Source organism: Lagenorhynchus albirostris, chromosome 19 (assembly GCF_949774975.1).
Source record: "Lagenorhynchus albirostris chromosome 19, mLagAlb1.1, whole genome shotgun sequence".
Lineage (NCBI taxonomy): Eukaryota > Metazoa > Chordata > Mammalia > Artiodactyla > Delphinidae > Lagenorhynchus > Lagenorhynchus albirostris.
Window position 1 is genome coordinate 29,064,547 of NC_083113.1, and position 144,179 is coordinate 29,208,725.

General features: G+C 40.9%; 1 protein-coding gene across 1 annotated transcript; it reads right to left on the reverse strand.

Annotated features, from left to right (window-relative positions):
* Positions 1 to 5,932: 5,932 nt before the first annotated feature.
* Positions 5,933 to 112,221, reverse strand: TOX3 (TOX high mobility group box family member 3). Its single transcript, XM_060131806.1, has 7 exons — positions 112,089 to 112,221; positions 36,946 to 37,011; positions 32,400 to 32,654; positions 16,909 to 17,178; positions 12,597 to 12,824; positions 10,871 to 10,951; positions 5,933 to 6,658 (listed from the first exon to the last, which is right to left on the reverse strand). Exons 1-7 carry the CDS (start codon positions 112,173 to 112,175, stop codon positions 5,933 to 5,935), a joined length of 1,713 nt encoding a protein of 570 aa, XP_059987789.1. The 5' UTR covers positions 112,176 to 112,221.
* Positions 112,222 to 144,179: the final 31,958 nt, after the last annotated feature.

Sequence of the window (144,179 nt, forward strand, 5' to 3'; positions counted from 1 at the left end):
GAAAACTGCTTTGAAAAGTACACAGTACTATATAAATGCCGGGGATATAATGAGATGTTTTACAAAAGAGCATTATTCCTCTGCTAAGAAGTGTACATCCACATTCACATTTTCTATCTGTGAACGTTCTTCTTTGAAATTAAATTGAGACCATAACCAACATCCCTCCCAGTGCTGCCTGAGGTTTTTACTCAAGCGAAAAAGCAAGGCCTTCTTTTTATCATTCATCGCATTTGAGTTCAAGCACCGAGAGGTACTTTTTAAAAGTGGTGAAAATAGCTTTCTTTTCACAGCAGAAACACAGAAAAGGATCTCCCTCTGGATGCTAATATAAGGATGAGGCTTATTCTGCAGTTGTCACCAAAGATGCCTTGATTCGGATTTGTCGATGGTGTGTTCCGCCACCAGGAAGTTGGGAGGGGTGTGAGAGAGCGCGTGAAGCCATCACTTTATTTATTTATGTGAATAATTAAAATATTGAGATACGTTTTCAAGTGGGAACCTTGTTCCATTTTTCATTTGGCTTTTAGTGCCAACCGGATACATCCTTCTCAAAAGTGAGTTAAGGTAAAATCCTTCATGTATTCAATCAACTCTGATCCTGCTGTTCCTTACTCAGACACTTTCAGTGCTTTTTGAATTAAGCACAAGTCTCCGGCTGGGCGTACAAGAACTTCTATAAATCTAATCCCAAACCTCCTTTCTAGCACTTTCTCCCGCTCACCTACCCCCAAACCACTGTGTGTCCAAGTTGCTATATTCTCTCTCTCTTTTGTTATTTTGGCCTCACCGTGTGGCTTGCGGGACCTTAATTTCCCAACGAGCCCCTGCAGTGGAAGCGCAGAGTCCTAACCACTGGACCGCCAGGGAAGTCCCTATTTGCTATATTCTCTACTGCTGTTTTAATGGCGCCTGTGCTTTCAACCCAGGTGGCTCTTCTCCTGTTCCCCCTTGTCTGGAGATGCCTCCTTCTTCTACCAGGGTAGGACTTCCATCTCGGCCTGGTGAAATTCTACCTAACCTTTTAAGGCACATCTTAAATGCCAGGAATCCCACGCAGCTTTTCCTAATTCCCCTAACCAATTGTAATCTCTTCCCTTTCTAAATAAATTGTGATTTTTCTCAGATTACCAAAAAAAAAACCAAAAACCAAAAAACAAAAAAAAACCACCACCACACGCACACACTACAACCCACATGCGTTCTATGTTGGCACACTGATCATTGACTACTGGGTGCTTTCCCTCACAACACTGAAAAAATAAAAGCTCCTAAAGTTAAGGATGGCTTTTATTTTATTTTTTTAACATGTATTATGAAAAATTTCAAACATATACAAAGTCAACAGAAGGCCCTGTTTATTTTTGCATCTCCTTTGGGACCTATCATAGTGTTTTGCATGTAGCAGAAGTAAATTTAAGTAATTAGGGCCTTAGGCAAATAGAGCTGTCTGTCTGCATATCTGACTCCATGTTTGCTGGATGGTTAAGCTTTTCCTTTCCACACACCAGCACATACAACCCACACACCTGTAGGATCACAGTCAACATGGGTTAAACCCATTCACCAACTTTCAAAATTCAGGGAAAGTGCTTATTCTCAGGGTTACGTCAGAGAGTCAGCAAAGCGAACTGTGTCTGAGAGGATGAGGAGAAAAACTCATTAATATTAAGGACATTTTCTAAGAGAATTCTAATCTGGTTGTGTATCTGTGTGACTTTCCAGGTGAGGCACATTTCTTGTAAATGTGAAATATTTGACCGATAACCTACAAGGGTTAGGGCTCTCTCCACATATCAGAGTCTTAGCTTTTCTTTACCTTGCATTATTAACTGACACAAAATATCATTTTGAAGAAGCCTCCCTCTTCCAAACCCTCACCTCAGACCCTTAATTCTACTATTTGAGACAGACTTTTAAAGAAATGTTGTGCCTACTTAGCCCATTGTTTTGCTATTACTGTGCGTGTGTGTGTGTGTTTGGGGGAGCAATGAAATCCTTCAAGCAAACCAGAATTCTAGAGTGATAGCTTACATGCCCATGCTGTGTCATCTCCAGTTAACTCAAACTGACTGTACACTTTGCTCTTCTGTGAGTGCACGGAAGATCAATAAATTCGGGGAAACTCCAGCCCGGCTCCCCCACTTTCCCATCCGATGCGAGTAGGTCTGAGGCGGTCATGCTCCTGTGACGTGTGTGCCACAGCTCAGGCAGGCAGGTGGTGCGGACCCAGCTCCCCACTTTCCCATCCGATGAGAGTAGATCTAGGCGGATCATGCTCCTGCGATGTGTGTGCCACAGCTCAGGCAGGCAGGTGGTGCGGGGACACCACTCAAGCTTGGCCTATTCAATCCCGAGTCCTGTACCGCGCATTCATGCATAGCAAAACACCATCTGGTCCTATTTTGCCTTTAGCAATCACAGCTGACCAAGAACGATAATAACAGCTGTTGCAAAACAAAAGCCAGACAAAGGGGGTGGGGACGGGGGCGAAGGAAAGGTTAGATGGAAGTCCAGTGCTGAAAAATGCTCCATGAAGTGAGAAATGGGAAAGAAACCATTCAGATGTCTGAATGGACACAGCAGAGGACTGCTACTTAAACTTGAGATATTAATCCATCTGTCTAGAACGCTTTCAACCCTCCGTCGGGTGGTAATATATTGCAGAAATTATGCTGCACGAAGGCATTTAAGCTTCTGTTCTTTGAGTCGGGAGCTAATGACCCCGTGTCAGCTAAAAATGAAAACTCCTTATCTTCTTTCATCATAAGGCAGGACAGGTTAATGCAAAAAAGAGAGTCTGTTTAGCCAGAGTAATAAAATAGTGTGCACATGGCAGGGGAGAGAAAAGGTGTGTGGTGGAGGACCGGGTGAGGGGGGGAGCCTCGTTAATGTCTGTGGACCACTTAAGAGGGAAAGCAGTTAGGCCGTTTAGGTGTCCCGCTAATCAGATACCACATTGCTCATGCCTATTTTTCATTACCCTGATTCATTTCTGACCTGTAAAAGTACACCACGTACTTACTTATGTCTCAGAAATAGGAACCAATCCTGTGTACAAAGTGAAATACAAGTTGACTCATAACGCGCTTTATCGGATCCTGAGAATAATATGGTAACAAGGTTGGGGAATTCTTTTCATGATTCAAGCTTTTTGACATTTTCAAGACATAGTTTTGCCTGGTGATTAATGCTTTAAACTGTAGTAATTAAGCTGTTTTTTTTTTCTCGAAATTGACCATCAATGGCTTAGCAGTGTTTAATCAGATGTGATAAAACCCAAGATTTATAAAAATCATTTAATAGATGATACAACACCTGCTTCTAACTGCAAACAGTTGAAAACAGACTTCATTTGCAATTCAGTCTTATCACTAGTGACATTTTTTTTCCGAGCAATACTTCATGGGTTTTCAAAATGACAATTACAGAACTAATACACAATTACTGTCACATGTAGTTTAGCGATTAATTTTGAAGACATTTGTCTAAAGGTTTCACAACAGAATATAAAATGGTTCTTATTGTTATGTAATGTTAGTTTCAATTCACAGAAAATCTTTTACCATCAGCTCTGCTTCTGATGGGTTTGATGCAAGCAGCTCATTTCTTTGTGGAATACAATTGCTCCCTTGTAGATGCGATTAGGCATCATTCTTAGACTGTTTGAACACTGATACCTGTCAACTAATACATCTTATGAAAAGCTTCAATTTAGACATAAATTTTCCTACAGCCAGAAATCTATAAATTTATAATTAGAATCTCTTGCTGTTCAATATTTGTACATAATGCAGGGGATGAGAAGATTATGAAATATTGAAAGCTGAATTCATTATTCATAGCCCACAACATACAGTAAATATTCTTTGAAATACAACAACTTTGAGGAATCCATACTCCATTATTTTTTGAATGTCTTGCACACAGTAGCCATGGATACCACTACTCACACCCTAATTTTTTCCAGATTAGGATTCTGGTCAGGGTTAACACTTGCTGTTTTTAATTTTCATTTTATCATAAGCAGTTGAAGACTGTTGCCAGTGGTAATTTGCAATTTTTATCAAGACCTCTTCATTATAGCTTCTGACAGGACAGATGCTGTAATTAATCATGCAGGACAACTGGGGATAGTGGTCACACTGTTCTCAAAGAGGAGTCACTACAGAGCAGGAAAAGGGGGGAAGAAATGGGCACTGAAATAATTATTTTGGCTTAAGAATTAGCATTCACCATCTATTTTAACAGCAACAAAAACACAGTGCCAGCTAGTCCAAGCCCCAAATAGAAGACAAGTGCTTCTTCCTCTATACTTACCTTGCCCTTGCATCTTAACAAAATGATAATCATAAAAAAACTTCTAATGGTTCTATTTCTTTTCCTTTTTTTCCCTTTTTTGGCCGCACTGCGCAGCTTGCGGGATCTTAGTTCCCCGACAAGGGATCGAACCTGCGCCCTCGGCAGTGAAAGCGAGGAGTCCTAACCACTGGGCCGCCAGGGAATTCCACTAATGGTTCCATTTCTAACGGTTTATTTGTTTTTTTACAGGCTCTGGTTTGGGGCCATGCAATCCACATTCCTGGCTATGAATCTCTTATTTCCAGTTGAAAACGGAAGAAGGTGCTTGGGCTCAAACACAGGTTGGTATGGGACCTATTCCCCCCATCTTCTACATATTCAAGGAACCCAAAGTGAAATTTGACATATTTTATTTTGAAAAGTGAACAGTAGTTGCCTGGTTGTTGCATCAAAATACAGTCTGCAGTTTTTACTGAAATGTGTTTATTCTATAGCAAGATAAAAGCATTTTTGTTTTAGTTAAGCAAAATACAAACAACTTAATTGCTGCTATCATAACTCATAAAAAAGTATAAAACAGCATAAAAACACAATAAGCAACGTAGCAATGAATGGTTTATGTCACCAGTGTTTACGTTAAAGCCTTGTTTATGAAAACTTTACAACACATGATATGAAAACTTACAACTTTGAAAGAAAATATTTACATTGATTATTCAGATGCGGTGCGCCTTTTAAATATTCTACCGGTATTACATCATAATAAAAACTCTTGCTCTTTTTTTTTTTTAAATCTTAACTTTTGTAATAACTGTCTCCATTTAAGTGCATTTCCCTTTTAAAAATACAGTGTTTTTCATTTTCGAAACTTGTCACTCAAAACACAGAATATAATATTCACATTCTTTTCTTCTAATTGGAATGAATATAATGGGCTAACAGTGGTCATAGATATTGTTACAACATATACTGTGGTTTGATTTGGAGAAGTCATGGGTAAAAAGTGAAAAGGAGTCAATAATTGAAACTAATCACTTGCATTTTTTTTTTTTTCTGGAGAGATTTAAGGAAAAAAAATAAGAGCTTTGGCAAAAGTCTGTGATTTACATTATGTTTTTCATGACAAAAAAATGCCATCAACGATTGACGTCATACAAATGTTTGTATGAAACTGGATTTTCGTATTTCAGGTAGTTACGACTGTGCTTTTTATTTTTAGGGCTTCGGAAGTTCCAATCGCCTTGAAGTGTGGTTTCTTCACTTCGGGAGAAATAAGGCCATTTGCTATGACTCAGAGAGGCCAGTTTATTATAATCATCAGTATGTCCCAGGATTCATTAAACGGTTTGATTCACATATTGTAGGTAGAGCCTGAATAAATAAAAAAAGGCATCACATAAAAGAGCACAGCTTTTCTTGTTTAAAAACAAAGTGGTTTAGAGTCAGCTAGAAGATGATTTTCAGCTACACTGTAGTTCTTATTGCCTATCTAATAGACACTTGAGAGGACCGCGTGATCTTTTACACATTTCTGCATAACCAACACCGACTCACGAGTTGCAGCCACACATGGTTTACTCTCGGACGCCACTCTCCTCCAGATGCGCAAATCCGCCTGCCACGTGCGTCTTCAGAAAATACTGACCTGCGATAATACTTGAGTCTGTGTCTGAGACTGTATCTGTGACTGGTGCTGCTGAGAGGCTGGCTGGGGGCTCCCGATGGTGGGGATGGGGGATGTAATCTGGGAGGTGACAGGGGAGTGCTGCCGAGGAGAAGGCTGGGACTGATGCTGCATGTGCTGCAGCTGCTGCAGCTGGAGATGCTGCTGCAGCTGCTGCTGCAGCTGCTGTTGGTTGATTTGCTGCTGGAGGTGCTGCTGCTGCTGCAGGTGCTGCTGCATGTGGTGCTGAAAATGCTGCTGCTGCATCTGCTGCTGGATCTGCTGATGCATCTGGTGCTGCTGGAGCTGCTGCTGCTGCATCTGTTGCATCTGTTGTTGCTGCTGCTGCTGCTGCTGCAGCTGCATCTGATGCTGCTGGGTCTGCACTGAAGGGCTCACTTGGGTGGAGGACGCCGAGCCCACCATGGAGCTGATCAGTGGAGCCCCAATGTTCGATGGCATGTTGGCTGCGATGGTGACCGAAGTGACGATCTGGTTCATGGGGAGTCTCATGGTTAAGGGTTTGGGAGCGATTGACCTAGGGAGCGATTGTTGGAGAGTCTGAGGGGAGGCCGACACTGTTCCGTGCTGAGACAGCGGAGGGCTGAGAAGGAGGGAGGAGGTCAAATTGGTGGACGCCAGGGTCTGCTGAACAGAACGAATGGTCTGGGCTTCTGCTGATTCGGCAGCAGCCTGCATTTTGGGGGAGAAGGTTGGGGTATTTTTAGTATTGTAAATTGATGTCAAAAATGGCCACCATTATTCATGCTTCCCTGAACCCAAGCACTTTGTCATGTGACTTTAAAGCTCCTTCCAGAGGTGGAGTGACACCCCCCACCCTTTGAATCTGGGCTGGCCTGGCACCCTTGCTCTGGTCAACAGAATGTGATGGAAGTGAGGCTTCAAATTCTGTCTGTCTGTGTCTGTCAGAACCTACCACCTCGTGATGACAGCCATGTGGCCCAGTTACCCACTCAAGAGCCAGCTCACTGCCAGCCAACTGCCACATAGGTGTATGAGTCCAGCACCAACCCCCTGAGGCTGACTGCACACAGACGAGCGGGACTAGCTGATCCTGCCAAGTCTTGGTTGAGATTTAAAGACCCAGCTAGTTAACTGGCACTTTCTGGGATAAATGCTTATCTTTTTAAGTCATTGGGCTTGGGGCTGGTTGTTACACAGCACTATTGTAGTAAAAGATGACTGATACATATATTTAAGAGTAACAATTCTTTAGCATTTAAGTCTGAACTAATGTCACCAGCAAGAACCATGTTGAAAGACAACAGAGTATAGACTGCCTGAGTTCAAATCTAGCTCTACTACTCAACAACGCTGTGGCTTGGGGCAAGTTAATTCACTCATCTGTTCCTCAGTTTCCTCATCTATAAAATAGTGTTATATGGTATTCACCTTGTACAGAGGTTGTGAGAATTAAACTAACTCATATTTATTAAGCATTTAGAACAGTGCCCGGCCTACAAAAAGCACTTCGTAAATGTTAGCTATTTTCATTAATTAACAATTACTACTACCAGAAAACAACTGTTGCCAGAAAACTTCAAAGCCCTGTATATAATAATCAAAGCCATGATTATTTATAACAGTGCTCACTTGAGTATAAGAAAAACATAACTGAATTCTTTAGAGACACTAAATTGAAGTACTTGACAACTTTAGAAATATTTTTAGTTTACCAAATATTTCCAAAATTTAGCAAAGGAGTCATACACAAAGGGAGAAAGTTCAGCACCCATGTGACTGCGTAACCTGTTATAAGATAAACAAATGACCTGGGGCTCAACACGGAGAGAAACTGCCTAATATATTTTGTACTAAAAACACATAATTACCTCCACAAAAATGAATTATTTTAAATGCAACTGGGATTGGAATAATTCCTCTTACAGACTATTTTTCCCTCTTATTCTTCATAAAATTTGGTTTTTTTGTAGGGGGTTGTGTATGGGGGGGACCTTGGCGGCATCAAGCTGCCATCCACTCTCTTTAATGATTCTGAATATTTATTTCTAGATTTTTACTACTCACATTTATAAAATCTACTATTAGAAGAAACCTGAGGAGTGACCTTACATGGAGAATCACTCAAGGTAGGAAAAGCCATGGCCGATGGCTTCTGTTTGAACACCTGATCAGCGTAAAGCTCCGTCCATCGGTGGACAGTTCTCTGGTTTTGTACAAAAGCTCAGGGGGCGCTGCATATTACTGGAGGGTCGTGTTCTGAAGCCTTTGGGTAAGAAGAAACCTGCAAATACTCATAATTATCTTTAAAAACCACCATTAAATCACCCACAAAGTAGAATACACACAGTCTTCTACATATAAACATGAACATTATTTTTATATACTCTAATATTAAAAAATTGCCAAGCCAGTCTTAAGGAAAAACTACAAGAAGAGTCTATATTTAAACACCTGGGCAATCACACCATTATGCCTATGAGATGCTCCCCTAGTGCAGAATGGAAAAGGGTGGATGGCTGTGAAGAGCTCCTGCTCGTCTGCTGGGTCTACTCCCTCATGGTTGAATATTAAGCTTCTATTAATTTTGTTGGTTGTTGTGAAGATTAAAAGTGAGAGTAGGGCTTCCCTGGTGGCGCAGTGGTTGGGAGTCCGCCTGCCGATGCAGGGGACACAGGTTTGTGCCCCAGTCCGGGAGGATCCCACATGCCACGGAGCGGCTGGGCCCATGAGCCATGGCCACTGAGCCTGTGCGTCTGGAGCCTGTGCTCCGCAACGGGAGAGGCCACAACAGTGAGAGGCCCACGTACCGCAAAAAAAAAAAAAGTGAGAGTAGAGTCACATCTTAAGGGAAAGTCCCGGGCTCTGATTGTAGAGACTTAAGTTAGATGCACATGTGATGTTTATTATTTCTAATGTTGAGGCTGAAATCTCGCTCACTTGTAACCTCACTCCTTGGATGAGTTCTTCCATCCAGGGCACAGAGATCAAGCTTAGGCTTCCCTTCCATGATGGCTCTTATATTTGAGGACCAAAATCATACTCCCTCAAATCTTTGCTTCCATGATTCTTTCAATTATTTAAGTATTATTATAAGTATTATTTAAGTATAACTATTTAAGTATAAGTATTATTTAAGTATTATTCAATTATTTATTTCTAGATTTTGGTCCTTACCATCATGGAGGCAACCTGCTGGAGGGCCTTCAGTTGGTCAACCACTGGGAACCAATTCTTTAGATGTGATCTAATCAGCAAGCTGTACAGTCAGATGCTGCTTCCTGTGAGATCACCATATTAGCAGGTATTTCACACTTTGGGTTCCGGTTGAAATTATTCTAAATTTAGACCTCAAGGACTATTTTAGTTGCCTGTCATGTCTCTGACTATAAATTTAGGGTGCTCTCAACTGCACTTACCTAATGAAAAAAACAAAACAAAAACACCCCTCCCCCAAACAATTTGGATTTATTCTTTTTAAATTCCATCCTATTGAATAGTTTCTTAGAATCAATGTAATCAATCAATCCATTTGGAAACATTTCCGAATCGGATTTTAGTATCCAATGTAAAACGTTTAAGTTATCCCTTCTAAGTCGGTCACAGACCTGATCAGCCCAATCATGGATGCTATTTCCAGAATGCCTTTTGAGTTACTGGCTCTTGGCTTAAATCCATGTATGATCAATTATTCATGCTCTAATGCACAAAGATCACCTGCACCTGCTTCTAGGTAAATGAATGAATAAACGATCCACGCAAGAAGTACATGCACATTGTTACTCTATTCATGTCACTCCGTCTAATTAGCCACCAAGTACACCTCAATTCTTAACATCTGTGGCCCACACATTCTACCAAGGTGCAAATCCCCATCCAGAATAGGTATATCTCTCAATAGGCACCTTCCAGAGTCTCAGAAAAAACTTTTGCTACGGACCTGATGAATGTTTTCTCTTTCTAATGAGGTGGGAAGAGTCCTAAGAGCTATACCTACGAGGTATAGGAGTACCTCTCTTGATCTGTTTCTGAGCAGTTGCCAACGGTGGATCTCACAATTCCGGTGAGGATGAGAAAAGAGGGCTAAACCCTTTTTAAGTGGCTCTGCCGGCAACACTGACCATGCCCTGAGGCCCTATGTGGTACTCTGAGGCAACAACAATGACAATGAAATGGAATCTCTGCTTGCCAGGGGAAATACATCACGAGCAAAAACATTAGTTCACATTATCCTCCCCAAAGCCTCTCTAAATTCTAGAAAGGCTAAGGACAAAGTTAATTAAATGTTAAACATATAAGGTAACAGCTCATGCTCCTTTTGGATCAAGGTAATAGTAATCCAGAGTGACATTTGCTTCAGACTACTGTTGCATTTTATAATACATCAGGGCCCAGTGTATATTCTATGTATAATACATGTATACATGTCTTTTTTAAAGTACTTGGAGCCTAATTTTATTTTAAATAATCATGAGGCTTATTTATTTATATGATGTGGAACAGTTTGGTCAAAAACGCAACATCCTCTATTACATTATATCCTCTACAATGCAACCATTGAAGAATTTATGATCTGATGTCCAAAAATGCCTAACATACTTCTCAGTTTAAATAGAGGACATGAACACAGATCTCAGTCCCCGCTGGGAAGAAAGGGGCTGTTTGAAATCTGTCTAAATAGCCTCAACATACATATATAGAGATCAGTGACTCCTGGAAACAATTAGGATTCATCAGCTTGAATGAACACTTATTTTCCATGCCATCCTTGGGGTGATCTCTAACGGGAACAAATAAGTTTATGAGTTGTTCGAGATGCTTTTTTTTTTTTTTTAATCAACTCGAAGAGGAGTTGCATTTATGATTTCAATGCTCCAGGGCTCCTAACTCTCTCAGAGACTGGCCGCCCCTGTCTGGGTTTACCTTAGAAACGAGGCTGGCCCTATACGCAGCCAGGGCCTTCAGGTATTCTTTTTTGGCGGCTTCCGTTTTCCTTTTATAGACCTATTAAAAGACCACAATTAGCACCACCTTTAGCACACACATTCTCAGCCATAAAATAACTGCTGGGCAAATTACGTCGCAACAGAACTCACATAAAAAGTTGGTCTCCCTGGCTTTGATTTTTAAATGTAGAAACACACACACAGATATTAAAACAAAATGAAACCCTGCCACCCCCACTGGGGTACAACTCTGACGTTTACTATGGCAAACAGAAAAAGATTTCCGGTTGCAGCATAGAATTCATGAGAGTGACAGCTAAGGGCCTTCTGTTCGGGCAGTAAATAAGGTAACAAGGATGAAATTTGCAGCAAATGGTTTAAATTATAGAAAGTTAAGGAACTTCTCCATCCATGTCTTCTTTCCCTCACACCCATTTCTAAGCTGAAACAAACCAGAGGATGAAAAACCAACAATAATAGGGAAAGTGTGTGAAGACAGAAGAGGTAAGATGGAGGTCTTTCAACCTGGGTTTTCTTTCGGAGAAAAAACAAGAAAAATCAGAGATAGTGAAAGATGAAAGATTTCCATTAGTGAGACCAGTGAGTTACATAAATATATTCCAGTATATTAAACCTCATTTGGGCTTCCTTTTCTTAAACTGTGGTGTCTGATGGCTGGCTGTTATACCAAAGTGCAACTCTCCTTTTCTCCAGAATTTAAAAGTTAGATGCAGCAGTTTGCCAGCCCCCTTAGGATTACATTTCTAGGGTGGAAAATCAGTCTGCCGCATAGAGCATGAAGCTCAGTGCCAACAAACAGGCAGATTCTACAGCTGCAGCATCCCAAGGTAACCAGTTGGTAGGAATGAGGAGGAAGGAAGAAAGAAAGAAAGAGAGAGAGAGAGAGAGAGAGAGGGAGGGAGGGAGGAAGGAAGGAAGGAAGAAAGAAAGAAAGAAAGAAAAAGAAAATCAAGGGTTTTCCACTCCTTATTCCTGAAACAATTATTCTGGTTTATTACTAATAGGGGTCTATTCTTGTGAGGATATGGAAAATCAACGCCCATGAATGGTCACTGGAGCTCATGCAAGGAGCCAGGGGAGGACTGAGCCCCAAGGAAACCATTCTTCTCTCCATTTGTGTGGAGGACTTGCACGGGGGAAGATGGGAAGCGGGACCTTAAGGAAGTGTCTCCCACCAGCATGGCTAATCTCTCAGTGCCTCTCATACAGCCACGCTTTCAAATGAACTTGGAATAAAATTTCAAATGCCCGATGACAATAATGAGACGCGCAGAGTCAGCTTCAAAGTTTGGAAACCCCCCAGGAGAGCACAAGAGTTCAGAAAGATGATCAAAAAAAAGGCAAGCAGGATGGACCTAATCCCTTTGTAGTGCCTTTTTTTTAACAAAGGGGGGAAAAATTCCGCATTATTTAAAATGAAAAGATGATCATCAAAAGTTTATGCTTGCAGGATACTGCCTGGATCTCCTCCAACTCTCTTCTGAATGGGTTCTGAACACACACCCTTAAGGGAACTGAGAAATCCATATAACTGCAGAGTGGTTTGGATTTATGTGTGTGTGTTTTTTAATTCCATAGCTTAGAAAGGCTTTCATGAGAAGCAGTCATATTAAGTGGATGTATTCACTCAGAAAAGGTGTAAAGAATCATCTTGCAATGACCACGATGGATCTTTGCCTCACCTGCTTTTGTTCTTCTCCAAGGCTGTCCCACATAGATGCTACGATTTTTGAGACCTCTCCAAAGGTTGCATTAGGGTTTTGACCTTTAATTGCAGCCTGTGTGTCTCTGAAAAACAGGGCATATGCTGACACTGGCTTCTGTGGCTCATTGGGATCTTTCTTTTTCTTTTTCTTTGGAGTCTTGGGCTTCTTGCCAGAATCTGGAGCAGCTCTTTTCTCTCCAATGGCCTGCAAAGCAGGAAGAAAATTCACTGCCTAGAATGTACTTGCAGAGAATGCAGAAAGACTTACTCAGGTCCCCAATCGTTCTTTTAAAGTTTTGTTAAACATCATCAACAGATGAATCACCACGAAGTGTGGGGGAGGGGTAAGCTTGCTTAGAGTTAACTGGACAGCAGAGATTAGCATTTAGAACATTGATTAATGAGACCCAGAAGTATCTTCAATACATTCGCAACATATGCTCTAAATAGCAATTATGAATAATGAAAAACAGAACGCTCTGTACCGAGTAATGCCATATATATATATGGGCTACACATGTACCCATAAACAAAATATTTTACATTTTCAAAGGTTTTAGAAGTAAACCTAAATACTATTGAGGATGTTGATCATATTCAGATATTTTATATAATGTTCCTTAGCCATAGAGGCATACCATACGTATGATCGGTCTGAATTGATTTTTTTGAGGCTTGGTCTTTTATTTTACCAGAATATTACTTTGCTAATGGTCTCCGGAAACTCAAATGGAAATTAGCTCTAATCCCCAAGCTCGCACAATAAGGGAAAGGTCACTTTTATTTTCTAAAACAATAAAAACTTCCTAAAGAATAGGATAACAAGAAATGTAAAAATGTCAAAACTCTAAGTAGAGCTAGAAAGGAAATGGACACTCTTCATAAAATTAAAAACCTGTGAAAGAGCAGCAACAGTAGATACTTAAAATCACCAAGGCTAAAAAGAAGACTAATAAGGCGATGTTTATTATTACATATAGTAAGTAACCCTGCCCACAAGAATACTGGCCTAGAGACGCTCACACATATTCACAATGAACTCTGAAACTGAAACTATAGAGATGATATGGGTACAGTTCCCCTCATTTATATACCACTGAGCTCCAGTATTCACCTGCTACCATCATCTAATTTCAACAGTCATATAACATACTCATCAGAGAAGCAGGGGAAATGATTTATCAACCTTGTTTTATCTCCCCCTAGATTATGATATGACTATATTGGAGATGATTTTGCCGTTAACTTCATCAAGAATGCTGAAGTGTTTGACAGAATCTGTTTTAAAAGCCAGCCTTGGGCAAGATCAACAGAGATAGATTCAAGTAGTAACAGATTGGCTTTTAATGGCCTTGAGTCTTGAATCTTAATTCAAATTTTCCAAGAGTATCATTACTTTCTGAAAGAGGGTCATTGGGAACTTAATCCAATTACTAGCATTCTTAGGGAGGAAACGGATAAGTAACTTTTCTTTGAGAGCTCTGAACCCTCAAGGTGTTAGGAAACCAAGAGCCTACTTGTTGGTGGGCCTGTTGTTTGTACTGAGTGATAACCACACCCATACTTTATACCAGTAGCTTATGCACTTCAGTAGGTGTTAAGCTAGATCTCACCTCTCCTCCAAAATGCCATTTTTCATAACTCACACGATTAATTCAATAAAATTCTGTAGACCTCATAGTCTTTTTTCTAAATCCTCAGAATAAGTGCAACTTGTTTAATCTAGTTAATGAATCTGAACTTGCAAAGGAGTCAGATGTCTGTTCAGTTAGAGCTTCAATTGGAGCCAAGTTTTCCTTCAATGAAAAAATATTACGTAAGCCACATGAAAAAAAATATATACACAGATTTTTCTGAGTCAAACAACTCTATTCTTTTCTTGGAAGAGAATTTGGCACTGTTTCCGCCAACAATCCCTGACCAATGGCAAGATGAAAGTTATTTCCAGTAAAGCTTTTTCTAAATAAGAAGAGTTCTATTCCATTCTTTGTGAAACAACATTCAAGTGTTGACAACCTTTGACGTCTTTCTTGGACAACCATGACTTGCCTTAATCATCATTAGCTTTTAAGAATAAACCCAAAATGAAGAACCTCACAGTGTAAATAAAAGCTCAGAATTAATTCTCCTAAAGAAACTTCTGCATAGTCGACTCAAAGGGCTGTGAAAAAATGGAGAAATAGCTTTGCCCAAAAGACATAATCAACAATAACGTTAATCTTCCTTTTTCAGCTAAGTTGCTTAAGAGATATACTGGATTCCTTGTCTTTACACAAAACCTAGACCCTGGCTTAAAATGGAACAAGCTAAGAGTCACATAAAAGGTTCTCTTTAGAGGTGACAATTTCAGATTGATACAGAGGTAATTATTAAGGTCAGTAGAAATGTGAGACAAATGAAAGGACTCCATTTGAATTGTGTAATAGCCAGTTATAACTCAGCTGTATCTTATACACATCCCTCGAGTTTCTTTATTACTTTCCACTTCATCCCGCTGAAGTCCTTGTGAGTGTGAACACAGACTGCTAAGTGCATTTCCCCACCTTGTGTCCAGTGGGGAGTTAACATAATGGGATAGACCAAGTCCTCTTTCTTAAAATCCCTGCAACATTTCTCCTCTTTTCAGGTAAACTCCCTCCTCTTTTCATCACCCACAATCTTTTCTAGCTCCTCTTCTTCCATTTCTATTTAAACGTAAATGATGCTCAAGGTAAAAATCAGTGATGCTCAATATTCTGGCCTTGTCTCGCTCCTTGCGCACTCTGAGAAATCCTGATTACTTCTATGTGCTCACATCTACGTGCAGATGGTCCCCAAATCTATAGCTCCATCTCCAACAGACTGAGTTCTAGACTCACATGGAAGCAACTCAAATTCAACCCCTACCATGTCAAACTCTCATCTTCCCTGTGGGGAAAAAAAATAACACTCCTCTCTTCCTAGGTTGAGCCTCTCCATTTACTGATAGCTACGCTGGCTCTCAAACTAAAACCCAGTGTACCTTTTACTCCTTCAAATTCCAGGGGATCACCAAACCTTAATAGATGATTCTTTCTCTTGAATGTCTCACTAAACTGGTACCTCCTGTCCATGCGTTCCTTTGCTAAAATAAAAGCAAACACTTCATAACAAAAGGACGTTTTAATTGAGTTCCTTCTCTCTGGTCTTTCTCTTTATAACACATTCTATATACAGCCCAAGTTATCTTTCTAAAGCATAAATTTGCTTATGCCATTCTTCTATGCAAATAATTAATCAGCTCTCAACTACCAACAAGGGAAAGGCTACCACATTTCAGCCATTTCTTTCTTCAACTCATTTCTTTCTTCCCCCATGTCACACTGCTCATGATACCCATAAATGGACACGTACTTTCATTGCTCTTTCTACCAGAATGCTGGCCTCTGTCTTCTGCCTCACAAACTTTTATGTATCCTCTTAGACCTAATTCAAACATCACCTTCTCAATAAAGGCTTCCTCATATCACTCTCCTAAGCAGAATCGATGACCATCTCAGCACACCAAATACATCAATTATACCTCTAATCACATCTGGAGCTAGTTTTAAACATTGCTATTTGTTCCCAGTGGGAAGTCCCAGGGGCAATAGTCCTCTTAGAAATCTTTGTATCACCAGAACACAGTAAAACGCCAAGCACAGAGTAAGTGTACCACACATAATTAATAAATGAGGAACGAGTAATTGTGTACCTACAAGTAAGTTCAGTGAAACAGAATACTTTTCTAGGCATTCAGAAAAGTCATACCTGCAACTAAGTTTTTACTTCACACTGTGCATATTTGAATCACGTGTCATTTCCCTGACAAAAGCAAAGATGTAAAACGATTGGAATTCACTACGTGATAAACCTCATCAAAGGTACAAGACTGTCCAATGGGGCAGCAGTTCAGCCAACTAACCAGATGAAACTTGCCTACCTGGACATTAACTTAGAACCAGAGCAGTTCAGAATTTCTGGAAAGTCTGGTGCAAGCCTTCCCTTTTGCTGATTTAGGAAAATTAAGCCTACAAGAGTTAAGCGACTTACTCAATGCCTTACAACTAATAGGAGAAGCCAGATCTTCCAATTTTCAGTTGAATACACTTTCCACAGAAAATAAGTAAATATAAAAGAGTGAAGAAAAAAAATTAAACCACCATAAATTCAAATGCTACTCCAAATCCATGAAGCAAAAGAAGGTACTACTGTGAATGAAATTCAAAGACATGCGCATGGGGTGATTCCCAATTCTCTGGTAGGTTATATACTAAAGGCAATTAACTCACTCTGTTGGATTCATCAGCATCCTCTTCATTGATGGAGCTAGAAGGGGAGGGAGTCGCCGATTTGCTCGCTGGAGGTGAAGGAGACGTGTGGGGCACACTGGCACCTCCCAAATTCAACCCCAACTGGGCGCTGAGCTGAGACTGGTTGATGGTGGTGAGCTGGGCAGGAGGCATGATCCCAGAGCGAGCAGCATCCGTCATGTGGATGATGGACCTCATGATCAGGGAGGGATCCTGACGGTATTGTGAAACTTGGGTGTGGCTCTGATCCTAAAGGGGCAACAGCAAGGGGGGGAATTCTTAGTTTTCCCAAACATCAGTGAGCTTACAGGGGATGGGAACGAAATGGGGAAAGGGGATCAAAAGGTACCAACTGTCAGTTACAAAATAAGTACATCATAAGGATGTAATACACAGCATGGTGGCTGTAGGTCACAGGACTGTATTGCATATTGGAAAGCTGCTAAGAGAATAGATCATAAAAGTCCTCTTCACAATAAAAAAAAACACCTTTTTTGTAACTGTATGATGACAAATGTTAACTAGACTTACTGTGGTGATAATTTCGCAATATATACAAATATCCGATCATTACACTGTACACCTGAAACTAATGTAATATTAGATGTCAATTATACCTCAATTAAAAAAAAACAATGAACTTATAATGTCAGCAGTTCCTTAGATAGGTTTGACTTGTAATTTTGATAGATCTGACTTATCTCAGGATAGCTATTAATTGTCTAGTTATTAATTTATTAATTAGAAGGACTCATGCCAGAAAGCTGAAAGGTCAAAAGCACAAAGCCCAAATTATCCAGCCTAGTCTGCTGCACCAGAGAACTATCACTGGATGACTTAACTAAGTGATAACAAAACACTACCAGCAAAGGGAAGAGAAACAGCCACCTCTTGCTTCGTCCTGAGGAAACTGATGACAAGGAAAGGGTGGAAACAGAGGTCTAACCCTTTCAGGCTCACCAGTTGGTTTGCCATCCTTCTCCTGCACAGTTCTGGTTCTACTACCCTTTCCCCAGCTCTGCAAAAGGGGAGAATCAGTTCTCTATTTTATCCTCCCAGGCATGCATATGCCATATAGAGAGGATGGGCTAGAGAAGCACAGAGCAAGCATCTGTTTGCTTCAGGGCACCCTCTCTGTAAAACCCTCTGTGGTTAACCAGAGGGTCATTCCAATTCTGAATTACATTGTCAACGACATTTGGAAGTCATTCCATGTCCTCAGGATTGGATATCACTTTTTTCATCTTAAACCTGCTTTGTTTTCTTCTGTTCAACCCATCTGATTTAATGTACTAATGAATTTTTAAAAATATGTATAAGGAGGAGGTAAAGACAATCAGAATTAGCTTCTCTGAAAGTTACTGCTGTCACTTCAAATGTAGCCTTCTCTGTATTGGGCAGTCATGTAAAAGGCTTTAGAGTTGCTTCTTCTTCTTCTTTTAATTCCAAAGAATCAAAAAATGGAGACATGCTTTTCAAATGACTTACTTTAAGACTTGTCATTTAGAGTGAGTCTGTGATTTTCTTGAAACCAAATTCTCCTGACTCACAGTGACCCAGAATCTAATTTTATACACAAGCCTATGAATTCCTCTTTGAATCTTTCTGATAAGGCTTATTTTGCTCTTTAAAGAAACAAATGAATTGTAACTTGGAGCGTTTGATCTCTTGATATTAAATATTATAATGCCACTAAATAAGAAGCCAGAGCTATCAGTAGGAAACTAGTTGAATCAATCATGATCGACCATACTACAAAGTATTATGAAGCTTTTTAAAATAATGAATTAGATTTATGTGTATTGACCTAGAGAAATGACTCTCAATTTTGGATCTAATGACATTTTGGACCAGATAATTCTTTGCTGCGGGAGCTGTCCTTTGCATTGCAGGATGTTAACAGTAAACTTGGCCTCCACCTACTAGATGCCAGTAGCAACCTCCCTCCCCTCACCAGTCATGACAATCAAAAATGTCTCCAGACATTGCCCCCTGGAGGGCAAAACTGCTCCCAGTTCTAGAAAACCACTAATCTAGAGTGATATGCAAGATATAGCAAGTGAAAAAGCAAGTTGCAAAACAGAGTACAGACCCTTTTTGTTTAAAAAAAAAAAGTGTATAAACAATGGTTACATTATATCGGATTGGATTGGAGGGGCAAGGAGGGAAGCATCTTAACTTTTTCCATTAACAAAACAAAAGAAGCAAAAACTAAAACACTCTAGTTAGGAAAAACTAAAAAGAGGAGACACAAGTAGTTAAAATAGTCTGTAGCTAATTGCTAGGGTTTAATATTAAACATATAAATTTTCCACTTCTTAATGATTTCTGAGTTATCAAATTCCTGTGGAATCCTGGAGAAATGTGTCACTCATATCAGAAGAACCCCAACTCTTCTTTGTCTTACTGACAATATCCTCTTCCACTACTCCTAAAATACTACCTTCTCCGGGCAGGCATCCTTCTGCAGACTTGTATGGCAAAAGTGGATTTTACGCTATCAGTTTGTCCTAATTTCTTTTTATTAGCATTCTTCACACATTTAGCTATTTCTCTTCAAAAATCTGAGCTGACTGTCCACTCTTCCGCATTCTTTTAAAGTTTTAAAGTTTCTTGCTTACGTCACTTCCAGCCTCCGACTCCTGGGATTTAAGCTATCTTATTCTTTTCTTTTTATTGTTTTTTAACATCTTTATTGGATTATAATTGCTTTACGAGGGTGTGTTAGTTACTGCTGTATAACAAAGTGAATCAGCTATATGTATACCTATATCCCCATATCCCCTCCCTCTTGCATCTCCCTCCCACCCTCCCTATCCCACCCCTCTAGGTGGTCACAAAGCACCCAGCTGATCTCCCTGTGCTATGCAGCTGCTTCCCACTAGCTATCTATTTTACATTTGGTAGTGTATATATGTCCATGCCACTCTCTCACTTTGTCCCAGCTTACCCTTCCCCCTCCCCGTACCCTCAAGTCCATTCTCTACGTCTGCGTCTTTATTCCTGACCTGTCCCTAGGTTCTTCAGAATCATTTTTTTTTCTTTTTTTAGATTCCATGTATATGTGTTAGCATATGGTATTTGTTTTTCTCTTTCTGACTTACTTCACTCTGTATGACAGACTCTAGGTCCATCCACCTCACTACAAATAACTCAGTTTCGTTTCTTTTTATGGCTGAGTAATATTCCATTGTATATATGTGCCACATCTTCTTTATCCATTGTATATATGTGCCACATCTTCTTTATCCATTGTATATATGTGCCACATCTTCTTTATCCATTCATCTGTTGATGGACACTTAGGTTGCTTCCATGTCCTGCCTATTGTAAACAGAGCTGCAATGAACATTTTGGTACATGACTCTTTTTTGAATTATGGTTTTCTCAGGGTATATATGCCCAGTAGTGGGATTGCTGGGTCATATGGTAGTTCTATTTTTAGTTTTTTAAGGAACCTCCATACTGTTCTCCATAGTGGCTATATCAATTTACATTCCCACCAACAGTACAAGAGGGATCCCTTTTCTCCACACCCTCTCCAGCATTTATTGTTTGTAGATTTTTTTGATGATGGCCATTCTGACTGGTGTAAGGTGATACCTCACTATAGTTTTGATTTGCATTTCTCTAATGATTAGTGATGTTGAGCATCCTTTCATGTGTTTGTTGGCAGTCTGTATATCTTCTTTGGAGAAATGTCTATTTAGGTCTTCTGCCCATCTTTGGACTGGGTTTTTGGGTTATTTTTGATATTGAGCTGCATGAGCTTAAGCTATCTTATTCTTAATTTTAGTCTCCAAATACATCTTTCAGAAGGCTTTTTAAAAGTCCTTTCAGACTTCTTTAAATCTAAGTATTTTAAAATATCTACAGGCCACTCTAGAGTATTTTAATTCTGACTGAATAATAATAAATTAGTTAACTGGCATGGCCATGACATATGAGGATACGACTTACACAGTTTTCTCATTAACTGAGGAGTCACTTTGTTTTCTTTACTTCTATGCCTATGAACATCAGCACGTATAGGTACTTGACTGATGCATCCCAGACCTACAGTATTTCAGAGGAATCTCATGGTCACACAGAAGGCCAAGGAGTTAGTTTTCTTGGCTTTATCAGCTCTTCCTGAATTCCACCTGCAATTTATGCCTTTATGATGGACCTGGTTGCCTGAGAGTTCCTGTTGACAAACAGCCAAGGTTCACAAACAAGGAACATTGACCGTATATTTACTCGGGGCCAGGATTTGTGCTAAGCTTAATATGCATTTTCCAATTCAATCCTCTAACTTTCTGAATTAGATACTATTATACATATTCTTGGCTAAGAGTGATTCCCTAGGCTACCGAGCTAGCTGGTGACTGCTTGATGGAGAAACTGTGCTCTAGGGAGCCACGGTGCCACCACAGTGGAAGCACGTACTGACGGAAAGAGAGAAGAATGGGGCTCTGAGTTCTGCACTGCCACCATCCATCTCCCTTTAACAAAAGCAACTCAGTTTTCGTTTGCTTTATAAATTGAGATTCCTCACAACATATCACCAAGAAAAAATGGGTTTTCCTGAAGCAGGGACAGTGTGAAAACCACTCCTGAACCATACTGGTGGTGGGGCTAAGGTCTTGCCAAAACTTAGAGCCATCTACATGGTCTTCAGATCCAAAAAATGCTGGCGCACCTTTTCTAATCTCCCACAGGACCATACACCAAGGACCGTTAAAATATTGTCAAGTAACCTCTGAACCACATAATCAATGCATCAAATTGTGCTAGCATTTACCACGGTACACAGCTCTCCAATAATAACTTCCTATATGTAAGGATTACAGTATAAGATTAATGGTGAAAGTTATCTCTTTAGAGAGTCAAGTTCCTTTAGGGCCACCAATTATTAACAACTTCCTTGGGGAAGCTGACGATCCTGAAAATCTCCAATCATTTTCTATTTTAAAAAAAAGGTAACCTTTAAAAGACACTTCCTTGCATCTTAGGATTTCTACCTAAAAAGAGAAAGATGTCAGCTCAGTTGAAAAGTTTTTATTGAGCACTTACTATGTGCCAGGCCAGATATCTTTGAAAACTAGAAAATTACCATATGATTCTTTTAAACATGACTCTAATTTAGAAGGGACTGATGAATTTACTATAACAAAGTGTAAGCAAGAATAATTCATATATACTCCTCCAAAATAGCTCACCATTTTTCCTAGTAGTACTGACATGAGAAGAAAATGTATAACCATGGATATAGCTCTAAGAAATTTAATGCATTTTTGAGACTTCCCTGGTGGCGCAGGGGTTAAGAATCCGCCTGCCAATGCAGGGGACACGGGTTCAAGCCCTGGTCTGGGAAGATCCCACATGCTGCGGAGCAACTAAGCCCATGTGCCACAACTACAGAGCCTGCACTCTAGAGCCCGCGAGCCACAACTACTGAGCCCACGTGCCACAACCACTGAAGCCCGTGTGCCTAGAGTCCGTGCTCCACAACAGGAGAAGCCACCGCAATGAGAAGCCCGTGCACTCCAACGAAGAGTAGCCCCCGCTTGCCGCAACTAGAGAAAGCCCGCGCGGCAACAAGACCCAACGCAGCCAAAAATAAATAAATTAATTTTTAAAAAAGATATTACACAGATATAGACTGTATTTCCCCACACTGTACATTAAAAAAAAAGAAATTTAATGCATTTTTGTAAATCATTACGTTTCACTTATTAAAATTAAGCCTTGAAATATTTACCAATGATCACTGAAAGGCAAAGCAACTAGTGGGTTATAAGAAATTGCTATTAGCGCATCCAACAATAAGGACTGAATGCTCGTAGCTTCTTCAACTCCTTTCACAATTATGTTTCATGTGGAGAGTTTACTTGTATCACTTCCTAAACTGTTCATTTGGAAACAACTCATTCTCTCTTCTTATCTCACTCTGTCTTCTAATTGATAATATTAGATAAGAGCTTCTCAACCTCTGCAGTATTGACATTTTGGTCTGGGTAATTCTTTGTTGGGAGAACGCATCATATTCTTTGTTTACAATGCACCTTGAGCATTGTAAATGCTTAACAGCATCTCTGGTCTCTACCCACTAGGTGCCAGTAGCCTCCCCTGCCCCACAGGTTGTGACAACCATATGTCTCCAGACTTTGGCAAATGTCCCCTGATGGGCAAAATCCCCCCCTTTCCTGTTTGAGAATGACTTTATTAGACAAATATAATGGAAATCATCTTCTTGAGGGGGAGGAGGAGGGAGTGTCCAAAGATTAGGTTCTGTCTGTGGAAACAGAACACATGTGCATAAACAAGATTCAAACTGTGATACTGTGAAAAAAATAAGCTAGACAAAAAAAAATTACTCTGGGGAGGGTAGCTACATTTGATTAAGTCAGCAAGAAAGGCCTCTCCAAGATGACTTTTGAGGTGATACCTAAAGAATGAGGAGAAGCTAATCAGGAAATGAGGAGAAAGTATGTTCCCGGCAGAGGGAAGAGCATATGCAAAGTCTGAGGTGGGAGAGGGCTTGGCACTCTTAAGAAATGGAAAGGAGACCCGCAGAGGTGGGAGCCGGGTAGGCAAGATAAACAGCGAAATGCAATGGGATCGGAGAGATGGGAATGGGCCAGATCATGCAAGGTGGGGAAATCAGGGGATGCTTCCCTGCAGAGGTGACCCACTGGGGTGAGGTGTAAAGGAAGAGAAGAAGCTAACTGAGCTAGAAAAGAGGGAAGAGCATCGTATGCAGAGAAGAAGAACTTGTACAAAGTCACATAGCATGAGGAAGCGCATCACGGATAAGTAAGGGAGAGGTCAGCGTTACTGGCCAGGGAAAGCGAGGCTCGCTGTGAAGCTGGAGAGGCAAGTAATGGCCAAAAGTAACAGGCCTTGTAATCCATCCTAGATTTTGTTCACGATGTAGAAGGATGCCACTCAAAGTTTAAAGGCTTGGTACCTATCCAGTGATGTTACTCATTCCAATAAGTATTAACTGATCAGGGGACTTCCCTGGTGGTCCAGTGGTTACGACTCTGCCTTCCAGTGCAGGGGGTGCGGGTTCCATCCCTGGTCGGGGAGCTAAGATCCCAGATGCTTTGCAGCCAAAACACCAAAACATAAAACAGAAGTAATATTGTAACAAATTCAGTTAAAACTTTAAAAATGGTCCACATCAAAAAAAAAATCTTAAAAAAAAAATACTATCAACGGACAAAGGATTAATCTCCAAAATATATAAACAGCTCATTCAGCTCAATATTAAAAAAACAAACAACCCAATCCAAAAATGGGCAGAAGACCTAAACAGACATTTCTCCAAAGAAGACATGCAGGTGGCCAAGAAGCACATGAAAAGCTGCTCAACATCACTAATTATTAGAGAAATGCAAATCAAAACTACAGTGAAGTATCACCTCACACCAGTTAGAATGGGCATCATCAGAAAATCTACAAACAACAAATGCTGGAGAGGGTGTGGAGAAAAGGCAACCCTCTTGCACTGTTGGTGGGAATGTAAATTGATACAGCCACTATGGAGAACAGTATGGAGGTTCCTTAAAAAACTAAAAATAGAATTACCATATGATGCAGCAATCCCACTACTGGGCATATACCCAGGGGAAACCATAATTCAAAAAGACACACGCACCCCAATGTTCACTGCAGCACTATTTACAATAGCCAGGTCATGGAAGCAACCTAAATGCCCATCGACAGATGAATGGATAAAGAAGATGTGGTACATATATACAATGGAATATTTCTCAGCCATAAAAAGGAACGAAATTGGGTCATTTGTAGAGACGTGGATGGACCTAGAGACTGTCATACAGAATGAAGTATGTCAGAAAGAGAAAAACGGATATCGTATATTAACGCATATATGTGGAACCTAGAAAAATGGTACAGATGAACTGGTTTGCAGGGCAGAAATAGAGACACAGATGTAGAGAACAAACGTATAGACACCAAGGGGGGAAAGTGGCAGGGGCTGGGGGTTGTGGTGTGATGAATTGGGCGATTGGGATTGACATGTATACACTAATATGTATAAAATAGATAACTAATAAGAACCTGCTGTGTAAAAAATAAATAAAATAAAATTCAAAAAAGGAAGTATTAACTGATCATACTTCATGGGCATCCATCAATTGTGGACAACTTGGATTTAATTATAAATAGTATAAATATATAGCCTAACACCTCAGCTTATGTTTTGGAGAGTACTCAAGGATTAGTTTTTGCAGTCAGAAAGGTCATTCAGAATGGGCAGGCCATGGACTTCTAACAGGAAGCACATTGCCTTCTATCTATAAGTACAATTCAACGAAGCCTTTGCGCAACAATGCCTTGATGGTTTGTCCCTGTCTTGGTAGGGGGAGTGCTCAGCTGAGGCTTGTTTCTCTCTCTACCTGATGAAAGAGCCTCTTTGTCTTTTGTTTTTTTAAAACAGGAAACCAAGGAACGGGAAATTTGGGGTAGAGGTCCCCCGTTTTCTTAAATTGCCTGAAATCCAGTCTATTATTGAACGTTAATCATTTGAGTGAACGGTTAAATACCTGAATAATTTTATATTCAAAAGGAAACTTTACATCACTAGCATAAATTAAAAACTGGAATCACCATAATCAGTGGAATGCCAGATAAATACTAAGTAAAGGAAATACTGAATAATTCCATTACAGTCCATCTAAATATGCAGGCCTGCCTAAGGTTCTGAGCCAGAGTTCTGCTCTCTTTTAAAAAGGATGAGAGAGACGTGAAAGACTCATTAGCCCCAAACTGAGACTTCCTTCTTGACTTAAGATTGAAAGAGAATGGAAAGGTGAAAAAACGTCCCTACTGTGTAAATCACCGTGTTATATTACCATGTCCATACTTCATATCAAATATGTGGGGTTTGGGGGGATGGGAATGGTTTGCTCTTATTTCTTTAGCCAAGAAAACTCTCCCTCCTCTACATATTCAAATCTTTTTCACTCCTACTTTCGGGCCTGTCCCTCCACGAAGTCCTCTCAGAATGAATTTCCCTTTCCTTCCCATGCCTGGAATTTATCTTTGTGATGCATACTTGGTGACACATAATCACACATCCTCCTGTTTTGCGTTTTTGTTTCTTTTACAAATGTAAGATATAAGCTTTAGAATAGATTTTTAAATTTTAAGTACCACCCCTTATTCTATTTTATCTATTGATATTTTTACTCAGTTCAATGATGCTCACTTCCATCTGAGTCGATTTTATCACAAAGGATTTTTAAAAATCTAACATGCAAATGTATTTAATACACCTTCCATCTACATTTACAAGTAAAAATTCTCTGTAACAATGTAATATCAGATTTTTATAATAAAGGGTAACATCTAATTAAGAAGCAAATAACCCAAATATATTAGAAAGTGCGACTAAATACATTTTCACTATGTGGTTTTTTAATCAATATTTCTTGAGAAATGGAGTAATTAATTATCAGTAATAAAAACTGCTTTGTATTAATAAATATCAGAGAACTACAAATAGGAAATCCAGTAATTTTATGCTCAATTATTTAGTTATGTCCTATAGCGAGGTTAAAATTTTATTTCCAAATAAACAATCAATCAACATTTACGCATAGCGAGTGCATTCCTAACCCAATAGAAACTGAAACAAACACAGTCGTGCCAAATACACCAATGATAATTACAGACCTACATACCCTAAAGGTTATATTTATCAAAATATCTGCACCGAAATAGATACTTTTTACTTAATAACTACTCTCAGGGTTATAATCAAACATACCTACACATGAAAGTTTTGTGAAAACCAGTCTTCCCCAAAGTTAATAGTTTCTTAGCAAAATAAAAATTTCAAGTTTATCATAAAACAATGGTATTTTCTTATGTACCCTCTAACTCCTTTGTTTTACCAAGGAGTCAGCTCTGTGTTGATTTTATTCAATCCTAAATTAAAATTTTAAAGAGGAATTCCATTTTTACAGCTGTTGATAGTTTAAACCTCCTCCCCACCTCCATTTTTATTTAGTATTAAGGTACGTTCTTAATAACAAACAAATATTCTTTCATTATCCTTTCATTCATTCATATATTCCACAAATATAATATTTATTGAGAGCCTCGTGTATTCCAGCCCAGACACTGTTCCAGGCCTGAGGATGACAGTAGCAAACAAGACAGATGAGGGGACAGGACAGGCCGTAAACAAGCAAAGGAGACCGTTTCTAAGGGTGACAAGTGAGGCCACAGTACAGGAGTAACTCTCATCCCTCTAAAAACTGTCTGACCCATCAAGCCAGTTTTATTTGGGAATCTGAGTGATGTAGAATGGTGTGTCTTCTGTCCCTAACCCACAGGGAAATACTGCCAACGCTATAGAAGATTATAACTGTAGCGTATATATGTTAAAAACAAGATACAGGGAAATAAACCATAGCCTAACTTTTTAATAACATGTTTCCTTGAATGGGATAAATCAACCAAGTAATCACATGTTGCCCTTCACAAGAGCTAACTGGGTTTTGTAGAAGTTTGGAACACGCCCCTCCTTTAATACATGATCCTAAAGTTAACTCAACCTTAAAGACAACACTCATACGTTGGGGTCAGTAGGCCTCTCCAGGCAGAGAATAAAGGATATTTCTTTTAAGCCGTGTATGGTACAAGGTTATTTGCTCTACCAAAAAAGGCAGCTCGTAAAATGTCTGTGGCTTGGGTATTTTGGGTAGACGATTGTCCAGGTGTAGCAACAGTTAATTAAAGTGGACTTTGGACAGCATGCCTCTTTGAAGCAGTCATCAGACTCCGAAGTTTTGTATTACATGGAAGAGACACTGCTGACCGAGAACTCAGTTTGATAAATGATCGGTCTCTAATGATTAAGAACAATATATAGCACGTAGTAAGTGCTCAGCAAATGTCTGCTAGAGTTAATATGGTTTTAATTATATACTTTGGGCTTGGCACAGATAGGTCCTGTTCCACTCAAAGTGAGTTATTTTGCTTATGTAAGATGTGCCTTTTCTATTGTTAATTTACAATAAGAATACGTTTCGACCATGACCTGACCAAAAATAAACATTACTGAGTTAATCATTCAATTTGTATGAGAACTTGTTGGTCCCCCCAATGGCTAAATGGTAATCGTCCTGTGGAATTTAGCTCTGCCGCCTCTATTGACAATGGCAATGAACCTGTCCATAACAATAATAAGGGCTTGTTTTAATAGAACGTTCCATGCATTAAACACATTAATGACCCATGAAATAACTGTTTTATCTGTAACACATTAAGCTACATTGCTAAAACGATGTATTAATTGAAAAGTCTGCGATTTCTCTTAACGTAAGATTTTGGATAGTACAAAAGTGGCATGAAAGTTCTTTTGTGAAAATAAAAATAATTCAGAATTAGACCCCTACTAAATGACTGTACGAAAAAATCAAAACTTCTAAAATAAGCCTGGTAATTTTAGGAGTATTATTTTGATACATTCTTATTTTTCTGATCAAAAATGATGTCTGTCTGGATTATGACATGAGAGCTTTGTGAATATTTTAAAAGCTGGTACTTTTCTTCTCTGTGTGCATACCTTCTGTAGGACTTTTTTCTCTCTCATTCTCTTTCCTTAACGGGTACAGAGACTGCCATACCCAAATTTAGCTCCCTTACTTCCATCTTTGTCAATATTCTAGTACTATGTTTGATATTATCAGAGCACCAGTAGTGTTCTCTATAAACATGTGCTATCGCAATTAAGTCCAAAGCAACATCAAACAGAAAACGTCGCTCTTCCAAACACGAAACATAATGCACGAAGAAAAAATATGTGAATTATCAGTGTGTTTTATAAATTCTCTTTTGGGGGGCATACAAAATATCAGACTAGAGACAATTATGTTACTGTCTGTTTCTTGGATATCAAAGAGAATTTTGAAATTCATCAAAGCTAACCTTCTGTTATGTACAACAGGCTAAGCTGAAAAGAATGTTAACAAGTTCAATTTTCATTCAATCAGCACTACTGCTCTCTGAAATGTTTCATTGCAGGAAAGAAATAAAAATAATCTATATGGTAATTATGAGGATGAATCCCCCAGTAACTTTCAGCTACATGAAAGGTCAGTTCTATTCAAGATATTTTATCAGTCCCCTGCACATACTCCTGTCCTGTCATTTTAAATCTGAACAGCATTTTATTTTCCCATTTACTGCTACCTGCAGAATTAAGTACTTAAGCCAAATAAGAAAAAAAAAAAAAGAAATGTTGAATGCTGGCAAAGGCTATAATAGCATAGAGATAAATCGTTCAGCTGCTCTCTCAAGCCTCTAGGGCTGCAGATTTTTCTTCTCCTGGTGCACTGTGGGTATTCAAAACTTGTTCAACATGATTTCATTTCATTTCAGGCACTGCCTGAGAAAACTAAATTACAGAATCAATCATACAGAAGGTCAGAGTGAGACTTCATTACAAGTATTGCATGCTTGCATGAATATCTTTCATTTATGACTGACCCAATATGTCACAATAGCTGTCTAGTAAAAATAATCCACTTTCTGAAATTGATGTACTACTGATGTCAATGCTACTCAGCAGGCTGGGCAGATTATAGAGAGGTGTTAAAAAAAAAAAAAAGAAAGAAATCTTTTGGAGCGCACGTTGTAGATTTTTAGGATTGCAATCTTTTGTAGATTAAAATAATTTCCAGATGATCATCTAAACTGACAATAATGCTTAGAGGTAACCAAACTATGACTGTTGATTTCAACTTGCCGGCGACACCCTGTGTGAAAATACACATATCCACAACAAGCAAATCAAGGTTGTTCTTTGAAGTCACAAACGCATCGACTTTCAATTTTTTCAACAATTTGCTTTTGAATACCAGGGCATTATTTGCATATTTTGAAATGGGAATGCTAATCATTAGACTCTTTTTAATCCCCCCTTTTCTTTTTTGTTCCTGCTTTCTGTTTTTTAAATATAATGGCAGAAACTTAAGGAAGATAAACATGTTGTGCTGGTTGCCAACAAAAATGCAGCTAATCAGTAATGTGACAAACTGTCACTCTTTCTAAAGGAAAACCAGTGAAGCTCTGAAGAAAAGCTGGTTCAATACCCCATAAACAAGCTGGCTCTTCTTCTTATATGAAAGTCTTAATTCACTATAGCAATCCTTAACAGACAGCCATATTCATTTGGATAATAAAACTTCTTACTTGCATAAGGTATGATAGCCGGTGCACACTGGGAAGCTGAGTGCATGATGTATAAAGTATTATTTATTATTTTTCTGGTGACCTTCCTAAGGGAAATCTCCGAGGAGCTGCTGTGGAGCATTATGATGTCGCCAGCCACCTCGGTACCCGGAGGGAAATATAGAAGAACCTTGACATAACCTATTTTTAACCATGCCTCTGGCGATTCTGAATTCAAGTTTATAGGTGAACATGTCAGGTAGTACATAGAACAAAGCCAACGACACATTGTATTCATCATAATTCTGTCCTGGTACATTTTATTTTTTCCAACATTTGTGATTTAAAATCCCATGACATTTCTTCAAGGTGAAATTCTACTAGAATTTTTAACAAGATTAGTTTGTTTCCAGCCAAAATAAATATCATTTGGGTTCAGCAAAACTTCAGAAAGGCTCCAATAAATGTGATGAGGTCCATGTAAATACCATGACAACAATTTGCACTTGGCTAAAGTACTCATACTTTGAAAAATCAATGAAATAATTCAACGGCTTGAGTGATTAGCAATACATTACAAAAGAAGCATTAAAAATTGAGTCCTCTCTTCCAATGCCAGCCCGTGAAAGCATTGTTCTTTAAGTGTATGTGAATATCATAATTATTTTATGATTCCATCTTTAGTTCTTTCCAATATAGTAAATTCAATTGACCATGAAATGAAATTTCATAGTCAAAATGCCTCCTTTACACTTTTTTTATAGCAGCAATAACAGTTTTATAGCTTTAAGGCAAGGTAATTCATCAGATGTTTAATTTAAAGGCAGATTCTTATATTATTAATAAATATTTACCAATTTAATAAAGCACACATTTTAGCATGCATTATATGGTCTTTTACCTATTTCCCTAACTTAAATGAGCCTCGCTGAGCATCTATGAATAATGGTGAACCCTGGGCAAACTCTCTTGGTGACTAAACACCCTTTTTATTTTTATTATTTTCCAGGCACAACATTGCAAGCCTCATTATAGAGGAACAGAGGACAGAACCCTCCCTTCCAGTGTCAAAGGGACAAAAATGTAAGAAAGTTCACAGGAAACAATTATTTGTGATGGCGAAGAACGTTTATGAATACTTAATGACCATTTCCCGACTGTTCCCTGCATTCTTTTCTGACAAAAAAGTAAAAATAAAAACCCTGATGTTCAGCTCAGACACAAAAGATCACAGGCAAAGAAAATTATGTTGCCGCAATCCTATTTGGGAAAGTAATCTTATATTTCAGAGAGCACACTGAATCTTTGCACTGCTAATCCACTACATATTTGGCAATCATCTGTTGTTATCTGGGGAATTAACAATGAAACCAATAAACATCGCTGGCATGGTCATAATGTGCACAGAAATATGTAAACAAGCAATAGGAATTGTTTTTTGTTATACCAACACATCTGTTTCATTTTATCAGGGTTAAAAAAAAAGCCCTATAAACTATTAATCTTGTTTTAAAATGTCTGCCTAGTACCTCACCTAGATAGACACAAATGCATTACATACTATGGTAGAGAAAAAAAAAACAATCCCAGCCGATGAGCTTAAAATACTTAAGCAGATTTACTCTGGTGATTGCTAACTATAATTGCACACTAAGAAAAACAGAACCAAAATTATTGCATTAGTAACCTTGGCTCTCTGGAGGGCCTTACTTGATGTTTACGACAATAAATACCACAATTAGGTATACTTCACACAATAACCTGCTCTATATTTTTCTCTGCTGGTTATAAGCAATTATTCTTTCTCCCTTTCTCTGTACCACAGTTTGATATTTCATCTCAGATACGAGCAAATCATGTATCATAAACGTGATGCTTTGATCCAACAAATGCAAAAGACCCGGGCACTTGATAAGGGCTTCCATTTCTAAAAACTCTTCTGGGCAAACTTTCAACTCAAGTACACCTCTTTGTCAAACCAAAGGCAAGGGGAGATGGGCTGCTTTCAAACCAATGAATCAGACTTCTCAGAAACTCATTTCAAACCAGAAGGATCTTGTTGGGTCCTCCTCTTTCAAGTCAACCAACCCAGCGCGCTCTTGTCCCACACCAGGGATTAATCCACTACCTGCATTTAAACGGCATTGGGAGGAACAATCCACACGTCCTCCGGTGGATAGGCACGAGCATGTTATAGCACATGGGCTCTCAGATCTTTACCCTGAGAAGGACAAACAATAACTAAAACACTTTCAAGCAGTAAATTTGCTGCCTACCATATGCAACCCACTGCTATGAAGCACGCCATCTTGTTCCACGAGATTTCTTGAGATTGTAATGGAAGGAAGATCCAGGCTTTGAGGGGGAAACTGGGGCGTGAATTCACTTCCCTGGGAAGGCAACGGATCGCTGAGGCCTTGAAAAGGTAGAAGTACATCAGGCATGCCCAGAGCGGGGTCCGACTCTGGAGGTGGCGTGATCGGGGGTATTTCAAACTCCTCATCTCCGAGGCTTGGTGTATGGAACGTCTGCTAAAGGAAACAAAATACAGATATCTTCATATTCTCTTCCTATATCTTATTTCTCCTTGGAGGGAAAACGAAAGATTTCGCATGAAAATACTACAGAGCTAGGCCAAATATTGATTTCTCAAATGAAAATACCTTAAACACAGATTTCCATATATAAAGTTTTGCTGATCATTCTGATTAAAGATTTGAGTCTCATTATCATATGATTTTAATGGAGTATCAGTATTAAGTTTTTTAATGCGTACTTAATTAGCAACATCTGTCTTTGTTGTTAGTTGGAGCACCAGCGACATTAGATTTGGCTATATAACAAATTACCACTTTATTGATATGTTAGTGAAACGGCTCAAACGCTTACATTATCCACATGCTTCATCAAATGCTGACGATTTTGTGGAGCACACATACGACATTAATCCAGAAGTGAACATTACACATATTTACTTTCTGCCACAACATATAAAACAAGTGATATTGAATGTATGGTTTGCTTTTTAAATTTCCTTATTGGTATATCCTCAAGTGCAATGGATGCTTCCACGGAAATTGTTACTGTTTGTAATAAAGCATTTCATATAAGGATTATCAGAGTACATATATCCACGGCTTTTATTTAAATTGTAAGGAGAGTTATTTTCTTTTATAGGAAGATTTTGATATGTATTTATCAGAACACTTTTCTTCCAGTCTTCAGCTTTTTTTTTTTTTTTTTTTTGCGGTACGCGGGCCTCTCACCGTTGTGGCCTCTCCCGTTGCAGAGCACAGGCTCCGGACGCGCAGGCTCAGCGGCCATGGCTCACGGGCCCAGCCGCTCCGCGGCATGTGGGATCTTCCCGGACCGGGGCACGAACCCGTGTCCCCAGCATCAGCAGGCGGATTCCCAACCACTGCGCCACCAGGGAAGCCCCAGTCTTCAGCTTTTAAAGACCATAGAACGAGCATAGAGATATATTGATAGAAATGTTCTAATTCCATGGATGTTGCTCAATTACCTAGACATGTGTTACTTCTCAAGACCTAAGAAATAATGCATTGTTTTCTTCACGGCTACTTAGATTCTCAAAGATAGTGTTTTCACATAGGGCCTTGGGATGCAAATCAGGGCTGCCTTGCTGAACCCCATGAATTGTCTTTCTTAAAATAGAACTTGGATTTTGTAGGGAGAAGGGTCAAGGTCTAGAATATTTTTTTGTAGGGTGAAGGGCTTCAGGGACAGCTCAGATACTTTTTATTCCTAGCTCAGAGGGTCAACATTATAGTTCATTTATTACTAATAGCATTTTTTGAAGAATGAATTGGTACCACATAATTTGAATCTGTTGTAACTGGTTAGAAGAACTAATTAAGAGCTGAAAATCATCCTTCTTCAAGCTATCAATGATGATGTAACCTAAGAACCATCTGAGAGAAAATAGAAACAAACGCAAGGGGAAAAAAAAAACATTTCTTGCCTATAGAACCTGTCAACTACTATTTGTATCTCACCAGAAATAAAGAGGTCACAAGCTATGGGAGTCTATGGCAGACAATTGAACATCTTGAGGTTCTTAGCAGATTCAATAGATGCAAAACATTAGAGCATAATAACACATTTGAAAGCTAGAATGAAATATTAGATTTTCTGACATATTTATTCCAATAATGACCCCCCAAGGATGTCAATTTCTGACTGTGGTACCCCGAGTTCTCAAACACAAAGGGATGAATTGGCCACAAGCGTGGTTGGCTAATGAATGTAACCCTATGGCTGCATTTGCCGTTATTTTGGCACTAATGTGGTCTAGTAACAGATGCAACTGTAATTTGTGACTCATTTGCTACCCCATTACTGCTTAATGAAATCTAACATATCACATTAACAATACGGATAAACACTCATTCTTGATATGTGGCATTTGGCTGTTTTCATTACCACTGTAATTAACACTTGAAATATTATTTCAATAAATATTTAAAGTACTTTAAAAATGGTCAGGGTAATCATGACACAGACAGAAAACATAAAGCAAATGTGTGAATTTCAAACTCAGAGCATCCTGGTCCCCGTAGTGTTATCTACAGGGCAATACCTATGGGAAGGGGATCGGTTTCAGGCACAATTTCGACTTTACAGCATCAAACCTAAAGTCTTCCTGAATTAGTCTGTACTCGTTAAAATGTTAAAAAAACAAATAAATTTACTTTTAATGCAGTGATTGGGAAATTAGGCACATACTATAACATAGTGCATTAACATTTACTTGGGCTTTATTTTTTGTTCAAGAAAAGATGTACAGTGAAATAATTATATAAGATTACTTCTTAAATTCTAACATGTCTTAAGTGAGGCAGTTAAAATTAAGGAGGTTGTCATTTTTATTTCTGTTAAGGAATAAAGAGAGATCTTACATATTATGTGTTCCTCCAGTATATTTTTTAAAAGACAAATTAATTTTGAGCTAGAATTTAATATATTACTATTTCATAACCTAATAAAAGAATACCATAATATTATATTATATAACTAAGAAAATGCTAAAATCTTAAATGACTTTTAAAGAGGGGTAATCCATTAAATATAAAGTTAAACATTCCTTAGAGAAAAGAGTCATCGCAACACTGGTTATCTGAGATAATAAAAATAACCAAGTATGGCAGCAACCAAAGAAAAAGACATTGACTTTTGCAACTAGGCCATATGACCACTATCAGATTAATCAGTTAGAGTTTATATGATTACTTTTTGCAGATATTGACTTTCCAGTGTTTACCTTGTACATGTTAAAGTAGTATGTACATGATTAAATACCATCTGTACTGAAATGTTCAAAACATTTGTTCCTTTTGATAAAAATGCAAATCTGGAGAACTGTTGTATCAACATATAACAGCCAATGTCTGACACGGTGAATTATCACAGCTGGAATTAAATTGTCTCTGAACAGCTGCTGGCAGTAGAGCTTTCATCAATGTTTGATTCAAATGTAGGGAAAAAAATCCTACAGAATGAAACATCATGTTGTCCTTACAGATGGGGTTTGTGCTCATTATCACAAACAACACAGCAGCCAGTGCCAAACAATATTCCCTTATCCAGGCAGCATCCTTGGTTAGAGAGATGATGGTCACTGCAAAAATGATTCATCTACGGATACCCTTCGTTCTCGATTCCCCAACTTTTTCTGCTAATTTCTCCAAGTTAATTTCTTCCATACCACTTGCTTCCCTGTAACTGAGATCATTTACAAAGCCATTATGATTTTCATTCTCTGGGGTCAAGCTGGTCCAGTTTCCTATAGTTGAATGTATTTGGAAAATGAAGACTTTTTATTACAGGAATCACAAGAGGAAATGTTCCATTTGGACCAATTTCACTTCTGCTTGTGCTTGTTTTAAAATCTTAAATCTCACACAGTCTGCCATTTTTAAGAAACCATTTCTTTTTTTTAAAATTTGTATTGGAGTATAGCTGATTCACAATGTTGTGTTACTTTCTGCTACACAGCAAAGTGAGGCAGTTATACATATACATATGTCCGCTCTTTCTTGATCTAATCAAGATGGAGGCTGTTCTGGAGGGCAGGCCAATGAGACCAAGACAGCAGCCTTAAGTCACTAAGTAGGGAAGGGCAGTGAAAACAGCAACAAAAATATGTTTGTTCCATGGGCACTGGTAAACCGCAGACAAACTCAGAGCCACCATGGTGTTGCTTTTCAAATCCATCGACTGATTTTCCTAGCTATAGCCGAGTCTTGGAGCATGCCCATTCATTCACTCATTCATTCATTCAACACATATTTATTGAGCAACTACTATGTGCCAGGCACCGTACTCGGGTGTGGGAATCTAACAAAAACACTCATTTTACACCACTCTCACTGAAGACCCCAGAAATTGTAATACTGTTCTGCCACACTGTTCCCAAACCGTGTCAACTTAATGAAATTATCCCCAGAGCTGTGTGAAGTTTAAATATTTTCTATTAGGAGTCCCTTCCATCCTAGTTTCCAAATATAGTTTGGATAGATATTCTATCCTTTCTTATATACTTACTTTTGCTTGCATCTATACTCTTTTCATCAAGAGATGTGTATGTGAATTACTAACGTTCCTAACAGCCTATGGACGAGTGATAAAGACTTGTCAGGTTATTTTCTTTTCCAATAGGTTTTTCTCGTTTTTCCTCCAAAGTCGTTACCTCGTGCCACGTAATAACAAGATAAATTCAATACTTGGCTTTTTCCTTCAAGCCTGTTAAATGATCTAAATAACACACAAAACATGAACAGATACATTAAGGCAGACACCTACCTCGCTGGCTGCAAAGAAAGCGTTGTTTGCTTCTGCCATATTCATGTAGTTATTGTTATTTCCAAACTGAAAGAAAACAGATCGTTTTATGTTAATATGCAGCATCATAAAGAATTCTGGGGGTTTACTTACTGCTTAGATGGGATTTGGAAAGAATGTTGGCGTTGTGAGATAAAAGGGTGGTTTCACTCGGACCCAATGTGAACTGTGACAGATTTCAGAGCACTATGCTATATGCTGTCGGCTGGTTCCCGCAGAAAATAAAGCACCGAGTTAAGCTAACGCGATAATTCTAGAAAATAGTGTTGTTTCTCAACGAGACTAATAGCAAAGGGAGACAATTGTAAACATTTGGCCAACTGGTCACTAGTGGGTGTTGTTTATCGAACTGGCATTTGTCAGAGGTTAGCAGGAAAAGAGTTTCCAAGAAAATCACCCTGACACATTTTTAAAGCATGTTGGGATTTCATAGCTTACTTTTCAAGAACAGATGTCACAAGTGTGGGTAGGTTAAAATGTGAATTAAAGTGAATAGAATTCAATTCCCAGGACTCAAATTCTATTTTCCCGTGAATGGGGTGTGGCATGAATATAAATAAATAATAAGACTAAAGAGTATTTTTTAAATCTCCAGAGTTTAAAACGATATCTATATCCATCAGAGCTGTTGAAAACAGTGGTATTTAATCTCTCAATGTAACATTAAGTGCAAAGAGGTTTAACATATAAGCGGGATCCTATGAACACAGCAATTTTTATTTAATTCCCTAACACAATAGCCCATTCAGGCCATCACAAATAAGACTGTATCAGCATTTCAGACATAAGCTCTTTCCTTCTAGAGACCTGTTATCAAAATATAAAACTTGGATTTTGGCAGAAACGTATTTTCAGGTTCAGATGGTCTAAGTAGGAACGTTTTGTTGCTTTAAACATTCTCTTATCAGTCTGGCAATGTGGAAAGGCTCTGTGAGCATAATTATCCGGAGCTATATTATTTTCATGATTTTTAAATGGTAAAAGAATGCCCTTCTTTTTATAAAGTGTATTATTTCCTTCCTTTCATGCATCAAATAACACATAGGTTTGGTCTCCACAGGGTGAAATGTATATCCATTCTCTATTATAAATAGAGCTAGTAATTATTTAAAGTAAAAGGCACAATTTTCCCAAAGAGATAGGTACACAGATAGATACAAACACACAGATAAGTACAGAGAATAAATATAGATACAGACACATAGATATGAAAGACCCACATAATCCTCCTCCCAATAAACCCACAAGCACTTATTTCTGGGAGGCTCTCATCCTCTGACTCTGAACCTGTAGGATTCGTCACAGAAGCGGGACTGACATGCTGCACTTTCTCATATCAGGGATCCAAGAACCAAGCAGGATTTATACGGAAGGCTCTAAGGGTTCCAGAAGGCTGTTATGGTCTACAGAAGCAAAATCCCACCCTGTAAAATCCCACCTAAATACATCCCCACACAATGAGCCCTCAGATTCATTTGGATAAGTATCTTTATAAGGATTTATGAAAGATGTATTTGTGGCGCGTAAGAAAGCCCTTTATCTAGTTTCTCTGAAGGCACGTGATATCAAAAACACATGGCGATGGCTTCACAAATGTATACTTATCTCCAAACTCATCAAGTTGTATACATGAAATATGTACAGTTTTTTTGTAGGTCCATGAGACCTCAATAAAGTGTTTTAAAAATCATTTTAAAAGTAAAAAGAAACACGTGAGCAGGAGCATGAACACACACACACAAAGTTTTCCCCCATTTTTTTTTTTTTTGCGGTACGCGGGCCTCTCACTGCTGTGGCCTCTTCCGTTGCAGAGCACAGGCTCCGGAAGCGCAGGCTCAGCGGCCATGGCTCATGGGCCCAGCCGCTCGGCGGCACGTGGGATCTTCCCGGACAGGGGCACGAACCCGTGTCCTCTGCATCGGCAGGCGGACTCTCAACCACTGCGCCACCAGGGAAGCCTGATCTTGGAATTTTTGATGAATGAATGATTTTAGAATTACGATCTCGGGCCTCCATTTAGAATGTTCTTTTTGGAGATTTATGAGAACTTGGGCCACGATGTATATTCCGCATACCAATTCCTGACTCAAACCTCGGGAAAGCCTGTATCACAAGTTTACTGTTATTTAAATGTAGGTTTTGTTGGGGAATTAGAAATCCATTTAAGGCAAACAGCTCATTATCAGCGAGCATTTTTTTAAAGATTAAACTCACTTATTATCTAATAGCACCTAAAACAACAAAGAAAAATAAAATGGCTATTTAACGAAGGGCCTAAACAATTCAAAAAACAAATTAAGCTTAGAGTGAAATAAGAACTGGGTTAGAAATCCTCTTCTGAACAGTTAGTATGCGAATGTAATTACTGAAGAAACCACAGCTAATCAGCTGTGAATTGTATCCATTAATTAGTATTTGCCCTGGAGAAATGAGAAAAATCAGTAACAACCTAGCACGGTGGCGCACTGATGAGCCACGAGACGGCTCCCACCGTGGTTCCTCAAGCAGGTGGCTCCAGTGGTCCACGTAATTTGAAAAGCTCTCACCTGAAGTACTGAGCTGGAATTACAAAGCACTCCTCGAATATCTTTTGTATCTATATAAGGCCTTAATTAATGGCTTTTAATTTGGAAACACTCGGCGATCAGGCGGGAACAGCTATAAATCATTTCAAATGGAAGCAAAAGTTCCTATTCTGTTTGGGGTAAAATATCTCCTCTGCACAGATGGATTCAAACGTTGACTTGTTGCAATCATCTTTCTTCTGTGCAGTGGGCTGGGTCCGTGGTTTAGAGAGGAAGGGTGGTCAGAAAAAAAAAAATACAGGATGCCCAGTTAAATTTCATTTTTAAATATACCACTTTTTATTTTAGTATAAGTATGTCCCTTGCAGTATTTGGGATTTACTTATAGAAAAAAATTATTCTTTATTTATGGGGGATTCAAATATAATTGCATGTTGTATGTTTTTATTTGCTAAATCTGGCCACCCGACTGCCATGGTGGACCTGATTGGGAAGAAAGGGATCCCACGTTTCCCTGGCTTTACCTTATCGAGTAATGCTAGCTTAATTTTATTTATTTTCTTTTAAAACATGACCTCTGAATCTTGTGTTGCTTGTTTCATGTAAGAACAGGTCCAATTCTGAGAGAAAAAGTGATCCTTTAGGGCAGATCTCTAATATAATGACCTCAGAACAGTTAACTTTAACTGAATTGTGTACAATTAAATTTATGTTCTAAGAGACCATGACATCGGTAAACACATTATATTACAAAAACCCTAGGTCCACGAGGGAAGGGACCTTAATTGCGTTCACTGCTGTCTCCCTCAGAACTAACAACAACGCCTGGCATGTGAGAAGCCCTCCACTATTTGTTGAAGGAAGGGAGAGAGGGAGAAAGGTCGATCGCATTTTAACTTCAATGTATCATAACCAACTAACTATCATAACCAACTAAATGGAGCAATTTTATCCGTTACTTTTTTTTTTTTTCGGTACGTGGGCCTCTCACTGTTGTGGCCTCTCCCGTTGTGGAGCACAGGCTCTGGATGCGCAGGCCCAGCGGCCATGGCTCACAGGCCCAGCCGCTCCACGGCATGTGGGATCTTCCCGGACTGGGGCATGAACCCGTGTCCCCTGCATCGGCAGGTGGACTCTCAACCATTGCGCCACCAGGGAAGGCCTATCCCTTAGTTTTGTATGATGATAATGATAATAAGGGTTTACCCAGTGAAGTCCTCTACATAGTTTCATTTAACTTTCCAGAGTGGGACCAAATGTAATTTATTTTCCCAAGAACCAGTTAGAAAAACATAATTACTATCCCTATTTTACAGATGAACACACTGAGGCTTTTCGGGGTCAGGCAACTTGCCCAAAATCACAGATACAAGCAATGAAGTCTGACATCCCTCCTGCTGCATAATCTGTATCATTTAGGTTCCAATCACAGCAAAAAACTTGAATATTTCACTCAGTGATCAATTTCAAAACTTTATTTTTAACGATCTTACTCAAATCTTGAATTTCCCAGAGGGTATCTCATTTACTAAGTCTAGTAAAACGTTCCTCAAGAAAAGGGTTCCAAAGTCAATAAGTCTGGGAAAGGCTGCGGATCACCGCCCTCTCTTGGATGAGTCACAGTACTCGCTGTAAAGTTAAAGGCTCTGAGAAGTCCTGCAGTTCACTCTTCAGCAAATATTTCTATGCCTACAACATGCAAGACACTGGAGACAAAATGACACAAAAGACAGCAACGTTCCTACTTGGACACACCTGACTCTTCTTTAAGTAGGAGATGGTAAACTTCCTTCCCAGGTTCGCTGTGGAGCGCTTCCTTTTCGTTTCCCCCACGACACCTTGTGGGAACACACTCTGGGAAACCTTGTTCCAAATCCTTTATTGACAGTACTTTCTTACTCTCCCTGGATCCTTCTTATAAAAGCTAATATCGTAATTTTGCACCATGGTAAAATTTACGCATTTTGCGAATCAACTAAATGCGAATTTCTACATTATGCGATTCTAAGTCACCTAAATTTGGCCTATTTCCAAACTTTTTCGATGGTAGCTCTCCACTGATGTTCCTTCCAGGATCCCCTACCCAATGATATAAGGTTCTTCTATGCGATTCTAAGTCACCTTAATTTAGCCTATTTCCAAACTTTTTCGATGGTAACTCTCCACTGATGTTCCTTGCAGGATCCCCTACCCAATGATATAAGGTTCTTCTATGCGATTTCAAGAGTCAGAACAAAATATTTCAAATAAATTAAATGAAACTCAGGTGAAACAGACAGTTAACCACTCTAAAGAGCATTTGAAAACATTATGAAAGAAATAGGCCAATTCCAAGTGTTTTAAAGACCTCATATATATTGGGAAATGGTCACTGTGAGGCAGGGGCATTTATGAGGTGCTCTGGTGATGATCGGTCCTTTCCAATTTGATAGGCTCTAATAGGTGTGATCCCCAAAGATACATTCCCAAAAGATATAATTATAAAGCAGTGCTAAAACAATTACTCTGCGTGTCGAACTTCTGTATCTTAATAATTTCACAAAAGAACATCTTCATTGTACTTGGAGGTAGGTTTGCTTTCACTGCTTGATGAGTAATTATAGCTTTGGCAAATACAATTTATGAAGTACATCAATTAAAAAGGAGCATTGCAGGATTAAAAAAAAATTATTAAAGACCATCGTGTTTGTGGCCTGACGAGCCATGTGAAATGCCAAAGTAAATTAATGGAGATTGTTAAGTCTAGCTCGTCCAGCAAAAGGCTTGGAAGACAGTGAAACAGCAGACAATAACCCATCTGTAATCACAAGACGAAGACTTCAGCCTGATGAGTCCACACAACATCATTTTCACTGAAATTATTTTGACACCCATGTGAAGAATTGTATGGGCTTCTAATAAAGCAGCATTAACTACAGGGTATCAAACAGCTAAACGGCACAAATTTAATCCTAAAAAAAAAAAAAAGATAATCCTTTGAATTCTCTTTTCTTTTTTCCCATTAGATTTGTTAGCAGACACCATCCAATTTGATGCCTCAGTAAGGACATCTGTCAAGTTGCTTACACGAATGAACTGTGCCATCATGGATCAAGTGTGCCAAGCATGGTCACATGATAGAGAAGGCTGCACTGCTAAGCTCACACACTCTCGAAGCCTCTGTTAACTGCCCCGCGGAAAAGAACTTACCAGACGTAACCAAGTTTTAACCATTTTCAGCAGTGGTAATCTGTTTCAAGATAGAAAGCCCAGAAGAGTGAACACAAGCCCAATATGGTGAATGATAATACTACTGATGATGATCAGAGGTAAATGTGGAGGGCCATACCAGGAAACGGAGAATGACTCGGTCAATAAAGTCAGTCTGTACCAAAGGTTAGGGGGTCAACAATAGGCTAGAAACAAAAAACTGCAAACAATGGACTATGAGGTATAATTAGCAGAAGAACAGACATACATATACACACATAATTCTGCTAATTATACAATTATATATTGAGAGAATTATGCACACACATATATACAATTATACACACTTACATATATACATATGCACACATACGTTAACAGGTTCAAGTACAAAGCAAGATTTTTTTTTTAAAGAAATAAACTTTCAAAAATATTATTTACCTTTGCATACACTAAAAACTCCTAGATAATTATCTCCCAAGCACCGGACTCACATATACAATTGCCCACAGCACTTCCCCTTGGTTGTCAATAGGCATCTCAATCATGTGAGCAAAACTGAATTCCTCATCCTCTCCCCCAACCACTCCACCCGCAGCCTCTCCTCATCTCCTTTGATGGGGAAGTGACTCAGTTCCGGTGATTCAGGCCAAAAATCATCCTTGAATCTAGTCTTTCTCTCTCCCTTCCCTCATCAAGTCATCAAAGGACTCTGTTGGCTCATCTTTCCAATTATATCCAAAGCTGACCGCTTGCCACCCCTCCGCAGGATTCAGGCAGGCCCCAGCCGTCCGTTCCCTCCTGCATCCCTGCTGCAGCCTCCTGGCAGGTCCCGCTGGCTCTGCCATGCTCCCACCACAGTCTATTCTCAGCACAGAGCCAAAGAAATCCTTTGAAAATCCAAGGCAGATCACATCGCTTCTCTGCTCAAAACTCTGCAATGGCTGCTCATTCACCCAAGGGAAGAAGCCCAAGTCAGTACAATGGCCCCATTTCTTCTCTGACCTTTGCCAGTGTTCTCCCCCCTTGATTATCCTACCCTAGCCCTGCCGGCCTCCTTGCTGTTGCTTCAAGACCCGGACACATTCCTGTCTCAGGGCCTTTGCACTGGCTGTTTCCTGTGCCCAGACTGTTGTCCTTCCAAGTGTCCCCATGGCTTGCTCACTTCCCTCCTTTTAAGTCTTTTCTCAAATGTCACCTTCTCTCTGACCACGTATAAAATTTCTTTGCAGCCCTCCTCCACCTCTAGAACTCTACCCTTCTTTCCCTACTTGATTTTTTCCATAACACTTTTCAACATATTTCTTGTCTTTCTCCCCCACTAGATTGTAAACTTAATAAGAATGTGTTATCTGTTGTTTACACTGATGTCCCAGTGCCAAGAAGAGTGTTTGATAAATAGTAGGTGTTCAATAAATCTCAATTGAATGAACAAACAGATGAATTAATTTCTAGATGTGAAATGACGGTATGTAGAATTGTCCTCCAAGGCAAGCAGGGCACAGAATAAGCACTTGAAATTCAGATAAAGAGGAGAAACCAAGCATCTGTTACCACGGGTCCCTCCAAAACCCACGCTTATGGGGAAAAAGTGGTAATAGGAAGAATTATACATTCTAATAAAACGAATATTTGAAACACTAGAGATACTTAGCTTGAAAAAAATGCTTTATTCTAGCAAATGCACTTACCCTTTTCTAGAAAAGATAAAGAGGCCTTGGAGTGGTAAGGATGGATGCCTTCAGTGGCCAAAAACAAGCTGCAGTGAAAAAAGGGGCAAAAAGAAAAGAGAAAGCCAACAATCTAACATCACTGGGGCAAGAATCTGAGCATTAAATTTGATAGTTGATTTTTTTCTCATTGAAAAAAATCCTGGTTTTTGAAATTTTTGCTTTGTAGTCTAGGTCAGAGTTTCTCAAAGTGTGGTGCTAGGGCCCACGGAATAAGCAGACGCCTGGTAACGGTGCAGATGACCTGATCCCCACCGTGGATTTACTATATCAGAATCTCTAGGCAGCAGGAACTTAAAAATCTGTATTTTTTTTTTTACGGGCTTCTCAGGAACTCTAAAATACACTCATACTTGAAAATGATGAGCCTGATTAATTTTAGGCTAATGGGTAGAAATTTCTTTTTTAAAAAAACCTTTCCATATACTAGATGTTGATCTTCCCGAAATGCTGATATAGCACAGGCTGTAGTGTTTAGAGTAATAAAGGCTTCGTTCAATTATTTACAATCTCTTATTACCTTTCTTGCTTAGAGGAAAAAGTAATCACTTGTGAGGTGACCCCCCCCCATGACCAGAAGGACTGAAACATCCTAACTTGGACCAAGTAGGAAATGCAAGTTCACTGTTAGATTTTTCAACACGTTCTGTGGACCCACACAAGAAACAACAATGTCTAAACATATGGACTCTACCCAAACAGGGAGGCCTTTGGATTTTCATGATCTGGACACATTTGAGTCTGTGAATTGCATAGCCATCTGGACTAATTAGAAGTAGCAAGAAAAAAAAAAGAAAGAAAAAAAAGTCCCAACAACTTCTGAAACCCAACTGCACTTGTTTAATATCAGAAAAACAAATATAAGTAGGGGAGAGGGTATTAAGCTTCTCAAATCAAGTTTTCTTTTTAGCAAATATGGAGCAATCTTTGGGACTGGCCCAGCAACCGAGCATCACCAACGTTCAGAAAATAGGAAAAGGGCTGATTTTCCTTAAATACACACCAAAAGGGGCCAAATATACTGTGGAGTGACCGTGCCTTTTGTGTAATTATAGTTTATCTCACTTCCTCCCAAAAGCCTTACCAACACTTCAGTGAGTACCTATTAGACGCTAATTAAAAGGATATGGTTGGGGCTATATCTACCTTTCTGAAGACGTCAAGAAGTAGAAGTAGAAGGCATGTTTGTTGGTTTTAAGCGATGACAATTCAGTTAGGGTGATACGACAAAAATAGTTATCAACCGAAGGGCCAGGTCAGTGAGTGACACGGACAAATGGTCTGCAAGTTTAGGAGACGGAATCAAAAGGGAATGGCCTTTCCGAGGAACACGTCTTGAACCAAGGAAGAAGGCATTAGGAGGGGGTGTCCCAGGCAGAGAGGATGGGGTGAGCGAAGCTGCAGACCTCAGTGTGTACTGGCTTCTTTCCAGGAACAAACAGAGACCTTTCTGGCTGCAGGGGAGGGCTAGGTATGGAGGGAAGGTGGGGTGAGCTAGGAGAGACGGTCTGCAGCCAGGCTCTGGAGGGCCCTGAAGGACAGTCTAAGTATGTTGAAATGCACTGAACAGGAAGGTCCAGGAAGGATTTTGTTGGAGGGAAGAGGTAGCCAGAGAGATGTAAAGCCCGCCCCTGAGCACATAGCTAGTGGGAGGTGTGCAAGATTGGAAAGACAGAAGCTGCGAGACCAGTTAACACGGCAAGCCTGGCGCCAAGTTGCAGATGCCAAGACTGGGCAGAGGCAATAGAAGGAAGAATGAAATACAGACAGCACTTTGAGATCACGAGTCAGACTAACCGGCTTTGTGCTCCAATCCTGCCGAGCTAGTTATGGAATGGTAGGCAAGTTACCGAGCTCATCTTAAGGACAAGTTCAAACCCCAGCTGGGCTACTTGCTAGCCATGTAATTGTGCACAAGCTAGTTAGCCTCTGTGGCCTTCAGTTTTTCCATCTCTACTGCTGGGATAAGAATACCATTTGCCTCATCTGGGGGGTTTTGAGAACTAAATGGGTTAAAGCACAAAAAGCCCCCTTTTCTATCTGTACTCATGGCTAAGGTGACATTTCAAAGAGTCTTGCAGAAACCAAAACAGACCAAGCATAGCTGTTTTACAAACTGCTGTGGCTTATATGACAGCACAGGAGGGTGTTACTACCTAAAGAACTCCAGTGGCTTCACAGTGATATTCAGAGTAAAATCCTTACTCCTCCTGTCCATGGGCTACAAGTTCCCACATGATCTGGCTGCTGGTTCCTTCTCCAAACTCCCGCCTAAGAGGGTCACTCTCGCCCGCTCAGCTCCAGGCGCTCTGCCCCAGCTGTTCCTCACTCCCTTCTCCAGGCCAGCGCCCTGCTGCCCTTCCTGCCTGGACTGCTCTCCCCTCTGTCATTAGTTTATGTAGGTTTCTGCTTAATGTCCCTCCCCAGGTCAGTTTAGCTACAATGGCACATACACCCCCATCCTCGGTCTTCTGTCTATTCCCTTGCTTTATGTCCCTTCACAGGACTTGTCACTGCCTGACTTCACCCCATTTGGTCGTCTGTCTCTCATCTTACTAGAACGGAGTCCGTGGTGACAAGGAATTCGTCTGGTTCCACATGGTTTCCTCTGGTCCCAGTGTAAGTATGGCTGCCCCCAGTAAGTATCAGTATTATCAGTGGAATGCATGAGTCAATGAATGAGCCAGAAAGATCCAAGTTCAAGTCCCAGCTTTACCACTTACATGCTGGGTATCATCAGGTATATTGCTTCATGTTACCCCTCTGAGCTTCTGCTTCCCCATTTTTTTTTTTTTTTTTTGCAGTACGCGGGCCTCTCACTGTTGTGGCCTCTCCCGTTGTGGAGCACAGGCTCTGGACGTGCAGGCTCAGCGGCCATGGCTCACGGGCCCAGCCGCTCCGCGGCATGTGGGATCTTCCCGGACTGGGGCACGAACCCGTGTCCCCTGCATCGGCAGGTGGACTCTCAACCACTGCGCCACCAGGGAAGCCCCGTTTCCTCATTTCTAAGGAGGAAAGGATAGAACTTTGTGGGACTGGGCTACGTAAGGAGAAGTAACGTAAGACAAAGCCCCCAGCAAAGGGTCTTATATGGAAGAGACACATGATTTAAAAAAAAAACACACAAAGAAGTTGAGAGTGAAGAGCCTAGAAAGGTAGGAATTTGGTAATGTGGGAAAAATAAATGGATCATTGAAACATTTCACGCAATATTTATTAAGTGCCTACAATATAAAAGACAGTAGATATTGGGTAAAAAATATGTGAATAAGACTCAGTTTCTACCCAAGAAGAGCTTTAATGGAAAAGATAGGTAGGACGTCACATGACAGGTGCTGCTCTAGAGATATAAGCAAAGCACTCCCCCCCTGGAAAGTCAGCAGAAGTTTTCAAATAAGAGGAGCCATTTAAATGGGGGTCATGAAGGATGTGTAGGCACTTGCCTATGAGACAAGAGCATTCTGGTAGAGAAAACTACTTGTCATAAAGTTGGCCTGGCAGACAAAGAAACGGGGATGCATGCATTCTTGGCAGAGAGGACAGAGGGAGAGTAGATATGGGAACCAGTAAGTACAGACTGCTCTCTGGAGAGGTTTAGCTCAGACATGCTGTATGGATAAAAGGCCACTTGCAGATGTTTGCAAGTAGAGGAAAGACTGAAGACAGAGGAGAAGGAATATCAGCCGACAATAAGCAGAAGAAAAGTTTCAGAGTGTAACTTGCAGAAGGTAAGAATAATGTTTTTTCTGTGTGTCTTCCATTGTATTTGACAAACTGTGGGCATCTTTTATATCATGATAGCAACTTGTAAATTAGACGTGCTTGGTCTGTTTTGGTTTCTTGAAAAGTACTGAAATGAGAGCTAAGAATAGCCATTAATCCGGAGAGAAAAAGTGGCTACTTTCTTTGATGTCACTGTAAGAACCAGAAAGATCCCTGCCCTGTCCCCAAAAGATCTGACATTCCCATGCAAATTTCCGTTACCGGTAGTGCATCGGCTGGGTTTAGAAAGGGCTGTGTCTCGTAATAAATTCTAATATCCCTGGGAGGAAGAACAACTTAGTTCTCATCTGTCATGGGCACTTTAGTGTGGATTCGTTTATAATAAGTAGATCCACTGATGCACACAGTAGGTATCATCTACAAGGATGCTCAGGAAACACCACCTTGGAATGCAGAGAAAAGGAAGGGAACCCTTCTGCACTGTTGATGGGAATGTAAGTTGGTGCAGCCACTATGGAAAACAGTATGGAGATTCCTCAAAAAATTAAAAATAGAACTACCATAAGATCCAGTAATTCCACTCCTGGATATTTATCTGAAGAAAACAAAAACACTAATTTGAAAACATATATGCACCCTGATGCTCATTGCAGCATTATTCACAATAGCCAAGATATGGAAACAAGCTAAATGTCCATCAACAGGTGAATGGATAAAGAAGATGCGTATGTAGTAGTATACAACGGAATACTACTCAGCCATAAAAAAGAAAGAAATCTTGCCATTTGCAACAACATGGGTGGACCTAGAGGGTATTGTGATAAGTGTAGTAAGTCAAACAGGGAAAGACAAATACCATATGATTTCATTTATATGTGAATCTAAAAAACAAACAACAAAAAAGAACAAACATAACAAAACAGACTCACAGATACAGAGAACAGAAGGCTGCTAGAGGGGAGGTGGTGGGGGGAGGATAGAAATAGGTTTCTGGGAGTAAAAGGTACAAACTTCCAGTTGCAAAACAAAGCAAATGAGTCACAGATACGAAATGTACAGTGTGGGGAATATAGTCAATAACTAGGTAGCATCTTTGTATGGTGACATATCGTAGTGATCATTTTGAAATGCATAGAAATGTCGAATCGCTATGCTGTGTAACAGGAAATAACATAGTGCTGTAGGTCAGTTATACTTCAAATACAAACAAATTCATGGAGAAAGAGATCAGATTTGTGGTTGCGGGGGCGGGGGGGAGGGGGAGAAGGAATTGAATAAAGGTGGTCAAAAGGTACGAGATTCCAGTATAAGATAAATAAGTACTAGGGATGTAGCATACAACATGATAATTAACACTGCTGCCTGTTATATATGAAACTCATTAAGAGAATAAATCCTAAGAGTTCTCATCGCTTGGAAAAAATTTGTTTTCTATTTCTTTAATTTTGTATCTGAATGAGATGATGAATGTTCCCGAAACTTATTGTGGTAATCATTTCATAATGTAAGTCAAATCATTATACTGCACACCTTAAACTTATACCATGCTGTACGTCAATTATATCTCAATAAAACCGAAAGAAAAAAAAAGAAAATAACACCTTGGAAAAGCCTTCCTTGGCACCACCTTGCCCACCCCTGGCTGCACTGGATTCTCTTCTTCCAAGCTCTGAGGCAACCTGTACATCACTGTGCTAAAATGATCCATTTTCATATCTCCCTCGAGGGCAGGGGCTGTATGTGACCCACTGGACATTGCAGCACCATGGCCTGGCCCACAGGAAATACTCAACTGATACGGCCTCAGTATCAACTCAGGGGTCCTTGCAATTGGCAGCTTCGGTGTGTAGCTAAGCCATTATATTTTTGGGCACATGACTCAGTCCACTTCAAATTCAGGTGAACCACTGTGAGGGTTTGTCAAAGCACTGCCAAGTCTTAAAACAAAATAGAAATGGAAAGTCATCTAAGATAAAATCTGAGTTATTTTCCTTGTACTGCCAGACTTTGTAGTTCACGCTGCAATCAAAAGACTAAGGACCTCAGAGACTTTCCACTGAAAGCAAACTTTCAGGTCTCTAATGACGTGACATATTTATACTGAATACCTTCAATCAGTCTCCCGGGCCTTGCTTCTCACACAACCCTATGAAATTTCAAATGTAAAAACGGAACCACACATTAAGCAAAATGTTCCTCGGTATTTTTAAATGAAAACATTTCAACTAATTACAGCATTTCTCTAGTTCAGTAACCAAACTCTACCAACCAAAGGTAAAACAACGTGTTCTCTAATTTCAATCAATCCCTCTAATTATGAGTTAGTACAAATTCCGTCAAAACATCAATGATTTTCTACATTGTCTTCCACTCTTTGATCGCTAAAGTATAAAATTTAATGCTCCTAAACTGTGTCATATCATGTCTGGGTGCCTAAAACAAATATACTCATATAGAGATGCAGATAAAGCTATAGATATACAGATACAAATACACAGATATACGGATCAGTGGTTCCCAACCAGGGGCAATTTTGCCCCCCAGGGGATATCTGATCCTGACTGGAGAGAGTTTTTATTGTCATGACCAGAGTGTTCTGGCATCTAGTGGGTAAAAGCCAGGGATGTTGCTAAACATCCTGCAATGCACTGAGCAGCTCCTGCATCAAAAAATTATCCCATCCAAAAGGCTAAGAGTGCCAAGACTGAGAAATCCTGATATAGATCAGTTCATACGTTAAGCATAAACAAAAGCTATTTAAAGTATTTTAAAATACGTATTACAGGATTATTGCTTCTACACTCTCCAAACACAATCAGTGTTCTTTCTTCAAGTGGGCATTATGCTGATTTTGGATATATCTACTTATAAGATTATTGACTGCAATTAAGGATTATCTTAAATGTGTTTCAAATATGTATCAACTAGTTGGTTGTCAACTCTGAAGCTTTCCATTTATATAAATACTCAGTTGCGTGTTTCTTCCCTGTTTTGAATAAGTCAAGAAGTAGAAATAGTTTAAGACGTTATTCTAAGGCTAACATTTTAAAAAGAGCAATAAACCTCTAAATTCTTCCCGAAGAATGATAAGTGACTTAATGTGTTTATTTTCCAGTCTCAGTCATGTTTGTTACACCAAATACTGGAAGCCCGCTTAACTCAAAAATCATCAATGATAAGAATGGGCCAGCACACATAATACATAATCATTTAAATCAAACAGGATTACATATGATGTCTATAAATGTCTATTAATTCACATCTATCATTTCCAAAAGCTTAAGAACAAGTCTCAGATACTTGATAAGAAATTATAAGTGTACGAGAACCCTGTTTCTGTTCTGGCTATGGAAGCATGTCAAGGCTAGTGCTTTACAGTGTAGGGTTGGGAGTTTTCGCTCACACTGCAAGAATATCTTGATTACATACATTTTTCTGTGATTTTATGATTGCCTGAATTCTGCAGGGACAACTTTTTACCAGATGGGCGATCGTATAGCTTTCATTAGTTCTCTGTATCTTACCAGTTATGTTTGCTTATTTATCTAAAACCTTTTACTAGGAAAGGGCTCACACGAGACTCTAAATCCCACTTCTGATAAGGTCTTGGGGCAGGAGGGAGGGAAATTACATTCCTCCCAAACAGCTATCCCGAAATCCGTAACTTAAGATTTTATACCTTATATTTATTTTTAAAGGAGGTTCCCCCCCACTTCTAGGCCTATATTTCAATTCGTTTGAGTATGAGGCTAATGGATTTTTAAACATAATCATAAAATAAAATCCCTTCAAAGTAGGAACTGTTGGCTTTCATCTTGAAGACAAATAATGGAATTCAGTCAAGATGTCAGTGTTAATCTGGTGTATAGCTCAAACTTATTTTAGCATTTTACATAAAATAACCATGAATTTAAGTATCCCTAAATAAGGGAAGCATTTTATTCTTGGAATCCCAAACAGTCGTTGTATACCAGTACATTCAAGATTACCTTAACATTTCTTTGCATGAATTTAAAAAGATGTGATTATACAGCAATTTATAAGCAGCTATTCTTAAATCATATATCAAATTTTACTCACTTCAGCAAAATCCAAATTCTATTCCAGAAGAGTGACTCAACTATATGAAGGCAAATTATATCAAGTTGTAAAGGCAAAAGTTACCCCAAGGGAGGTAAGACATGTAAAAATCTTAAAACAATCACAAAGGGATATTAGCTAGGCTGCATGTTAAACTAAAAACAGTATGTGCATCCTATCTAAAAATGTACTCATTCTCCTGCTAGCCACAGTTAAAATGCAACCTATTAGGGGAGGAAATTTTTGCTCAGAAACTTCTTAAAAAAGACAAGCTAGGGGGCTTCCCTGGTGGCGCAGTGGTTGAGAGTCTGCCTGCCGATGCAGGGGACACGGGTTCGTGCCCTGGTCCGGGAAGATCCCACATGCCGCGGAGTGGCTAGGCCCATGAGCCATGGCCGCTGAGCCTGCGCGTCCAGAGCCTGTGCTCCGCAATGGGAGAGGCCACAACAGCGAGAGGCCCACGTACCGCAAAAAAAAAAAAAAAAAAAAAAAAAAGGTTAATATTGAAAATAAACCCTGTATAATAGGGCCCCTGGGATAAGGAACAGATTCCGTGAGGGATGTCCATCTGGCACTGGCCACGAGCTGTTCCCTTCACTGTGCTGTCTAAACCACTCCATACCCAAAATAAGTGCTCACAGAAAGACCATGCCCCCCAAAACTACACCTACCCAAACTGTTTCCCTTTCATCATGTTTTAATGACTTTCATCAGATTATAAAGAGGTGGAGCTGAATATCCTAATGAACAACTAGGGGGGAAAAGGTACATATAAAAGGGGAACTCTCAACATAAAAGATCATGCTTCTACATGGGAAAATAAACCCTCCAGAGATAACAGGAAACGTATTCTATTAAGGCAAAGTTCTTGACCCTTGCATTGACCAGAAAAGAAGGGCTGACAAAACACCAAGTGTTCATCTCATTCTGGCATTGAACAACTATCAACTCCCTGCACGTGCCTTTCGAAAACAAGAGCTACAAGGAAACCCTCACCTGCTTTCTCTCCACTGTTGGGCAAAAGTTTTTAAAGTTGCTTCCCCTACTAGTCAGGGCACTTTTTAATACAAGGAAAGTAACTTTACCAAAGAGACAAGATTTAATTTCTAATGGCAGAACCTGAAGTGGATGCTGTAGATGGCCGTCTGGAACTATATCAAGTGTTGATTTGGGACAGATATTAACCACGGAATGCTCACCCTGGTCTTGAGAAATCTGAATGATGGAAGGTCCAGATAGCAACATGGAGTTTTACAAAGTAGCAGTTGTACTGCTACTTATCTTTGACGATAAGCACAATGTCACATATTTTAAATGGAGCCTAACAGTCATTAAACCTTACGAACTCCAACAGTTCATAACTCCATTAGCTAAACAAGGTCTTCCCAAGAATGATACTGCATCAAATATAAACATTCTAGAAAGGCTGTATGTCGTGGATTTTATTTTAAACAATTCTAAAGTGGTTTTAATGTCGTAGGATAATGGTCCTGGTTTAATAGAAAACCATGATTCAAAACCATATACAGTGTGAAATAATTTTTTCTTTTTTTTGTGCTTTCTAAAGTTAGCACCTACTAGTTCTGTAATCAGAGAAACTATATATTTTCAATGGAACTGCTCCCAAGAAGGATTTCTTTAATCTCTATCAGCACAAAGCACATAATAAATAAAAATATTGAAAAACAGAAACAGCAATAATCAATTTTTACTGTTCATTCATTTACTCATTCTTGCAACAAATATATTCTGAGAACATCTATGTGCCAGGGAGTTTGCTTAAATACTGAGAATATGACATGAGCCAAAAATGATGGTTCCTGACTCTGTGGAACATATAGTCTGGAGAAGAGAGATAAGATAGCAATTAAATGATTACAGAAATATTTGGTGAGACTTCACCTGGGAAGTATGCCTTGAAGAAGGACAGAGGGTACAGAATGGATTACAATAGATGCTGGTAGACCAGAAGGAAGATATTGCAACAGACGAGATGAGAGGTGATAGTAACATTAACTAAGGTGGGAATGGTGGGGGTAGGGAAGTGAAGATGGGGAAAGTTGAGGAGTGGATGGAATCCAGGGATTTCCCCTGGACTCCATAATGAGTTGAGGGGGGTAAGGGAGAAGGGGCTGCTATCAAGGAAGATGGCTAGGTTTGGGGCTCGTGTAACTGGAGGGTTGGCAGTGCCATTCATCCAAACAGAGGAAGCGGAACAGAATCAGACTTGGGGATGGGGGGTGGGCTGAATCATGGGTGCATTTTAAATGTGTTGAGATCGAGGGACCCAGAAACATCTGTAGTTTTATAATAGGCAAGAACAGGCGACTCCATATTAGATCTGTTCTACTGCCTGTGCTTAGTCATGCTGGCTCTGCACCTTTTGTAAAAAAAAAAAAGTTGCCTACAGCCTACAATATACAGGATAGCCTAGTCTCAGGGCTCTGACCTTTAAGAGTCCATTCATATAGAGACAAAAAGTTGCAGAACAGAGAAGAGCATTTGGTCGGTTGGAGGTTTACAGGAACATGTGACCTGACCTGTATGGACAGCTACAAGAACAAAGGATTCCGAAACCAAGAAGTCTGCAACAACTAATCACACCTCTCCCTCACCTTGCCTTTAAAAGTGCTTTGCTGAAACCCTTAGAGGAGTGCAAGGTTTTTTGGGCACAAGCCACCTGTCTCCTTGCATGGCCCTGAAATAAACCTTTTCCTGCTCTAAACTCCGATGTTCAGGTATTGTTTGGCCTCACTGTGCATTGGGCACACGAACTTGTTTGGTAACAACTGGGATTGAGGGACCAAGAAACATCTGTAGTTTATGGGAAAGGTCTGGAATAGAGAGAATTTTTTGTGAGAATCTTTGTAAGACTCACGGGTGCAGATGTTCAGTGAAGCCATGAACATGAATAGCACTGGGAAGAGAAGAGGCCTAGAACAGAACCTTGAGCAACTCCAATATTTAAAGTCCAGGATGTTGATTCAGCAAAGGAGCCTGTGAAAGCGTGGCGAGGTTGTAGAAGTGCAGCCTAGAGAGAGTGGCATTCCCAACGTCAAGAGAAACTACAGTAAGAAGAGAGGAATTGGCCCTGTTAAATACTGCGAAAACTTAATTTCAACGTCTGTTTAGTGACACCAAGACACTTTGCTGTTCACAAAAGGCACTTAGCAGAAAGATAAGGAAGGGGTAGTACCAGCTGCCCTCAAGGGGTTGTGAAGACGATATAGACACGCAGGCAATGACATGGAACCACGTCCAAAAGAAACTCTAATACTCAACTCCAGTTTTGGTGGGAGAAGAGGAAAGTGGAGAAGCAAGAGGGAAGGTTGTGTACAGAGGATTTTACTGATATAAAGAAAATATGATGAAACTTATTTAATGTTTTAAATCAATGTTGTAATAAACAAATGAACAAATAAGTAAATAAATGTGACGAATGCCTACCCTGCAATCTTGATTTATTATGGGAGAAAAAATAATAAGCATTATGCTCTTAGCATATAAATTATCCCTCAATAGATAAACAGAGTCCAAAAACATCTTTAAAGGAAAAACCCTTAGAACAAAGGGACAAAAAAGATTTTCTTATAATAAAGCAGAAGATGTATTTTCTGGGATTAGTGAAAAAGCCTTGTTCGCCAATGATCTGGAAGAGCTGTATGGCCCAGAAACTGTTGGTTTCGGGCCATGATAAGCACACGGCAGTGCCATGCCTTACCTCTCCACCTCACATCCCTCCCCACTGGAGCAGCTGAGTCATAGATGAAAGAAAAGGAAAAGGGAAGACATCCGCTTCATCACGAGTGGTGGCAAAAGGGAGAAAAATGAGCTTTCCCAATACCCTTTCACAGCTACGAAATGTCATATGTTAAAAGGTAGTGTAGATTGATTTCACCGCAGTACTTAATTCTAAAATAGGGGTAGCTCAAAATTAAACATACATGTAATGGAGCAAGAAATACTTCCTCTCTCCAATTTTATTCACCCACACCCTTTAAAGATGAGGAATTATCCAGATGTGTTCAGAAGGAAAGGACAATCTAGAAGACACAGGGTTAAAAGGATTGCTTCTATCTCTAGGACAACAAGTTTGGAAGCCTGAAACTGCCACTGTCACATTATCTTCTCAATATTGTTTTAAAAACAAGAGAATCAGACTAGATTTTGTAGTTAAAGTTAAGGAATGAAATATTAACTGGAAATTGGAGGAAATTTCTAATAAATTTGAAACCACTTCTCACAAAGCAATTTGGTTGTGATAAATGTGGATGTTGGGGCCCTTTACAACTCACAGTTTGTCTATGAAGCCATCAATATGAATTCTTACAAGTCTGTAATTTTTGGAATCAAAAACTTAGCGACTAATAGAGAAAAGTAAAATTTCCTCCAGATTCTGATATGTATAGCGAAATTCAGAAAGAATGCCATTTGCAGCAACATGGATGGACCTAGAGATTATCATATCAAGTGAAGTAAGTCAGACAGAGGAAGACAAATATTATAGGATATCACTATATGTGGAATCTAAAAAATAGTACAAATGAACTTATTTACGAAACAGAAACACCCTCACAGACATAGAAAACAAACTAATGGTCACCAAAGGGGAAGGAGTGGGGGAGGGATAAATTGGGAGTATGGGATTAACAGATGCACACTACCATATATAAAACAGATAAATGATAAGGGTTTACTATAAAGCACAGGGAACTATATTCACTATCTTGTAATAAACTATAATGGAAAAGAATCGAAAAAAAATGTAGATATATACATGTATGTGTGTAACTGAATCACTTTGCTATACACCTGAAACTAACACTATACTCCAATAATTAAAAAGAAAAAGAATGAAATTCATCCACCTTCAATCTTCCGCCCTTCATCTGAGGTCCTGTGAGCTCTATTAAGCAAGCAAAAGATAAACTTCCAGGTCCCCGAACTTGAAAATGAGTAACTAACTGTACTTTCTCCATCTGTAGCCTCCTGGTATATATTTTCTTTCTTGAATACATCCCACTCTTTCCCAGCTTCAGGCCACCTCCTCCATCTGAAATGCTGCTTCTCTCCACCCCCATCCCAACATAACCCTGCCCCCAGCTAATGGCCTCCTGTGGAAATTCCTTGCTTTCATCAAGATGCAGTGCAAACACCTCCTCTCCTGCAGGATTCTTCCCAGCTCAGGCTACCAGAGTTGCTGTCTCTTTCTTTGGAATCTTCAAAGCCCTTCCTTCCCATCTCTTTTATGATGCTCAGCATGTGCTGATAATGACGAATTCTTCCTATGCTTTATCCCACCACCCACATCTCCTACCACACTGGAAGGTCCTTAAGGGCAAGGACCATCTTGTCCCCTCTGACTCTTTTGCAAGACAAGCTACCTACAATGCGTTATCCATAGAAGAGACACAATAAGTATTTGGATTTACTTTTTCACTCTGACATGAACTTCTTTTTTTTTTTTTAGTGGAAGAGAAAATATCAACTGAAGAGAAAGAAAACCAGGGTCACAAAAGTAAAGCATAACAAGGAAAAGGGATTCAAATCTTGACATATTACTTGGGTCCCAAGAAACAGACTCCCCCAAATTGTCTGCAGATCTACAAAGACTGACTCATTTATTCAACAAATGTGTACAGAGCCTTCATTACAGAATACACACACACACACACACACACACACACATACACAAAGGACTATGGAAACACGAGCACCAAAAATATGTATCTCCCAATAGGTATGATCTCTATATTAGGTTTCTGATCTCAGCAGAGCCCCTGCAAACACTCAGCAATCCCTTGTAACTGCTGATCCATTTCCCAGAGCATTTCTGCTGAACCTCTCCCCTCCCCTCCAGCTCTCAGCCAATCCTCACCTACTCCTCCACTAGAGAACTTTGTCCCTTACCAAAGAAAGCAGAGGTCCTCAACTGAATTCTTCAACTGTCTATGCCAAACCAGCACCTCAAATCATCCTTTTCCTTCCTTTGCCAAGGAGAACGTGTTCTTCTGCGTCTACTCTACGTCCCATTCCCATCTAGACTTACTCTATCAATTTACCTCTCGTTTGATTCTTAACTTTTCCCACTTCACTGCTTCCTCCCTAGACTTATAAAAATATTAATCCTTGGGGGGAAGGGGAACCAAAGACCACTGAGACCACTGAGCCCCTCTCAAATTAATCTCCTCCCCTCCCCGCCATCCCCACCAACCCAGATTCCACCTCCACACTTTGATCTTTCATTCACTCCTAAGGCTTCAATCTGTCTTCTTTTATTTAATGAACCGCTGTTGTTGAGTCTACTACCATGGACTCCTGGCCACTTCCCTGTAGTATCTCTGTCTCAAATAATCACTTTCCCTCCTCTGACACTTTCAATCATTCCCTTTATGAAAGAGTATTTTTCATTTGGAAACTGTGACTCTCCGCCAGTTTTCTTATCCCCCTGAAGATTTCTCAGTTTCTTAACACATGCTCTGATAATTCATCACGTCCAATGCATCAGCCACCACCAACACTCTCCAAGCTAAATATCTATCATTGTACGGAGTTGCAATTTTCCAATTCCTACTGAATATTGCAATGGATGTCTTATCAACTCAAATTCAACACATGCAGTGCAGAACTAATCTTGACCAATCTCAGCCATATTTCTCTCAAGTAACCATCCCAAACAACACCTTTGATCTTCTCTCTCATCTTCCACATAAGGTCTGCAGCTCTGCCAACATCTTTCACATCGCTTCTTCTAATGGCACTGCTAATCCTCACCAACCCTCAGACTCCAGTTTCTCTCTTTCTAATCCATCCTCCACATGACATCTAGAGTTACCTTTCTCTCAATTTATTTTCTTCTTTCTTTTCTTTTTTTTTTTTTTTTGTGGTACGCGGGCCTCTCCTGTTGCGGAGCACAGGCTCCGGACGCGCAGGCTCAGCGGCCATGGTTCACGGGCCCAGCCGCTCCGCGGCATGCGGGATCTTCCCGGACCGGGGCACGAACCCGTGTCCCCTGCATCGGCAGGCGGACTCTCAACCACTGCGCCACCAGGGAAGCCCCTCAATTTATCTTCTAAACAGCATTTTTATTACATTATTTTAAAAAAATGGAAGATACTGAAAAGCATGACAAACAGAAAAAGCCTTTCTCATAACAACATGATCATTCAATCTTTTGGTGTAATACTTTCCCAATCTTTTCTGGTTTTCCTTTCCACGATATACATAATCTTTAAAACAAGATCAGGATCAAGGTGTATATTTAATACACTTTTTAAACTTAAAGATATTCCACAACCATTTTCCTCACTGTTACCATCTAGAAGGGGATTCTTCACAGCCACGCTGGATGCCAAGTCGTGGCTTCAGTATCATTTACTTCACCAGTTCTCAGTGGGGTTAGCCTTCCAGAATGGAACTCTGATCGCGCATGCCCCTGTGGGGCTTAAAATCCTTCAAGGCTGCCCACAGCTTACTGATTACAAACTTTCATCAGTAGGGAAAAGAGGCCATTCACAAGTCCACACCACCTTATCTATACAGCCTCATTCCCTTCTGCTTCTCTTCTCTGCTGGCTACCTGACCCTCTTTATTTCTATGATCTTTCACTTCTTTGGTTCTGCCAGTCTCTCTCCTAGAAGTGCTCTTTCCTCTTACCATCCAACTATCTCATCCATGCCCGGGCTGTCTTTCACACTAAGTATGACTGCTTCCTTCAACCTTCTCCCTAATTAGGCTTTAAAGCCCTCCAGAAGACATATCATCTTATCGCACAGCTAAAGACTTACAGCAGCCCCTCGAGTTTGTGTTAAACACGTGGGGACAAAGGCTTTTCATGGGGCTCCGTCACCAGCGTAGGACTTAGTATGTAGTATTTATAATAAGAGCTCAATTTACTGAATGCTAAGTATGTGCCATGTCAGCTGTTGTTTGAGCTTCAGAGTTGCAATTGTATATGTATTTGGATAATTATTTGATGGACGTGCTTCACCCGCCCATTGACTGTAAATGTCACAAAGGAACTGCATCCCTTTTTGCTGTTTTGTTTTGAGTACTGGATACACTGTGTGGGACTAGACAGCTGCTAAATAAATATTTCCTGAAAAAATGAATAAATGACTCCATGAGGTCACTGACAGTGTGATCACCATCCTTAGAGAGTGGAAATGGAAGTACAGACACTTTAATTGAGGTTTCATATAAAAAATCAGAAGATGACACATCAGTATGCTCGAGTGTCCCATAATAATTTTTCGGAAGGTTTCTTGTTTCTTGTGAAAGAAGGCACTTTCAGCCATGTGCCAAGCTGCTTTCAGGGCTACATGCCACGTTGCTGGGTGCAAGAGGAAGTTTGGCTTTTGAAGGGCTCCAATCTGACCAGTTCTGCGGGGCCCCCTTGACACGACAAAGGCTGACTTTGAAATATTATTCCCTCAGTTGTTCCAGGCTTTATAAATTACATCTCTTTCTCAAAATGGATCTGTATAATGAATCTTGGTATCAAATTACTTTGGCAATATTTTTAAAACTTTTTAATGGCACTGCTGTTGTCAGTCACTTTTAAAGCTACACAAAAATTCCTTAATTTTCCTTTATGTAGACCATTCATGAGCAACCGAATTTTCACACACTGTATCTGGGACCTAAGACAGATGGCCAATCAAAATAAAGTCACTCTTCCTCTTCCCTATTGAGTCAGGGCTCCAAACGTTACCAGGTGTTATCGGATATGACGAGAAAAATGAAAGGCCATATCTTTGCTTCTGATTTGCAGAATGATGAAAAGCGTCTTTATTTTTTTCCTCAGGAGTCGACTCTTTCAACTCCCAATTTTGTTTTCATGAGAGGCACAAGGTAGATCAGACAACCCAACTAAAAAAAAAAAGTTCACCCCAGCTTTCTTTCTGAGAACAGTCAGATGAAAAGAATTTTTCTAAAGGCAAAACAGGTGGATTTTTCCCCTTTATACTTACAAGTGAAACAAACATGTACTTTGTACTTTCACTGAACACAGAACAAGTGGACAGAAGCAAGCTTCCCTCTGCTTCGTTAATACTCACACCTGCAAAGGACTCCTTTCCTGCAAAAGGCAGAGGCATGTGAAACTAGTGACTTAAAACTGGAGCAAAGGAAACAGGATCTCAGTGCAGTATTCCAGACAACATGTGAAGAATAATGTACAGGGGAGAAATAAATGTGAGGTAATGTTAAGAAATATTTAAACTTGGACACACAGTCCCCTCCCACTGCGCCCCCCCCCCAAAAAAAAACCACACACTTATACGCCCACATGCACATCCACCCTCTTTTTCTCAGTAACTAGCTCTCTGGAAAAGTGAGAGCTACAGTCTTTACTCAAGTTACGCATATTCATAAATTGGACCATAACATAAAAGTAGTAACGGTGAGTCCTCAGGAGAGGTTAAAAAATAAATGCACAAATAAACTACACGGTGATGAGAAGCCATAAAGCCCATTTTATACCAAATATCATCTCAAGAGAATTACTTACTGGCAAGAAGAGAGGCAATCGGTTATAAATATTTGACCACCCGGAAGAGTCTCTTTTGCCCTTCCCAACCTCTCTTTTTCTCACGAGAAAACTTCCTCAATTTCTTTATTTTCACCCCAGTCCATTTCAGAATCTTCTTAAAAACTGTGCCTTGTTTAGAGAAGATGCCTTTTCATCCAAATACTCAGCACCTTTACTTCTATCTCTTGAAACCCCACCTTTCCTACAAAGTGTCCCCCTTCGTATGGAAGAAAGATGGTAATTATTTCCCAAAGTCCTAGCCATTTAAGCCCACAATCATCCAGACAGCTCTTCTGTCATTGCCACACTTCCTATCTTCAATGTCAATACTTCAGATGCTTTTTCAGTGTTTATAACTCTCCCTGTGTTTAAATGCTCTTTAAACATTTATCTTCACCAATATTGAAAGGCTTGAATTTTATACCTTAGGAGAACAGATATTTATTTTCTGACTGATAATCCAAAACTCCCCTACAACCCTTCCACCCACAATTTTAAGAATAATTTTATAATCTCTTCTTCCAACTCCCCAAAGAATCCTCTAATACTAGCAAACAAATCTGCTTGTCATGTGTGGCAGCTCCAGCTAATTATTTTCTAAAAGTCAGGCTCCTCTCTCCATGGTATAGAATTACTGGCTGTTTCTAAACCCCTTTTGGCCGGGCCGTGCAACTAGCTCTCACCAATGCTCTCACCACTGCAGAAGGAAGGGATGTGTGTCACTTCTGGAAGAAAACAGTTGAGAAGTAAGTGTGTGGCTTCTCCACCTACTTTCCTTTCTATCCCAGCTGGTTGCTGGCACTCAAAAGAAGACGACAGAATCTCCACCAGCCTAGCTTCCCTGCCAACGGGACCAAACTTGAACTGCATGGGTGAACAAGAACTACACCTCTATGATGTGTACCTCGTTACATATCTGGGGCTATTTGTTAGAGCTGTTAGGCTATTCTGACTGTATCACCATCTCCTATTTGCTCATTTCTAATCTCGTAACTTCTGAGGCCATCTCAATGGTCCTCCATGACTCATTCGGTGTCCATCTTGACCTGCAAAGCTCTGATCAAATCCATCTGTCTAATAAAAAGTTCCACCAAAGACCACCCTCTCAACACTTGTATATTGTTTGTATTACACTCACTCGCATCTGGTCAAATGACTCTTTCAGTCCCTCCATCAATAAATATTTATTTAGTACTCTTACATCAGATGCAAAGTTATTTGTCAACCTGATGATATCATACTGGAGGAGAGAGGAAGTTTTTTTTAGTTTGCTTGCTTTCCTGTGACAAACCGTTTACCTGTGTGATACACCAGCGGGTTCAAGAGTTTATGTCAAATGGCCAACAGGGTGTCATTAGCTCATTGACGACAACACCCTCCTCAGCACCATATAGGGAGGGCTGGTTAATAGATCTCCCATAAAGAAGTTTTTCTCCTAACAATAGGATGACTGCCTGCTGTAGCTGAAGACGGCATGCGTTTGTAGCCCGCAGCACCTGGATTCAAATCCGACCCACCAGCTGGGGTGATATAAGCTCCTTATAAATTCCTTAAATCCTCTAAGCTCCTGTTTCCTCATCCAGAGGACAGAGATAACACTGACCCAGACCTTGCAGGACTGTCGACCATCTGCTGATAAGAGATGTGAAGAAACCCCTTTTACCTTTAAGACTTTAATATATATTGTGATTTTTAAAAATTTTCATTGGAGTATAGAGTTGTTTTACAATGTTGTGTTAGTTTCAGGTGTACAGGGAAGTGAATCAGTTATACATATATCCACTTTGTTTTTTTAAGATTCTTTTCCCATAAAGGCCATTACAGAAGTATTGAGTAGAGTTCCCTGTGCTATACAGCAGGTTATTAGTTATCTATTTTCCTTTAAGACACCTTTACCTTTACATTACCTTCAAAGAAGTCAGGAGTTCAGAAAGTACTTTTGGAAACAGAGATCTTCCTATCTCCTCAAAATGCAATTCCCTGATACCTAATTTTTGTCTTCCAAACACACTTCTTCAGAAGATATGAAGAATCGCCATGTGACCTTCCTAATAATGATCAGGAAATGAAAGTAAGTACTAACCACTCTGGACCCGCTTTCCCAAATCTCACTAGTTCTAAAACATCTCACAGATAGACCACACTAACAGTAACATTTCTTGGCATTGCCGTACATTTCACGTGGATCACAACCCTAAATGAGGGAAGTACTGTTGTCTCCTCTGCTTGCAGATGCAGAAGCTGATGCTCAGAGGAGTTAAGCATCTTGTTCAAAAGTCACACGGTGCGTGCATGTGTGGTGGACACACGATTTGAAGCCAGGCTGGATCCTGCCAGATGGCGTGCTCTCAGCGACCACCACAGTGCTTATGCACACCCCTGTCCTTCCACTACACGCTGGCCCGTTGAGAATCTCCAAATTCTTGCAGCAAGGCACCTGATCCTGAAATCCCCCACCCCAAATTCGTCTAGAAATGCTCGAACTGACCATGGAGGGAGGGTAAAAGAGGATCTATAAACGTCTATTTGAGTAGAGTGATACCCGAGTATTACATTTTCTTCCAGTTATTCTCACTAGAAGTTTGGTCTGAGAAACTTTGAAAACGACCTCCACCACAACAATCAAACCTTGTCACCACGAACCGCAGGCCGTAGAAAGAGGTGCTATATCCAGTTTTACTAAATGCTGTTCACAGAAGAGTATGGAATTCTACTCGTGAGATTCTTGCATTCTTTTCTAACTAAAGACTAAAAAGCCTGCACAAAATAGTGACTGGGAGCTTTAAAAAAAAAAAAAACCTGTAAAATACCATATAATCAAGATTGTTTAAATGTATAAAACTGTCAAGTAGATTATCCTTTATGCAATTCAAATGAGCCTTTGGGAGACAGAATTAACTGAGGGCAAACAAGAGCTTAACTTTAAAAGACAAAGGCTTGGCTTATATCAAGTTGACAATTCCAGATAAGATACTGCATTATACCAGGTTATATACTCGCAATAATAATCTTTGATTGGCATATCATTTGCCACTAACTACTGCTTGGCTTCCACGGAGCACACGCAACATACTATAAACTGTTATGAGAGATGTCTTTGTATTGTTCAATATTTACAGGGTGCGTTATTTTATAAATGCTCGAGTTGGCATAAGCAAAAAAAAAAAGTCATTAAAACATTTCAGATCAAAACGATCCCCTTCGCCTTTCAAAAGAAGTACTTTCTAAAGACAGGTGACAATTCTGTTCAGAAATTTTCACACCAAGGCTAAGTAAATGTTCAGCAGTAAAAACAGAATTGCTTTGTTCAGCTGCACAAACAGATTTCTCTATCGCCTCTATTTGCGTATTCCTGAATATCCTCTTTCAGATTCCACTTTTATGGGAAGCAAAATCAATTTTCTTTTGGACAAAAAAAAAGTGAGATCTGGTCTAATGATTTTAATCTTTTAAATAAACATGAACTGAACTTGGAGCACAAGCTTTTCTCTTAAGAAAAGATCTTTGTTGTCCAGAAAGATCTCTTTCAACCTATGAACGGTTAATGCCAGTGACAGTCTAACCTGGGGAAAAAAAAAGGAAAACACGTATTTATACCCCTGTTCTTTTAAAAGAAATAGCAAACGTTTAAAAACACACACACAAAAACCCTGCAAGCAAATGATCCTGCCCCAAATGTAGACTGATGTTAAGTTTAATTTTTGAAACAAATTAGGTTCCCCAATTCAATTTTAAACAAATAGAAAATGAGAAACAGAAAACTATAACATAAAACTTTTATTGCTACTTTGCTAAAAAAGCACACTCATGTTTATGAAATAGAGTCTCCCTCAGCCTCCAAAGGGGAATTATTCTAAAATTCGGCAATACTTCAGGATCCTCACAAACACCCGCCCAGAGTAGCTTTTCCAGGCCTGTTTCAGCCCTGCTAATAGTTATTGTTTGTACAACTGTAACTAAGTACATTACCAACCAGTTGTTCAATCTATATAAATTTAAGAAACACACATTGCCAAGGAGTGACTCATATATCAGTCTATTATATGCTACAGGGCTGACTGTTTTAAACAAATCACTCTGCCTACAGCTGAAGAATAGAAGCTATATACAGAGCAGAGGTTATTGTCTAATTTAAATCTTGGCTCGCTTCCCAGTGCTGTACAAGATTCCAATTTGTGGAAATGTTGCTCTTTGCTACTGCCAGAAAGGCTGCAGAAAATGGTATTGGGAGCCTTCCAGAAATATGTCTGCAAAATGCCAATCAACAAGTCACTAAAGATTAACAGTACGACTGTACCAAATTAATTTAAATTATAGAAACATATGGCTAGGATGTTTGCTTTGCACTTAAGACAACACCAACCTCACAAAGAGCTAGGTTTCTTCCACAGTATAAAATAATATCCCAATGTTCAGATTCCTGCAAAATGTATCAGCTAATAAATCGGGATGTCCTTGCAGAGCCAATCTTTTCGAATGTTTAGGGTTTTATCTTTAATATATTCAAAACATATGAGAAAATAATTTGTGTAACAAGGTACTTTTCTCCCACAAAGATAGAAAGGAAAAAATCAACATTATTCAGTGACTGAAAACAATTTGCTCTATAATGTGACGAAAATTCTAGCTTTATTGAGATTCGCCGTAGAACCCAGAGGATGATGCGATCTATTGCACATTATTCCCAATTCTAAAATATGATATTGGGCTAAGAATTTAATATATAGCCAAGAGAAATTCACCAATTATATGACCAAATCAGGAAAATCAAAAGACAACACAATTTATACCCCGCCAGCTGCTCTCAATATATATTATAGTCATGCCGCTTCCCCATTATTTTCATGGGAATCTCTAATATATACAATCATGTCATCAACCAAAAGGGGGGAAATCAATGGCACTTTAAGCCGTAGTTATACATTAGTGTACGCTGTATCTCAACTGAATAGGAAGGGAACTGTTTTATGTTTCTCTCCACTGCTTTTCTATTATTGCCTAGCTAATGGAAATACATCAAACAAATGTTCTACAAGAGCAATAAATATTAACGTTGACCTATCCATCTGGGAGAAATGAGAACAATACTGCTCACTTTTAGCCCAAATATGACACTGATAAATGAAGCGATGAGATTCCATCACACTTTCAACAACCTGGGCTGGGAGCCCCCGCGTGATCCTGGTACTGGCAATTTTCTTCATTCATCTTCATTAGGCAGTCACTTGACCTGCCTCCCAACATCCCTGTCAAATCAGAACCTTTGGGGGGCTTGTTGTACTTTCTAACAATGTAGCCTAAAAGTGTTCTTCAAGTTGGCTTTTTTTTTTTTAAGCCAGAGGAAGGCCTGGATGAGCATGAAAGAGGGCGCAAACAATTCCTCTGGAAGCAAAGAGACATCAAATGTCACTCATGATTAAAAGGGAAGCCACGGTATAAAACTGGTCATGCAGCCTCTGGCTCGCCAGCCGGAGCATCACCCTGGTGGCAGGAAGGCCTCCGAGTGTGCAGACCAGCACTCCCTGAGCCATAAAAAGACAATTATGTATTCAAATGAAGAATATATGTGGGACCTTATCACAGATGTAGAAATGCTTTCCATTTCCTTCCTCAATCACAGTTTCAAGTGAGCTGGAACAAGAAAGGAGGACATTCTTACCCTAACACAATGAGCGAGTTTCATCACATTAGCGGTTTTACATTACAGTCCATTATTTTCTATTTCAACAGCATAACAAGAGAGGTGCTGATTTGATTATTCCGTAATAGTGAAAATGAATACCAATGCAATATAAAATTGCTATTATAACACAAAGCTACTAATATGATTCACAAGACCCCCTGGAAATTAGGTTTTATAACTATGATCACAGGGGAAAAATTAGAAAGCCAGTAGGCAAGAAGGGAATTAGGTGCTCCCACACCAGTCTTAGCGATGCAAAGAGCTGCTCAAAGGAAGCCAGGCGGCATTTACGTGGGAACGACACGCAACACCCCATCCTTGTGAATTATTTGAAAGGTATTCCTTCGTTTTTCTTCATGGTGTGTGTTCCAAATACTCATGATATTAACTAAAGCTGTGTTCGCCTATACTATTGATGTAAAGTTTCTGATTCAAGAAAAAAAGAAACCCAAAAACCATAAGATAACCAACAAGGGATCTACTGTACAGCACAAGAACTATACTCAATATTTTGTAATAACCTATAAGGGAAAAGAAGCTGAAAAAGAATAGATGTATAGATGTATAACTGAATCACCGTGCTGTAACTAACTAACACGATATGGCAAATTGACTGTACTTCAATAAAAATTTTAAAAATTAAAAAAAAATTAAAAACCATAAACGAGAGGATTCTAAACAAAGGATGAAGAATCCATCACTTCTGGAATCAAATTTTTTAAGACCAGGGTGATTCTAAAAATCCATGATAAACAAAATGATGAAGTAAAACTGCCTGAAGGCTTTTGGGCAAAGGCCCTCTTTTCTCCCTGTCCCCCAGCCCAAATTAAAAGGATGTAAACTTCGCTGGATTATTTATTTCTAAACCAATCTCCTCTCTAGCAGTCTGGAAGGATCTAAGACCCACCTCAGGATACTCTTGGCGTATGGCAGGGCGCACACCTGGACTGGTGGTTCTAGCGAGCTGAAAATGTGCTTTCCCTATGGTCTCAAATATATACCTGCCCAGACAGGTAGAGGGTGAGCAGAGAAGCACTGAATAGCAACTCTAGCATCACCCTAGGTACGAGGTAAGGATGCATGGCCCTTCACAAAAGCTTTTTCCAAGTCAGTTCTCTGTCAGTTTCTAAGAGTGTATAAGATGTCTGAGACAAACAGAAAACCATGGGAGGCATCCATCTTTGGTTTAACCATAAAAGTCACTGGCTTCAAAGTGATAACTATGAATTTCTGCTCTGGCTCCATGTAAGAATAGATACTATAATGTAGGCCAGACGTTTTCCATCTTTGCAAAGACAGGGCATTCTAGAACTGGAAAAGGGTTTGCAGACCATGGTTTTCCTCTCCAAATAAAAGAGAGTATGCTATATTTAAGAGATTTAAAATAAGTAACTCACTAGTTGGCCTAGAAAGTCACATTGTGTCAAATTGTACCCTGTATCTGCACGTGTCCTTCTTGTGTTTAAACATCTCAGTTATTGGAGGAGGTGGCAATATGACACGAACAAACACCAAAGAGTATGTAAATAAAACGTGTACATCCCGTGCATATCAGCTCCTCAGCATAGGCCATAACTCCTGACACAGCCTTATATTCAACAAATACCCAGCTAACTGACCAGTACTGGTACTACCTCATCAGCATTTGATCACATGAACCAATAGTATCACACAGGATGTTTCACAAAGATTTCTGGAGAACATTAAAATGCTGCCACATTTCTCAAGCTGGGTACCACAGAAGCATTTCCAAGTGTGTGAAGGCTGAAATCTATACTCCCACTAGGTATCAAGAGCTGATCTCTAAAAACCTTCCAACGACTGTCATTGCATTTTGCTTTCTCACCTCCCTTTTAGAAGAATCCATATGCCAATGTGTCTTAATAACAACAGTTAATATTTATTGAGCACCTTCTGTATGTTAGGCATTCTGCTAATCACTTCCCATTAATTATCTAATTCATCCTTCACAACATCTTTACGAGGTAAAAAAAGATCATATTTTATAAAATCTAGGACACCACTGATTGTAAAATACAATCCAACTACAGACATGTTAAAATGTGAATAAATGTGTGCCTCAGTCAATGAAATATGGTATTTTTATTATTACTATCCCCATTTATAGCTAAGGAGGCAAAGCTCAGAGAGGTTAAGTAACTTGTCCACAATTGCACAGCAAGAAAACCTGGACTCAAACTAAGAACAGTCTGATTCTGAAACCTTAAATTCTAATTAAGTAGTCTCCAATTATTTTTTATTACACACCTCTACTAAAAATATTCGCATAAACAATAATAATTAACCCTTTCATTTACTTACCAAGTTACCAGGCACAGTTCAAAGCCCTTTCCATATGTTAATTCATTACTTCCTCACAACAACCTCTGAGAAAGGTACCATGACTATACCCATCCTACGAACTGAGGACCTTGACCAAGGCAACCTGGTGGTGCAGAAAGCAGGCTCCACACTCTTGAGTCACTGAACTGTCTCCCTAAAACCACTGGCATCCACTGGCAACATAAGCAGGTTTATTTAGTTATAATGTATACACCTAATTACCACCATTCTGACATATTATGCATATTTTAAAACATATCAAAAATTGTAATTAAAAAGGATGAGAAACACAGAATTACTAATATTTTCTTCTCCAATCCTAAAGTCACTCCCTGAGCTACGTGAGACCATACTGGGGAAACTCCTGCAAAAAATTCCTTTTGACAACCTTCCTTATCTAGAATGATCTATAAGAGACAACCACACCACCAACTAAGGCTCCCTCTGCCTTCCTTCCTGGGGTGGCACGGACTTGTCTCACCATCCTGCAATTACTTGAGGGAAGGAAGCAACAGAAAAGGGAAGGAAGATATCAGTTTCCTGTAATTTGAATACCCACCAAACAAAACGTGGGTATGTCAGTGAGTCCTGTCAGTAAAGTGGCCACATCTTCCCAGGTGGCTTATCAATGCATGGTTTTCTGGGACACTGCAACTCCACTTTTTCCTGAAAGTTCCTTCTAACCCAACAATAAGACAAACAGTCAAGCATTTCCTGAGCGCCTACTGTTTGCCAGCCCGTGTGCAGTACCAGGAACACACACACACAAGCTGCAGCCATAAAAAACAGGAAGAAAATCTAACATGTCTAGAAAAAGCTACACTCTTTCATGCTTCAAGTTTAACTCTTACTTCTAAAATGTCTTCTCTTGTATATTGGCCAGGCCAGTTTCCCACAGGATAAGCAGTAGTAAATATTATGCAGATCAAACCTACAAGAATGGGTCTTCAAGAAAAGAAAATAATTTTCAGTTAAAATGTAGAAGGCTATTCTCAACAAAAAGGACAGATTGAGAAACTATTTCAGTAGCAAAGAAGGAAAATTACTATTGATCCTGGCTGCCACGTCTAACGAACACACTGAGGTTTTTAAGGGTAATCTTTAGTAGTGAAGTTCAACCACATAAATTGATTATGCTGTAGTCAAAATGAAGAATTCCAGAATGAGATCTTAAATATCACTCTTAACAAAACTAAAAGCAGAGGAAGTGTTTCACAATTATTACAAAATTTTCTGGAGAGACTAAGATAAGAATTCCATAATATCCTAATGAAGACTGAACCTTGGTAACTCAGTTTCTGGGAATTTCAAAATATTATCAAACAGTACTGCTTCTTGCTTTAAGTATAACATTGGCTTGCTGGTATAATATTAATATGAATAATAACAATAACAGTGCATTTTTATATGTTACAGAGATCAGCAAACTTTTTCTTAAAGGACCAGATAGTAAATATTTTAGGCTCTATGAGCTATCTGGTCTGTATTGCAACTACTCAGCTCTGCCTGATGGAGCATGAAAGCAGCCACAGAAGACAGACTTAACATAAATGAATGAGTGTGGCTGTGTTCCAATAAAACTTTATTTACAAAAGCAGGTGACCAGCCCACAGGCCACAGTTTGCTTACCTCTGTTTTAAATTATTACTTGTATCTATTTAATTTTTTTAAGCTTGATGTTTATTGGGATCATTCCACCATAAAAATTATGTTTGCTCATTAAAGAAATTTAGAAAGTATAAAAATGCAGAATGAAGAAAGAGCCTTGGGCTATGACGTCAAACAGGGTTGGGTTCCAGGACAGCTGTATGACTCTGGGCAAGTGACCTACCATAACAAGGTGTCAGTTTCCTCACCTGTAAAATGGAGATGATGACGGTCCTGACCTCATACTGTCATTCCTTGTGAGGACCAGAAAATGAATATATGTAAAGCACATTCCTTCTACCCACCCTATCACAACTGTTGCTATCAACTTTCTTCCAGCTTATCTCTAATGATATTAAAAACCCAGCACAATGCCAACATACCTAGTTACTCATATTGAATGCACGAGCAAATGAAACCAATGAAAGGGAAGGAGAGGGCAAAATGTTACCTTAGTTTCCAAATCAAAGTATAACCTGGATCTTCTAATGTTTTACAAGAGAGAAAGGCAACAGAAAATAATAGTTAATATTTCAACTGTATTGATAGATTTTCCAGAGCAAATTCTATATAATTTGTTTCTCTCCAACTTTCAAAGAATAAGAAACAAAAAGTAAATGAAAAGAGCTGTTATTTTACAACATTACTTGAACCAAGGGATGCATTTATGGGAACAACACACATATTGTAAATTAACCAGTTTCAACACTACAAAACAATACTCCAAGGACAAAAGTGTGAGATAAGTGATTGCACATCACTCCAAAGCCTGATTTATTGTTGTTCTTGAAATCAAGTAGTCATATTCTGGTATTTGTTCTCTACTACAGAATCACTACTTTCATATTCACTACAGCGTGAGATGAGATATTTAATAAATAATAGGTCTTGAAAGTCCAGGGATTAAGTAGTTTTTTTAAGCAAAACTGAACATCAGGGCAGCATATGCCAACGATTCCTAGTTGTGCAACAATTTTTGTGGTTGGGAAAGGACAAAAAGGCCCGGCGTATTCCCTTAAGATGCTCATGTTCTAAAATGAAGAGAATGAGAAATGTCTGTGTGTACACAGGGCTACACACACACACGCATGTGCACATATGCGCGCGCGCGCGCGCACACACACACACACACACACACACTGGTTGGAAGGCACAGTCATGGCTACATTCTTTCCCACTCACATGACAACACTGCAAAGCACAGGTGAGATTCAAAGGATGGAAGGGATGTTGTTTGTTACACTGTTGGGATAAAGGAGCCTCTTAAAGACCTATTGGGATGGACAAGTAGAGGATCAAGCATGAGAGACAGAAAGGCAAAGCAAGGGACTCGATCTAGGGAAATGGACAGTGGAGATGAAAGAAGTCCGACAGAACAGCAGTGATATATTAAAAGGAGAGAAACTTTTAAAGAAGCAGGATAATGAAGATCAGGTAAGGAGACCAATACATGGGAAAGAAAAAGCCTGGCTAGTCATCCTTGAATCTTACCTTTTCGCTACTCTCATTTTAGTCATCAATGCAGTTAAGATGTAATGATTAATTTATGCCACCAATAGTTCTGATTTATTAACTTCTCATTCAAATAACAACAACTGGCTAATCCAGTTTTTTCAGAGGGATTACTTGTTTGCTTGTTTCTTTAGCTATAATAAATTCTGAATGCCAGGGTCTCCAAACTAAACATTAAACAAACTGATTGACAATTTGGAAGCACAGGAATAATTACAGATTATGCTAGACAATGTAACTAAATTGAGTTTTCATAAAGCTGATGACTGGATTTTGCCACAAAAATCACCAACTGCTTTGGCGTCCAGAGAACGGCCTCATGGATAAGCCCCAAGTTCCTTCTGGAGAATGCAAAACAGTCAGAATCACAATCAACTAGCTAATAATTTTATATCACAAGAAGAATTAAGAATCTCTAGGAGAATCTCAATTTTTATCTAAATCTATTTGAGACCTCAATGATGAATTTTATTAACTTAGCCCTGAATTGACACTCCCAGTCAGAATTACAATCACCAGAGGAGAAGGGTCTCAATATTAAATTCCAAGTCTATTTTATCTCCATCCAAGAATTATGGGAGCAATGCAATTAAAACTCTTCTCACGCTAAAAACAACGCACCAAGTGCCTCTGGTTTCAAGTCTTAGCAGGCACATGCCTGAAACACACAAACTGCTCAAGCTTCATTACCCATGTGCCCAAAGGTCTAACTACCGAAAGACATGAACAAATACAACAGATGAAGAGGAGCATTTTCTCCAACTGCTAGAAGCCAGGTCCAAGGCGAGAAAAGAGGAAAGAACAAGAAGGTAAACAACCTCCCATAAGTAAGAATTCAAAACACATAGTCATCAGAGACTTCATCTCAACCCAACTCACCAAGGGATGCATCAGATTGAATGGTAGACAGATTAGAGGCATTATGAAAGGGCTACAGTGCATGACTCAAGGGTCTCGTGGATTCTTGGCCTTTCTTTGGAAGCTCACAGGGTCATGGTAGCCAGCCCCCTACCATAAGTTGTTTACCACAAACATATCTGTCAGGTTCATAAAGTAATCAGAGACTGAAGGCAAGGTGCAGGTAAGAGAACTTTCATGGGGGGTAAGGGGGATGGAATTATTGTGGAGGCCTCCAATGATGAGATACCACTTATAATCATTTAAAAGATTCAAAAACATGATTAAATCACATGTTAACATTCTCCTCCTTAGAACTCTGACTTCCCTTAGGATGTCCTTCTAAATCTACTTCATCTATGAAGTGCTACCATTTATAATGTAGAATTGTTTGTGTCAAGTTCTCAAAGAGGTCATCATGGAGACTAATGGATTTAAGTGGTTGGAACCTGTGATTAGAGTCCTCCACAGAGATCTGAATTTTCCTCACACTGTTCAAAGGCTTCCAACAAAGTGGTCATTGGCTCTCAAGATGATGAGATTCACATAGTTCATATTTAATGCTAAAATGTGTGGCACCCCACTATTTCACTGGGGTACACAGCAGACATGTAGGATATACATAATAATGTTTTCAGAGTTACAGAATGAAGTTGGCAGCTTTCCAGATAACCAATTTTACTCAAAGACTGTGGTGGAGGGAGGAGTCATGACTTTTGTATTACAGCAAACGTGGAGAAACTACGTTAAAAAATTGCAAAAACTGTGTTAAAAATAAAACAAGAGACTTTAAAGAATTGCTGGCAGCTAAGTGACCTTGAAGAATGTGAGTTCTCTGCCTTCTTTTCCATCGGGGGGCTTCTGTGATAAAGTGTTAGGAAGGTGAACCTTATAGGAGTCATGAAGTCTTCATTTCAACATTTATGCTTAATTATTTGCACACAATTCAGTAAGCAAAAGAAGCCACAAATAAGAAAAGAACTATTTAGGAAAACATTATGTCAAAAATAGAAAATGATGTATACAATTATTTCCATATTAATAGAGCAAAGAAATGCCATAGGTGACCCAAAGTATCAGTTCATCCAGAACTGGTACTAAAGTCCAGAAGTTACACACTGAGGATTGGATTTATACATTCGATCATTTTTACAGTTTATCTAAGATCTTAATTACATTTTACTAGGACTAATACTATCTTTTTTCCTTTCTTTTTGGTATCTAGATTATATTACTTGAAAATAGTGACTTTCAATCATGTTAGGTGGTAGAAGAAAGCCCAGGAAGGAGTGAAAGTAAATCAGAGGACTCAACTCTATCACAACTAAGCTATGGAGTTTGCATAACTATAACAATATTATGAATGAGTTTCAGGCTTGTTTCTGAACATATTTAATATTTGATCGAAACTACTGAGCACTTTTGACTAAGCACAATAATCAAAGAATTATGCTAACATAGCAGAACTCCTGTAAGTTTCCATTATATAGGAAAAGTTTCCCTTTGATTTAATTAGATAGTTAATTAATCATACAAGTATCTGATGACATCAATACAAAAGCTGTTTTGGAGGAGACGTCTAACATCTTGGGTGGGAGTGTAAATTAGTACAATCACTCCGGAAAACAGTTCAACATCATCTAGTCAAGCACAAACCCTACCCTAAAACCCATGAGTTCCACTTCTAAGCAAACACATGGGAGAAACTCTTGTATGCTGCACTTCGGTACAGATACAAGATGTGTGCAGTGATACTGTTCGTAATAGCAAAATGTTGGTAATAAAGTCAAGTGTCCACTGACAGAAATGGTATATCCATACAATGGAATAGTGTACAGCAGTGAATACCAGAAAAGTACAGCCACATGCATCAACTTAGATGATGCACAGTATAATTCCATTGATTTAGAAATAATCAATTATTATAAAATAAATAAAATATATTATAAAATAAATAAATAAAATAAATATAAAATAAATAAAAATATTATAAAATAAATAAATCAATTCCATTGATTCAGAAATATGCAAAATTAAACAATATGTTGTTGAGAGATAACTAGATGTGTGGTAAAACTATAAAGAAAAAACAAGGGAATGATAAATGTAAAACTCAAGAAAGTGACTGTCTCTGGGGGTGGGGATGGAGGGAGTTGCAATTGAGAATGACATGGAAGAGGCTTCAATGTTATTGATAACTTCCCATTGAGTTGGGTGTTGGGCAGATAGGTGATGGCTTTATTATTATTCTTGAAACATACTCATTAATTATACTCTTGTATGTGAAATATATTAACTTAAATTCACACATATAGTCATATATACACACATATATCATATATATATATATATATAACAATTAAGAGGCTTACGATGCACTAAAAGAGTGAATAAGCCCAAATCTCTTGCACACTGACAATCAAAAGATGATTGTTATTGAGGAAGTAATTCAAAAGGAAGCCTTAGAGTATTTCCAGAAATACTGGTTCTTGTGATGTTCTTTCAACCCAAGATAATAAAGTTTAGGAAAGTTCCACTTTGTGTATCTTTCTTATAAGCTGAAAATATGAATAAATGTTTACTTGGAATTATCTCTATAACTATGCTTGAAGCTAATGTTGCAAGTAAAGCTATTTATATAGCCTCATCATTGGTCTGAATGCTTATCACTGCAGTTTTATTATAAAGAACATCTAATAGACTTCTTTCCAAGCTAAGAAAAAAACAGTACTATAATAAGGTATCGTACATTCGTGGGTAAAAATACTCCTTTTAGAGAACATAACATAATTAGTTTCTATTCCAAGTCTGTCAGTGTGCACTGTTAACCTCTGACAACTATACACGAACCTTTTAATTAGTATGTTATCTTTGGTGCAATGAATAACTTGTACCTCACGTTATAGGCAAATTAAAGATTTCCCACTAAAGCCAAATTCTTCAGTGTACTTCTAAAAGTGTTTTGCCATTTAAATGAAATTTTACCATTCCGACTTCTTACTCCCAAAACACATAAGCCATTTTTTCCGAAGCCAGACAGCTTTTCGCTATCAACGTTCTTTCAAATATTTTACTTAAGACAGAGAATCTCATATTAAATTCAATTTCACACTTGCCAATCACACACACCCACTCACAATTCCTCTAGATGATGCAATGTGGCCTAACGTGTATGTGTGTGTATGTGTGCAAACACACAATGCTTAAATACGTATAAACACATTAACTGCTAGGTATTGGTTAAAACAGATTTTAGCCTATCACCTTATTATATATTGAACATAATGGTTGACGTTAGCAGTTCTACTAAGATAATTAACTTTTAAACAGGAATTGGCAAGTTCAAAGTCTATGATCCACAGCAGTAGTTCTCAAGCTGGTGCTATAACAGCCCAGTCATGATATTTGCGAGATGCATCTAAAAGGATCCCCAGTCCCACCTCCACCCCCAGAAACCAGAGCTATTTCCTGCTGATAATGGTGAGGAGGGAGCATCTAAGTACAAAGTCAGCTATATTCCTCCGATCCCTTGAAATCCATCCCCCCTTATACTCAAAAAAATATCTGTTGCGTTTCCAAGAGAAACAACAAAGACATAAGCCTTGGTAAAAATGATGCCACTTACAAGATAAAATGCGAGGCTCTTTTTCACGTGTCTTTCCCTTTTCTCTTATGACAAGCATGGATAATCTCAAAATATTTGTGTCAATAAACTGATTACAATAAAGTGATGGCAAGACATTAAAGATTAAAGAAGAGAAAGGAATAAAATTACACAATACTTAGAGGACAAGGGCCTTAAAAATCTAGACTAGGTCTGTTGAGCAGAAATATATACAAAAATTATATATTAGAACAAAATAAAGATGGATTTAGTAATGCTGGATTTAAACTGGAAATAGCTATTTGAACTCCTGACCTTGACCTTTTCAGCACTCACCCTAAAATGACCTAGCAGGGGAGTCATTTCTTCTTTCCAGAGGCACTTGAATGGCACAGCATACAAATTTTAGACTCTAATACTATTCTCGACTAAAAGGATTCAGAGCTCCTTGGAGAATAGCTGATTCCATGTGTTGGGATAGGAAAAAAAATCAAGGTCAACTGGAACTCGTGGCTCTCAGAAAATAAAAGTGCTTTCAGGAATGCCTGGGGTGATGCTGACAGGACCAAGAAGGAAGCTTAAGAAGACTCCCACAGTTCATGCTGCGACCATCTGAGCATCAACCTGAGAATACGAATCATAATTAATTAGAACAAGTACAGCCTATAAAAAGCTCTGAGTTCAGGATGCTAGAATAGAAAAGTTAATGTAAAGTATACCCAAAAGAAAGATATTTGTAATACAAAAGAAGAGCATGTGAAGATATCTTAAAATCAATTGTAATAGGTGGTGAAGTGTTCGCAGATTTGGATGTTCTGTTTCTCCTATTAGGCATGTGCTTCCGTATAAAGTACGGGTCTGCATTTTTCATTATGTGTGTTTGTAGGAAAGAATGAATACGGGAACTCTGAGTAACCCAAATAGTCCTAGAAAAGTACAAACTATTCCAAGGAAACATGAAGAATCCCAGCAACAGCTGGGAGAGTGAGTCTTAAGGTCTGAAGAAGTTCGAGACTTTTTTTTTTTTTTTTTTTGCGGTACGCGGGCCTCTCACTGTTGTGGCCTCTCCCGTTGCGGAGCACAGGCTCCGGACGCGCAGGCTCAGCGGCCATGGCTCACAGGCCCAGCCGCTCCGCGGCATGTGGGATCTTCCCGGACCAGGGCACAAACCCGTGTCCCCTGTATCGGCAGGCGGACTCTCAACCACTGCGCCACCAGGGAAGCACCCCCCCCACCAAAAAAAAAATAATAATAATAAAGAAGAAGTTTGAGAACTATTAGCCCATACTCCAAAGACTCAAAAATTGAGTGTACTTGAAAAAAAAACCTCTTCAGTGTAAAACTGTGTTTGACTGTATAATTTCAAAGAATGCTTAAAACCAAGCAAGATAGTTAAGGCCTAACTGGATACATTCAGGACTCCTGAGGAAGGCAGCAGAACACATGGAGAAGTGAACTTGGAATCGGAGAGTCCAGGTTCAAGTACCACTTCGCCTATTTTCCATTGTTTTCAAATGTTAATACCTGCCAGACCTCCCTCCAGGGTAAACATGAGGATCAAATGTAAGATAATATATGCAAAGTGACCATCCCTGTACCTTGTATTTGTTTGTTCATATATACAGAACCATCTGTATTTGGTGGTTCATCTTTAAGACAGTTTGACTATGAAAAGAGTAAGATATTTTTTATTACTATACCCCAGAAATCAGGACACATTCTGGGAAAGACACAGAAATATGGGCTCCTTCAACTGAGTCAAGGGAATAAAAATTTGCCTCAGAAATAGTTGCCAAAACACCATGAAGGTTTTTGAAGGAAAAACTACAAAAGCTGATGGATTGTGTTCAACCCTCTCAAAAACGATCCCAACCCCCAATGCTCTATAACCCAGAACTTTACTCCAGGGATATTCCACCCAACATGAGCCTCTGTTTCCTATTTACCCAGAGCATAGTTACTGCTCAGTACATCTATTTATGCGTCAAATGCCATATTTATTATCACTATGCTATGTCCTTAAGATGCAGCTAGCAGTGAAAGAGACCAAGGTCCCTGCCCCTGATGAGGGGCTACAGACAAAGATAGGTGACAATAAGTAAGAATTTCAGGAAGAAAATAAAATACGATTATGTTACTAAAAAGGCCTTGTGGGAAGGATACTTTTGAGCGGGGGAAGAGGAAAGGCTTCTGGGAGGAGGTGACATTTGGGGCTAAGACATCAACAATGAGAAGGAGCCAGCCTTACCAAGAGCTGGAAAAAGATCCCTTGCAGAAGAAAGAACAAGCAGAAAAGCCTTGAATTAGGAATGTGCCTGGCATGAGGCTGGAAGGAAGGAGAGAAGAGAAGAGAAAAAGGAAGAAAAGAAAGAGAAAAAGAGATAAGAAAAAAAAGAAAGGTAAGATGCCTTAAGCAAAGGGAATGCTAGGGAGGATTATGACATGAGCTTGGGCAGGATGGAAAGGACTATAGAAAATGGTGTGAGCGAGGTAAGCAAAAAGAATAAATAGTACCCCTCATAACAGTCAATAGTAGATCAATTCTCTTTCTGCAATTCCGAAAACTATATACGTACATAACGCCATATTGTGCACCAGAGCAGTGGATCACAAGGAAAGAATAGCTATAATGCAAACAGACAGCAACTGATTCTTTGGGGAGCTTAAGAAAAATGAAGTGGACATACCAACACGAAAGGCTGAGTAAATCACAGCTTTTCCCAAAGCACAATATTAAGGCTGTATGCTGTAGAAAAGGCAACTGGATCTCCATTTTCATTCCTGCCCACTGAGAGCCATCACTACCGGTAGCACCATCTTCCAAACAACTGGAAATACAATGTTACCTGTGTTCCAGAAACATTTTGTGTTATGATACCTGGTGATGTATGATATATTTATCACAAAGAGATGATAAATAACCATTTCCTCTTTGTATATTCAATGTGCAGAAATAGCTAGGACCAGGCCCACACTTCACAAACATTCACATAATTAGAACTGTTACAAGGGTAAAGGCATGAGTTAAAATTACAGAAGCCTAGATGAGAGAGAAATTGGAAACATACTGAAAACTATTTCTTTCGTCATTAAAATGGTATAAGAAATGCCAAGGTCCTAGCAGAGTACCTAGGGTCCTATAAGGGCTCAGTAAATGTTGGTTTCCTCTCCAAAATAAAAGTGACATGATTTTTCTGTGTTGCTTCTATTCTAGTTCTAAAACTAAAATTCTATTGAGTAAAAGCAGAGTGACCTAGAATTGGGATGGAAAGGCCAATCTAAAATTGAAAAATCTAAAACATAGAACTTTTACAATGTTCACTACTCATAAAATACTTAAAAGGAGGGCAGGGAATTTACATATATTCTTCTACACGCTTTACATTCATCAAGACTTACAATGGTCCTGAGGTAGGTATTACTATCCCCTTATTTCTGAAGAAATCATGGTTCAGAGATATAAATAATATAAACAAAGGAACCAAGCTAATAAATGGTAATCATGGGAGTCAAACCGAGGGCTATTAGGCTCCAAATCTATGTTTTTCCACTATATCAGACTGTTTCTCAAATATAATACAAGTTTAGCAAATTCCAAATTACTGAGGCCTAAATAGATACCTTTTTGATTAAACGTTGTACGTCTTCTCTTCTGTTTCTGCGTATCATTTCAGCCATAATTCAAGAGCCAATGCTTACAAATTTAACTCCACATGACTGGTTTTGAGTAAGATCCCAACCGGTACTTAACCACTAAACTACTCAGAGCACCCTTCATTCATCTTTAGAAGAGCCATTTAAAAACAAGGAAAATAGGTACTGTTTTCTCAAAATGGTTGTAAAAGCTGAGATAAGAACAGTACTCACAAGTTCAATTACGCCCGAAACAGAAGGCTTGCGAAAACTAGGGGAGGGTGAGTATAGTGGACGAAGACCCGTGAGTTGAGAATCTAAGAGGGGATATTTACATGGAAGATAGGAATTACCTTGGAGGACGAGCTAAGCCCCGGAAGAAAAGGGGCATATAACTTTAATAGAAGAGCTAACTTTATAAAAGGACCCAAGAGAATACAAGTTCCATGAGACTGGGGCTCTGCTCTGTCTTGTTTTGTCACATAGTAGATACTCAATAGGTAACTGCTGAATGAGTAAACGAAGCAAATGGATAACTTAAAAGCACAGCTATAAAGAGTTTACCAAAAAAAAAAGTTTCAAGAGGGAAGAGGCATGCCTGTGTCCCTGTCCTTGGTGCTGAATAACTGTGTTTGGCTGGGTATGACGGTATCCTGAACCCACTTCACTGGTGTCCAAATTCTACTCATGTTTCTTTGTTTGAATTCTCAACTTTATTAAATTTTAGAAAGAGTCTGTTTTTTGAGCTGCAGAACAAATCATTTCATGACTTCTGTTCGGAGTTGGCATAGCTGACTGCGTGTACTTTCGACAGTTCTACCATGTTTGACACTTATATTTTCCCTACTCCCACTGGGAAGTTAAGCGTTATGTGTTTCTCATCCTCCCCTGATGTTATACTTTAGTTTAAAAATAACAGTCATTATCACTCAATTATTCAGTGATCAAGTGTAACACCAGGTGCAAACAAAAGTTCTGACAACACTAAAACATGCCCTTGTTACTGCAAAGGATTTGAGAGCTTGGCATTTATGAAGCTAGTGATCATGTTACTCTAAATTTGAAGGAGGTGAAACAGAAGAACAGAATAAGCTGATTTTTTTTTCTTTTTGCCCTTTTAACTTCCTTTTTCTTGATAGTAAGGGTACCTATAGCAAAATGTTACTCTGTAAATCAACTATACTCCAATTGAAAAAAAAGTTACTCAGCTTTACTTCATCACTGTTCTCATTGGTATAATCAACATATAGAATGTTTATTTTAATGATCTTTACAATCTTCTGAACATGATAGCTCTAAAATAGCTACAGCTCAATCACTTTGGTTTTTCTCTTTTCTTTCCATTTATAATCCATGTGTGTGTGAATCTGTATACATACACTTATACAGATACACCTATACACACACACATAAATCAAACATGCACACATATATATGTAAAAAAAAAACTCAAAGAGTTATATATTTCAGAACTGAAAAGTCATTTGAGCTCATCTGACCTCAAATAACTTTCAAATTCCACACAGATATCCAACACGGTCATGGATATGATACCTAAGAAAATCAACCAAAGATGAACATCAGTGTACTTAGATTTAAAAATCACCTCATTTAATATTTTTAATTAATTCTCAAATTTCAGGAAGGAGGTCTATATAGCCCTGTGGATCTAACTAACATTATCAAATAAAAATTACGATATTTTTCCCATGTAGAAATAGACACACAAGTGAAAAAATTTAATTGCTGGAGAAAGGGACCTGGATGCATCACTTACATGTTTTTAGAAAAATCTGTCTCATTCATCAGCAAGAATGAAGCAGAAAAGTTGGCAACAGAGTCAATTATATTATTTTCTAAGTAACATATAATTTGGGGCTTTTAAAAATCCTTTTTCCTATAATTGATATAAAATTTTTACTCAAATTCTGACATTTCCTCTTTCTGGTAATGACTCAACATTACCAAAATGTAGCAAAAGACTGAAAAAACAGAACATTTATGCTAACCATAAAGGTTTGCCAATATGGATATATCTAAACATTTACATACTTATTGATTTAACCTAGTTCTCTTAAACATAAATGCGTATCATAAACAACATGCCAACAGAGAGTGGACCAGTGGTTGGGGGTACATTGTGCTAAAGAGCACGAAGAAACCTTTGTAGTGATGTAAATGTTCTATAGTCACGGTGATGGTTGTTCACAACTGCATATATTCATCAAAATTTAAACTGTGCACTTAAAATTAGCATATTTTATTGTATGTAAATTATATCTCAATAAATCTGACAAAATAAGACCCCAAACCCTAAATGTACCATGATGCCTAAAGAATAATTTCTATCGAGTACCTGCCACGTACAAATATTAATTATGACCCAACATAATACCAAGAATGCATTAAGTAAATAGTGATTCTCCTATTAAATACACACACACAGATTATATGTTAAGGAATAGTAAGTACAAAAATTAGGTTAGACACTGTTAACACAGAACAGAAAATGGATTTCCTACCCCCTGCCCTAACTATTCCTTACCAGTGCTCAGTCTAATTTAGGATAGAGCTGGGGGAACTTCCAGGAGTGTCTTAACTCACTTCCTCTAGACACCACCACTCAAAGCTTCCCTTGGACACTTCAGTCTAGTCTCATTGACAGTCATCATTATTTTGACCAGGAAAGAAGAGTGGCCCACCTCCAGCTATGCCTCTGCCCCTACACTGAAAGAATTAGAGAAAGAGACTCAAATCCTGCAGAAGCATGTAGTGGCAAGCTAGGGTAGTTTGCTGTGGCAAAATCTCCTCTTGTCACGCTGAGAGCTCCCTTCACCTTGGCGGTGACCTAGCCAGCCCCCGAGAGTGTCTATAAATATGCAGGAGAAGAGAAAAGCACTAATAATGATGAATGTTACATAATTAAATAATTTATGAAGGATAAAATATTGGAGCCACGGGAGCTGTGAAGGAACAGATAGGCTACACGTATCTTATCTGCAAGTTCAGTATTTAAGTTCTAACTGTCCTCTGCTGTCACACCCAAAAAAAAAAAAATTGGGAACCACCCAATCTTTTCCATCAGGTTAAACACACCAAGACCGCTTTGGAAATATATAGGAAAACATACAATTAAGAACAAAAATGATATTTAAAAATATAAACTGTGAAGAGTATGAAAAAAGTTTCTATTTATTCCACCTGTGATCCTTCTCCCAAACCCCTAAGCAAAGGAGATGCAGATTTCTGCTTCCAAAAAATGATTTCTTGCAAACCATATAATACCTATGCTTTCAATATTATTTAATTAAAAGTAGGGCAAAGTAAAAAACAGGTGCCTCTGCAGATGGAGTATGCTAAACACATGTAACACCTCTGATAATGCGGAATCCCACCCTCCCTTTGGAATTTAAAACATCCCTAAAAACCTGCATGTCAAATATTACCAAATATTTAGAGTCTAAAAGGATGAAGTTCGTTATTTTGCACAGTAACGCATCTTCAAATAATATTTCAGTCTCATTTTGAAGAACTGCAATTGATATCTTTTCCATATATATTTAACCTCCTACAGATTTATTTGATTCTCAATAATTACTATTCTCTGGTAAAAGGCATATGTTATTACAGTACCCTACGCTCCCACAAGCTGTCCATTCAGTGTATTTTAATAAATCTCTGCCAGAGCTGTATAAATTTGATCCTGTTTAAATTTAATAAGGATCAGAATATATCAAAGCACAAATACCCATGGGAGAAATAGATATTTTGCATAGTTATTGAATGGCCTATTCAGGGATACAATATGTAAGACCCAGACCATCAACCTTGAATTAAAAAGAGAGATTAATGTGCTTAAAGCCGGCTACTTGTTAAATAACATACGAAATTAGTATTTAATAAAACATCTTCTCTATATTGCTGCTAATGGTATCAGTCCTAATACAGCTTTAATATCAATATTCCCGTACAGAACTCTAATATTTACAAGAATTGCCAGCAACATATTTCTTAAATATCTACATTTACTTTCATAAAACACAATACTGTGTGGCACAGAGATGGAAAGTACCTTACAGTCACTTAGAATCGGGGGATTTAATGTCCATCTGAAGAATATAAATAAAAAGAACAACTGCGTTACTTGATATATTTCTCACAGATTTCAAGCGTGACGAACAGTGCACTGCTTTTCCAAACATTCTCTTCTATGGTAGGATGGGATGTTTCTGATCTGAATCATATTTCAATGATCATTAATATTCTGCGGTTAAGTAAATCACTTCAATTCTTTGTTCTACCAGAATTTACACTTGAGTGTAAACACCAAGGACAATGACTAATGAGCCTGGATTTAGAACCTGGAAGAAGTCAGAGAAGGGCTAAATGTCAGTTATCAGGAAATCCTTCCTCGCAGTGAGGACGATTAAGAGACAACTATTGCCAAGAAGATCAAAGAGAAGCAGTATCACTCAAGGCACGTAAAACCAACCTTTTCTAGCATTAAATGTCCTCAGCAGATGGATGGACTAAACTGTCTTGAGTCATCTACAAACAGTTTGGAGGCTACAAATTGTTTAAAGCCCATGAAATCTACATCAGCTCACGCATGTTATATTGAAATCTACACTTCCTTATTCCCAAACACTTTCATCTTATTTAAACTAGAAATGCAAGGATCAGTTCACTCATCACGCAAAGGGAGAAAATACACTGTCGATTAGGCCACCAAGATCCATTAGCCAACCGTACCAGAAGATCAGGTCTCTCAATGGGACAGGTGGTTATCAGGTAACCAAGGCAATGTGGCCTGCTCCCGAGCCAGGCTGCCCCCAATCGCTTCTCACTGTATCCTCTGTGAGCCCCTGAGTCTTCCCTCTCTACCACTGTTGTCTCTTCTCTGCTGGATTGGGCTGCATGAAAGAAGTGAATCCTAGCTGAGCAAAATAAAAGGATGTGATGGTTGGGCAATCAGCCATTTTTCACACTGAGAAGACAAGCTTAAACACCAGATATCACTTCTTACAAGAAGTGGTAAAATGACCTACGAATACCATGGCCTAATGGCCGATGGAAACCGGAACATGGGTCTAGATATCGCATGACAGATACGCCCAGTTTTATGAAGCACTGGTATATAAGTTCCAAACATAAAAAGCAAATCCATAGGAGTAATTAGCACATTAAAAAAATCCTGAGATAGTATCTCTAAATCCATTAAAAAACTGGCTCTTGGTTGAATGTCTTCAGTTTGCCAATGAAAGTGATGTCATTTATTACAACTTTCCTGAAGAGCTTTTATTCTAAAAGATCAGGCTTATTAGCAGCTGAACTAGCACCTTATCTTACGCAAAATACAGTTACAACAAATAGAGATGCAACCACTACCAACTGTTAATAACAAGCCAAAGCTGAGAAACTCCATTAAGTCTTATGTTTGTTCTGCTGGTGCTAATACACTCACCTCAAATCACAGTTCTTCACCCTAGATCAGTGTCTGTCAAATTTCAATTATTTGTATACCACCTTTATGAACCTTTCCCTTTAAAGCAGGTCCACATTCTTCCTTCTCCAAAATCTTGAGGCCAGATGGGTTTTACAGTTGAATGTTTTTAAGATTTAGAAAAGTAATACAATGCATATTCCATCTACGACATAATACCTCTAGTGGTCTGGGGCAGCATCCCATAATCAAATAGACAAATATTTCTGCAGCAAAATGTCTGAATATTCACACAAAGGGAGATGAATAGAGAATAAAAACAGCCTCGCCTAAGTTCGCTTCAGATTTTGTTGCAAATGTGTTGCCATAAATTTTTTTAAAAACACTTTGTTTTTCAGAGCTTTCAGAATTTGGGAATTATGGATACAGCATTGTGAGCCTTTATTTCTCTTTAACTCAGCCATCTGAATAAGAACAATTGTGCTTTTTTGTGAACAAAAGGAAAATTTATATCATAAGTGGAAAACCAGTATTTGCCATAAATAGAACATAACCACCAAAAGTAATACAATAAAAGAACAGTGATGAATTTCATTCTAGCAAGCCATTAGCTACAGAAGGTTTGTGACCAAGTCCTGTGTTTCCTCCCTGCCTCCTTTCTCTCTGCCTCTCTCTCTCCTTTATCCCTCCTTCTCTCCCTCCCTCCCTCTGCTTTCACCTCTCCCTCTTTCAATCTCTCTGTTAAAAAAAAAAAAAAAGAGAGAGAGAGAGTAGCAAGTATTAGGTGTTAAAAACATAGTGGTACCACACTGAGACTTTTCTCATTGATGGAATAAGGAAGACTGAAAGGGAAATGGAAAAGAAACCCTTCCTACGTAATTCAGTGTGGTTTAATGACATATCCTCTTAGCTGAGAATCGTGTCACGTCCCACCAATGGTAGAAGCTCACCACCACCTACCTCGCTTTAGTCTTACACAAACTCATCCCAGTGTTTGTTCCCGTCCCCGGCCAGCCCTACCTTCATCTTGTCAGATGTTTGGAAACACACGGAGGTCTTTAGTACACAGCTGCAAAGAAACTTAAGTTGTGTAAGACCGCAAGGGTCCACGAAGCGCTTCATTTTACGTGAAACCCACCTTATACCTGTTAGATGTGTTTTGCCTTTGTCTAGGGCTGCCTGTGTGGAAGACACTGTAATTACCAGAGTAGGCAAGCATGACTGGAGAGATCAACTGTGTGTACACAACTCCGATGGCTGCGAGTATATTCTCCTCGAGGGTCCCTGGTCCCTTCAGAGGCCTCGGGATGGATCAGAGCAGTGGTTGCTCAGACTGAGATCCTGTGACAGTAGCATTAAGCATCACCTGGGAACTTGTTAGACAGGCAAATTCTTTGGCCCCAGCCCAGACCAACTGAATCATGAACTCTGGATGTGAGACCCAGCAATCTGGATTCTAACAAGCCCTCTAGGTGATTGTGATGTTCATTAAAATTTGAGAAGCATGGGGGAAAGGAGCACAGGCTCTGAACCAGCCTGCTGAGTTTGAATCCCAGATCCACCCGCTCCTAGCCTGTGACCTTGAATAAGTTATTTAATCTAGCCATGCTCTATTTCCTTATCTGTAAATTGGGACCTTAATAGTACTTACCTTATGAGTTGAGGATTAAATTTATTAATAGATGTAAAGTGCTCAGAATAGGTTCTGGAAATAGTCCACAAATATTCATATTCCAAATCTCCACATAAAACCTTTACTTACAACTAACAATGATATTGCCTTTCTCCAAACAATAAAGACATTTAATAACTATGTTTTCATTTCGTGCTTAAAATTAAGGTTCACAGGCCTTGTCTCCTAAAGAATTGGGAGCTCAAGTCTACTTCAGCAGAGGTGGCGAAATGACGGCCCACAGGCCATACATAATCCTTAGACGGTTTCAAATTAGTTGCCAACATTTAAAAATTGAAAAATATCACAGAATCAAAATTTCTGGATCCCCTTGAAAACTTTGGAGCTCAGACAACACTGGCCTCTAACTCCCTAGAGCTATGGTTGGCCAGAGTGGAGTTGCAACCATGCCCTTTAGAGGGGCCCGTGTTCTGCTCATACGGTCCCCAGCCACACACAGGCAAGTCAGCTGCAGTCACGTGTCATCTTCCTGGTGTCTATGACAGGTGGGTTTGTGAGCCCTGTCCTCCTGCAAACTCCAAAAGCTTCTAGTATGTTCTCTGTGCACAGAGTAACCAACCATCCCAATCTACCTGAGACTGAGGGGGTTCCCAGGACATGGGTCTTTCGTGCTAAAACTGGGAGAGTCCCAGGAAACCCACAACGAGTTGGTCACCCTATCCGTGCTGATCACTCCCAAATCCACATGCCGGGAGTCTTTCCTGATATTCTGGTCCCCATTCCCCACTACCATGGAAAATATTTCCCCTGCAAACTCCACTTTTACCTGAAAAAACACTTTCTTCATTCATTTGTGCATTCCACAAATACTTCTTGAACGTTCCCTCTATAGCAGGCACAGCTCTGGGCAATGGAGATAAAGCAATGAAGAGGTAGAAATCTCTGCCCTTACAAGGTTATGTCCTAGCACAGGGGAGACGGGCAATCAGTAAAAGAAACGTGGTGTATGTTATAAGACCAGATGCGTGGAGAAAAATGAAGAGGGGAAGGGGGATGGGGAATATCATGGAAAGGGAAGGGGGTTCATAAAAGGGTTCCCTGAATAAAGGACATTTGAGAAAAGACCTGAAGAAGATGAGGGAGACATGAAAATGTCTGTCGAAAAGGGGTTTGGGGCCGGGTGAAAGGCCCTGAGATGGGTGTGTGTCTGGAGTTTCCGACTGTGGCGGGAGCAGAGCGAGCCTCACCTAGGAGATGAGGTCAAAGGAGATCATGGCGGCCACCCAGCTAAGACTGTTTAGGCCTTTATGTGGACCTTGGCTTTTAGTCTGAGTGAGTCAGAGGGCCACTGGGGAGCCCTGAGCAGGGGAGTAATAGGAGTAATAGGATCTAGCTCAATTATTTTTCTAGAATAGCCATCAATATAACAGTTGTTTTTTCTTCATATCCAAGTAAGTCAGTTCAAGGAAACTCCTGTAATTTCAGTGTCTTTCCTGTTAAAGACACGAACCCCGTTTAACATCATGGGGTCCTTGGGCAACAAAGATTGATGTAGAACCAGACAGTGAAAAGAAAGACTTACCTCAGTTCATCTACTGGGATTTATGGACTGCAGGCTAATATGCTTTTGCACAGGAATATTTGTGTTTATGAAGACATTCTGATGAATGATACTTTTTTTTCCCGTTCATGAAATTTTCAACATAAAAGAACCCAGAATTCCTATTTTGAAATCCATTGTGCCATTTTTATTCTGCCTGTATTTTAATATAGCATCAATATTTAACTACTCATTAAATGAAGTGTGACTTTTATAGTGAAAATGTCAGTCTTTGCAGTTCATTAAATTCATTTAAAGTATAGCTGCTTGATTTTTTTCCCCCTGGAAGAATAAAAGGACTACGAATTGAAGGCATAAACTTTAAATTTAAGCATGTGTTTTCTTCAAAATTAACATTCAGGATCTGTAACATTATTCATAAGACCAAGGGAGTGTTTGCATCTTCCTGCATTTTACTTAGTGACTGTCGTCTTTACAGAGTACAGAGCTGTTTATCACAGTTGGATATGACCAGTGGAATGTCACTGTGGACATTAAGATGTCATAAGTTATTATGAATCTCTGGAATTCTGCATGTAGTATTAAAAAAACATTATCTTGAACTATGGCATCAGAAAAAATACACCCTGGAAGATGTGAAATTTAATAACTTGCTGAATCCAATAGGCCCTAAAAGGAGTCTATTTCAGTTTTTAAAAATCATTATGATATGACATTTGGTCACCTGAAAGAAAAGGATATATTAGAGGTGGAATTTGAGAAATGAATTATAATGAATTTTTTAGATGTTTGTGATTCCTTCTTCCTAAAATGACTATAATTTACACGTATGGAGCAGTAAAATGCAAATGATGTCAGATCACCACCGGTACGTGTTCACGATGACAAAGTCTCTTAATGAGATTTCAGAAGACTTCAGCATTTCTGAACAAGACATAAAGGAAATGAACACCCCCAGGTCCACCTCTTCCAACAGAGGCTAAAAGGGACCCAAGTCTCGTGACAGGAACACAGACACACACACACACACACACACACACACACACACACACACGCTGCCCTGTTACCCTCCCCTCCCCCCCAGGCCACCCCTCATGCCAGGTCCACCCACCCCCCAAAACAGAAATCTAAGCACAACCCCTGAAGCAAAGTGCCTGAAAGATAAAGCTCAAACTCTGAAGCGTGCAGGGAGAGACCTTTCGAAATCCAGCCTCTGTCTTCCCCTACGGGTGTCCACAAGAACCCCCGTCCTCTGCCTCGTCAAGGCTCCATGACTTTGCGTGATGCTGCCTCCTCCCCCCGGATACCCACCCTGAAGTTCTGTTAAGGTAAAATTCCCAAAACAATTTCCTTACCTGGAATGATCATTATAAAAGAAAAATTTTACTTTGTTCTATTCTGGTTTCATAGGGAGGGTGGGAGGGAGGGAGACGCAACAGGGAAGACATATGGGAACATATGTTTATGTATGACTGATTCACTTTGTTATAAAGCAGAAACTAACACACCATTGTAAAGCGATTATACCCCAATAAAGATGTTAAAAAAAAAAACAAAAAAAAAACAACAAAAAAAAACAAAAATAAAAGAATCCTCTACTTACAAAAAAAAAAAAAAGTCTTAAAAGGCATTATATTTGAGAAAAAAAACAAGGTCTGGGGGGGGTGGCTTTTGAAAAAGAAATATGCAGGACCTGACTGCCACTGTATGTGCTGAACTCACTGAACCTAATCAGCTACAGTAAATAAAATGACTGGGGAATCTTTCTGATGAACCCAAAGGTTGATGACTGGAGGAGGAGGGCTATCCATGTATTTGTTAAAGTGTAACGATCCACTTGAAGAAGTTTGTGGGGTTGTTTTCTCTTTTACTTCTGCCCTTTTCCCTGAAGCCCTCCTACTGGAAAGGAAATGGGAAAAAAAAAAAAACTTATCTGGAGTCCAGAGCACCTACCTAAATTACTAAGACAGTAGAACACATACAAAATAAAATAATAAATCAAATTCTACTCCAGGCATCTGGCCGCTTGCTAAGAAGCATGCAGCCTGCCATCAGCAACGTTACCAGCTACACCTAGAGGGGCAAACATTAATTTCAAATCAGTGGCTATTGTCAAGCATGCATGAATGTATTTCATTGCTTCTTTGTGATCGGTGACAGTGGACTGGTAGGTTACAAAGGCAGTAACTAAAGCGAGGGCCTCTTCTCACGCCTCTGCTGCTTTCCACCACTGGGAAGTCCATCCGAGTCCCACGGAGTGTAGTACACATGCGTGCGCGCACACACAGACACACACACGCCCTTCCAACATTTCCCAATATTTATGCGTGCGCGCACACACAGACACACACACGCCCTTCCAACATTTCCCAATATTTTTGTATTTTCCCCGCTCCCTCCCTTCCCTGTTATAAGTATTAATACTATATTAATTTATAACACAAACCTGCCAGGTAAATCCAGAAGGAAAAGAAAATGAAAAAATGTACGATACATCCCATTGAGAGATACCCACAACTGAATTATTTGTGCCTCTCTTTAAATCGCAAAAATTTTGGTCTGCCCATAAAGAACTAAATGTTCATTTGTTTTCATTTAGATCTTCCAGGATTGGCTCTCCAGGAACTGCCCATATTGGCCAAAGTAGCTACTTTTTATAAGCTACTGCTGCCTCTGAGACATTCTCCCACATTCCCATTGGCTTAAGTATTCTCGTACTTTTCTCAAATTTGTAGCTGCCCAAGTTTAATTACCCCAGAACAATCCAGTCATCGACAGCTAACTGAAAGAGTGTGGAGTTTTTCTTCCCCCATAAATCTATTCATTGAGATTCCACCAAGCCTGGAATGTCCAGGGAAAGATTCAATAATCAGGGGAGAAATGAGTTGCAGAAACTCAAAGAGAACAGAATAGCCAAGGCAGGAGATTACAAAGCCAAGCGATGAGGACTCACTGAATTAAACATTCTTAAGCAGACTTACATACATAATGAATTGGTCAATTCTGTCCAATGTTTCTGAAAGAGATTACCCTTCCAACAAGCCAAACGAGTGTTCAAGGATGGTAGCTCGGATGGATTCCCGAACAAAATAAGTGTTAATCACTTTATCTCCCCCGATCTTTTTTTGTGAAGAAGAGCAACTTTTCATTTCCATAAAGCCTTGAACTCGTTGGCTGGTAGGGGATGGGGGTGGAGCTGCGGTTGAGGGAGGGCTGGTTCGAGGATGCAAACAATGAAGTCCCTGAAAAGGGGGATTTCCTGACAATAAAACCCTCCTGATCAGGGCAAGAGAGGGGACATTGTTGTCTGCAGCGCTCCCCCTTTCCTTTGGGAATTCCAAGCATGGTGGAGAGGGGAGGGTCATGGTGACAACTGCTCTGGGAAGGATCAGCCAGGTAGGCTTTGCGATTTATTGCTTGCGAAACGCTGGACCACCACAAAACATTCGTTCTTTTAAACACATTGCTACGGGTTCCTTAAGACATCCTGTCAGTTTAAGGAATGTGTAAAGTAATCAGCCTATAAAAACTTTAAGCCAAGGGCCACCGACTATTAGCAAAAAACCTCCCAACTAGTTATGACTGGAGATTTTTCTGTACACCAGACACAGTGCTGGGTTCTGAGGACAGAGCATCCAATAAGACAGACATGGTCACTGCTCTCAGGAGCTCACAGTTTAGAAGGCCGACGCTATTTCTTAAGCGTCTATGTGCGCCATACCGTACAGAGTAGCCACTGCAAAATATCTGAGGGATGAATGAAGAAAAGACTTCTGAGCTTGGGGTTCACGTGGCTCAAGACTAAAAAATAATAATAACAACTAGCAGGTAGACTGGGAATGACCAAATATATGAAATAATCAACTGGAGTGTGCCCCCCAAGTTAGAAGAAATGGGACGAGAAAGAGAAATAACCCTGACACCCAGATCCTATCTGTTATTTCAAGCAATCACTGCACAGAACCAGTCATTGGTGGTGTTTTAACAATTCACTCCAAATAGCTTTGTGACTGACTTACTTCAAGTATCTAGAGACACAGGTGAACCCTAATTGAGCCAAGTCCCAAGTTCATGAACACTTATTCCAATTATTCCCTCTAGTGAACACAGACCTTCTCTTCTCAATCTGCTATATCACACAGCTTTGCAAATTCAAAAGTTATTTCTAGTAACCCAGAGAGAGCCCCAAACAAAAGAGAGAGAAGGAAAAAGAAAGAAAACAGTTGCCAGATGTCAAGACAAGTGTTGATTCTTTTACCTGGTCCAGGGACTTCCTTCCCTGGTGACTCCCCCCCAGATGGACACTGGCCTTCTTAGCTATTCCGAGGCACACACAGTGAGGGAGCATCCTTTTAGCTCCATCAGGCCCTAGAGAGATAACTGCCCTATATTTAGATAAATGCCCTTTGTAACGAAGGAATGATTCATCCCAGTTAGCACTTTCTAAATGACAAAGCCACAGAGTTTTCCAAAATATTCCTCTAGCTCAGTGGTTCCCAACCAGGGGCGATTTTGCCCCCCAAAGGATATTCGGCAATGAGATGGTTTTGGTTGTTTTACTGGAGGTGCTACAGGCATCTAGTGGGTAGAGGCCAGGGTTGCTGCTAAACATCCAAAAATGCACAAAAAGCCCCAAAACAAAGAATTATCTGACCCCAAACATCAATAGTGCTGAGGTTGAGAAACCCTGACCTAGTTATATATTAAGCAAAGAACAGAGGGTCCACATATAAATGTTTAAGGTGTAAAGTCCTCCAAATAGTTCTGTTCATATGTCGGGATATTCTGGGGCAAGAGTCTTTCCCCACCGTCTATGTTCCACAATCTATCCATATCTTAAGAAATGTACCTGATCTTCGGCTAAAAATAATATCCTAGAATAATAACGATGATAATATGTAATATTAATGAAGTGCTTAGTATATAGACAGTTACAGTCAATATTTACAACAACCCTATGTTATAGATGGTCTACCATTATTCTCTACAAAGTAAGCTTATTTATTGCACACAATGATCCCACAGAGCAGCTGGGTTCATAAGCCTCTAAAATGTTAGTGCTACGGGGCAGGATTTTCTCTGTTTCGTTCACCAATGTCTATCCACCACGCAGCAGAGTAGAATCCCCATTTTAGAGATGCGGACACTGAAAGGCTCAGGAGCGAGCTGGAGATCACAGAGCCCATACGTGGTGGAAAGTGGCTCAAACCTGGCCTCTGCCCACACACCCTGCCAGCCTGCCAACTGCTCGATATTTGGAGTCATTAAAATCCATTAGACCTCTTGGGCCAACCTTAGATAAACAACCTAAGGAGGAATGAGTCAGGCTGCTTTCCAAAGTTACCAAAATAAAGTTTCCCACTTCTCAGGAAGCTGATTAAACAAAACAGTGGCACCAAGACAATGGTAAAGTACATCTGCATTGCCATGAGTCACTTTAAAGCAATCTAAGCGGGTGGCTGGTTTTATGAGAGGTTAACTGCTTCTCTTAATTTGGGCAGGGTTCACGTGGCATCAGGAAGGCTTCCCTGAGCCAAGACAGCAGGGCTTTCTCAAAGATCAAATGCCCTGGGTGTGCGCAGAAGCGCTTTCCAACCCCTAGGGAGCCAATTCGTGGATACTAGGATGCATGTGTGGACCAGTCTCCACTTGACAACTGGTCCAACGGACCCCCAATGCTGGGGTAATCTTAACAGTCTTCAGGTAAAATTAAAACTACATCTACTCAATTAAGATAGATGCTAATGATGGCAGGATGTGAACATTTAGGAATTAGTACTTTTTGAATGATAAGAGAGCTCAAACACTGATTTGAAGGCTCAGGGGCTATCCCAATTTCCCTGTTTTCATCATTTCAATAGATTCCCTAACTCTGGGGGAAATATCCTAAAGGAGAGGAACTCTGGCAAGCGCTATAAATTGAGAGTTATACTCGTCCTTGTAAAAAGACCAAAAGGGGAAGGGATACGTTTGTTTTTTATTTTTACAATATTGACACAACCAGTAGACTTTAATTTCCTAAGTGGAAATTTCTCTTGTAGAAAGATACTCAAAGTATTCTTGACACTATGCAAACATGTTCATTGTACTTAGAAGTATTTTAAGTATTTATTCATAAGCTGCTTTTCTCCACAAAAGAATTGGGTGACTTTTATTTGTTTTTTGGGTTTTTTTGCGGTACTCGGGCCTCTCACTGTTGTGGCCTCTCCCGTTGCGGAGCACAGGCTCCGGACGCGCAGGCTCAGAGGCTATGGCTCACGGGCCCGGCCGCTCCGCGGCACGTGGGATCCTCCCAGACCGGAGCACGAGCCCGTGTCCCCTGTATCGGCAGGCGGACTCTCAACCACTGCGCCACCAGGGAAGCCCCTGGGTGACTTTTAAAAGTACAATTGATTCTAAAGAGAGAGGTAATATTTCTAAGAATCAAGGCAAAAAAAAAAATTAAAATAATAAACCCAAGGCGACCAGCACTCAGGAATGCACATCCTATTCTTCTGAATAGTTACTAAATAAGTTTCATGCTGGACTCCAAGCTTCCTGACAGCCAATGCAAAGAAATGAGAATAACAAGATTAATAATACCCATTAGATAAAACCAAGTGATGTTTTTTCCAGCTCTTCCTGATACAGTAACCTAAAAAGATCCTCTGGTAAGTTATCCTAAAAAAAAAAGACACTATGAATATGTAATGGACTATAATTAAACAGAACCCCCAACAAAGGATGTTCATGAAACTGTTATTCATAATTCCGCTCAATGCGAAGTCCTAGGAGTGTGTAATCGACACCTGAGAGAGACCCAGTGAAGGCAAATGTGGAGTGGGGTGTACAACAGTGTGTCGTCCTAAGCATTCAGCTCTCAGGCTGGCAGAAGCCTCACTTTAAGTTAGGTTATCTGGATGAATGGATGCACTGCATCTTCTTCAGGCCGTTCTCCATAAATATATTATCTCTTAAAACAGTTTTTAATAGGGACTGAGCACCAGATTTAAGGGACTTCCCTGGTGGCACAGTGGTTAAGAATCTGCCTGCCAATGCAGGGGACACGGGTTCAATCCCTGGTCCGGGAGGATCCCACAGTCCATGTAGCAACTAAGCCCATGCGCCACAACTACTGAGCCTGAGCTCTAGAGATTGGGAGCCACAACTACTGAGCCTGCGCACCATAACTACTGAAGCCTGCGTGACCAGAGCCCATGCTCCCCAATAAGAGAAGCCACCGGAATGAGAAGCTTGCGCACCACAACGAAGAGTAGCCCCTGCTCGACGCAACTAGAGAAAAGCCCGTGCACAGCAACAAAGACCCAACACAGCCAAAAATAAATAAATAAATAAATAATTTTTTTAAAAGAAAGGACCATCATTTCTGATAAGAAACTAAAGGACAAGAATTCTGCATCAACCATCAAGTATGATGGCCAAACATCATCAGAAAAAAATTTCCCAGAAAGTTAAATTCTCATATATGGGTTATGCTACGCTGGGAAATTTTAGTAATCAAGCAATGAGGTGTTGTCTATTGTCCAAAAGTTATCTGTTAACTTAGGGTTGAACTGGTCTCTTTAAAAAAAAAAATACCCTTTTCTTTTCCCTCTCCACATCTGGACACTGTTTTTTGTCTCTCTTTCTAAATAAGAATCTTCTCGATCACTCTCAACTATTGTCACTCTTCTTGTCTTCTTTTGTCACTCTTCTTACTTTTCGTATTAGTCTATCAGAATTCTTTAGCCTGACTTGGTTTTCCTTCACTTGGTTTCTGCCCTGAACTTCCACAAGTTTCACCTTAATAAACACACAGGCTCAAGAATCGTAGGGAAGCGGGATGGATGCCAACTACAACCTGCCATCTTGCACCTGCTCGAGTGCCAGTGTTTTCAAAGTGTCTAACCATGAAGAGATGTTCAGATGATCAAAATGGTATCTATCACAACTACAGTGTTTCCTAGGAATCTAGGATTAAGACAAACCATAAAAAAAGGGAATGTGTAGTATAAAATTTAGCCCACTGGCAGTTAAGAACCTGTTAAACCAAAGCCAGAATTGGAAACAGTATTTGAAACATTATTAATTCAGACAGAGCAAGGCTATTATGCCACCAAGAAAGTTATCTACTGTGAACAACTGGGCTTTGAGGGCCAGCAAAAAGAGCTATTTCAAATTAATATTTTCAAAACAACTGATATGTCTAAGCAATGCACGAAAATATTAAGACAGGCAATCCTACTTTGTGGCGCTGATCTATAACCACTGAAATGACCCTGAGCAGAACTCTAGTGTTTAATAAAATTCAACAATCTTTTTCTAAGGAATTTTGTTTTTCCTTAATGTGGTTAACTTTGATACTAGATATGGAGGGTCTTCAATGTCAAGTTGAGGACAAAGCAATTTATCTTGTAGGCCATATCTATTATGCCTATCTATTATCCCAGTGCTCCCATATCTATTATGCATACTGGATTAATTTAATTGATATATACATACATTTTTTAATTTTAATAGTTTTGCATTTATTGTATGGGTAATTTTTACATGTTGCCAGCAATACAAGGTTCCCTTATGCAACAGTGATATAAGTTAAAAAGTGAGTCAATGCAAAAACATTTTTAATAAATAATACTGGTGGTATGTAGATACGGCCAAAAGGAGGTGGCAAATCTGCGAAAGCACTGGTATAAACAAAGACGAGCCATTGGAAGTGCTTTTAGAAGGAGAATGATGCTTAGACTAATATCCTTTTGAGGGATCAAACCGAAGTGGAGCGCAGATTTGATTGCAGGCGGGAGAAATTTAGAAAATACAGAGAGTCAGGGAGGAGCTTATGGCTATGGCAGAGGCCTTGGCTAGGACACTGGCAGTGGAAAGAAAGAAGACAGACGCAAAAGAAGTCATGAGAAGAAAAATGAAGACGGCATGAAGAGTTATTGCCTTAAGAGAATGAAAGGGGCCAAGTAATCACAATTAATTTTTTGTATCCGAAAATGACGAGGGCATTGAGAGAAGTGGTAAAAACTTGAAGGGGAGCTCTGGGGCAGAGGGATGCAGGTTGCCATATGGCTTATGTTTGATTTAAACTGATGGCAGACAGGGAAGTGGTGATATCCTATAGAGAGCTGCCATATAGGGGATGAGAAATGTAGATCAAGCCAGAGATGAAGATTTGAGGCCTTGGGGAAGGCTGCGAAAAAGGCCCCAGTTCTTCCACCTCCCTGTATCCACGCCCCTTTGTCATGTGATTTTGCAGCAGCTCCTTTCAAGAAATGGAATCTACCTCCCCTCCCCTTGAATCTGGCTTTGGGCAGTAGAACGTGGTAGAAGGAACAGAATTTCTGAGCCTGAGCTCAAGGGCCCTCTGCACTTCTCAGAATGCTACTACCATGCAGGCACTTGTGTACATCTTGGCATGCTGGAGGGGAGAGACTACACGTATGTGCAGGAGAAGCAAGGGGCCCCAGTGGACAGTCAGCCAATCTCCAGAAAATAAGCCTCACAGCCAACCTGTCACTGCCCACAAACACATTAGAGAATCCAGCCAAGATGAGAATAACTGCCCCACTGGGCCCAGACTAAATTACTGACTTGCAGAATCACAAGTAAAACATGTTTTCTGTTTTAAGCCACAAGGTTTACTTTGTTACGCAGCAATAGATAGCCGATACAAACAACATCAGAGAGGGAACAGCTAAAGGCAGAAAGCAAGATCCACATACAAAGTGAAAATAATACAGGAGCAAAAGAGCAAGAAGCCAAGCTTTGGGAGGACATTCCCATCGCCTGGGAAGAGGAGGGAAAGCTGCAGACAAGACAACAGAGCAGGAGTACCCAAATATGTCAATACAATATTTGGGAACCAGAGACATGGGAGATCACAGGACACAGAAGGATAGTCATCAGAAAAGCATAGCCCCAGGGCTCAGAGCAGGATCTAGTTTAAGTAGGCACTTCACATTCTTGCAGGAATGAATGAAGTTTGATCCGGCAAGGCAGAGCTCACAGGAGAAGAGGAAAAAGGTAGTGTCAGTAATGCAAGGAGGAACAGAAGCAGACTGCAGGGTGTTGAGGTGGGCCTGAGTGGGAAAGACATGGAAGCCCAGGGAGACACTTCTTGTTTGCGCCATTGTTCAGAGAGATGTTAAAAAGGGGGTCCACAGAGTGAGACAGAAGAGTTGATGTGGATGGTCCTTTCTCTAGGACTCACAACTACCAGCATAGCCAGGACCAACAGCAACAGCATCACCTGGGAATGGGTTAGCGATGCCAACCTTCCGGCCCACCCAGACCCGCTGATCCGCATTTTATCCTGACCCCCAGCTGACCCGCATGCATATCTCTCATAGAAGCACTGCTCTGCGAGGTCCAGAGACAAGGAAGAAAGAATGTTTAATTACATCTTGAGAAAGTCATTCTGTTTTGAACTCCTTTCAAGCCTCCAGATAAAATCAAAGCCAGAGTCTCAGTCTGGTGCTAACACATCTTCCACACCTCCCTAACACTTGCAAATCCCCCTTTTCAACAAACAGAGAGCAGAGCCTGAGGCCAGCAAGGTCTCCAGTGAGCTCTCCAGAATACTGTTTACTCCCCTGGTATTTATCTTTAGGATTTTCTTCTATGTCTGGGAAGTGATAGGGTTTTCCATTTGAGATGGTCTTCATTTCACATTAATTTATGTAAGGGAAAAAAGTGACTTAAACAAAACCATGACATGTACTATAATGTGGATAGAATGAGGAGACAGCCAAAGCCGTGACAAGTGAGGTGGCCCTCAACAAACTGTAGATTGGAAAATCTGTAGTGGAGGTCAGAGGACATCTGGGCACATTTGAAAGTAGAAAAAGGACTAAGACGGGAAAGATGGGAGCTGTCCGCAGAACCAATATTCAACAATCAGAAAGGGAATGACGCTGTTGGGGGAATTTCTCCCAAAGAGTAGAAACTGCTCTCCTCTGGGTCTGGATAAAAGAGAGAAGCGGTTCCTACACGAGTGAGGATGACACATGAGCAATTCCTAGCAGATAATATCAACGTTCCTCATGAAGTGAAAGATGTGAGTTCCCTCCTAAGAGTGAGGGGAGAGCTGGTCTGACTGTGACTTAAAAAGAGTGGAGACGACTTGGACTCTCCGTTTGGAGAATGTCCAAGAGAATAAACAGATAAACAGAAGGACCCAAGCACACTCAGAGAGCTTTCGTTTTTAGAAAGGAAAACGGACACAGTGTTCAGTTATCCTAAAGTTGAGAAATGAGGCTGACCAAGGGCTGACACAGCCTATACAGCAAAAGGAGAGGGGGCTGAGGAAGCTGCCGTGTCTTTGCCGTCGAGGTTGCATGGTCAAGGGTAAAAGAAGGGGGCCAGAGGGTTAAGTGAGGAGAAAGGGTGTAAAGAACTGCAGGTTTCTGGGGAAGAAGATTTGGTGAATGTGTGGATACGATGAGTCACAGGTAAGCTGGGTTTGATCAAAAAGGAAACCCATCAGTTGAAAAACAATCTAGTTTTAAAAAACGCAACTGAAGACTGACTTGTGCGCAAAACTCTATTACCCAGAGTTAGGACCTGAGAAATGGCAGTGTAAAAATTCAAGAGGTATTTTGAAAAGAAGAAAAATTTGGGCCTAAAATATAGGTAATGAATTAATATTAGGACATCGGATTTGCAGTTCCTACAAAGACACAGATCAATCATCGGGTATTTTAAGCATGCCCAAAATAAAACCCCAAAGCTGAAGAAAGGATTGAAAAGATAGCACAGTGTATCTCTTTCACCAAAAGAGGACCCTCCAGGAGCAAATAAAACCGAAAATATTGAACGAAGTTTAGCAAAATACAATGTTACAGTTTGTTCACGAAATCTCCAACTTGGAGATACCCAAAAGGGTTCCTTGGACCTCACCCATCACTCACTCATAGGCACTCACCCCTGCTTCTGCAGTAACTGAGTGTTCCCTGGGCACGTGGCCAGCCACAACCTGGCAGTCACAGGTGTGGCCATGTGTCTCAGTTCTGGCCAGTGAGAAAGAAGCAAGTGTCCTGTGGCAGCCTCTGGAGACCTCCCTTGACCACATTTCCTTCCTGCCGGTTGGACCATGATGATGACTGGCATTCTACCTTGGACCATAAGGACAAGGGTCACATGAAAGTTAGAGACAGCTTGGGTCCCAGATGTCTATGAAGCCCGCGTAACAGCCCAGAACTACTTACCTCTGGTCTTCATTAGGGACAAGAGAAAATCTATCTCATTTAAGCCACTGCTTCTCAAGTGGTTTGGGGGGTGTTACTGTTTGTCTGGGGTTTTTTTTGGTTTGTTTTGTTTTTATTTGGCCGCACTGCACAGCTTGTGGGATTTCAGTTCCCCAAGCAGGGATGGAACCCGGGCCCTCGGCAGTGAGAGTGCGGAGCCCTAACCACTGGACCACCAGGGAATTCCCTCAAGTTTTTTTTTCTGTTACTTGCAGGTGAACCCTAACTAACAGGCCTTTCTTTGCCTACATTGAAGTTTCCCCTTCCTTGACCATTTCTGGAACACTTTCACCAAACCAACCATTGGCTTCTGCCTAGAACATCTCCCTATGTACACATATTCACACACACACACACACACACACACACACACACACACACACGAATTTCATGAACACTCACATATGCACACCTGCTCTCCTACCAAACTAGAGGTCTCTTGAAGGCAGACCACATCTAATCTCAGCCCCTCACAAGAAGTGCATTCCTAATAAATGCTTGGCAAATAACAATGATGACATTTGCATTAAATAAGCACAGGCTATTTCTGGTTTCCACAAAGAATAAGAAACATGGACAACTCAAATCCTCAAAAATTGTCAAGTCTCACTTCATTTAGCAGTTTAAATGGACTTTTTTTTTTTTTTAACTACCTCATGCCCACTTCCCTTTGCTGTGACATCAGCGTTTTGCTCTCTCTCTGAGGATCCATTGCTCTCGACTCTTGGCCTATGTGGTTTCCATGGGGCTGCCAGTATGCACCCCTGATCCTGAGATGGGTATGTGATGTTGGGCCTGGGCACGTGACCCAAGTCTGTCCAATGAGACTCAGTGCAGAGGAGGTACAGAAACAAGCAGGGAAGAGAATCTCCCCTTCTTGGGGAAGCTGAGCTGTGCAGGTGTGACCTGGAGCTGCTACTGAACATCTTCCCACCACGCAAGTTTAACCTGACTGAGAGAGAAGCCGAACAGATGAAAACACTAATATAAAGGAGTCTTGACAGCATCCCTTTGTAACACCTGGATCCAGCTATGCCTGAAGCAAAACTTATAATCCCTTTTCTATTTAACTCATTTTGAGGACTTTTCCCCACTTGGAGTCCAAAGAATTTTTACTTATACAACAGTTTAACCACTTCTCCATTAAACATTGTTGTTAGAATTTTTTGAGTAAGCCAAATAATGAGTTGAGTTTCTCCCTGGAGACAGGCATAAAGGAGTAGCAAAACAGTCTACTAGTACGCTTTATGAGTACTCAATAGTTCTAAATTTAACTCATCCTTTTTTCGAGAAAAACCAACTTCCAACCAAACATACATATTTCACAAAAGTGTTCTAGCCAGGTCAGCATTTGAGACTTCTCCTTCCTATATCTAGAAGATTTTTTAAAAGAAAGTGGAAAAATTTTGTTATTCTGCAGCACACCAAAATCCCCTGCTCATTATAAATTAGCTGTAGAAATTGCTGGAAAAATCTCACATTATAGTACAGTTACACTACATCAATTTAAAATATTTTGAAAACTCACTTCCATTACAATATTTAATATAATTCTTCTATATATACAATTTATAGTCAATGTAGAAAAGGTCACATTAAACTCGCAAGATATGGAATAGAAGGGCCCACCTTAAAATCTATCTCCTCCAAAAGAACGAATCTATATCATTCAAATATGTATTTAGAGTGAAATCCAAACACTTCTTGATGTTGGCCAATTTCTTTAATTTATGGATTATCAAGACATGACAAGTATTTTTTTATAAACAAAGTAAAATTAAATTAAGATTAAAGATAGAATGTTAGTCATACAAGAAAGGACATTTTCCAATGGCTAATGTGTTTTATACAAGAGTGGAACCTATCTAAAAGAACATGGCCTCCCAAAGGAAGGGATTAGGATACAAACCTAGGAAACAAAGAAAATAAAATGACCTACTACAAAGACAGAAGATAAAACCTGTCAGAAGCTCATGCAGACCTTGAATAAAAGCCTCTACTCCTTTTATTTTAATAGGGTTTTTTTAAAAGAGTGCTGAATCCACCTTTAAAATACACTGAATTTATAAGCATACTTAGCAGAAATCCTGTCCTTCCTTATTAACCACACTCAAAACAGATTCCCCAAGATACTTATGACATCATGAACATGTCACAAAATCCAGTTTGAAGTTGCATCTCTTACACAAAGAAAAACACATGAAATGTTTTAATTCATAAATGGCTGACGTGGTTGTAAAGTATGGTATTGCAAATTTTGCATTATTCCCACTTGATGATAGCCATTTAAGACTGTTTCTTTCCAAATAACTGTTAAGCTAGAAAAGATATATCATCACACACACACTCCTTTTTTTGTTTTTTTTTGCGGTACACGGGCCTCTCACTGTTGTGGCCTCTCCCGTTGCGGAGCACAGGCTCCGGACGCGCAGGCTCAGCGGCCATGGCTCACGGGCCCAGCCGCTCCGCGGCATGTGGGATCTTCCCAGACCGGGGCACGAACCCGTGTCCCCTGCATCGGCAGGTGGACTCTCAACCACTGCGCCACCAGGGAAGCCCCACACTCCTTTTTTATACCATCCTTGTCATGGTACAGTAAGATTTCCAAATTTTCGGAGTTTCACGTGTTACGTCCTAAAATACTGCCTCCCTAACTGGGAAGTTGGATTACCAAACACCGCACCAGCCTACCCTCAAGACCAAGGATGCGTCCTTGCCACCCCGTCTCCTTACTTTTAGAGAAGTGACTTCTGTTTCCAGTGCTTTATCACTTACAGGAAGCCCCCGACTTTGGTTCTCCAACCCTGAGCTCTCTGAGTTCCAAGGCACGGGTAGGTTCCAGGGCACCTACTTGACATCTCTGTGGGAATGTTCCACCCAAATATCCCACATCAGTGTTATCTTTCCTTCAACCCCAGCTTCTCCTCTGGCCTCTCTGCTTCCGTTCGAAGTCTTAACATTCATTCAGGTCCCCAGTTCAAACACCCTGAGTCGTCTCCGCTTCCTCTTTCTCCTTCCTAAGCTACAGAGATGCTCTGTTCCGTGCCCTCCTCTCCTTCACGTCCATATTCACATCTCCTTAGTTCAAATCTTTCTCACACCTTTATCTCGACTGGCTAGTGGCATCCTCCCTGGTCCCCGCTGACCGCCACCTCCTGTCGGGCCCCACGCTAATCTAGTCAAAAAGTCAGATTCATCTTCACAAAATTCAACCCCTACCACACGCTAGCCCACTCAAAATTCTTCAAACGTGCTCAGCAGCAGACACGGGTGTCCTTCCAACAGCCTCCTTCCTTGCTAACAGAGCGTAACATCAATTATGCTCATGTGACAAGTGTCCAGCCCCAGGGGATGACATGGGATTGGTCTGTGCTGATCACAGCAGTCCCCTTCTTCTTTGCCAATGACTGTCCTAGGGTGGGCATGTGATCCGTTTCTGAACAGTAAGATGAAAAAGTCTAGTGGAACTGTTTCCAAGAAAGCTATTCTTTCTTAATAAGAGATGTGTAGAAAGAGAAAGCGCTCCTTTACTACCACTGCCACCCACACCACTGCCCTGCTTCTCATTTCGCACGCTATCGTGTGAGGATGTGACGCCTAGAGCTACAGCAGCCAACCTGTGACCATGAGGAGAATGCTGAAATTCCAAGGATGGCGGAATAAAGAGAAAAGTAAAGGGGGTCCTTGAAGACATGATTGAACCATCCAAAACAGCCTGAAATGGCCCACCTAAAGACTTACTAGTAAACAAATGTCTTTAGGGTTTATGCACTGTTTGTTGTTTATTCTGTTACCTGCAGCCCAAAGCATTCTAGCTGATAAACTTACAAAGAACAAACTACTTCCCTTACCACTGAAGGCCCTCTGTGCCATGCTACTCACAGTATGACATCATCACCTGAGAGCTCCACCCCAGACCTATAATGCAAAAACTCTAGAGGTAAAGTCCAATGGTCTGTGTTACAGAAAGCACTCTGGGTATTACTTGTGTATGCTCAAGTTTGAGGAGCACGGCTCTATAATATGATCACAAATTACTCTTTTCCATTTCATCTACTATCCTACATACCGCAAGGAACACTGGGTCTGTATTTCTCCAATGACAGTGACCTCATTTCACTAGGTCTGAGCATCATTTGATGCTCGCTTAATTTCATCTCTTTCTAATCAAAGTTTTCAAACTCGAAGCCTCCTGGGACCTACCTGAGAGGTATACAGAAGGCGAAGTGTGAGGTGGAGGGAGTGGAGAGGACCACGGTGAACTGTGGAGTACACAGCCATCTGAATCAGGGCAACTAGCAGACGATGCCACGCCAGCGTACAGGTCCAGTATTTACGATGGAAGAAAAACTGGAAATCCAGATTTATATGCAAAGATTTTTAGAAACAGACAACTAATTTATTTTTTTAAATACTGGTGCAAAGTAAACAAAACAAGTCCTCAAGTGGATTCAGTGTCTCCCTGACAGTTTGTGACCTGGAGTAGACAGTTCTTGAAACAACCACACATACTTTGAAGGCTGTGGCCATGTACAACCATTGACTTCACCTGAAATGACTAAAATTAACATTCTTTGGCTAACTGTATATTAGGCTTCACTGAGCACATGGTTCTCATCAATATTCCACTGGTTGACGTGGAAAAATGGGGAGTTTCTGGACCTCAAGCTTGTGTCAGCAAGCCTGCTTTATCCAGTAGTCACCATAGACCGGACACCTAGAACTATAAGCTTCTCAGGAGCCTACAGAAATGTTTAAAATGTAGAAAAAAGTAATTGGCCACACAGCACAGAAGTAAGCGTGCATGCACGCACACACACACGCTACAAAATTAAAACTAATAGATGCTCAATTAAATGCCTACAAAATACAAACATAAGCCACCTAATCAACATCAACTCAGATATTGTATCATGTCATATTGTATTGAACGCAGGATGTGGAGGGGAGCCCAAATCAACAGGGCTTAGGAATTGCCAAGGGCCTCAAAAGGCCCTGAGTGCTGACCAGGAACCAACCATTCTGTCCTAGGTCTTGTCTTCTTTATAGCAATCACAAACTTCGTACCCAGTTTTACTGCCCCCGGACATTGCTCACTTCAGGATCCTCAGCCTAAAACAAAGTTTCCAACCAGAGCTGCGTGTTGGAATCACCTGGGGAGCTTTTAAACACACTGCTGCCTGGATCCCATCCCCAGAGATTCTTACTGAACTAGTCTGGGGTAAGGCTGAGCTTGAGTATCTTCTACAAGCCTCCTCCTACCCGACCATGGCTGAAGCCAGGGCTGAGACCCCACCGTTCTAGAAGCATTTCCAGAAACATTCTCTGAGAGAGTCATCTTTCCAGTTAGGCCATCTTGATTTTCTTTCTACTGTCTTGGCTTGGAACAAAGGAAGATCATGGTACCATCAGTGGACTGATCATCTAGAACAGGAGTTGGCAACCTTTTTCTATAAATAATAAATGTTTTAGGCTTTGCAAGCCATGCAGTCTCTGTCACAATGACTCAACTCCGCCACTGTGGCATGAAAGCAGCCCCAACAAGATGTAAACAAATGAGTGGGGCTGTGTTCCAATAAAAGTTTATTTATGGACACAAAAGTCAATTTCATGTAGTTTTCGCAGTCACGAAATATTCTTCTTCTTTTAAATTCTTTCAACAGTTGAAAAACACAAAAACCAACCTTAACTTGCAGACCATGACCTGTGGGCTGCAGTCTGCCAGCTTCTGACCTAGAATGACTATTCCATTGGTTTGAGACCATAAAACTAACGAATGATAGAATCCAAATTATTAGATTAGAACTACACTGAAAGTGGTTAAATTATACCTCCTCCACTCACTCAACTGAATTATCCACATAGTCGAACACTGTAGTAGAACTGCCCACAGAGTTGAACGTAAACTAGAAATGATGTATTTAAAAATGATTTTCGAATCCTCATCTGCATATGAGTTTGTTAAGACAAAAGTTGCAAAGGAGCAGTACACAGGCATGCTTTGAGGGTCCCACATAATGATTTCACGTGTTTGTTAATTTGCAGCCAATACTTAAAATTCAGGATACTTCCCATAAAAACCCAGATTATCATTTTCTTGAAAAAAAAGAATTGCAGAATGTGGAGATACTGGGTCAAATGTTGGCATGGCAACAATCTACTAATGCTGAGCAAGGCTCCCCCTTTAAATGGGGCATGTTCTCCACTTGACCACAACCTCTAGCTTCATGGAGGTTAACTGGCTGTCCCTACAGACAGAGTTTATGACCCTTGCTCTAAGGTCCCTAGAAGAACCTTTTACTTCTTTCACAATGTGGTTTCCACATCTTGGTTAAACACCTGACATGGAAATCTCTCAATTTGCTCTCAAAATTCAACACCCTCATACTCCAGACCCTAGAAATAAAACCATGAGTTCTCATGCTAGTGCAAGATATCAACTTAAGGAGAGTTTCAATCAAATCCCCCTTCCCTCTCAATATGTTCTCAACTTGAACCATGGGCTCCAATAAGGTAGACCAATGACAAACCACCCTTTGGGTCCTCTTATTCTTCAGGCTAGCCAAGGTAGAGGCCCATGAGGCGGAGGGAAAGTGCTCACATCAGAACAGCTTAATTAAGCAGAGTGATCAATAACACATATAATAATTAGGAAGCAATGTTTGGGCCAGATGGAGTTACAACAGCATAGGATTATTCTACATAGGGTAAGACGTCAATAGCTGTATTTTGAAAGGGGGTGGGGAAGCCCTAAGAATATGCAGAAAAGCTAGTAACTAGAGTTTAGTCCAAATTCATTATTAACCCAATGCGTGATTGTACCTGGCTTACACCCACATTAAACGTAACAGTGTATTTGGGGGCGGGTGGGTGAGGAGAGCTGGCTTCTGACCACTACATGCCGATTGATACGTTGCATATTAGCTTCTTACTGGTGAAGACAAATTGAACCCAGGGAAAGAAAAGTTCCAGATATATAGACAATGGGTCACTAATTCACTTGAATAACATAAAGCTTTTTTTAAAAAAAAAAAGATATAGGTGTTAGTTTAATTTGTTAGCTGCATCAGAAAAAGAAATGTTCAAACAGTAGATTTTCCACTTGAAATTAAAATGGAAATTAGCCCTGAGGAAATAGAGATGACTTTGAGTTTATACATCAGTGGCTGGTTCATGAATTATTAACTGATTTTAATGATCCTGGCTATATTTTATTTGAAGTTATTCTCCTACTTGCAATGACTTTTGAACCCTCAAAACTCTTTCATCCATTCTCCATAGACAGAGTACACACTTTCATGAGCGCTGACATTTAAAAAGGATCCATATACTCACAGAATGTGAAGATAATACACATGCATATAAGTTATACAAAGGACTCGGGTCATTTGTTAAAGAGAGAAATGAATGAAACCCTATTATTCACGGTTTGTAAATAAATTTAACGATAAGCGCTAACTTTTCCCTTGTTAAGCCTGGAGCGGAGGGTTCTGTATTTCTTCTAAAGTTTCCCAGATGGTCGTTAAAACAAGAAAGGGCAGAAACAGACTTTCTTTGAAAGCCATCACTTCCCATCCGGAAAGATAACGCACATGATCAAAAGTTAAGTCTTAAAAGATTAATGATTACAGGTGTTTTCAAATAAGATACATGCATGTCTTTGTACGCTGGTTTTTACATTTTCAGTATAAATCTATTGAATAACGTCACTTCAGACACACAAGTTAGCTATGAAATGAAATGCTATAAACCTTTAACTAGCACTTGCTGTTTTATACCCATGAAGTTAATACTTCTTCTTCTACTGCATTCTCGCCATAAGGAAAAATTACGGGGAGTAAAGTTGGGTTTTTCACTTCTGAAATTAAGAGTAGGGAAATACAGTATCGTGGCTCAATTTAAAGATTATTGTATTTTTATCTGCAAGGAATGAAATGCAAACATCCCTTAAAATAAGTACAATCTGATTTCTACCAATATTAAGCACTGACTTTCATAAGTTGGGTACACAGAGCACTTAAGACGACAGATTGCTGAATAACTAAGAAACCGAGTTATTTCAGGCGAATCGCTGCATCAGGAAAATATGACAGCAATCCATCTTGCATCCTCACTCCTGAAACTGAACAAGCATCTCAATAAATATTGTCTGTTTGCAAGCTTTCTAGGCGCTCCCAGAAGTAAATGTTCTGAGTTTAAATTGACTCGAAATAGCCTTTCTCAAAAAATAAAAAGAGACACACACAAAACACCCACAATTTCCTCTGGTCCCTTGAAGTACCCTTGGGATCCTAGTGAACAGAGAGATTTGCCACGCATTGCAGTGACTGGATTAGTACAAAAGGTTTCTATTTTGGTGTCATTCGAGTGTTGCTGATCTTAAATCAGAGAAAGAAGTAGTTACATTAGGCAAGGTAATGGCTTCCAAAAATAAGAGCATGCCCAGCTATACAAGGCTTGAATACACAAGGCTAAGTTGTAAGGAGATAAATAATACCCCACTGGAACAATTAGGTGGATTCTCAGAAACACTACATACTTAATTAGGCTGCCTAAGTCCCTAACTGAGCATACATGGGAGACTTTTGAAAGCATTTAATAACTTGAGTAAATCCAAAATCAGAGGCCTGAAACTAAACCTGAACCCTGGCTACAGGGATAGGCCTTTTCTTGCTTCTCTTTCAATGCTTAATGTTATCACTCTAGGAATTTTGAGAGCATGAACGCCCACCATCACCAAAGGGTTAAAACACACTGAATGATGTCCCTTCCTTCTATACTTGTTGGGAGGCCCCTCCGTGCCAGGCGCAGAGCTGGGTGATGATGACACAGGGCAGAGGGGTGAGGAAGAGAGACCCTAATGGTGTTTCACAAACTTCAGCACTGGAGTTGGGAACGGAGTATAAACAAACAGAAAGGAACACGAGCCTCCATCAGCCACGGGGCACAGCAAACTGTTCCTCACTCTTAGATACAAATCCTCCTCTTCCTGCTATGTATTCATTAGTTTTGTATAGCACCTTTCTTTCTGCAGGCTCCTTATTTCCTCCTCTGTTATCCAAGCAATCATAAACAAACTGCGATTTGAAAGAAAAAGGAGGGGAGGAGGGAGGGGCAGGGGGGAAGGAGAAAGAAAAACCACATTCAAAAGGCACAGGCCAGCCAGAGCACAGCTCTTTCTCTGAATATCGCCCTCGGGGTGATGTTTCCTCTAAAGCTTGGCCTTGGGGGCTTCAGGAAAGGATTGAGAACGGGAGTACGCGCTGCGCTGGCCCAAGGGCCGCGGTTCTCGCACCTACTCGCCGCTCCGAGCTGCGGCCAGCTGCCCTTCTGAGATCCACCTTTGGCCACCTGAAATGCTGGGTCCTCGAAGTTGGAACAGGGGGAGGTGAAGGAGGTGGGGTGACCCAGGGCGTGGTGTGGAGGTCTCTAACCCTGATCTCCCCGAAATGCCAAACTTACCCCTCCCCCCAAAATGAAAGAGAAGAAGCCACTAGTGCTAACCAGGGAGGGGCGGGCACCTCCATTGCATGGTCCAGAGCGCCCTAGCGAGAGGGCAGGAAAGGCCACCTGCGGGGGTCCCACCACTTCGCGGCTCCCCTCTTCGAAGACCCCATCCAGGGCACGCTCAAAAGTTAGTTCCTTTCCTTCGCTAAGCGGCCCTGGGTCCAGCTCTCGGGGGCGTGGGGGAGGTGAGATGGGCTGGGAGGGGGGCGGCGAAGTCATCAGACCACGAGATGGGGGACTCCTGCGTTGCCCCCTTCCCCCCGCAAACTCAGGGGAACTGCGATCGTGTTTACTAATAACAACAACAAAGAATCACACGCGAGTCCCCCCTTGCAGTTCTTGGGCTGCTCTTCTTTGGGGCAGCCAAAGAGCGTCGGCCAGGTTGGGGGGGGGAGACAGTGGGAGGAGAGGCGGAGGAGAGAGGGGAGCGCCGGCTGAGGGACAAAAAGGGGGGTGGGAAGGGGGCAGAAAGAGTAGAGCGGGAGAGTTGGACAGAAACGAAGGCGCAAAGGGAAAGGAGCGGAGAGGGGAGAGAAAAGTGAAGCAGGCGGAGATCTGGACCGCGGGGCGCGCCCGGGATGGGGAGGTGGCCCCCGACCCGCCGCCCCCCGGCCCTGGCCCGGCCCGGTCACCTTGCTGTAGCCGTAGTACCCCAGGCACTGCGCGAAGTCCAGGCCGGCGGGGTCCCCGGCCGCCGCGGGGTAGAATCTCACATCCATGCCGGAGCCGGGCCCGGGGCCGGGGGCCGGGACTGGGGCTCGCCGGGACCGGTGCCCGCCTCCTCGAAGCCGCTAGATCCACCGTCGGGGGCGCCCAGCCGGGGTTGTCCGGGGGCGGCGCGCGGGACTTGGGCCGGAGGGGCGCCGCGACCGGGAGCCAGAGGAGCCCGGGAGCCGCGGCCGCCGCACACAAAGGCGCGGCCACGCGAGCTGCGAGAGAGCGGGAGGCGGCCCGGGGGACGCGCCCCGCCGGGGCACCAAGGCAGCGCTGCGCACCGGCCGGGCGCCCGGGGCGCGGGGCGCGGCGCGGGGGCCCGGGGCGGCGCGGCGAGTTCAGGTGCGCGGGGCGAGGCTGGGACGACGACGGCGGCGGCGGCGGCGGCTGGCCCCGCTCCTCCTCCTCCTCCCCGGGCGGACTGAGGAGAGGAGCCGCGGAGACAAGGGGCCCAGCCCCTCCCCTCCTTCTCCCCCTCCTGCCTCCCTCCGCCGCCGGTCCCCTCCCCGCGCCGCCGCCGCTCCGCCCCTCCCACCGCGGGCAGCTGGCGCGCCGCCCGCCCCGCCGGTGCGCTCTCGGCCCGGACCGCCTCCGGGCGCGCGGACCCCGCCCCGCCGGCCCCTGCCCCGCGCGGCCCCTCGCGGCTCACCCCGCGCCTCGCGCAGCCCTCGACCGCCCCGTCGCCCGCGCCGCGGCCTCCCCCTCTCCGGGGCCCCTCTTCTTCCCACCGCGCCCCCTTTCCCTCTCCGGTCCTCTTTGTCCCCGCTGCCTCGGAGCGCTCCTCGCTCCCCTCCTTCCCTCGGCCGCTTCGGCCAGTCCCGTGCCCGGTATGGACCCCCGCCCCCTTTCGGACCACCGCTGCCCTGGGCCCCCGGCTCCTGCCAGCAGCATCCGCGCGCCGTCCGCTCCCTTCCCACCACTCCTCTTTCCCTCGGTTTCCACTCCTCGTCCCCATTCCTTCCTCGTGGGTCCCCCGATCCCTCTACCCCACTCCGCCTTCCCCCACGAGTGTCCCCTTCTTGGAGGCACCTAACCCAGCAGGTAATCTGCACGATTGCCTCCGAAGAGCCGGGAGCTGGGAGCCCCGTGTACACCTGTGGTGTTTTCCAGGAGGGGTATGGGGGCCTGACCTTTCACAGGTAGGCAGACTTGAAGCTCCCCGGGTTAAGCCTCATGTCGCTTCTCTTCGTATTTTCTTTGCTCTTGTTTGTATTCGAAAGGCATTTGAGTAACTGGATCTAGGCGGATCACTCACCGCTCTCTGAGAGAAAATGTCCCTATTTTCCTAAAAGGTTCTGGGTGATTAACTTCTTCACAGTGCACTCACCCACCCCCCTCTTGATTTCTTTCTCTTTCTTTAAGCTACATCTTCCCGCCCCCCCCTTGCTTTGGGTTCATCTGACAGTTTGGCCCTCAGCCTTGGCGAAGGGAAGGGATTTGCTACCAGATGAGAACGTTAAGGAGAGGCTGTGAGATTTGCCCCCCTCCCCAATATGGTTGTCTGGTAACTACTTTAACAGGAAGGGAGAAATTTACAAATATTTTAGCTGACACTCACTCACACTTTCGTCCCTGATCACACTTTGCTGGCCCACGGCCTGAAGTTTTTCAGACAAGCATCACAGGACTTTCTCTTCATTTCGTCTGTTCTCCAAAATAGGGACCCTGGCTTGGTGACACCTTGTGTATGTACCTTTGCCCAATATTATCGTTCTGGAACCAAGCAGGAAAAATAAACTTCAATTAGGCGAAAGTTTGTGTATTTGCTCTTCTCTTAGCAGAGTCGGGTGTTTGGAGACTGCGTGAGAGAGCCGTGTGTATTCAGGAAAGGAACAACTGCTTACGTTGTCGCTGGGTTGACTCCAATCCCCCCCTCCTGAAAAAGCTTTGGTCTCCTCTCCCGAGTCTCCATTTAACGTTGACAACCCAGCGGCGCTCCCTAATGGCCCAGCGGGTTGCACAAATTGGCAGTGAGCTGAGATATTATCAGGACAACACCCCATTGAGCAGGTTCTTGAAACGCAGAAGTGGAGGCCCTTTCTCCGGGCCACTGGGCGCCTGTGGCCTTTCCACCAATCAGAGCTGGAGGTTGCAGTGGCCACCTGTTGTCTCGCAAGAGTACATCTTTTAAGTTTCACTATTAGTATTTAACAATGGTGTGGAGTGCAGCATCTGGCCACAGGCGAGGAGCAGCCTGCTGATCTGAGGTACCAAAAAAGAAATTATATTTTTTTTCCAGATAGTTGTTAAAAGGAGCCCCCAAAAGGCTGGGAAGCAGAGTTTTTCTTTGCACACTCACATTCCTCACCTTCTGCTCATTCTGTCGTGCATCTGGAGCAATCTGAGCTTGATTACAGAGGATGAAGCAAAGTATAATCAAAGTTACATAGAGACTGAACCTGAAGTTGTAATCAGACCTCGAGGATCAGGAATACAAATATTCGCACTGGAAACCCCACTAGCTGCGAGACGGGGAATTGCATGTGGGCGCCTGCGTGGCACTGAACGTTGAGCTGTGGAGACTAGAAACTGAGGGGACAGCCTTCTCCCAGGAGGCTCCCAGGAGGCTGAAATGCCCGCTGCTAGGGATACCACCTCCCGGCCATTGTTGTGGGAAAGGCTTGCTCTTAAAACCCCCCTCCCTGTCACAATGCAAATGTCTTGGGGAAGGAAACAATATTCGGTCAGTCAATATTTTAAGATGATGATGATTTAGGAAGTAATGTAAGCGAAAGTTCTGAGTGTAGATCTTGATTAAGGAGAGAGGAAAAAAGAAACTGATGAGTCTGAAGATACATATGTTGAGGCACTTTGAATGAAAAAAATCACTAGAACAGAAACAGTCATTTGGGAAGGCTGCATACCGACCACGCGATTTTGCCCACAGTCAGTCTCCGTGCACTCAACAGATACTTTTTGCATGCTTCCTCTGTGCTGGACACTGTTTTAGGCACTTGTGAATGATAAAGAGGAGCCCAAAGTGACACACATGGAAGCCCTCAAAGGAGAATTGGACCCATCACACTCCTACACACACACACACACACACACACACACACACACACACATACATAGTCACCCGCATGCATGTACACATGCCCTGTCCCATCCAGGTAGCTGGAGATCCCGTCATGACATGGCTACTGCTGCTATGGGGAGAAACAATCTGACAAGCAAATTTGCATCATGGTATTTGTAAAAGAAAGCTCCAGGAAGGGGGCCAGACACTCTGCTCAAGAGCCCAAGCAGGGTCACTGCTGTATCCCAAGAACCTTGGACCACGCTTGGTACTTAGGTGGTTTGCAATAAATAAATATTCATTTAAGAAAGGAAAGTGAGAAGGAAGAACGGGGGTGGGGGGGAGGGAGAGAGAGGGAGGGAAGAAAGACGGATGTTTTTGTAGTGGAATATCCCTCCCAGGGAACCGGGTCAAGGTAAGATTTGAAAAGAGTGAACCCAATACTTCTGATTTGGAGAAGAACAAACTACCTGAGGGTTGGGAGAAGAGAGCCTTTTGCACCCTGCTGTTTTAGATCTTTTGTATACATTAAAACTAGAATGTTGTTTCATTTAGAGCTGTTCTGATTAACCATTGCATTCAGAATGCCCCCCAATTTTAAGGGTGCCAGTGGATTTGAAGCCCATCCATTAAAAACTTAGAATGATGCTTTTAAAAATTTAATGCAATTGTAACTGTCATGCTATTTGTCATCGTAAGAGTGTCACCTTTTTCAGGCTGTCAGCGTTTTGTTTCTGAAATGCCACAGACAAAGGCTTCCTTTGTACTATGTTAGCCTTGAATTTGAAGAAACCTCCGAGAACATATCTTAAATATGCTTTGAATTTATGCTGCACGGTGCTAACGGTCATTGATTTAGAAGAGGGCAGTACAAGAATCAGTTCTGAACCCAAAATACAACTTCTGGGCATAAGAAAATTCCTGTAAGGTTTTTATATGATTTGGGTCCAAAACGTCTGTCTTATTAGCTTGATGTTTGTAACTGGATAGTTGGTGTCGTCCAAGAATCTCTAAAAAATGGGGGGGGGGGGGCGGAAATACACAAACTTTACATAATAGGAACACCATTTTTACATCTTGACAGAACTCAAAAACTTTATTTCTCTACTTTATCTGGCTCCAAAATTAAGCAAGAAAGTCCCCATGAGGACTGCATTTAAACTTGCTGCGTTTTATAACTAAAGATCTGAGACTCCCACTTTTAGGGATCTATGAACAGTAATTTAACCTGTGTTCTGCTTCCTCAGTTGAGATGAGGATTGTATTAAACATTACATACAGTTTAATTTTCTTGAGTTTTGGTCATGAAAAGTTCTACCCAAATATTATAATCCTTGTTTGCAATATGTAATGCAGCCAAATTAACAGCAGCTCCAAGTGGAAATTAGCAGGGCCAGAGCTACTCAAGTTTCTTTTCTTTTCCCATAATAACAGCTAATGTATTATATTCATAAAATGTCTTATACTTGGTCTTATATCTGAATTGGGCTTCATGTCATAAAGCATAGCATTTCTATCTAGCATGGGTTCTTAGTGTCTGTATTAACTCATCTCCATGAAATTTAAGAGAGTTTCATGCCGAGAATCAACTCTTCACGTTCATAGTCTAAATCACATGCAGATAAAATCAAGTCAGGACCTACCAAGGCTCTCACAATAGTGAATGTACACATGGTATAGAGGAAGCATTCTGACCTTGGGGCCCTCATTACACGTCTCCAGCGCAGGCTTGAAAACTAATCACCAGGAGAGAGTTTCACACAGGAATTATAGTGTGAAAATAATCCCCAAGCACTGTCATTGTTAGTTTCAGTTTTCAGTGAATCCAAACTTTTCTGGTCTGGAAATGTGAATTATTTTTATAGTTTTACTTAGGTCAAGAAATACAGACACATGAGCAAATGGGGAAAAAAATAAGCAAACTTTTCATTCATGGTAATAAATATATTGTTATGTATATGAGGTTGTTTCTCATATTACAACCAAGTTTGGCCATATTGGTTTCTGTGCTACCAGGCACAAGAAGAGCTCTAGAAAACAAATCATTTTCCCAGCTGAGTATGACTTTAACTAAGAATAGATACACCCATAGGTTCTGACAGATATATAGTAATTATAGAATGGTAACCCCCAAAACCTTAGTAGCAAAAAAAGTACTGAGCTGAGAACTCATTCCTGGAAATGTAGCAAGTATTTGCTTGCGACCTAAGTAGCTCTTCAATAAAGCTATTTTAAAAACCAATACACTCCACACAATCAGGAGGTGTGCAATTTTCAGTGTGTTTACACCCTGCCTTAAAAAAATATATCCTGTGTTCACAGAAATCCTAAACTGTTGTCCTGCCTGTTTTCTGAAATGTATTCTATTTCTTCTAAAGTGAAAGAATGACCTCTTTTGCAGGAACAATTTTCAGAGACAGCGTGTTTATCGAATGGTTTCTCTGCTTTCATAAAAACAATTTATTTTCACTGAACTCTTCAAGATAAGCATCAAAGCCAGGAAGAATGTACAATGAAGTTTATAATTACACTCCAGAAACAAATACTGGGTAGTTTTTATTTTGCTCGAGTGAAAAAGGTTTCTTTTCCCCCAAAGAGACAAAGGTAGTGATGGGGGGAGGAGGTTTATGCAGGAGTGGAAATCAGGAAGCTCAGAGGATTTCCAGCAAGAGGGGCCCTGCAGTGTCGCCCACAAAGCCCACTGGCTGAACAATGAAAGCTGAGGACCCAGAACTCTCTTAGCAATGGGTGGGGGTCAGTACATTTTTTAATTCTTCACCAAAGGACAGCTATTGGGGCCTTAAGGAGAGAAAAATCATCAGACAGATATTAATTAACTCCTTCCATGACAGATCTATATACCATTGTACATAAATAGCTCCCATAGTTGGAGCCTCTGATGACATCCTTTCTTTGATGAGCACCCATGTTTCTAGGTTTAATTTATAGGACATGTTATTTTTAATAACCATAGAGCAATGAAATGGTAAAAAAAAAAAAACCGAGAAAAGAACTGAGTCTAATAAAGATTCTGTTTCTTACGAATTGGGAAACCATTGCATTTTGATCACAGAACAGCCAAGGACTAGCAGCAAAATAACCTCCCCTAATTTACATAGATCTGTGCGTGCCAAACAGACGAGTGTTTGCTTTTCAAGTAATAGTGCAGGTGCGTATCCTGCAGTAACAAAATCTCTAACTCATCAAACCGTTTCACCAGAGTGGGACATGCCCTCTTTTCTGGAACTGTTTCAAGCTTTCTCCCCAGCATTCCAGCCACCTGTTTATGGAGTTCATCCTGGGGAGTAGATGCATGGAGTTAGAAACAAGAAAATGAAAATAAATGACCTTGTTTGTTATTTATAACAAAGAAACTCAGCAAAATTAATGCCCTGGAGCTTGACCTCTTGACCTGGGAGAAAGAGCCACCTCATGGCTTTGTGGCCAATGAACAATAGTCCGGCAGCTCCCATTGTCCAGCTAGGCTGACTTTTGGATGGTCATGAAAGCCATATATCCAAAATATTAAATGTTTTACAAGTTAGATTACAGGATTTGCCCTTTGTTTTGTTTTTTTTGTTTTTTTTTTTAAAAATAAAACATGTTTAAAGAAGCGAAGCTAGTTAGCAAAAGAGCTTTTCTGTTTAAGGTGAGCAGGTGAAATCGTTTTGTTTCATCTACTCAGTGTGTCCTGTGTCAACAGCATGTTGAAGAAAAGGAAAATATTAAAAGTTTCGAACCAGGACTCTGAGAATTGAAAAACGGTTACGTATATGATAGAAATCAAATAGAAAGATGGGCTTGCCAAGTGGTTCAGGGAAAACATCATGTTTCCTCCTTTTACGACTCTCAGTGGGAAAGGAGAGTGCAACTTCCTTCTGTTACATAAATGCAGTGTGGATGGTGTCCCCTAGAGTTGTTCAGTGAAATAGCACCGCCTTTCCCTTCTTCCACTTACCTCAGCCCACACCCCAGAAACCCAGGGCAGGCAGGAAATGAAGGCTCTTCAGAACTGATGCCTGCTTGAAACATCTTGAAGCAGAATCTCTAGTAAAAATGACACCCTCCTACCTTGGGTAGCTAGTCCTAAGGCTGGCCTCTGCCACCACCTACTGCCTTCCTTCCTGCTTTTAGTTCCTTCCCTCGTTCACCTACAACATATCCCATGAGTGTCTTGGATTCTTCTAGACCTTAAATCACAAAATCCAAATTTAATTTTTCACCTCATATTGCTTATTTATTGCTCTATCTGTCCAGTGCTACTATGCCTTTAACTGTTTTATTTTTCCCCAGGAGCAAATAGCTGGTTTTTTTAAGGATGCTCTACTGTTCCTCAAATATCTTTTTCACTATAAAATGAAGCCAGTTTCACAAGCTACACAGATCACCATGCAGACACTACCCCAAGTATTAAAGGGCATCCCTCCTCCCCCTTTTTTGACCCCAAGGGGTGGTTCAGCACATTTCACTGGGGATGCTACCCTCATATATCCAGAGAGAGCCCTACAACCCCTTTTTGTTTTCTCACATACCCACAAAGCAACAAAAAAATTATAGCCATAAATGGTCCAACTTTCTGGCTAACATCTGTGGGACTAGCCAATGCTCAGTCCCAGGGAAAAGAGATTCAGGAAATTTTTGCATTTAACTGGTCTAAAGAAACCCATTCCGCTGTCCAGAGCCACATGTCAGCTCTTGTTTAACTGAAAGACTCTCTTAATCTAGGAACATCACCAAATGAGTTCCCACTGTGAGCTTGAAGTACCAAGTAGCTGCGCTTAGTGGGAGAGATAGGGTAGAACGTTATTACTCCATCTTACCCAGAACTGAAACTCACATCATTTATTGTTCAGATTTTTACTATACCTTTCTACATACCTGGTGCTAAATTTCCAGAAATGGAAACAAGTGTGATCCCTGTTCACACAGTGAAGATTATAAGACACAGGGAAAGTATTATAATGATGAAAAAAATTTTTTCTTACTTTTTTTTGGCCGTGCTGTGCAATGGCATGTGGGATCTTAATTCCCCGACCAGGGATCAAATCTGTGCCCCTTGCAGTGGAAGCGTGGAGTCTTAACCACTGGACTGCCAGGGAAGTCCCAGTGATCAAATATTGTCATCAGGGTCAGAGGAGAAGCATTCCCTCCCTAATGTAGCCAACAAACGTTTATTCACAGATATGATTTCAGATAACATGTTGGGGTGTTGCTTAGAGAAGGGAGAGATTGTTTGAGATCAGGATCATCAAGAAAGCTTCATGGAGAAAACATTTGAAAGCAGGAAGCTTTGCGGGGAGGCAAGAGGGAGGAAAAAGTGTCCTGGGGAGGGAGCCTTTGAACACACAGTCATTAAAAAGAAGAGCTCATGTGTGTGGTGGGGTTGTGTCAGCCATCTCTTGGATAGATGATGCTCCAGTAACAAATAACCCCTAATATCTTAGTGGATAACCACTACAAAAGACTGTTTCTCACCCACATTTTTGTCTACCAGCAGCCACATTTTCGCTTCAGGGCCAAAGCTGACACAGAAGCTTGTATCTGGTCTTGTGGCAGAGAAAAAAAAGGGAGTGGAAGCATGCTACGCCTGTCGAAGCTTCTGCTCACATCACTTCCAGTCACTTTTTACTGGTCAAAGCAAGTCAGATAGTCAGATGGCCAAGCCTGATGTCAACGAGACAGAAAGTACGGTACTCCCATAGGGAATGGTCTGATACGGAGGGGCCCCCAATAGTTTGAGAAAATGCAATCAGTGACAAGGGAAGAGTTTTAAAGAGACTTATCAAATGTCTCAGGCAGCACGTTAAGATTGTTTAGCCAGAGCAGTGAGTGAATATTGAAGAACTTGGTGAGATAAGACGCTGGGAAGTTGTAGGGGGGAAGAGGCAGGATGAGAATGTAATGGAGGTTTTTTTTTTTTTTTTTTTTTTTGCAGTATGCAGGCCTCTCACTGTTGTGGCCTCTCCCGTTGCAGAGCACAGGCTCCGGACGCGCAGGCTCAGCGGCCATGGCTCACGGGCCCAGCCGCTCCGCGACATGTGGGATCTTCCCGGACCGGGGCACGAACCCGTGTCCCCTGCATCGGCAGGCGGACTCTCAACCACTGCGCCACCAGGGAAGCCCGGTAATGGAGTTTTGAAGCCCAGGCAGCCGAGTTAGATTTCATGCAAGAGTCTACGTGGAGGATGACATGAAAACACGGCTGGGTGCTCTGATCTAAAATCTGCTTTGACTCATATACAGCAGCCTTATTTAACATTTAATGAGTTTATCCTGTGGGCCAGTTGTGGTGCGATGTAGACGTTTGCATATGTATATTTAAAATTTTAATCCTCATGACATCTCTCTGAAGTAGATAGTATTATTCCTTTTTTTTTTTTAAGTTGAAGAAGTAAGCTCGCAGAGGTTAAATGACTTGCTTAAGGACACAGAAGGAGCATGTAGGAGAGCCATGATGCAAATTGAGGTCTTTTCTTTCTACTGCATCACTGCAGGGCAAAGAAATAAAAATGCCACCTTTCTTTAGTATTGACTTGTTATTCTTTATCTTCTCCTTAAACCCACAGTCTGAAAGCAATGTTAACATGATACTTTTTCTCCTCAAGCAGAAGCTGTCATTAAAATGCTGTGTATATAACCACTCCTTGCATAGAACAACTTTATAAGTGACTAAAGAAGAAACAAATCTTTACTTGAGTTTATTTATTATAAAACCCTATGGCAGAGACAGTTACCATTTTCAAAGTGTTCATGTGCTGCCCCCTCCCCCAACCAAATATTTCCCAACCCTTTTTGTCATTAAGCAAGGGGTCATGTGATCATTTCTGGCCAATGGACCGTGAGCAGACATGTGTCACTTCCAGGCTGAGACAATTAAGAACTGACATGCATCCTCCCTATTTCTCTTGCCCTGCTGTGTTGTCATTGGAGACCAGGTGTTTCAAATGTCCTAGGTGGAAGCTAGAGGAGGGCCATTCACGCCTCAGAATTTACATGAACAAAAACACATCTTTATGGTTTTGAGCCAAATCAGTGTTTGTTACTGCAGCATAGCCTAGCCTAGCCTGATCAATACAGATCCCCCTGACTTTTAAGTGACACAAGGAAAGGCACCGTGTCTGTCTCGATTATTCCCAGATCCCTACTGCTGAATACAGGGCCTGACTGCTACATGGTATGTGCTCACGAAACATTGGTGAAGGATAATGAATGAATCCCAAATTGAGTATGGTCCCTATATGCCATTTGTTTAAGCCACCTGTGAACTGTTTTTGGAAACGAGCTGTTGATCAGTCTTCCTGAAATACCATTGCATCTTGTCACTCCTCACATTAAGATCTTACTATGTAGTGAATCAGTTTTAAACTCCTCTCCCCAACATGCAAGGTCCTCATAATGTGACCTAGATTCCTATGATTTTATATCTCTGATTTTATATCTCTAATCTAGTCTATCATTACTCACTGACATGGGCCCACTAGTCATTTTTCCATTGTTCCAGGAGTAAATATGTTCTTGAGCAAATTATTTGAAGTCTCTGAGCCTCAGTTTCTCATTCTTGTAAAATGTAGCAGATGAGAGAATGTAGACAAAATTTTTAAATTATGCAAGATTGTGAAAATACGAACATCCAAACTTATTTGTTTTTGTTTGTACACATTAACAAGATTAATAGATTAGAGGAGAGATATTAAAGAAGTATTTCTATTTCAGCAACATATCTGTCAAATTTTTCTATAATAATCTTGTACATACAGTTGTGATCTAGGGAACATTGGTAAAAGGAACCAGAAAGACACTGTCGGTTACCTACTCCAAATTCACTTCCCCTTCTTTTTGCTTAACCCTGCCTCCATTTTATGTAGGCCTTTTCCTCCTCCATGGAGCCAAAATCATTCAGGGTTGATCCTATCACAATGTCCCCATTTTTCACTGCTAGTGATTAGTTTAGTCATTGGCTAGTACGCATTTCTGTTTGATGAGATGTGCAAAAGAGTGAAGGAGGGCTTCTAAGAAGCGTTTCTTTGCTCTTAAAAGGAAACACTCAAAAAGATAATAATTTCTTCTTCTGGACTGTGTCATGTCTGGAAATGTTGCAACCATCTTGTCAACGTGAAGGGATCTAGCCTAAGGTCAGAGCTGACATACTGAGATAAGAATGGTGAAGCAGAAACATGCAAAGAACATAGATTCTTGACAATGTCATGAGTCACTGAATTAACCAACCCTGGAGCTCTTTTTCCTCCTGCTTTCTAGTTATGTGAAATAATGTATATTCCATCCTTTGAGCCAATTAAGTCTAAGTCTCCTGTTACTGAAAGCAGGGACACCCACCTAACTTGCTGTATTAGCTTGTCAGGATTGCCGTATAAAATACCAAAAACTGGGTGGCTTAAACAACAGAAATGTATTTTCTCACAGTTCTGGAGGCTGGAAGCACCAGATCAAGGTGTTGGCAGGTTTGGTTTCTCCTGAGACTTCTGTCCTTGGCTTGCGGATGGCCAGCCTCATGCTGCCTCTTCTCATGGTCATCGCTCTGTGCTAGGGCATCGCTGCTATCTCCCTGTATGTCCTAATCTCTTCTTACAAGGGCAAAAGTCAGATGTGTTACAGACCACCCTAAAGGCCTCATTTGAACTTAGTCACCTCTTTAAAGGCCCTATCTCCAAATACAATCACATTCTGAGGTACTGAGAGTCGGGGTTCCAACATATGGATTTTGGGGGGAAGCACAGTTATAAGATTTGCTCAAGCCAAACAGGAGTTTGTTTTCAAACTATAGAAAAATTCACAGAATCAAAGTGCAGGTTATAAAGTCAGACCTCATGGGAACATAGCTATTCTTTTCATCTTTTTCCTGCTTTCTGTTCTCAAACTTCAATTTCTCTCAGCATGCATGCTTTGGTTCTTTTTTTTCTCCCTAAACATCAGCCCCCCACTCTTCTGCTTGGCCCATCATAGATGGTCCACAAGAGCGGCCTCAGGCCCCAAGTCACATGACCCTCCTTAGAGCTAACAGACTCAGGCTCCATGCCTCTTTTGAAAATCTTTCAGTTTAATTGAGATACAATTGACATATAGCATTGTATAAGTTTAAGGTGTACAATATAATGATTATATGTGTGTGTGTGTCTGTGTGTGTATATGTGCATATATATGTATATATATAGTTGACTCTTGAACAATGTGTGTGCTAGGGCTCTACTCTCCTGCACCCCTCCCCCAGTCAAAAATCTGCATACTGCTATCTCTGCCTCCAAAGCAAAGGAATTGATGAATGACTCACCCACCCAAAGGCAGGAAGCTGAAACAGTTTGGATAGAATCAGGACTCAAACCCTAGTTCTTTCGATGCCACATATTGTGATCTCTAATTAAATTCAAACTTTTCCCCACACTTAGTTAACTTAAAAGACCTGTAAAATGATATTACAGGTACTATATTTGTTGAAAAAAATCTGTGTATAAGTGGACCTGTGCAGTTCAAACCCAAGCTATTCAGGGGTCAGCTGAAAATACATTGTGAAATAATTACCACAATATATTTACTTAACATCCTTCACCTTACGTAGTTACAATTTTTTTCTTTTGCTGAGAACTTTTTTTTTTTTTTCTTTGTGGTACGCGGGCCTCTCACTGTTGTGGCCTCTCCCGTTGCGGAGCACAGGCTCCGGACGCACAGGCTCAGCGGCCATGGCTCACGGGCCCAGCCGCTCCGCGGCATGTGGGATCTTCCCGGACCAGGGCACGAACCCGTGTCCCCTGCATCGGCAGGCGGACTCTCAACCACTGCGCCACCAGGGAAGCCCTGATGAGAACTTTTAAGATCTACTGTCTTATCAATTCTTTACCAAACTCTTGAGATAGAAAATCTGATTGGCCCAGTTTGCTCATCCTTAGTCCAATCTAATGTGGCCAGGTACATGAAGGTTGGGTGTTATGGTCTGTGACTTAGTTCACCAAGGAGAAGATTTGAATGGGAATAAAATATTTGGTAGCTCTAGTGGAACAAAGGAAATGTGGACAGGTTTATTCTCTAGTCAGGTGGATGTTAAGTAGATCGAATGATCATACACAAAGGATGTTGATTTATTATTGACAACCTGAAGAACCCGTTAGTAAAGTCTCACTTTGTTCTGTCCCTGATTCTGATATAAAAAATTTTTTTCCAACATTTTCATAAATAACTTAGATTAGGACATAGAACACATGGCTACTGAATTTTCAGTTGACAAAATGATGGAAGCGTTAGTTAATATAGTTGGAGACAAAATTCAGACTCAAAATAATCATAAAGGACTAGAAACCTGGGTAGAATGAATAAGTTGAAAATTATCTCAGATGAGTATTCACTTCCAAATATGGATTTCAGTATTCACTTGAAAAGCAATGGAATGGAGTTTTCAGATTGAGCCTTTATATAAATTGTAGCACCCTATATGGGTCTGTATCTCTCTCTCTCTAAGAAGGAAGTTCTCTTTAATTTAGTTGCATGCCAAAGTTAGTTTGGAAAAGTCAATGTTTTCCGAGAATTGGAAGAGTCCTATAATTTTGGTTTCCCCTGTTACCAAGTAGATAACAAGAAGCAGTAAGTACGTTTGTGTCCCCACAGGTAACGCACCAACGTAGAAAATCACTGAACTAAGAGGTGCCTCCCTAATGTAGCTTAGTAGGGAGAAGCTACTGTAATACAGCATGAGTCTAACCATAATACCCTCTCTCCACGTACAACTTGATATTCTGTAATCTTGGCTTTCTTAAATTAAGAAACAGAGATAAAGACAAGCCCACTTTCCAGCTGCTCTGTCTTTTATGCCATTTTTGTTTCTTTAATTTTTAAATGACTTTATAATTTCCCCTTATATATGAATATACCCTCATTGAAAAGTGAAGCCCAAACATTACAAAAATATCTAGTATAAAAAATGAAATAGGGACTTCCCTGGCAGTCCAGTGGTTAAGACTCCGTGCTTCCACTGCAGGGGACAGGGGTTTGATTCCTAGTTGGGGAACTAAGATCCTGCATGCTGCACAGCATAGCCACCAAAAAAAAAAAAAAAAAAAAAAAGAATGAAAAAAAGAAGAAAAGAAATAGTGCATAATGGGTAACCAACGTAAATGGTTAGGTGACTCCATTTCCAGATTATATTTCTGTGAATATTCTAACAAATTATTAACATTTTTATTTTATTGAGTATAGGCTCATACTACACATGTTCTTTTATAACTTTTTTTTCCCGTATAACAATATATCTTGAAGCCTGTAATGGTAGTCTTGTTTGCTGTACACTAATCCATCACCCAAGGACAATTAGAAAAGCCAGACAAAATATTTGATTGATTTGGGTTGAAGGCATCAAAGAGCTACCAAGCCTGCAAGGATTTGAGGTGCTAAGACCCTTGAGAAAAGGCAAGAGCAAAGATGTGAGTTCAATATTCAGTCTGCTTTCCCTCTCAAGGCCTTTATCTGATTCACAAGCAGTGTCTGGATCCGAGAAGCTGAGCAATACCTCTGGCAGTCTTACAATACTGAGGAGGAAAATGGGAGTTTTTCCAAATAAGGAAAAGCATCCCATGTTTTCAGTTGGCATCAACAAAAGGCTATATCATAGAAATAGAGGTGAACCAGAAATACAGCAGCCCTCACAAAGAGTGAACTCCAGTTTTAATAAACTCAATCCCTGATTGGATTAGGTGATTTGCTTCTCAGTTTGCTAGAAATAAAAGCAAATCTTCTTTGTAAGAAAATAAAGTTACCCAGAGTCTCAAATTATCTTAATTTTTAAAAAATAAACAACACCTGGCAGTCCAGTGGTTAAGTCTTTGCCTTCCAATGCAGGGGGTCGGGGAGCTAAGATCCCACATGCCTGGGGGCCAAAAAACCAAAACATAAAACAGAAGTAATATTGTAACAAGCTCAACAAAGACTTTAAAATGGTCCACATCAAAAAAAAGATAACTAAATAAAATAAAATAAATAAAAAAATACAACATCTGGTATCTAATTTGAATCTACCAGTCATTTCAGGAGGCAAAGCCACATGGCTGAATAGAATGATAGAGTGTACAGACACAGATACTAGGGTTATTAGACATGAACTTAAAATAATCATGATTAATACCTAAATGAAATTAGACTTTCAAGAATTATACTTTAAAGAATCAGAATTTCAGCAGAAAACTGGAAATTATAAAAAAGGAAATAAAAACTATAATTTAAAAATAAAATAACAAATTAATAAATCAGATAGATTCAACAGTAGTTTAGGCACAGAGAAAGGGAAGATTAGTGAACTGGATGCGATGTGAGACTAAAATAGCTGAACTAAGGCCGAGAAAGGAAAGAAAAAAGATGAATGCAGTTGAGAAGCTAGTAGACACATGGACGTGGTTTTTCTAAAAAGATATTTAAGTATAGTCTCAAAAGATGAGAAAAGAGCAAATGGAGCAGAAATAACATGAAGAAACAATGGCTAAATTTTTTTCAAAACAAATAAAAGATGCCAATCTACAGATTAAAGAAGGACTTTGGACCTCAACTAAGATAAATATAAAGAAATGAATACTTAGCACATTATAATAAACATACTAAAAACTAGGACGAACAGAAAAATCTTAAAAGAAAGAAACGTACTTCTTTTAAAGGAGTAACAATTAGACTTACAGGTGACTTCAAAATGAAATGTCATAAGACAGTGGAATAACATATTCAAAGTGCAGAAAGAAGATAACTGCCAACCTAACATTTTAAAAAGAAAGCTTCAAAAACAAAGGCACAGTATGTAAAGGTATCAGCTCTTCCCAAATATTTATGCAGAATAAATGCAGTACCAATCAAAATCTCAGTAGATACTTCTTGGAAACTGAGAAGTTGACTTTAAAATGTCCAAGAATAGCAAGACCATCTTGAAAAAGAAGAGGTGGAAGGAGTTACACTACCAGAGCACAATATTTATTATAAAGCCATAGTAATTAAGACAGTGTGGTATTGGTGTGAGGATAGACAAATTGACCAAAGGAGATAATTGAGGGTCCAGAAGGAGACCCACACACATATGGACACGCTTTTTATGAAAAAGGTGTCACTGCAGAGCAGTGAGAAAGGATGGTCTTTTCAGAAACTGGTTCTGAATTCTTAAAAATCCATATGAAATGAAAAAAAAACAAGAGTCTTCATTCATACTTCACCTCATATACCCAAAGTGGATTATAGATATACATATGAAAGGTGAAACAATAGAGTTTCCAGAAAACAATACAGAAGAATATCTTCAGGATCTTGGGATTAGCTAAGATTTCTTAACAGAATATAATAACACTACAAAGGAAAAGATCAATAATTTGGGCTTCATTAAAATTAAGAATTTCTCTTCAGTAAAAGGCATTATTAAGAGAGTGGAATTATAGAGTGAGAAAAGCCAATTATAGAGTGAGAAAAAAATTGGAATACTGAAACTAAAAGAGACATATCCAGAATATATAAAAACTCCTACAAATAGATAAGAAAAATGTAGAAAAATAATAGACAAACGATTTAAACAGTTATCTTTCAAAGGGGTATGCAAATGGCCAACAAGCACATGGAAAGGTATTTAACCTTATTAGTCACAGGGAAAATGTAAAGTAAAGCTACAAGGATTTACCACTGCATACCCACTAGAACGGCTGAAATGAAAAAGACTGTTAATAGTAAATGAGGTAAGGATGTAGAGTAAGTGGGATTCTCATACTTCTGGTGGGGATTATAAACTGGTAAAAACCACTTTAGAGACTCTTTGACAGTGTATATAAAATTGAACATGCACATACCCTGTGGTCCAGGAATTCCACTCTAAGATATATGCCCAACATAAACGAATACATATGTGCACCAAAAAATATATTCCACGTTGATGCTAACATGTCTTACACACTATCCTAACACTATTTGATTTTCCTTTTTAACAAAGAAAGGACAGTCCTCAAGCTTAGACCACTCGCAGATTATATCCTGGTATCTCTTCTCTGGGGTTCTTAGGGAAGATGCCACGCTCCTTTGGAAATCTGGTGAAGCCTATGGACCATATATCAAAATAACGTTTGTAAATGCCCACAGCAAAATGCCTAGTATCACAAAGAAAAAAATATACTGAAGTAGCGTTCTATCCGCCATCCCTTTGGCACTAAGGTTTGGATCGCTGTATTTATTTTTATGGTTACTTTCTATGTATGGAAAGTGATACTGGTTTTCATTTACAGTCATGACATACAGTGTATGTTTGAAAGTTATTAAAAGAGGAGAGATGAATTAGAGAGATATATTAAATAAATTAGAGGAAGAGATATGACCAAAACTGTGAAAGTGCTGTATCATGATTGAGTGAAGAATGCTGACTTACCCCAAAGAGGTGAGTTTAGTGGTGGGAATTTCAAGCACCACTTCGGGCTAGTGATTGCACTAGACCAGGCTTGGAACAAATCTTACTTATCTATCGGTCGGTCAGTATCTATTGATTGAGCAGCCCCACCCAGTATAAGACACTCCTCCAGGTGTGGGAATAGGGCAACGAACAAGACAGGTGGATCTCAAGGCGTTTCCATTCTAGTGGAAGGATACAGAGACCAAGAGGACAAAAACGTTCAATAATAAGATAACTTCCGATGCTGATACTTGCGCTGAAGGGTCACTAGAGAGGAGTGACTTGGAGTAAAAGTGGGGGAGTGAGGGTGGGAGTCTTGATCAGGCTGGGTCAGAAAAACACACCAGGCCTCCACTCCAGTAGTGCCTGGAAAAATGCAGAGCGGCAAGCTGGGATTTCTGGGTCATTACCGTGAGGAAAGGAATAAATGTGTGTTCTCTCTCAGCGGCTCCTCTTGACACCTGGGTAAATGGCTGTTTACACAAGCACATCACCCAGCCGCTCCCTCAAAGGTAAATAGCTGCTTCCTGCCTTCCCTGCTAGCACAGATTGGGGCCCCGGAACATTGTGTACCCAGGGGAAAGAAGAGGTATCCTCCATTCATGTTTTTGTTAGTTCATTCAAGCAAGATTTATGAAGCACCTCCTAAGCACCAGGTACCGTGGTAGATACTTGGGATATAGTACGGAACGAGAAAGAGGACATTCCTCCCCGGACCTCTGTCCACTGCACTTAGAATCCAGGGCTGTCCAAGCTACAAGTGCCTCAGAGACCCCAGGCCAACCCTCTCATGGTACAGATGAGAACATCAAAATCTGAGGAGGAAAAAGGACTTGCCCAAGATGCTGAGCTGGGTCATTGCAGGTTTCAAGCTGGTCCAGTCTCACTACTCCTTTGTCAACTGTGCTTTCGTTACCTACTCCTTCTGAGGTTATCTCGGACGGTATTTGAATAGACTCTTCCTGTTAGCTCAGTGCGTTCTCTGTTACCAAACTATCATGACTTAGGGAGAAACCAGAGGTACCTCCAAGTACACTGAAATGTAATCCAATTCTAAGCCTAAATTACCACATGGACTACTTGGACTGGCTGAATTCGTCTTATCTTTACGTACCTTTTCTCCAAGGGATGCTACTCAATTTCAGTTTCCCATGTTGAAATTAGCACAGCCTACAGTCAGGACAAGCCTACATTACAATTAACTACACCTTTCATTTTCATAATGTCATGTATTATCCATTGTTTCCTTCATATGTTAAATCAGCAGGTGTTCACTGAGTACCCACTGTGCGCCAGGCCCTGTAGGAGAGGCTGGGATTTAATGTAGGCCAAAGATAAACATATCCCTGAACAGATCCTGCCTTCATGGTCTAGTCTGGGAGGTAAGCATTCATCAGATAATTGCATATATAAATATAAATTTTTACCATTGTAATAGATGCTTGTGTTATTTCATGGACTCCAAGAAGCAGATGCTAAGACAGGAATAAACATGAAGGAGGTTTATTTGTGAGTGAGACTAGGGAGGGGGATGGAGAAGCCTGGGCGAGCCATCAGGCAGTGATGCAGCTCTGGGAAGGAGAGAGATAGGTAGTCTTGGGCTGCAGTGTAGTTCTAAGGAAGACCTGGCAAGGCCAAAGTTACCCATCAAAAGAGTCTTAAGGTCTCAAGAATGAACCTGCCTTTGTATTCCTGTTGTGCTCAGTCACGGGCTGGGAGCGGCCCACGGGAAGTGTGGCCTCGGCAGAGGGGTGGTGGTGGTGGATTCACAGTCAGCAGTTTGGGAGGTCAATTACACTCCCCTCAGCGAGAGATCTAAGAAGTGCATTTTCGTGGCTACCATAAAGCTACAAAGGAGCAGAATATGGCAATAACATAGGATAAAGTGAAACCTGATCTGGTCTAGGAGGATGGAGATTCCCTGAGCAAATTACCTTTGTGTTGCGTAAATAAGGTGAAAGTTCAGTGTTCCAGGGAGAAGGAACAGCAAGTATAAAGGCCCTGTGGCAGAAAGCATGGGCTGGTCAAGAAACCAAAAGAAGGCCAGTGCAGTTTAGTGATGAGTGGAATGTCAGGCTGGAGAAGTGGGCATTACTGGGGAGCCCCCAAGGGTCTTTCAGCAAAGGACATTATTTTGAACATACATCTCAAACTCATCATGAGAGACATAGTGTAGAAGCTGGGCCTGGATTTCCAGGTGATTTAACTGTAGCATGACTGGTGGGAATGGAAGATTGGAGAGGCCAGGGCCTTGGTGTTATACACTTTTGTTAGGGTTAAAGCAAAGGTTACAAACTGGTGACCTCCATGACAAATATAACTTAAAGATGTGTTTAATTTGGCCCAGGCAGTAGTTTAAACCTTTTAAAAATTTGTTGCTTACATTGAAAAATTGGGTCATTCTACACAAAAATCCAGCAAAAAAAGTCAGATCTAGCAAAAATTAGGCACACATTCCTGCCTGAAAATAATTGTCTGGAAAATAATAGAGGCTGTTTCCTTCAGACAGGGCCTATCACATGGTAGTTGATCAATAAACATTTACTGAATGAGTGCATAAGTGAATGAAAATACAGAGACCTATGGGTCAGCAGGGCCTGTGGTAAAGGAACCCCTCTCAGCCTGAGAGAGAATGTGATTTAAGACTAAGTCCAGGGTGTGCTGGTAAATGTTTAACAACCAGCTCTTTGGGGGAAATAAAGGAGGCCTGATTTGTAACGTTTGCCAGTTTTTAATGCTGTGAATATTCCCACCATGGCCAATTTCAAGCCACCGACATGATGTCACTCAATGTGAATTTGAACATGAGCCCCATCAGGGCTCCCGAAAGGGCCCAAGCTCACCACTCCTGCATGTGAGGCTAGAATTACTGAAATACCGACCTTCTGGAACAGTGCCTGGAACATAACAGGTGCTCAACAAATGTTTGTTAAACCAGCAACTGAATGGGTTGAAGCCCATACATGGAAAATCAGTGGGAAAAAGGAAAGCATAAGAAGGGGGATAAAGAATTGGGGTGCTGACCATGAGTCAGGGGGAGGTTGTCATTCTTTTGACCATTAATCATCCTTTGAGATTTTCAGATCTCTCATCGGTCAAATGAAGGGGAAGGGTTGGATGATCTGTCTAAATCCTCTTATAACTCCATGATGTAAATTAATGATTTTCAGCCATTATTAAAAAGCATAATTATCTTTTCAAATAAAATATCACAAATCCGGTAAAAGGGGATATACATCTGTTGGGAGCCCTGATCCCCTAACTAGTTAGTTTCCCCTGAAGTCCCCTGTAATGGTCTCTCAGATTGGTGACCTCCAATGAACTCCATCTCCCTAGATCCACACCCCTGTGAAGTCCCTTCCCTTTGAATCTGGGCTGAGCCCATGACCTGGTTCAACCAATAGAAGACAGCAGAGGTAAAGTTAGGCCAGTTTCTGGCCTAATTCTAAGAAGGCTTGGAAGCTTCCAGAACTCTGAGTCACTGCATAACCTGTCCAGTTACCCTGCTGGGGAGACCACATAGAGAGGCAATGGAGGGCTCATGGGGAAAGATAGTGGCCCTGAGACTTAACGGAGGGACAGCAAGAGACCATCAGACCACAGCCATCCCAGTGTGCCAGGCCCCAACCCACCTGCCCGCCGAATGCACCTCCAGGAATGACCGCAGGCAAGACCAGCAGAATTGCCCCACCAAGCCCAGTTCAGATTGCAGAACTGTGAGCAAATAAAACAGCTGGTGTTTTTGTTTTTGGCTTTTTTTGCGGTACGCGGGCCTCTCACTGCTGTGGCCTCTCCCGTTGCGGAGCACAGGCTCCGGACGCGCAGGCTCAGCGGCCACGACTCACGGGCCCAGCCGCTCCACGGCATGTGGGATCTTCCCGGACCGGGGCACGAACACGTGTCCCCTGCATCGGCAGGCGGACTCTCAACCACTGCGCCACCAGGGAAGTCCAAAACGGCTGATGTTTTAAGGTTTTAGATTGCTACAGCTTAGATTATGTTAAAGAAGCGAGATTACCTAAATAGCCATCAACGCAAAACTGATCCTTATAATGGAGAAGTTCACAACTGTTAAAAGGAGAAGGCAAGTCTAGGTTTACTGGTGTGAAGTGATCACCAAGATTTACTCTCATATGAGAAGGCAAGATTCATAAGAGTCTGGAGAGTACAGTGCAGGATTCTACCAGTACTACAGGGACATAGGCCTGTGGGCCTGTGTGTGCAGATGTGTGTGCTGTGTGTTTATGTGTGTGTGTGTGTGTGTGTGACTATTAATGCATAGAGTATTTCTGGAAAGGCACTCGTAACAGGATGGTAGACTTAGGATGGGGGGGTGCTTACTTTCATTATCTATCATTGTGCACATATTTTTACCATGTTCCCATTTATTACCCATTCAAATTATAGAAATAACATTTTGACAAGAACAAACAAAAAAGTGAGCCGTACTAACATAATGTTGCAGATGACAAGCTTCAACTCTACGGTAACACTCTATGATACGAACCTTGATGACTGAGGGCTTTGACTAAATTTTGCTCAGAAATAGTATACAAAAATAGAGGAAATAATTAAAAATCTATCCGGTCAACAAATACCCTTGTCACTCTTTCCATTAGAATGGGAGATGCTAGTGAGGAGGGAGTTCTTATCATGGGAGAGGTCTCAAGTTCTCTAGTGCTTTCGGTTCAGTTTTCCAAGAAGCAGGTCCAGAGTCAAGGATTTTAGTGCAAGTAATTTATTTGGGAGGTGATCCCAAGAAGCACCAAAACAGGAGTGGGAAAGCGAAACAAGAAAGGCAAGAGGGTCAATAAGGAGTGTGTCAATGGTTGGCTCTGTGGGCAGCTGGGACTCAATCCCCCTGGGGACCTCCAAGAGCCAGGGTAGAACTCGTTGAGTTGTCCCACCCATAGAAGGAGGAATATGAGGTATTTATCCTCTGCTCCTGGTGGCATCAATGCTCCAGCATGTCCAGCCTACCCCACGTGCAGGCTGAGAAAGTGTTGGTGGTAGGAAGTCATCCACGAGCAGAGGACGCGAGTGCCAAGGGGGTAGGGGCAGGGCACCATGAGCATCGGCTTACCCAGAGGCAAAGCTTGTGGCAAGAGCCTTTGTGCCTAGGGAGCGGGGAAGGAGAGAGAGGCACACAGGGAAGTGCGTTGCTCGATGACACGCTGATTGCTTAGTTTTACTGGATGTCTTCCTTTTTTTTTTTTTTTTAAAGGGAAGGTTACCCAATTACAAATTCTAGATTTGTTTTGTTTTGTTTTTAAATTTATTTATTTATTTATATTTGGCTGTGTTGGGTCTTTGTTTCTGTGTGAGGGTTTTCTCTAGTTGCAGCAAGTGGGGGCCACTCTTCATCGTGGTGCGAGGGCCTCTCACTATCATGGCCTCTCACTGCGGAGCACAGGCTCCAGACGCGCAGGCTCAGCAGTTGTGGCTCACGGGCCCAGTTGCTCCACGGCATGTGGGATCCTCCCAGACCAGGGCTCGAACTCGTGTCCCCTGTATTGGCAGGCAGATTCTCAACCACTGTGCTACCAGGGAAGCCCCTGGATGTCTTCTTGAAGTCCATAGGAAACCACCTCTTCTCCATCCTATATGTCTGTGAGGAGGAAGGAAGAAGGATGTCCAAGGGACTTCAGCTCCTCTGCACTTCTGGGTCGTAGGCGTGAAGGTGCCTAGTGGATGTCATAGCGTTTTGCACTTCAGTGGCAGTAGGCAAGTCCTGGGGCAGGACATGAGCACCCCAGTGAGCCCTTCCTCCTGTAACAGGTGATCCAGCTGTAGTGATCCAGATGCTGTAGCGATCCAGCTTCATAACTATGGGAGCAATGCGTTCCCATGTTGGGGCCGCCTAACTGCTCATGAGGTCAGGATGGATTTGGGATGGTGCACAAATGCCTCTGGTCCAGGAGACAATGTGGGAGACTGAACCAAGTGCAGGGGATGTGTCCTAAGACGCACAGTCTTGGAGTGCATTGTACCAAATTATGCTACTATGTGAATGAGAAATTTCCTTAAAAATTTTAAAGGTAGATTCTCAAGACTAGAGACATTATTTCAATATTGCTTCCTGACAGTTATATGGTAGAGGTTATTAAACAATGTTGATAAGCACATAGAAAAGAAAGAAGTAATTACTAAGACCCAATATCGGTTCTCCAAGAGCACATCATACTGTACCAACCAATTTCCATTTTTGATAAAATTATTCCTCTGATAAACATTGATCTAAGCAAGGCTTTTGATCATGTCACTCATAATGCTCTTGTGGACAACATGCTGAAACACAGGTAGGATGACTGTACAGTTAAAAAGGCATTTGTTGGGAATTCCCTGGAGGTCAAATAGTTAGGATTGCATGCTTTCACTGCCAAGGGCCCGGGTTCAATCCCCGGCGCAGGAACTAAGATCCCACAAGCCACGCAGTGTGGCCAAAAAATAATAAATAATAAGTAGATAAATAAATAAAAAGGAATTTGTTGGGGCTTCCCTGGTGGCGCAGTGGTTCGGAGTCCGCCTAACGATGCAGGGGACATGGGTTCGTGCCCCGGTCCGGGAAGATCCCACATGCCGCGGAGCAGCTGGGCCCGTGAGCCATGGCCGCTGAGCCTGCGCATCCGGAGCCTGTGCTCTGCAACACGAGAGGCCACAACAGTGAGAGGCCTGCGTACCACAAAAAAAAAAAAAGGCATTTGTTGCTGACTTCAACCCACCATACTTATATTCAACCTAGAAGTCTCTAGAGATATGCCATAAGATTATTGTCTTTATATCTGCTATGCTCAATATTCTTTCTTCGGTAATTTGTATAAAGACATAGCAGGCATACTCACCCAATTTATGGATGGCATAAATAGGGGAGGAATAGTTGGTTTGTTTGATGGCAGAATAAGGATTTAAATTGTACTGACAGTTCAGGTTGCTAGGTCAAAATCAACCATACACAATTTAAGTGTAATAGAATCTGTCTTTAACATCAAAAAAAGTCAACTATGTAAATACAGGGTCAGAGAGCTGGACCGACAGCAATTGACTCAGAAAAAATCGGAGGATTTTAATTAACCCAAAGCTCAATATGCCCCAACAACAGAACTGCTTTTTGTATTTAATGCAATTTTAAGCAGTAATAAAGTATTATTTTCAGTTGAAGGGCAATGACGATCCTAATAGAATCTGTGAGGGGCATATTACATCTGGAGTATCATTTGCTCAGTTCTGGGTGAAAGAGTGAGCGATTATATACAGCAGGGATTCGGAATGCATGTCACACAGAAATGGTTATCAGCACCGAGGACAAATGAGAACAAAATGATAATATTTTCGGGGAATAATAACGACCTCCATGTATTTGAAGAGCATTCAGGTGTAAAAGGGAGTAAACCTAATCTTTGTTGCTGTATGTTTTAGTGCACTATTGCCACATTAATGCTGCAGCTTATTACCACATCTGTTTGCCTCATAGGTATCTGCAGGTGAGCTGGAGTTTGTCTGATCTGATGTAGGCTTGGCTGGGCTCTGCTTCAGGTCATGGCTTGGGTTCAGTTTTATTCTCCATGTTTCTTTGTCTTTGAGAATCAGTAGGTGCCGTGGGGAATATTTTTCTCATAGTGATGGAAGAAGCACAAAAAGGCACACAAAAATCAAAGCCTCTCTGGGCATCACATCCAACAATATTCCGGTTGTCCAAATCAAGCCATCCTAAAGTCAAGGGTCAAGAAATTACAACGAGGCCATGGGAAGGGAACTGGATGTATTAGTATTACAAAGTAGTAAAACCAGTAGTTCAACTTATCCCACCCCAGACTAGTAGGGCAAAACTAAATTCAGTGGGCTAAAGAACACTGATTCTGGTATAATGTAATAAAAAACTGAATGATCATTGAAACTGTCCAATGATAGATGTAAACTAGCAAAATCCTTGTCCCAGATGAAGTTAGAGTCCAGTGGTCCATTTTCCGAGAACATCATAAATGGAAATCCAGTATCATTTAGGAAGTGAGACACTGAGCCAGCTGGTAGCTTTCCACCTCTAACATCCTTCAATTCCATGATTCTGTTCTACCCCACATGCTTCTCTCCAGACTCTGACATCCTGAGGCTATTACTCCCCAAGCCATCCCCTGGGAAGTTTAATTATATATGGCTTTTGTGTGTCCCTGAGGGTTTCACATGAGTATTCCTTATCTTCCCAATTGCTTTGGAAGACTTTCAGTCGTACAGGCTGGGTCTTAAACTTCTCTTGCACTGTTTATAGCCACTAGCTCAGCGTCAGGCACCAAGTCCTTAGCAATGGCATTGAACAACCACCCAACCCCCAGCCCAGCCCAGACAGTCCTGAACAAAATCCAGACTGAACTGAAAGCTACAAAGAGGGGAGAATGGCAAACAAGAAGAGCAGCTTGTATCCACAGATGTCCCATGGGACAGTAAGCTTGCTGAGGGCAGGAACGTACGTGCACACAGAAGCTTTATGAATCTTCAGAGATGCTCCATAGTCCCTTGCTACATAACTGAACCCTCTCCCTCCCAGCCATTGTGTCTTGAATGCTATTTTTATCCTATTGTAATGCATGCAGTGGCGTGCCCCACTTATTTTGACTTCTGAGGATGTTCATTTCCCCAGGATCTCCAAATATGTCAGGTTTTCACTGAGGGCTACAGAGCCCTCATAGGTGTAGAAAGCATATAAATATGTGCTAATGGTTTAGATTCCTAGAAAAATGTATATCTATGAAGGAAGCATGGATTAAGCATAGCTAGTATGTAAGATTTTGTCTGCCTATCACCTGCCATAAGGCAGGATGGGAAGTGAATGTGTCAGACAAACCTGGGATCAAATACAAGCTCCAACATTTACTGCCTATGTGACCTTGGGCAAAATATTTAACCTCTCTGAGCCTTAGTTTCCTCACATGTAAAACATGAACCTTCTCCCAGGGATGCTCTGTGGACCAATGCTGGTAAAAACTGCAATGATAATAACTATCACTATGAGGGCCCACTCCACAGCTGGCCCTATTCTAGGTATTTTACATACACTATTACTTTTAATCTTCACAAAAGGGTGATGAGGTAGGGGATTGCATTGCTCCTGAGGCTCAGAGAAGTTAAGGAACTTACCCAAAGTCACACAGCTCATGCGTGAGGGTTGAACCCAGGTATTTGACTTGAAAGCCCGTTCTGGAACATATCAATTGCTCAATATTTCTTGTTTCCTTTTTCCTTTTCTTCAGTTATTTGATGCTATTCCAAAATCCTCCGTGTGGTTGCTGTAGGCAATCTTTGCCTTAATTCTATAATGCATCATTCCCTCTTTCTCTTTTCTCTGCTTGGTTCCCAGGTAAATGTTTAGTATTTTTTAAATGCTCATATATTAAATGTCCTTGCTAATATACAATTCTTTTAGACTGCCCTGCCTTGTTTGGATTAGGGAGAAGTGGAAGGGAGGCAGGGAGAAAGGCCCATGAACTCCAATAGCCTTTGTAGCTTTTATTCTCTGTTCTCATTTCAGAATGCTGTGTCATTCCGTGATACCCTCCTCTCAATCTGCCTTTTCCTGGAGAACGCCAGCCTGATTTCACTTCCCTTTTAAACTATCCACGGCTCTGTGTGGGCCTCGATCACTTCAGCTGTATTGCACTGGGCCTCACTAATGGTACAATATCCTTTTCATCAGAAGGTATCCAAAATGGCACAGTAGACTTTTGTACACAGCCAGAATCGCCGCATTCATCACAGATACCATGCACTGATCCAACGAATACCCTCATTTTCTCTTTTCAGGAATGGCTGGTGTCAGCTTTCATCCTGCCTCTTACGAACCAGGAGCTTATTTTCTCAAAGTCTTGTGACTGTTGTTTTCCAATCTCTGCCAGTTTCCATTTCTGCATGACATCAGTTGACCGGGATGCCCCTACCCAGGACCGGGACCTGGGTTAATCAACACTTGGCATTCTCCCCAAAGTCTGTTCTGCATAGATTTCGAAAAACCTGTTGCTCTCCTGTTTACCATCTTTCCTCCATAAGTAGAGTGTAGTGGGCACATCATTCTCTTTCTTTGCTTCTTGCATAGCTTCACCTGCTCATCATAAGGCAGCCATTCTTACTGCGAGGGCTGATAGATATCCTACAATGGCGATTTAGCCTGAATCTGTTGGGGCCACAAAACATGCTCTAGAAAATTTAAAAGAACAATATAATAAAAAACCCCGCTGTGACCTTTTCTTGAAATATGAACATAGCAAAAAACTTGAGAGGAGGGTTTCCCTGGTGGCGCAGTGGTTGAGAGTCTGCCTGCTGATGCAGGGGACACGGGTTCGTGTCCCGGTCTGGGAAGATCCCACATGCCGCGGAGCAGCTGGGCCCGTGAGCCATGGCCGCTGAGCCTGCGCGTCCGGACCCTGTGCTCCGCAACGGGAGAGGCCGCAGCAGTGAGAGGCCCGCGTACCGCAAAAAAAACCCAAAAAAACAAAAAACTTGAGAGGAGAGAGCCTGAAAATAGGTTAATTGCAGTTTAATTGTATATAACAAGAGCTCTCATTGATGGAGCCTGTAAGAATGCCAGGGCAGTCTCCCAAACATGTTCTATACATTATATCATTTAATCTATATCACAAGTCACAGAGGAATACATTATTTTCACCCCAGATTTACCAAAAAAATGAAGGCTAAAAAGGGTTCAGTCATTTGCCCAAAACCATGCAGCTAGTGAGTATCAAAGGAGGGATTTGAACCCAGGCTTTGGCTGATTTCCAAGGCCACGAGCTTCACTACTGTTATCCAGTGCCCCTTGCTTTTTGCTCCGTGCACCAACCCTCTGATGTTTCCGTATTTGCCTTCTGGTTAATGTTTAGTCCCTCTTTCCTAGTAGCACGTCAAGGGTGTGGCATGGGCTTTCTGCTTCCTGAATAAATGTTTGTTACTCAGTTTAAACCAGCCCTACTCCTTTCCAAAGAGACATTGAAATTGACAATGCTAAGCTGAATTGAGAACCCATGCACGATTAGCTACGATGTAGGGTTTTGTTTTCCCTTTTACGTTGTTGAAGCTTCTTTAGTAGCAAAATGACCCAAACATTATTTAACCTTCAGACAATCCCAGAGGACCTGGAAGACACCCCCAAACACCCAGGAGGGGTCACTGGGGATGCAGGGATTAAGGGAAGACCCTGACATAGGATTGTTGGTGGAGGGAAGAGAATTGTGGACAATTCTTTTTCTATTGCAAAAAGCAACGTCGTGGAGGGAACGTGGGATTTCAGACCCAGGCCTGTGGGATGACCTTGGGCAGCATTCTGGGCATTTTGGCCCTCCTTGGCTTCCTTAATGGTGAAATGGAGATGGCCATAGGCTGTCCTAGGAACATCCTGTGGGTTTATGAGATTTTTGTCTATAAAGTACCCAGCACATACTTGGCACCTTGTAGATGCTCCCAAAACCGAAGCAATAATTCTTCTGAGAGACTAAGCTTGCCTCCCTCTGAAGTCCCATGTGACCCAGGGTTTACGCTCAGCCTGATCTCTAAGCTGCTGAGTGAACCTGGACTTGTTCATCCTATTGTTGACTCAATATCCTGCTCGGGAAATAGATCTCATCATCCCACTCTGCCTTTTATGGATTTTGACAAGGATAACTGAGAAGTCCATGTAGCATTTTGAAAATCTAAAATACTATCAGATCACTCTTTTGTTCACACAGTAAAAAGAAAGGAAGGAAAGGAAGGGAGAAAAGGAGACAGAATCCAAAAGTGATGTTTCCAAATTTGCAAAGTGAGTGAGATTGGTGTTTGGTACTTTTGGATCTCTCCTTTCCCTGCCCCTTTTTCCTCCATTAAAAAGGGTGGGGGGAGTGTATTAGGATTCCCCCATGCAGAGAGAGAGAGACAGAGAGACAGACAGGCAGACAGACACACACACACCCTTCCCGTTATCCTTCAAATTATGCCACCAAGAAAACTGCTTACTCTGCTTTTATGCCAATTGACCTCACTGCCTCAGTTTCCTCCTCTATTGAAATGTGTTTAGTAACAGCTGCCCTGCACACCTGCCGAGTCATCAGAGGAGCCCAATGGATAAGGGGGTGAGGAAATGTAAGGTAGTATTCAAATTGAGGTGAGAGACTTCCTGGTAGAGAAGGAGCAGTGGGCCAGGAATGATCAAATCTGAGTTGGAACTCTCATGTTGACGGTCAGCAGCTTTGTGACTTTGGGCAAGTCACTTCACCTCTTTGGGCCTCGGGGTCCTCATCACGCAATGAAGCAGAGCACAGCCTGGCTGCCGTGCCTCTCCGGCTTGGAGGACCCATGAGCTCTCACGTGTGGGGACACCTTGAAAACTGTGTTTTCAATCTTTTCTCACACAGGAAAAGCACAGACATGGAAACTCCCTATCCTTGTGCATTTTTAGGAGAATCTGAGGTTCCTTTGGGGTTCTACCTTTCTCCAGCCTCTGACAAACCTAGAAGCAGGGTGATGGTAAGACAGAGTGGGCTCTGGGTGGGGAGTACACACCTCACCTAGAAGGGACAGCGGAACTCAGGGCCAACAGACAGTTGGCATGCATGAGTAGAGGTCCAGGGTGGCCAGATTTGATTTTTCAAGGAATGACAATGATCTTGAATTTTCTTAACTATAAAATCTAGCATTTAAAAATAAATTGTATAAAAACTTTAAATTTTTTTTAAAATAAAACTAAGCATAGGTCACTGACTCTAAAAAAAAAAAACAGGCTCAAAAATAACAGTAAACAGCATAAGAAAAGTTCTCCTGTCTTTTTAAAAGGGCTGCAAACCATAATCTGGTGCATGTGTCCTGTGTAGCAGATTGGGGGCTGAAATCTAAAGAGTGGAAGAAGGCTGCCTGGCTGGTGGGCAGTCAAAGCACTGAGCTGGGACCTCGTAGCTCAGATCAGCATCCCTTGTTCTTCGCTAGTTACAACCAGGTCTCCTGATTTCCTGGGCAGGTCTTGTTCGACCACATGGGCTTCCTTTTCTGGAAAGGCTATGGCAGAAGCAAGAGACAAATGAAGAAGAAAAGGGGAGAAGGAGCTAGTGTAGAAAAGAGAGAGGAAGAACCTGCCTGGCACACCCTAGCAAGTGTTCAGCATGCCCTTCAGAGGAGCACAGGCGGGTACCCCCTTCCTCGGGCGGGCTCCAGCAACCCCAAAATGACAGTGCACCCTGGTCAGGTTTGGCTGCTGCCCCCATGCAAGGAGCAGAACGCATGCAACCGCCAAAGTCCACCTTGTGGGGCTTGGTACTGCTGTGTCGTCAGTCTCAAGTACTGACCAAGAGTTTTGGAGGCATAGCTTCTGATGGCTTGGCAGGGTTGGCTCCATTCCCGGAGCCCTGCCACTACACCAGGTGAAGGGGAAGTAGATTGTGAAACACTCTGGATATTATCACAGGTTATTAAAAGAAAGCAGCAACCGCCCAACCTGATTGTGCCACGTTCCTGATTGGAAGCAGAGACAGGGAGGGGGTCTTTGATGTTCTTAATGACCCTCTTTTCTTGTCTGACCCTTGACCCACCTGCTTTCTCTGGGGCAAATCAGGGGATGTAACTTGCTTTCTTGATCTCCTTCATCCCTTGCCCACTCCCCACCGCAGGGGCCCAGGTAGGACAGTCAGCGTCCTGAAGTCACGGCTTTGGTATCTGTTGTGCAGGTGCCTCTGTCTGAAGCCAGACTCTTCCACTCACCAGCTGTGTGATTTAACCTCTCTCTGAACCTTGCCGTCCTTAGCTCCAAAATGGGAATGAGAAAATTAAAACAAAAGAATGAATGTAAAGCATTTCCTTTAGGATGAGACACATGAGAAGTAGTCAACAAATGACAGCTCTAGCTGGGGGAGCAGTGGTCTCTAGAGCTTCCAGACTCAGATTCCAACCAGAAAGTTGGAGAAGCAGTATAGCACAGCATCCCAAAGGGTACGCTCTGGGGCCGAGCTGCCCAAGTTTGGCTACCCTGACTACCACCTTAGTGAGTTACTTTAACTCACTGTACTCCTACAGCCTCACCTGAGATGGAAGTAATAACAGCCTCACGGGGCTGTTTTGAGGATTGGTAGAGCCAACCCTGGGATGTGCTTAGCATTACCCCCACCATGAGTGCCTAATGGATGAGACATATGATTACCCAGGTGGGCAATATGGAACACAGACCGATGCATGAGCTCAGCCCTTGTCATTATGGAGCTCACCGTCTGGGGGGAGGCAGAGTAGACACACATGAGACAGTTTACAGTGAAGCTGCTGACACCCACCCATGTCCTCTCAGGCCTTAGCCTTGTGGTTCATGTGCATTGCAGGGACCCACCTTCCAACTGCCAGCCTCTGCAACTCACCTGAGATCCTTCTCTGGCATCCAGAGCCTGCTCTGCCCACGTGTTCAGCAGGGCAGAAATCCCGCAGAATTAATGCCCCCCCTGACCCACCACAACCAAGGGAGCAGTCCTCAAGCAATGGTTGAAAGGAGCTGCTATAAAAATACCCCGGGTCCCTCATGCCTCCGTGAGATAACTGCATGCACATTCTGTGTTGGCTCTCCGAGTTCCCCCGACAGGATTGAGCCCCAGTTGCCCACTGGCT

Coding starts and splice junctions, on each gene's coding strand:
- TOX3 (XM_060131806.1), bottom strand. CDS start 112,175: ATGGATGTGAGATTCTACCCCGCGGCGGCCGGGGACCCCGCCGGCCTG. Junction 32,655..36,945: donor CTTTCTTTGCAGCCAGCGAG/GTAGGTGTCTGC, acceptor TGTTTCCTTTAG/CAGACGTTCCATACACCAAG. Junction 6,659..10,870: donor GGGCCAGCCTCGTTTCTAAG/GTAAACCCAGAC, acceptor CCCAAAATGCAG/GCTGCTGCCGAATCAGCAGA.